At 30.9% G+C, this 121,896-nt stretch overlaps 4 protein-coding genes and 3 long non-coding RNA genes across 10 annotated transcripts; 2 read left to right on the forward strand and 5 right to left on the reverse strand.

Annotated features, from left to right (window-relative positions):
- Positions 1–42,371: 42,371 nt before the first annotated feature.
- Positions 42,372–77,008, reverse strand: LOC121117699 (uncharacterized). 4 transcript variants are annotated; one of them, XM_071888350.1, is made up of 6 exons: positions 57,851–57,907; positions 57,327–57,578; positions 46,582–46,970; positions 46,276–46,521; positions 43,579–43,980; positions 42,372–43,518 (listed from the first exon to the last, which is right to left on the reverse strand). In XM_071888350.1, exons 3-6 carry the CDS (start codon positions 46,741–46,743, stop codon positions 42,733–42,735), a joined length of 1,596 nt encoding a protein of 531 aa, XP_071744451.1. In that variant the 5' UTR covers positions 46,744–46,970; positions 57,327–57,578; positions 57,851–57,907; the 3' UTR covers positions 42,372–42,732. The 4 variants fall into 4 exon arrangements, with proteins under 4 accessions (XP_071744451.1, XP_040568110.1, XP_040568112.1 ...); XM_040712176.2 differs by lacking the exons at positions 57,327–57,578; positions 57,851–57,907 and adding an exon at positions 76,865–77,008; XM_040712178.2 differs by lacking the exon at positions 57,327–57,578 and having other exon boundaries at positions 57,851–57,916.
- A 1,739-nt stretch (positions 77,009–78,747) lies between these two features.
- On the forward strand, positions 78,748–80,005 carry LOC121118693 (uncharacterized). Its single transcript, XR_005864537.2, has 2 exons — positions 78,748–79,432; positions 79,663–80,005. It is a non-coding gene; the product is annotated as an uncharacterized lncRNA (long non-coding RNA).
- A 17,705-nt stretch (positions 80,006–97,710) lies between these two features.
- Positions 97,711–98,298, reverse strand: Polr2F (RNA polymerase II subunit RpII18). Its single transcript, XM_040713385.2, has one exon. The coding sequence runs from the start codon at positions 98,296–98,298 to the stop codon at positions 97,891–97,893; it is 408 nt and encodes a 135-aa protein (XP_040569319.1). The 3' UTR covers positions 97,711–97,890.
- An 8-nt stretch (positions 98,299–98,306) lies between these two features.
- Positions 98,307–101,715, reverse strand: hrg (poly(A) polymerase hiiragi). The gene is made up of 2 exons (XM_040713382.2): positions 100,889–101,715; positions 98,307–100,746 (listed from the first exon to the last, which is right to left on the reverse strand). Exons 1-2 carry the CDS (start codon positions 101,384–101,386, stop codon positions 99,463–99,465), a joined length of 1,782 nt encoding a protein of 593 aa, XP_040569316.1. The 5' UTR covers positions 101,387–101,715; the 3' UTR covers positions 98,307–99,462.
- Positions 101,716–101,841: 126 nt separating this feature from the next.
- On the forward strand, positions 101,842–103,488 carry LOC139905368 (uncharacterized). Its single transcript, XR_011780040.1, has 2 exons — positions 101,842–102,218; positions 102,300–103,488. It is a non-coding gene; the product is annotated as an uncharacterized lncRNA (long non-coding RNA).
- A 1,005-nt stretch (positions 103,489–104,493) lies between these two features.
- On the reverse strand, positions 104,494–106,363 carry eIF3i (eukaryotic translation initiation factor 3 subunit i). Its single transcript, XM_040713384.2, has 4 exons — positions 105,816–106,363; positions 105,624–105,757; positions 105,433–105,563; positions 104,494–104,766 (listed from the first exon to the last, which is right to left on the reverse strand). The coding sequence occupies exons 1-4, from the start codon at positions 106,274–106,276 to the stop codon at positions 104,518–104,520; spliced, it is 975 nt and encodes a 324-aa protein (XP_040569318.1). The 5' UTR covers positions 106,277–106,363; the 3' UTR covers positions 104,494–104,517.
- Positions 106,364–109,125: 2,762 nt separating this feature from the next.
- On the reverse strand, positions 109,126–109,891 carry LOC139905556 (uncharacterized). The gene is made up of 3 exons (XR_011780422.1): positions 109,840–109,891; positions 109,496–109,777; positions 109,126–109,436 (listed from the first exon to the last, which is right to left on the reverse strand). It is a non-coding gene; the product is annotated as an uncharacterized lncRNA (long non-coding RNA).
- Positions 109,892–121,896: the final 12,005 nt, after the last annotated feature.

The raw sequence follows: 121,896 nt of genomic DNA on the forward strand, positions 1-121,896 counted from the left end.
ATATAATACGAAAATATTGTATTTTTACTTATTATATTGCCTAGAAAATGGAATAATTTATAATAAGAAAAATATACTCTCAATGACGTCACGATATATCGGTTTTACCTCTTTTAAGGACCAAGTAGTGGGACTGGACTTGATGGGACCAAATTATACTAGGCTGCATAATACTAGAAGTGGGCCATTGTAAATGTATTGCTAAACTTTGTAATAATAGAAACTTATCTTCCTATACCACAACAGTGTACATTTTGAAAGCTATAATCAGATTAGTGTTAGTTTCGGTTTATTATACAGTCCGTGAAATCTATAAAAGAGCTCTGCATTTGATATCCAATATAAAGCTAGGAAAGTTCCCTGTTGGAAAATTTGCCGTGGAATTACTCGCTCTGTAAAAAACTTGCCGTCTTTTATTAAAGATATATGTCACAGTAGAGATTGAAATCCAGTAGAATCGTTGATTTTCCTAATAGAAATCAAGATCCTATTCTCTCTTAGGACAAATTACAATTTTATCAAGGGATATAGTAGCATTGAATATTTGAAGAAGTCGCGTGTTTTCGAAAATATTACGCAAAGTCATAACCAATATGGTATTGTATGTTGCAATATTGTACAAAAATGTTTTTTTCATTGCAGATTTCTTTTCTTTTTTTCGGGAAATTTATGCTTTGTCTAATGCATGGAATTGTGATTCCTTTTAGAGAAATGAATCAGCTCACTAAAAATAGTCGCTCACCACATGAATTAGTTGTATCAAGTATCCTCTCCAATAAAAATACTTTGCTACCATTTTTCAGAAAGATTCAAACTGATATTTAAAAAACGTATATATATGCAATATAGCAAAAAATTTAGATTAAATTATAACAAAAAATTATTAATTATTAAATATAAATTTAAAAAATATTGAGTATCATTAATTACTACATTTTAGTATTCATTTGGATCAACCCGTATTGAATACAAATTAGTATTCAGCTGGCTGACTTTAATTTGGATCAGTTCAATATTTAACTTGTCCTCTAGTTAACCTAATATGAATGTAATAGCTCATTTTAGTTAATAAAGGATCCTTAGTTAAGAAAACCTGCACACCCTGTGGGTCGGGATGTATTTTTGGATATTTTATGGGATTTATGATGCTCAGGGAAGCGGCTGTGAAAGAATTTTTTCATTCAATAATTTGAGTTGATTCAAGTGAACTGCTACCTGAATGACGAAATACGAATAATCTGTAAAGGATTCAGTTCTTTTGTTAAATCAGTTATTTCAGTGAATCAATTTTTTTGATGATTTTGTTCTTTTAAAGATTCAGTTCTTTTGATGATTTGTTCTCGTAAAGACTCAATTCTTTTAGTGAATCCGTTCCTTTGTTGAAACAGTTTAGTAGAATTATGTATTCTATAAAACTAGTACGAGTCCCAGCATGATCTTATAAATGATTGCTGCAACTTGTAGGATTCAATCCAGAGTTAGCTTGAAGCAGCGGAGAGTAAGTGATTCTGGAGAAGGGAGTGAGGGGGCCGAGCAATTTGCTTAGAATTATTGTTTACGTTGATTTGAATTGTCGAAAGAGGATGGGAAGATAAAAAGGGATTATGAAATTGATGATGCTCGATGGATGAGAAGGAGTAGGAGCAATTAGCTATACTAAAGCATTAGACCAAGTAGCACATCGAATGCTAATTTCATTATTAGCAAAAAAAATATCTTGGTCAAAATTTACTTTTTTTGTCTGCTAGAGGTATTATTATTTCAGCAATTTTAGAGAATCATTTCCTGTTCTCTCGTGAATGAGTGAAGTACTGTACTGTGTCTAATGTTATTTATTTCATTATTCATGTACTTTTAGCTGGAACAATTATGGATAAGGAAATATGATTCAAAATTATTTTTCATACAGAATGATCAGCAAGTTTCTAATTAGGAAGATATTTTAGATTCGATATCTACTTTTTTCTTCTTACGACTTCTTTTGGATTTTTGGGAATGAGAAATTTAAAAAAGGGAAGGTGTTCTTGAAGCTTTTAGAAATTTGACTCAGTTCTATTTTTTCATCGTCGGACACCACAATGAACTAAAATAGAAATCAGTGAAAATTGCAATTGCAAATTTCAGGTGCAAAAAAATGAACTTCCAATGGAAAGTTGGATTAATAAATAGAATAAAGTCTTAAGAAATTTGTCTAGAGATTTTTTTGCATATAAACTTGTCAAATAAAAATAGATATTTAAGTGAAATATCAGTCCTTTTTTGAATATTTTTTCAATTTTTTCATTACACGTCAATTTTTATTTTTTTTAAATGAAATACCACAAAACGATACATTTTGGACATACAACTTTAAAATACTACCTACATCACAACAGTATTTTCAATTTCCGGAACATTTTAACACATAATTTTTGCAATATTAACAAAAATGAACCAGTTATCAAGGGTAATTTTTCGATAACATTATTCTTCATAACTTTTTTGTTTTTGCAAGTACGAAAAAAATATTGGTAAGTTTGTGTTTCTTTTACAATTCCAATTAATGCTAATAACTATTGTTTTTCAAAATTAGTGCACAAAGTTTTTGTTGCAATTTTCTTCGCGAATTTCGATTTGGGAATTTTTTGAAGTAAATAAATAATGGTTTTCCCATCTAGAGATTTTTTTTGACGCAAAGATGTTAGTATGTTATTTGAGGCTTATAGTGTATAATTTTTTTCAATATTCATAATAATACTGCTAAGGTTACAAGAGGCAGTAATAAGAGTTGTTTTTTTTGTTGTTTTTTTTTTTTTGGGGGGGGAGTTGCTATAATAAGATTTTGTGAATTATCTTACTTAACCGGATTAATATAGTGTGAAGAATTCAAGAGAATTGTAATTATCAGAATATTTTTCGACAACAACGAAACATTTGTATTATCATTATTAATACATAAAAGCATTTTCTGAATATTTTTTTAATTTTATAATTAATTTGACTATTTTCAATGTGATTTTCATCTTCCCCTTAGTCCAAGCAACGCCAGGTAATCCTTAGCTAATATATATATTTATAGAAAGATGTGCAGGTAAATCAAGACTTTTTTAAAAGCGCTATAACTTAGAACATTTTAATATTATAGGATTTTGTCTTTACAAGAAATATGACAATGATTGTTTAGTTTAAGGCCAAAAAGTTTTCGGGTTTTTTTTTCGTTAACAAACAAACATGGACCAAAGTAAAGGAGATGAATCCGGCCAGTCTGAACGGAAGTTTTAAAATGCAAGAAGCGAAAGAAGAGGAATGCCCCGGAGACCAGGATAAGCATCGTCCTATAACTTTCTTCAGCGATGAGAAGAGGGGGACCGTAAACATTAGATTCTTAGCCTACATGAAGGAGAAGGTGGTTGGTCTACACAACCAAGTTAACGGTCTCGGTCATGACGTTGAGAAGAGGGGGACCGGGGGCTCATTGTGTCCAATAGCACGGTGATACCGCCGATCTATTTCAATAAAAGAAGAGTGTGTCGGCCCTGACAAGTACTGCAAGGTGCTGAAGGAAAAATTCATCACTTGGGTGAAAGCCAACGATAGGGGCAACGGGTTCACCTTCCAGCAGGACCTACCCCCTGCTCACAAGGCCAAGAAGACCTTCTCCTTGATCAAGGAGGAAAACATCTCATTTTTTTTCAGGGGATTATATAATGTGTATTATAGAATAAATAACACTTTCATAAATAACTTTTGAATAAATGTGAAAGTCTTTGAATACATAATATTTCGTGTTTGATATTGGTAAAAGGAGAATTAAAAACTCAGTAATGAACAAATCACGGTTTAAACAATATGATAATTATTTTCTTAGTAAAATTGACAAATTCTATTTGAATAAGGAATGAAGTTAAAAGTAGGATTTCATATGAGGCTTTAGGGTGGCTTCTGAGGTCAATGCAAGATCAATTAAACAATTGTGTTTATATGCATTAACCTAATACACACTATTTAATCCTAACGGTACACATATCATAAATTTATAAAAGTACATGGGCGCAGGATCTAAAAAGAGGAAAAGTTTGGGAGAAAGATTACAGTTGGTAACCCTAGATTAAAGTATTAAAAAATCTTATATATAGGTACATTGAATGTTCAAATCATATAGTGTTGTGTTTAGGTTTGAGTTTTGTAGACCGATCTTGAAGTAAATTAGGTCTAAAAATAATTTATTTCTGGTCAATACCAAAGACAAAAAAATTGTATTTGTATTGTGATTGTGTTTCTAGAAAAAAGCAATTGAGGTCGAACTGTGGAAAAAATTGGGTAAGAGACAGAGTCTCATTACCAGATTATACCTAGTAAATAGCCCATTAATAGTTATGTCAATGTGTAATACAATCTGTGACGATAACTTTAAGCAAAGTTATCTCGATGAAGGGATATATTTTGTCCGATTCGGTCACCAACGCATTTTTAAATATTGAGACGGGTCTGGTCTCTAAAAAACATACAACGTATATATATATATAAGTACGAGAACTGTGGCGCTTAATCTGGTTTCGATCGAACCATAGGGGTGGGGTATAGCTCTACACATCCAACTCATAGGCTTTCGGATATCACACTCCGCTTGACCAATTAAGTGGGGCACAGTGAATGTTTATATGAAACTGTTGGTGTTCAGCACCTTCAACAAGGTTAAGAATCACTGTTCTAGGGGGGGTGAGGCTGGTATCCAACAAATACTTATATTTAGACAGATAATGTTCAAACTTTTTTTTGGTAGGGTGAATAGACATAATGAACATCTTCTTGAAATTTCATTGAAATATATCAATTATAAGACACGTAAATATATGATTTTTATAGTGTTTGTCAATTTTTCCAATTTTCCTTAGGCCTTGTGTAACTTACATATTTCAATGAAATTGCGCAGATGTGTTCATTAAGATTATACACAGTTTCCAAAAAAGGTTAAGATTGTTTGGAAATATTTGGAGCATCTGCCTTACTCAAATAAGCTTTATCTACTGAATTTTGCTTTCAGTAGAAACTAAGACTTATATAGTTGGATGAAAGAAGCATTCAATAAATTATATAATGGAAATATGTATATGCATATTTTTATTTATTTTTTATTTTTTGCAAAAACAACGAAAATATGAAATGATTGATAGTTGTTCATAAGTTATAATTAATTTTCCAAAGATTTATTGTTTTCTTCCGTGTTATGTAATTTGCAAGTTATTTTATTTTACTTTTTTTTTTTCGAATGGATATTAATTACATTTGCTATAATATATAATAGCAGTTACTGCTACAGTCATATGTATGTATTGAACAAAACCTCTATGTCTACATATATGTACATTATTGTAAAGCTCCAAAATTTAAGTATTTTCTCACGAACGGATTTTTTTTATATTTGGAAACATGAATGGTGTTTATCCCAAACTGTTATAATTATTCTTTAATTTTTGAGAATACCTATAACATACAGGTTTAAAATAAAAACGTGTTCTTATGAATGACGGAAAGTAGCTGATTATTTTTTTGAGGAGTTATAAATGCAAGTTCATGTAGGACTCAGAGTAGAGTTGAGAATCGACATGGGAGTAATTACTGCCTACGGATTTGGGTTTGTGTCTATTTCTTTGCAGGCAATCATTATTATTTAATGATGGAAAGGGAACAGCTAAATACAAAATGTGTATGTGCTTAGACAGAGAGTAACACTTAGGATATGTTGGAGAGAGTTATAAATAGGGATGTGAAAATTGTCGAAATTCTAGTGAGCATACATTTAATAAAATGATAATTTGGTAACCTGCGATATATTAACGCTCTTATTCCTTCTATATTACTCTATTTTGAAATTTCAAATATATAAGTGACCATAGAGCATTGTATGTTTTTTATTTAAATCTATGTTTATATTAATGTTTCCATCATATACTTTTCTCATTTATTTACCCTCGCAAGGATTTGGACAATTGTCACATCCTTGTTGGACTCAGAGTAGAATTGAGGAACGACGTCGGAGTCACTCCTGCCTATGTCCTTGCTAGATACAAAGTGGGACTTGTGCTTGTTTTCTTGATCGCAACTAATCTAATAGAATGTCATGGCAGCTAAACTGCTTTTTCTCAAAATATTATTCAAACTGTCAGGGTTACCAAGTCAATTTTTTGGGATTTATTTTATATTCCAAAAATGCTTAGGATATATGTTACAACTAAAAGTGTATTATGTACGAGTACATAAAAGTGATTCTAAAGATTCAAATTTTCATACATTTTTAAAGCATGAATCATTCAAATTATCTTTAGGGATTGTACCTTATTAATTACACTTGTGTTCACTTTGACATTTATGAGATAAATCAATCATTGCGATGCTCTGTAAGTAGGACACACCTACAATCTACATACATATGTATCTAGCTTTGAATATTTCGAACGTACAACTTTATGGCGATACACCTGTCTCAACAGTTTTTGACCTTGTCAACCTCAATAATCATTTCTATAATAATTGCACCACCGTCCGAGAGCTATAATTATTTTCAAATGATACACTATAATAAGAATAATATTGCAATGTAAAATGATAAATTATTGGCCTTGATAAATATTTAGATTGATGGATTTCATTGGATAATTTCAAATTACCAGCTTTCCTCGGTGTTATTTATGACTATGATCCTATTCTTTGTATAATAGAGATTCAAAGGTACTTAACAAACTATATATTTGGTGCATCAACACAAAAGCAATCTTGGACAAAAATTAAAATAAGTAGAAATAACCAATTTATTGTTTTACTTCCTAAACATAAAAGAGTCATTAATTAATTGACTTTTTCGGTCAATTATGAGCTTAATTTTATAACTTGTGTGAATTATATAATTATACAATTATATAACTGATTGATAATATTTACTATCTTAATGTATATTTTACATAAATTTTGCGAAATATCATCCAAGCTTACTTTGTTGTTAACGGGCCACATATAATAGTGTTGAGGTTTGTCTAGAAATCATAGACTGGTTTGAGCTCCTTATGTATTTTATAATTCAGTTCGTTTAAAGAATTTATAAGTAATGAATGAATGTTATGGTTGTTTGGAGTAGTTGTTGAGCAATAAAACTTTCAAGTTCGAAACGGAAAATTATTATTAGTTCTATAAACCATCAAAATTTTAATACTAAAATAAATAAAAACTTCAATTAAAATAGGACTTAGGCTGATTGTCTAACCATAGGCATAATATATAAGATACAATAAATATTTATAATAATCCCTAATCTAATTTCCTTAATCCCATCACAAAAACTTGGTAAAACATTGAGCTTTAGTAGGTTCATATACATTTAATTAAGGGATTGATTATATTGAACGAATATACATATGATGTTATAATAAATGTCTGAGAAGGATTTTCGCATAACTCCTTAAATACGGTGAAATAGAGTCATAAATATCCAAAATAAATATGTTAATTGTACATAATTTTTAATATATGTGTTTTAACATTACAAAAATCAAATAGAATCATCCAAAATCTTCTCAAGTGATATCAAAGGCATATTTGTAATGGAAAAATTCAAAATACTGACTTAGATGTATATAATTATTATCTCGTATTTGATGAGATATCTTAATTAATAATAATATGTATCACTGGTATTTACGTCATTAAGTTAAATCAAGTACTCCTTGGTTTAATTAATAATAGCATTTGTATGGTTGTTAAAATGTTTGGTCGTATAGTTGCTATTTATTGTAATAGGGGGTGAAATACTGCGGTAGATGGCCTGGAGGGGGAAAGGCTTGAGGATAAAATGAGGCAATTGATCGGGTGTTAAAGGACGGGGGGTAGTTGGTCGGGGGTAAGGGCCCTACAACCGTATGGTACTGTGTGTATGATGCATAAGGAAGAAAAAAAGGACTAAGAACGAATAAAATTGTTGTTGTTGTAAAAGTTTATCATGAAATACATTTTTAGGGTTCATTGGACAACATTTGCAAAGCATAAATCGTAAAATATCCGACCAAGTATTTCTTCAATATTTATATAACGGTTAATTTAATGAATTATGTATAACTGGTGTGATTACTTGCCATTACTCAAAGTTATTTGTTTAACTATAACACATTATTTTTATAATTCCTTTGTTACACACATTCATTATTTAGTCAATTTGAAAAATTAAATCTATTTATATCATTTAAGAATAATTCTGCAGAAGTTTGAATTTAAACATATATTTCAAAATCATTAGTTTTTAAAAAAATATATTTGATAGAAAATTCTAATAAAATTATTCAAAGTTGCAAACACAAATACTAATGTTCTTATTTTCAAACAATTTTTTATTACTTCCGTATTGCGTTAAGATATAAACACAATTTTTTTATCAACTTTTGAGCATCCAAGGCATTACTGATCATAATAAAAACACGGTTTTGACAAATCCATGGAATTAATCGGTGTAATTGAAGGCTGTAATAGTATTCTTTGGATAAAAACATCTTCTTCAGCAAAGTTGCCTGTAATTAAAGTTGCTTCTTAAACATTCTAATAACCATCATATTGTACATGGTACTATGTTGTACAAGTTTCAATCCAAACATATTGTATGTAAAAACATTTACAATGAAAAATTTACACGTTTACTTCTGATATGAATAATACAATATTTGAAGTTCCAATGAATGTTTAATAAGTTAACTTTGTATTCAAATAAAGAATATTATTGGATACAAATATTATATGACACATGATAAAGTTTAAGTTTTAAATATCCTAACATATATAAATGAGCAACAAATGATAAATTATTCATACATAGATCAAAAAATGATCAATTTTCATTTTATAAATTAAGAATTTATTAGAAACCCCATAATAATTGAATAAAAAATTATGAAGCGTACATATTTAATTCACTAGAGTGCTAGAGTTTATAACTTGAGTAGAAAATTGTTTTTGGTCATTTTTGAGTGCTTCAGCAGAAAAAATTAAACAATGTTTATTTCAAAGTGGCAAAATGTCCGACAAGAAACTCAGTGGTGCTCAGAAACGTAAAGTGCAGCGTGAGAAAGAAAAAAGGGACAAAAAATTATTAATGAGGAATCCAAAGCTAATAGGGTATTTTAAGTCTGGGGGTTGTCAGGGTCAAGATGTGGAGGCGGATGACGCTAACGGCGCCTCATCCTTGTCTTTGCTTGCAAATGAGGAGGGTCCGACAGTGTTCGAGTGTTACTAAGGTGTCGAGAACAGAACCGGCAGAAACAGCGGGTTGTGCTTCTGTTGTCCATGATGTGATACCCTCAAATAATCCCTCCGTGAGTGTTTACCTGTTACTGCAGAGAGTGCACAAGACGGCAGAAATCCTCCTAACATTACCTTGAGCTCGGATCCTGCGTACTTTGAAAAAATTGATGAAGATATGAGGAAATACTGGATTAAAATAGGACCTGAAACATGTCAGAATAAAGATGCAGATGTGGTTGCATCTGAAAGACAACACAAACACCAAAAAAGATACTTCTCTAAAACTTTGTCTACAATAAAACTGGCAAATAGCGAAAGTATGGAAAGAGAATGGTTGCTGTATTCCCCCTCAAAAGGATCTGTATTTTGTTTCGCATGCAAATAATTCAGTCATAGTAATTTTCATTCAGCGTTCACGGCTGGCTATAGTGACTCGAAGAACCCAACCACGCCCCTCACTGAACACGAAGGATCGAAGAGCCCAAAAAATGCCATGGTAGCCTTTGTTACACGCTGTACTTACGCTGGATGCATGGATACTGAAGTAAAGAAACAATTTGACTGTGAATGTGAATACTGGATGGAAGTTTTAAACAGGGTGGTTGTGGGGGTTAAGTTTTTGGCAGAGTGAGGACTACCATTCAGAGGACACTGTGAAATTTTTGGACAAGATGATAATGGGAATTTCATAAGAGTTCTGAAAATCATCGATGAGTTTGACCCATCGATGAAAGCCCATATTGAAAAATATGGCAATGCTGGTAAGTGAACACTTTCCTATATGTCGTCAACAACATGTTTGGAGTTTATTGAGCTGATGGAGGAGCAGGTCATTGAAGAGATCATCGGGGAAATGAAAGTGGAAGAGTACTTTTATATAAGTGTCGATTCAACGCCAGATGTGACCACATATATAAGCTGACATTCATCATGATATATGTGTCACCCAATGGCAGGATTCAGGAGCGTTTTGTTAAGTTTCTGGCTATTCAAAGTCACTCAAGTGAGTCACTCTCTGGTCTGTTCTTGGTGTTTTGTAGGACATGGGTATTGATATAAATAACTGCAGAGGCCAATGCTACAATAATGGCACCAATATGTCTTGTACATAGAATGACCTTAGTAACGCATTAAACAGATCGCCTCTTTGGCTGAATGGGTACTGTGCGCTGCACACACACACTTCATTTAGTTGGGGTTAAGAGTGATAACTGCTGTCTTGAGACGGAGGATTTTTTTTTTTACTACGTACAGACACTTTTTAATTTTTCCTCCAAATCCTAATCCCGTTGGCAGGTTATTCCAGTGGGTTTACAGTCCAATGATAACCACAGAATAGAAACTTTAAAAAGTATGTCTGACACGAGATAATCAGCATATGCATAAGCGACAAAAGCACTGCACGAGAACTATGCAAGGATCAAAAAGTATTTGCTGATGTTAAGTGATGACTCCAGCCAAAATCTTATAACTCGAAATGAAACAAAGGCACTCTACAGTAAAACGGAAAAGATAGACAATATATTCCTACGCAACATGTGGAACATAATACTGCAACGTTTCTATCAGGCCAGTAGGTATCACTCCTACACATATTTGGATTTCTGAACAACATTCCATCTATCTCCACACAAGACCTCTGTTTAGTAGCAGCTGATCTCCAGAGGAAATATTCAAGTGATCTAGAAGAAGATTTTGTGGATGAAATTGGGCAGTTCAGAGAATTCATTAAGGGACAGGATGACACCGCAGCTAGGTCACTGCTGAGTCATATAAGAGGACGGAGACTACAGTCAGTGTTTCCGAATGTTGATTTAGCACTGATACTCTTTTTGACTTTACCTGTTACCAATGACACTGGGGAGCGTTCATTTTTAAAACTTGGACTTGTGAATAATAAGCTGAGATCCACAATGGGTCAACACAGACTCAATCGCCTGTCTTTGATGAGCATTGAGAGTGATATTCTTAGAAAACTGGATTTTACCAGCCTCATCAAAGACTTCTCATCCAGGAAAACAAGAAAGAGATCCCTGGAAAATAAGTTGGGTTTATTTACTGGGCTGCAGTTCTATTACATTGCTGCCCCACACACTCACAGGTTTTCTGCTACTGTATTATTTTTTTTTCTTGAAATTGTATCACTCTGTCCCACTGCTTGATTTGTGCAAGGTGGTCTGTGCTGCTGCACATGTGTCTTGGTTCAGAAAACGTAATGTTTGTGAAGCTTGCTGATGTACTTTAAATGGTTTTCTCTAGTATTTTTGTTACAAATAAAGGCTGTTATAGGAAATGAGTGTTAAATTACTTTTTTCTGGGAGAACATAATGCATAAGGGGGCCCCAGAGAAAAAATAGCCTAGGGGTCCATAACTACCTTTATCCTCCACTGATTATGAGTATTTTAATGGCTACTGAGAGGCGGGTCTCAGTACTTTTTTCTACACCTGGTATACAACTTGTATGTATTTACAACATATTATATAAAAAATTAATTAAATTACAAAGAATCATTCATAAGAATATGAAAGTTTATGATAATTATTCTAAGATATGTTTGGATGTATATTTTCCAACAAATAGCGTTGTTTGAACTGTTTATATTTAGTTTTTCTAGTTTTTACCGAGTCACTCCAGTAACACAAAAATATAGAGATTATTTTGATGTCAGCTTTCCTTTTTTATACTTTTTTCCTCATAATTAGTGTCTTAAATATTGATTAGGAGAATTAAAATTAGTTATTTTAAAGCTGTGAACAATCATTATCAGCTCTATAGTTGGAAAGAATGAACCAATTACAAACTGATTTTGGGTCTTTTTTTCTGTTTCTTTTGAGCTGAAAAGTTTCGTGACATAAAAAGTGTAAGAATTTCCTTATATATTAGATTAATATCAGACGTCCCTTTATTTTATTACGTAGTATTGTATCAGTCTTTATTTAATCGGACCAGTCCTATTGTTAAGACCGTTGGACCTTGGGACTGTCAACTGATGAAAAAAGAAGATATGAAGTTGAGTTACGTCTTCAAAGGCTGACCTTTATAAATTTTATTACTGATATCCAATACTTAAGTGGACAGGACTTCAGTCTTCATTCCTAAATAAGTACTTACACAACACTAGTATCACGAAACATTTGTTCAAAAAAGAAACCAAAAAACGTGTCGAAATCAGTTGGTAGTTAGACAAATAAATAAATCATACCAACTGCTAATTATCTTTAAAGTAATTCTAGACTATCATTGTTATATTATTTATCCACAATACTTAAAATGAATTAAATATATACAAGTGTATGTTTCACAGTATTAAAATTCTATTTAGAATTTTATTTGATACTGTACAGAGTGCGACCGGGAAATTTTCAGCGTTATTTTTTTAATGTTTCTGCACTAATTAAGGTTTAAAGTGACGTCTCAAGTAATGTTCCTTTACATGTGTCGTTTTTCTTGGATATTGTTTTGATTTTATCACAATTGAACGAAAAATGAGGGATCATGAATCAAAAAGGGTTTCGGATCTTCTCAACGAGGATGTTGATCCAAAAAGAATTTCAGACATTGTTGGCCTGACTGTGAGGGCATGTCTAGGTAGTCAAGGAGAATAGGAAAGAAGTCAAAAAGAAGTCAGGAAGTGGAGGAAATGCTTTCAATACTTTGCTTGGCTAACAAGTTCAACGTGGACAAGATCGCCATCAAGAGGGCAGTTCGTGTTGACCTCAGCCTGAAGAGCTTTGTTGGGACTCCAAGACATCTCCTCGCCGACAAAATGAAGGCTTTAAGGCTGGAAGGATGCAAAAAGTCCTTAATTACTTGAGGAGTCATCTGTCAACTCTTCTCATACAAGAAGATCTTAACAGTTGACCTTTGAACAACAGAAACGACAAATTCATAGCAGCAGCACCTAACGAAGTCCAGGGCACCTTCAGTAAAAGAGCATCCGTCCCAAAAAATATGCTTGAGAGTCGTGGGATATGATGGGAAGAAACTGGATCCCTTCTTCTTCAAGCCCAATGAGATAATCGGGGCTGAGGCCTACTATAAGGTGCTGATGTGGAGAACCTTGCCCTGGGTGAAGGCTTAATATCCTGAAAACAACTATGTGTAAATCCTAGACGGTGTCCCCTGCCATACGGCAATGAAGACACAAAACATATACAAGGAGCACTTTGCTGACTTCTGGGATAAAACCTTCTGGGCCTCTTGCCAAAATTGATTGCTGTTTTTTCGATGACATATTTCATTATAGTTTTTCTAATAAAAATTATTAGGGTTTTGGTTTTGCTTCTTCATCTCAGAAAATATCCCTGTCGTACTCAGCAGTATAATATTACAAAGTAAAATTTATAACAAGTGTACTTATAAATTTTTATATCATAGCCCAAATTTATGTATAGAAATAATCAGCTGTCAATAAATATATATATATATAGGTTGTGTAAAAATTGCGATTATGTACAAGTTATAACTTGTATAAGCAAATTGTACAAGTTGTAACCAAAAAATGAGATGAAGAATTTACAGTACTCTGGATTAGGATAATGCAATAATTGAAAGTTCTATGGACGATCGATATATTAATCATGTAATTTTTAATATTATAATAAAAGTTACTCAAATATAAGTATTATGTGGCACATTATTAAATTCAAATGGCTACAGTTATGTTACTCATAAATACCTAATAGTCATGTAATTTTCATAGATCAAAAGGAAGATTGAGTGGCTTCAATAATTGGTAATTTGAATGATTCATGTTGTAATTCAATAATGCCTTTTATGACGAAGAAATTGAAACTTTCACAATTTGCTTATACATATTACAACTTGTACATATATCACAACTTGTACACAAGATAGATATACAATAAGGGATACTTGTAAGAATTGTGTGTGTTATGGGCATGTTAAAAAAATAAAACGAAAATCAACAAGGTAACCATGAAAATTTGAAGAGTGGTTCGGAAGAGAGCATCCCATTATGTTTCATTAAATCAGCTACAATCAGGTGTGATGAAGAAGGAGGGGGACATGGAAGTAAACGAGGATCTTGGCAATAATTACTCCGATGTTGATCCCCCAATCTACAAATCTTACAATTATAACTCTATAACAAATCCTCAATGTATTTTATGAACACACACGAATGTTCAATTAGGGTGGTTTGATTACCATTGAATGGAGGAGAAAAAGAAGATCACTACTCAGGAGTTAAATAATAACGATAATAGCTAAGGAAAAGAAAATTCATTCTTCATATTACCAATTCCAAACAACGGGCGAGCTAAAAAAAATACACCAGATGTTCATCACTAAGATCAACAAAAAATTGTATTCCTTTTGGAAACGGGGCATCCATAAGTAAATGAGTTTATTTACAACTTATTACTTAGTTTATTTATGAAAAAAAAAATTATGAAATAGCCATGACATATCAAGTGAGATGAGAGAATTTACAGCTGACAATGGAATACTCTCGATATTTTTTTGTTCGCGAAGTAACATCGTTATCTAACAATAAGCTAAAAACTATTTTTTTATATATAGGGTTTGCGTTAATTAGTATTTTGAATAACTATTTAATAAACTACTTTTTGACAAAAATATTTTTTTTTAAATTTAACTTAATATGTATATGAATTGATATAATAATTATTTATACTTAGAAATAGCTCTATTTCATTATATCTACGTAAAAAAGATCTGGATTAAAAAAAGATTCATGGGCTTTTAAAACCCATAATGAATACATTATTTATTTAGATAGAGCCTACCTACAAGGTAGTATAACATTTTTAATTATACCCAAATAGTTATATAAATGAATTTTTCAATTGTTTTTATAGATACCTACTTGGAACTAAATATATATTATTTTGTATGCACATAGCTTACTCTATCCTTCCTTTAATTAGAGCAATTATAGGATTATTTTATTTTTCTAGCATAATTAGTTTATCTTCTATTTTTTTTTTAAATTTATATTAATTGATATGAAAAATACACTGTAAATTATACATTTAGATTATACTAAGGGCTAACATAAATCATTACCGACACGAGTGCATTAGGTTTTTGTCCCTTAAGTTGTAGCTAATTAAAACAATAATATCTTGTTTTTTTAAATTTTATTTAAAATTATAGAATAAACTGTACATCATTATCAGTAGGTTTTATATACATATTAATGTTAAGATTTAAATATCTTTATTTTAACTAAGTAAAAATGATAATTCCTTTATACGAAAATAAAAAGGAAGAGACAAGAAAAATAATACAAAGTTCTATGATGAATAATTAATACCCTTTAAACAAGTTGAACTCTTACACTACTCCCCTAGACGACAGAGTGAGATAAGAGATAGTCTAGTTAGTAATACAAAATAAGCTGCATCATAAAAAAACATTGATAGATAAACAAATAGATCATTCTCCAGTTGTAGATCTTGTGCAAATAGTCGGTGACGCTGGAAGGATATTTGGAACACCAAATGCAGGACAAAGTCTATCCATCAAGACATTGTTGTCAGTTCTTGATCCAAATTCCAACTTATAGTACGATTGTCCCTCTCAATCACCTTAAACGGGCCCAAGAAAGTTAGAGAAAGAGACACTTTGATGGGTTTATTTTTAACAAAAACGAAGGGAGTCGGTTTTTTTAAGTGTTTGTTAATGACTCCTTTATTAAAGTGTCTCAAAGGAACGTGTGTTATTTTCTCCATTGTTTTAAAGAAACTTTCGACGTTGAGGTTGCCAGAAGTAAAGGTGGACACATTAAAGAAATTAAAGGCCATGGATCCTGAGTGACCTATGGGTAATATAGAATCCGAGTCTATTGGTACTTATTTCCTCAATCCCCATAAAACAGGTAGTGCATTGATCCAGTCTTCTTTTTTTTCCAGCATTCTTACTACTAGCCCGGTCTTAAATGATCTGTGGAAACGTACTATGAGTCAGTTGGACTCTGGATGATGTGAGGTTATGTTCTTGCTTGCAATCCCAAGTGTCCTGCAAATACCCATCCTTAATGAACACAGACACAATGGCTTAGAAACCATATAACTCCAGAACTGGAACTCCAAATCTCGAAATCCAACCAACAAAAAAAAAATCACTATTGTCTTGGAGGTTATATCTGGAACAGATATCACTTCTGTTCACCTTGTGAAACGATCCATAATAGTTAGGGCATAGCGCAGTCCCTGAATTAATGGAAATTGTCCGATTATGTCTACGTGAATAAAGGAAAATCTTTCAGATGGAGGATCGATGGACGACGTTGGTTTTGATGTCCTGAAAGGTTTAGCTTTCTGACACGCTAAACACTCTCTAGTGAAGTTTCTGAGGTCTGCTTGCAAATTATGCCAAGCATAAAAATGTGAAACACTCCAAACGTTTCTTTGAATCCCGGTGTACAGAATGCACGATTCTTTGACGTAATTCTGGAGATGAACAGCCACACAGAATGTGTCAATATTGCCAAAACCAGTAAGTAGGGTTCCTGTAATGTATTTAAAAGAAGGTGTAATTTTAAACTAAAGTAAATTAGGATCCTGTTTCTTTTGATCCTCAATTATATCTTCAATGTAGGTTGGACCTATTGTGATGTTATTACTTCTAGAAAGAATGGGTGCAGTATGATTTAATTTTCTAGTAACGTGTTCTATATCACTATTGAATTTTGCTATCAATGCAAAAGTACGGAACTGGCTTGGTGTCCAAGAGGGATTGCGAATGTCAATCGCAGTGACTAAAGGCTTGTGGTCCGTGAAAGCTTTAAAAACTTGTCCATCCAAACCCCAAAGAAAATGTTTGATGTTTTATTTAACACTTAACAATTCCCTATCAAACGTAGAATATTTCTATTGTGTTGTTGAAAGACCCCGAGACCAAAAAGCTAGAGGTTGCCAGTGTCCATTTACCTTTTGGTTGAGAACAGCTCCTATTCATGTACCAAATGCATCAGTCGTCTCTGAATGCGAGTTGAGTACTTTTAGACAAACTATTTTTGAAACTTTGGAAGGCGTGTTCATGTTCTGTATTCCAATTAAGCTTTACATTTTTCTTTAACAGGGTGTACAAATGAACTGTCCATTGAGACAATCTTTCGATAAACTTAGAGTAATATTGTGCCATGCCCAAAAATCTATGCAGTTCATCTTTTGATTTTGGAGTTGGTACTTTTTGGATTGCCTTTACCTTATATTACAGAGGCCTAAAACGTTTCGATGAAATAGAATGTCCAAGGAAGTCTACCGATTTCATGAAAAAACTCACATTTTTCAGGGGAGAGGATCATACCAGCGGTTTTAATTCTTGATAAAACCACATTCAACGTTTTCCAATGTTTATCCATCGACTCCGAAGCGACAAGGATATCATTAATATACAAAAACACATTTAATCGAATTAATAGAATTGACTCGATGGGTCTCTGAAATGTCTGAGCAGCATTTTCAAATATTCATATAAGCCAAATGGCGTAATGATTGCAGTTTTATTTATAGAAGTGTAAATCCATTTTACTAAACACAGTAATACTTTTTAAATTAGCAACCAAATCTCTTAGATTTGGGAGGCGATACCAATCAAGGTCCGTCATTCTATTTAATTTACGATAGTCGCCGCACTACAGTGGAAGAAAAATTTGAAGAAGACGATCTTAGGATTCCTTTCTCGTACAAAATTTAACTTCTCACTTTTTTGAACTATCATACGTGAGATCTTCCTTTTTCATAGGGATAGACTTAAAAACTTCACCAGGTAATGCTGAAGCAATTAAGCAATATTTGGTCCGATCTTCATCGATCTTCCTCATCAAAAAATCCAGCTCAATTCTTCGAAACCAATTGTCTGGATCCATCGCCTAGAATTTTGGAAGACGTAGTTCTGCCTCGGCAAGAGTTAAGTTGCTGAACTCTTCCGCTACGTACTTTTGTTCGATCTGAAGGACATTGTCCGCATGGTATTGACCGTCAGAATGAGCTTTTTTAGGAGGCATGATATCACGTGGATATCACCAATGTTAAGATTTAAATATCTTTATTTTAACTGAGTAAAAAAGATCGTTCCTTTATACAAAAATAAAAAGGGAAGAGACAAGAAAAAGAATACAAGGTATCATTATGAATAATTAAAATCATCTAAACAAGTCGAACTCCTACATTAATTATTCAAGGTATAAAACATATAAAATTATCGACTTTCTATTGATAACACATTGTTGCATCTCCTATTTTTGTTCTTTCTTTATATGTATATTAATTATGAAAATATATTTGTCGATTAAAAATGCCCTCTTTGTATTTATGTTATTTGATTATGCTTATACTCAGGTGCGACTTATTCATCCAATAATACCATATACAACTATAATTGTATAAAATATAACCAGGGAGTATGTAAAAATAAAAGAAACCAAAAAATGACGTGATAACTCTGATAATTTGAAGATTCTCGGAAAGAAGAGGAGCTTAGTTGTCCTCACTTCTTAATATAGTTGCTGAGAGCAGCAATTAGAGGGAAAAAATAAGCACAAATCCAACACTTTATCTCGCAAGGACATCCACAAGAATTACTCTGATATCGAATATGAGTCCAACAAGGACTTAGCCTTATGATCCTCAGCCGATTCTTAGTATTACTCTCCGTTTTCATGAACACACATAGTAGTAATTCCTTTATATTTAGATGGTGTCTCTTCAAAAATTAAAGAATAATGATAAAAGCTTTGGAAATTTTTACAAACTTTTCAGATTGCCAACTAGAAAATATATTGCACGTGTTATGGTCATATTTTGTACAAATCTATACGTAACACAAAGACCCGTCAAAAAAAAACCCTATGTACAGCTCTTCTTTTTTTTTTAGAGGGGATAAATGATTATGTTAATTTCTGAACCGGAGGTTCTATTAAAATTGTTAAGAGTGCTCAAACTATAAATATTTATATACTGAACATTGGAAATCAATACTTTAAAATATAGGCAATTCATAATTCCTAATCAAATAAACTATGAATCAAATCATTTCATGAATATGATTGATTGGTCTATGTTATTAATTTCAATTCCTCCAATCTTACAATATTGGTCAGATAAAGAACTTATGAAAGCAAAGAATGAGCCTTTGAAATTATAGAAATATCCATGCCATTCTCAATCTGTAGAAAGGGCAGTGAAACTAGTATAAGTGGTTTCCTGTAAGGTTTATTGATATAACCTAAGACACAGATACATTTTGTCAACTTTAAAATTAAGAAATAAACTAAAGAAATTTAAAACTAAGTGCCAGTACCAAGTTTGATATATTTACATATAATATGTTTAAAAATAACATTCAGCAAAGATTAAGGATAAATATCCACATTATTATATACTAACTTATATAGAATATAAAAAATAAGATATTGGCATAATTTTCTCCTTTTCATAAGTAATTTTTATCGTTTTCGTCTATTTTTGCAATAAATTCGGGGGCGTGCAACGTTTATCTCGCTGTAGAAGTAAGGGATTTAACTTAAGCAAAAAAATGCATATCGTGCAATATCATTTTTTAAAGTACATAAAGCTTTTTTTTATAAATAAGAAAAAAAAAGTTTATTTCATAATTTTTTTTTCTTCAAAAACCTTTCGGAACAAATAGGGAGTGGGTTAAATTTTTTTCTCCGGGATTTTTTTTTAGTAAAACGGATTTCTATTTACCATTTGCAACTTTTGAGGGATCAGAATACGTGATAGCTCAATTTTGGGCTCCCTTGATACCCCCTAATGTGTAGGTATTACTTTTCAAAAATTCCACCATCTGCACCATACATCAAAAGCTAACTTTTTCTTCTTCCTTGGGAGATAACGACAATTTGACCTCTCCAAGGGATTTTACTCTTTTCAATGATGCCGCCCTTTTAGTAATACATTAATTTTGTTAACAACAAATTACTTAATATACGGACAAATTCGCCTGATTTCGTTTCTAGGGACTTCAAATTAGAACTAAGGAAGGGAAAAGGTATGACAAGGTCCATTCCAAAGCTGCAATCCTACACACATTTAAGGGAGGGGGGTAATTGACCTCCAAAGTGGAATTTAAATGCAGTATGTAGGTTAAGAAATGTTTTTCCTAATATGACTTAATTGTTTTTATCGCCAGAATTATGAAGGCACGTTTTTAGTATATTATCAACGGATATTTGCAGTATGCAAGTACTAGAAATACATACATAGAAGTCAGACGAGGCAAGTGTGACCAATAAGTGCTGTTTTGTAGTTTTTAGGAATTATCCCTAACTAGTTTTCACTATATAAAATGATTCCGAGCTACCAGTATCACTAAGGTATTTAATGTTTAGAACCTTTTCTAGGCTAGATCCTGATAGAAATGACTTTACTGAGAAAAGAAGAGACGCATGTTTTATATTGTTAAAATTAGTATAATTATTTTTAAAAACAAATTGTAGTAATTAATCATTTTTATAAAATATAAATACATTCCAACTTTAAACCTCAAAGTGTGAAGATTTTCTTATTTTATTCCTTCCTTAAAGTTCCACAGCTCCACAATTGGTGGGAGTGGTGGTAATCCAAATCTTCTAAGTATGAAGGGCATGTTATTGAAAGGTTTTGTGCACTATCATCTGGTTAAGTCTGAGGCTTAGTTTGTGCTTCAGCACAGGGTTTTTCAAGTTTTTGAACTTATGCTTCTGTAAGACTTTGAAATCATATTTTAATTTACATGAAAATATAAGAAAATTGTATTTCAGTCAGGAAAATTCGTATACAAAAAAATATATTTACCTTCCAACGTATTCTCCACAAACAAAGAAGCTGGCTGTTGTCTTTGAGGGAACTGATGTTTGAGTCTTCTTAGAGTGGCCAGCTTCATAAGATCAAACTCCTCAACCAAAGAAAGTAGAGAACCACAGACACAGCATAGAAGAAAGATACTAGCTGATCTTGAGACATAACTTCAACATATTTTCTTACAACCTTTAAAATTATTATTTAGCTCTCAATTGTTTATATGTTATCAGATAAGATGCAGAAACGGAAAAAGTAATACAAATTTATATCAAATGACGAAAATTCGAGCGATTTCATCACTCTTCTAAAATAACAGGGGTGCTTCCTATCATTATTCAAAAAATAAGTGCCTTCTCGACAAATGATTTTGAGTGGTACTCTATTAAGAACCGCTCACTAATGTTTTGGTCATGACATATTACCCAAGCCAATATAAGAAGGGATATAGCAACTCTATGAGAACCTAAGAAATCAAGATTCACCGATGAACTTGGATAATCTGTCATTATCGTTATTTAGTAACCAAATATCAAGGTAAATTATGTAGACTGCCACTACTTAACGATTACAAGAATTCCAAAAACATTTACCATTCTTGTGACGAAACAAAAATTGAATAAATAAATAAATTGAATCTTCGAAGTATAAAGTTGAAATGTATTTTATGAATAAAACAGATATAAAGTACAACTTATTTTTAGATTTAATTACATTAATTTAACAACAAATAATATGATAAAATAATAGCTATTAACTAACAATATTTTTTTAATCATATCTGAAGAATCGTAGGAAAATTTACTGAAACATTTTTGTTTATTCTCGGATAATCATTATTTAAAGTTTTTTTTTGCCAAATCCAGCAATTGGAAAAAATTGGGTATTTCCTTTTTTATCCTGAATAATAATGACAAACTATAAGTTAATTTAGACCTTTACATCTTATTCATTATTCATAGTAAATTGTATGCATAATGTGGTAATAAAAAACCACAAAAAGATTATTCCTGTTCTCTGCTAATATTATTATATTCAAACATGTGAATTCTATAAAAAAATACAATTCTAAGTTGATGGAAAAAATATAGGCTAAATCAATCATTTGCAATGGATTTCGATATACAATGATAAATTTAAAAAGACCATCTGTATACCTTTGTATATGTATTATGTATTCCCATTGCATGAAAAAAAAATATTCGAATTGATGCAAAGTATGAGTCAAGAGCAAAAAAAACTTTAAAATTTACGACAAATAATTAAAAAACCTTCTATTGTACCAGAGATCTAAGGCTTTGATAGATATAGTATTTAGATTTTCATAAATTGTATGAAGAGAAAGTCTTGATGAATGTTGTTGTTGTCTTTTTTTAGGAGCTAGAAAGTTATCATTCCTATATAAAAATTATCTTGACTTTCATGCGAAGAAATGTTTGTCACTTTCATTTTACCAGCTCCTAGAAAATGTTAAATCATCTGATACTACGTTTCAAGGAGTAATTCATGAATTAACTTTATTCATATTCTTTTGAAAGTTAATGATCCAAAACGACGTGATCTCTTCGTTATCTTCGAGAGTCAGACCTTGGTCACAAAAGAGAGAAATTCTAAGGGGAGGACTTCTTTTATCATCTAAATGAGGATGAAAGCCAGTCAAAACTCATCAAAGAACTCATTCTGAAGAAACAGGAGGACTTAGGAAAGGAGAAGATTGCTCTTGGAAAATGAACGTTTGAATACGTGAGATAGATTCCCAAATAAACCGTTTCTGTTAAAATAGAGCTTTAGTTGTTTTTATATCTTAGAATATTTTAATAAAGTAAGAATTGCATTATGTATCAAACGCTACCGTCCTGGAGACTTTCTCAGAAATATTGATTCTTCAAAATGAGCCTAAAGCAAAATATCTAAGTAAATAGTTGATTATATTACTAAACGAACTCTTGAGCCCTTGCTGGAGTACAATTAGCCTGTTTGATGGCATTGATCAACAACTCCCTCTTACTTAGTGTCCGCTATTTTCCTTTTGTCCTTAAGTCATGGGTATTCGCAAACAGAAAATATTCTTTTCATTTTGTTTTCTATATGTTCCTTCAATTCCAATTATCTTTCTTTGGTCCAAACTCATGGAAAACTTAGAAGTCCTCTTCTTCCCGTCTAAAGGAATGAAAAATAGGCTTTATCAAATGTAAAATTAAAAGCCCATCTAAATTCCAAATTTGTATTCGTTAGCATGACTCAATGGTTTTAGTGTGTTCTTTTATATATATATTAGTGTTATCTATATAAAAACTTATTTCTTTTTTATTAAGGTCGTTATTTATATTGCTCATAATGTACATACAGAATTAAAATAATATAAAATGTTAGGAAGAATTGAACTACTAAAATAACATAAATAAGCATTATAGCTTAAAATTAGACTACCTAACCAATACTTAACAACAATGCAATTATTGACTAACCAATTAATAATAACAAATATAAAATAATGTAATATTGGTGAAAAATTCCTCAGTTTAAAACGTTGATCTCTTCATAAAATGATCATACCGGCCAACGATCCTTTTTAACGTCGAATAGTATCGGAGGGAATAAGAAATACGAAACCGAATCACCTCAAGGGCGTAGACCCAGGAACTACCATCCAAGTTTGGGATTTTGAGATAAAAAACAGAATATATCCCGGAGGCACATATACTTATTGACCTTAAATCTAACCTGCAAATATTTTCACACTTAGTTAGCTTTGATACGATTAAAACCTTGGCACTGAAGAAAGCAAAATGCATGGCTTGACTTTCGTGTGACGATTTCTGGATGAAAGACCGAATAAAATTAAAGCTTGAATTTCCCATATGTTGCGGTTTGTCATTTCTATATTCAATGATAAAAACTCTTGAAGTATTCCCATAAAAGGACAATCAACGAAAGAATACTGGATATTATTAAAGAGTTGTCCGCATTCCTTACAAGGACTATTGAAAAACAGGCAATTTGTGGATATTTGGAATTCTGAAGTAAATTTATTTCCTTCCACTACTCAACGTAGGGATTCCCTAATTATCAAAAGTCAAAAAAGTTATTTAAAAAATAATGAAAAATTTTATATTTTTATTTTATATAAAAGATATATTTAAAGGGAAAAATTGTCCTTCATCCAAAAAAAAATCGAAATTATCTTCAAGTAACTAATAGTGGTAACACTAGTATATTAATTGATTTGTCATTTCGTGCCTAGTTTTAGTAAAATATATTCATATTCAAAAACGTAGTAGAGTTGAGAGATAAGCTCGAGTGAAGTTGAGAATCTTTAGACACGTGACCTAATGAGTTTCAAGCCTCGAGTCTTATTAACATTTTTACCTTGTCTACGAGCTCTAGTCGAGTTAAGAAGCTTTTACATCCAGTCCTAGTCAAATCTTAAATTTCATTCTTTTTACTCCAAATTGAGTCCTCGTGGATTTTGAAGTACCAATTTAATCAGAGCTAAGTGCAACTAGTGTTGAATTAAATTGAGAGATAAGCTCGAGTGAATTCTCAAAAGTAAGGTCCAATATAATACGACTCCAAGTAAAGTCGCAAGTTTTTGAGTACGTGAGTTAGTGAGTTTCAAGCCTTGAGTATTATTAAAATCTGAACCTCGTCAATCTTTACGACGAATTCGAGACGAGTTACGAGTCTTTCATATTGAGTCCTAGTCAAATCTGAAATTTATTTTTTCTAGTCCTCCTGGAGTTCTATGTACCAATTTAGTCAATTGAGTTAACTACAACCTATGTTCGAGTTTCCAATTCTGATTAGTGAGTTATAATTATAATTAATTGATGACCAACTAAGCTGAATAATATTTTATTCGCTTCACTTCTATTTATTGAATGTAACCAAAGAAAACAGCAAGCGCGTTTAATAGGTTGCGTGAGCCATTCCAGTCCTGTAGTAAAAGATGTCTTTGATTAAGTATAAGTAAACATTTTAATATTCCATTTACTCCATCTGGGACCTAGGAATCTTTTTGGAGAAATCCATACACAGAGAGTATATTTTTTTTGTCTAGGAATCGCCTGGGCGTGAATGCACATTGAATTCAAGAGAATAACTTCTCCCGAGCACGTTATCCATGAGCTACGGCGATTCCATTCTCTTTTTATAATTTATATTATATTTGGCTAAATGGATTGATCCATGTAGAAGTCCTACTCCTTAATATGAATAAAGAACTTAAACTGTGTGGGGGCGAATCTATTCTTGACGGCTATGGAAATTTAAAATGGTACAACACAGTGTTTCTGGCGAAGTTGGAAGGCATTTTTCAAGCATTACGAGCTCTTGTTGTGATAGAAAAGCACTCACGTGTCCCGTGGTTTTTCCTACTGATAGTATGGCTGCCATAGATTGTCTGTCAAAAAGAAGATGAGTCTTTACTAGACAGCAAGAAAGGATATTGGTTGAGATTGGCAGATTGAAAGGTTCTGTAAACATGTTATGTGTAAAGGATCATACCAATATAATACGGCAATGAATATGTGGATGCACTAGCTAAAATGGGTTGGAAAATAACTGGAAAATCTATATTGGAAGTCGCACTGTTCAGAGTAAAAACTGAAATAAGAAAAAAAAAATATGTCTGGTTGAACGAGTGGCGTGGTAATCCAAGTTGTTGGAAAACAAAGTACTTTTTTCCTCGTCTTTGTGAGGGAAGGAAAATATATAAAGAGAAGAACATTAATTAAAATGTTGTTAAGTTTTTTGACTGGTCATATTCCTTTGAAGACACATCTAAAGAGTGGAGGATGACTCATACAGATTGTATGGAGATTAACCAGAATCTCTTGTACATCTTATAATGAGATGCGATGCTCTAGAAAGTGCAAAGAGAAATATATGGGGTTTAAATCGACATCTGTAATGGACCAAGAAATACTTTTTATTTTATACTTATAGAATTATTGCCACTGGTCGTTTCGTTGATGTTTTTATAGAAGTTTGTAATTTTGACAGTAATTGCGAACTGTTGTGAAATGACACTATGTGCGTTGACTTTTACTTTAAGAGAGAATCTTATTTTCATTTTGGTGTGTTTATATCTATGTTAACTTATTTTTAGTTTAATTTTTGGTTTGGAAGTGGTATTTGTTTTAAGTATTTTATATCAGTGTTCCCTTTGGGATTTGATTTGATTTGTACCAATGTGATGACAGTATTTTGATATGAAATATACCTCAACTTCTGGTGTATATGCTCTACGCACGGGTTGCTGCATTAAATTGGAGTTTCGATTTGTCGTCGCATATGCTCCAGGGGTAAGAATAGAAAAAAAGAACTTAAACTAAATTTAACCTATTATAACTATTTTATAAATCTTTAAAAAGGAGAAAGTTCAAATTAAAGAGCTACATACTGAGTAAAAAAATCGATGGTCCATTAATAAATATCAAAGGAATTTATGTAAATTAGGGTAATGACAACTCTTTTATTGATGTGAAACCCCACACAAACGAAAATAAATGTATAATTTTCAAATATTTACGTACGTGTATAAAGTTTTAGTTTTATAATTATAAAAAGATCATAAAATTATTTGATATAGACTATCAAAAACTATATGATTTTGACGTACTACAACTATAAGATTTAAGTTTATTTTTTCCTATGAACTTCAAATTTAAACATTCTTCAATTTTTGAACGTCAATGTGTCACATCTGTGAGTTTCAAAACATTTTCTGTATTATAGTTCGATTTGGAAATTCCATTTGTCGATTTATCACATTTCTAATTGGTTTTTAAGCTCTTTATTGATATATTACACAGAATCTTAAAAAGTGAGTTCAACAATTCTATAAAAGTTGTTTATTGTACTTTTAAATCTAAAACTAATAATCTGCATAGGAATTAGAGATGAAATGATAAATTATTTTATAACGACGACGGCCCCACATAGTTCATATAAGTACTTGAAATCCTCCTGTTATTTAGGGGTTTCACTTTTGTTAACATCATCTATTGTAACATAGTTATTATCTTTTTTGAAGGCACTCTTAGTTCATTGATATATTTTCAATAAATAAGTAACTCAATTTAGTTCTGGGTGGATGGCTCGTGAATAAGAAAATCCATGTATGTTTCAAAAGGTTATCAAGAAAGTGGTGTTGACAGCCAATATATTGTAGCCTCTGAATGCCTTTGCATATGGCATTGGCTTGTATATGGTTTACAATCCTATTTATGCCCAGTACTTACTGATCCCGTGTCGCAGATTAACATGCAAATATTTTTCCAGTCATTGTAATCATCAATTAATTTATTTAATTCGTTCTATACCTATGTCCTTATAAAACCCATTTTCACATATTAAAACCTTTCAATGTGGCTTTTTTTTTAGCATAACTACTTGATATTATTTTCATCTTAGGCTTCTGCCATCAAAATGAACACAATAAGATTCTCAACTCCGTAATTTTTGGAAGATATGGACTTTCATTTTTTGACATTCTCTTATCACTCGTTTCCAGATACCTGTCTGACTTCGAACGGGTACATTATATCCCTGCTCAAATATAGTTGCAAAACCGTCATGTGTCTTATTGTTCTAAATATTGTTTCTGTGCGTCAGCAAACTTGCTGTTACGGTTTCTGCTCTTCTTTTATTTGGCTTCAATTGTGGAGATGAAGAAAATGACAAATAAATTGATTCGGACTCGGTCAAATAATCATCCCAGACTCAAAGTTGGTTAGTTGTTAAGACTGAGTTTGGATTGGTGTTGTCGTTTTCTTGGGTCCTTTTTTTCCCCCGTAGCATAACCAAACTGGTCATAACCCTTAATCGGCTTCTAGTAGAATTTTTAGTTTTCACAGTATTTCTATTCTCCATTTAGGCTGATGACATGGGATAATTGAAATACTGGCGTATTTAATTTTTCATGAGGGTTTTTTTTTATTCTTATGACTGAGATCAATTAGGGTTTTTTTGTTTTTTTTAAAGAGCTCTTGAGTGAGGAAATCAAAAATGTCATTCTAAATCCACTCTTTATTTGAAATCAAAAATTTTATTACATCCTGTTGTAGCTTTTCACGGCTGAAAAAAAAATTAAGTCTCCAATAATTTGACAATTTGTTGGAATCCGACCAAGATTTAAAAATTGATCAACCATTGGAACATTGAGGCCTCTTATTGGTTTCGAAAAAGGAGGAAGATTTATCTTCCAAGTCGACGAATTGGTCATTGTACTAATATATTAATTTTTAGATATTTATATCGTTTTCAAAAACATACTTCACTATCTTATTAAAATTGAACAATGACTTCAATTTGAGACTAAATGTAGGTTCATTGAAGTGTTTTTCGCACTCATTTAGCACCCATAACTTCTCCCGTTTTTTCTTATGATTATCCGTGAGTCCATCTTTACTGCAATAGCTCATTTTACGTTTTTGATGACCTTTTAACAAAACCTCTCCTTTTTCAATCATTTAAAGCATTTTCTTAAGATTTATTCTCTCTCGAAAAAAAAGAAGAAGAAAAACGAATTGAAATGAGATAGAAGAGAAGGTGCAGATCAATTTGGAACGGTTTAATCGATTTAATGTTCGAATCGATTGTTTGCAAGGAAGAATCCCTCTATTCGTCTTCTAGCCTCAGTTTTCCTATTTCTTCGGGAGGAGTTCCAAGATTAATTTTGAGTGGCTCTCCCCATCTTCACTTAGATAATAATATAAAAGAAGGGCAAGCCTTGAAATATGTTTCCTTAGTGATTAAGGAACTAATCATGAAGAAAATGAAGACCTCTTATCGGTTTGAATAAGGATTAGATTGGACAAATGTCAAAATCATTTCTATTGAGTAATAAATTACTTTATAGCTCCTAAATAAAGGCAACAAAAATATCAATCAAGAATTTATTTTCAAACATTTTATTAAAATATAAATACTAAATTAATCGGTGCCCTCTGATCTTTTCTGCAATGGAAGGAAATATTAATGTTTAATATTTTGTTGTAAATTTCTCATTTTTATCCATTTTACTTAATTTTTAATGTAAATATTTTGTACATAATGATATCCAGATGGTCCTTTTAAATATACATTTTTTTATTGACAATTATTTATTAGCCTATAATTGTTTTTATTTGGTTAAGAGTAAAATTGCAATTATTTATTAATTTTATAATCTATGGGTTTGTAGCTAATTTTAAATTAGATGATGTAAGTTTATTCGATTACTTGTTTGAATATTATAATACTATCAAAGATTAGAAATCATTTGTAGTTATATTTGATTTACACATTATGCTTACAATTGCATAATTAAGAAAGAAGAAATACATTAGGAAAGTGAAGTATATTTTAAGTACTATATTTAAGTATAAAATAATTTTAATTTCCGGCCAAAAAAAAAAAATCTGTTTGTTTGTATTGCCTTTTGTTACTTTTCTTTTAAATAAGATAAATGCACTTAAACATATGTCAAACAAACCTTTATTTCTAAATCTAACAATATGAATAAAGATCTTGAGCCATTATATTCTCTTAATCGGAAACAGACCAGAATCACAGATTTTTATTTGGAACCATTATCCCCTGATATTAAAAAATATTATCTTTAAACACCAGGAGCGGAAAAGTTAGGAAATCGTGGCATGCTTTAATGAACCATCTTCTGTCTATGGATCCAGACATAACATGTACTCAGGACATAAAATCAAAAGTTTCATCCTCTTGCAATTCAAATTGTCCTTTCAAATTTGCCTCCCGAATAATTTATCTATTTAACACACAATTAGTTCCCCTAGCCATATACACTGCTTCGCCTCAATTTGCTAAGAGGCTGATGAAAGAGGAGCAAGATTGGCTTAAAAAACTATTTCACCAATGCTATTTGACCCCAATAAAAAGCCCTAAATCACTCATTGGAGGCGAAATTGCACTTCTACTGAATATAATTCCGGAAATTCCATATCAAAATTTTTATCAATATGTCCAGAAAAGCGAACGTTTAATGGAGGAAACAGGTTCCATACTGCGAGTTCTACCATAGGCTCATAATTGGTACTGACGTCACCAACGAGAAAATTTCTCCTCACTCCTCCTTTTATTTCCCTTTAAAATGAGTGACAAAAGATTTTATTGTTCTTAGACCCTGGCATCTTAAAATGAAGTTTATCAAACCAATAGACGAAGCTCAATCTATTTGTGATTAAACTTGTTCAGACTTCGAGAAAATTGGAGAAAAAGAATTTTATCTTCCCTCGTGCATATTTCGGATGGTAGGGAATTTACCACACAATTTTAGATCTCTGCCAATTGTATCAAATTTTATAAGCCATGCAAAGATTGTGGGATTATTTTTAACAATATAATGCATCCCTTTTTGGATAGCAGGGCTGTCAAAATTCTGCAAAGATTTGTCACCGTCAACATTAAGGGTCTGGAAAATGGATCTTTAAATTTAATCAAAGCATCTATACACATCAAATTATCTCAAAGGTTGACGCAGTCTCCACAGAAGTCTAAAGCTTTGTTAAACTCTAAGCCATTAATGGATGGAAAGCTTACATCCTACGAGCCAATATACCCTTACGAACTTGCAGCAATTTTTACTGTATCCGCTCCTAGATATGGATCCCGGCATCAAAAGTGAAATTATATCCATTGGTAACATAAGAAGCTAACAAAGTCAATCCTTAGAAGTTTTATAATTTCTAAGCCGGATTCTTGATTGCTAGTGTTTATTTTAGTTATAATTATTTTTGTATTGTAACAATTATGGATGTGTTGTATTAATGATGTTTTTATTTATTTTTATTATTATTGATGGGCTTCATTTTTTTCTTTTTTTTTTATCATTTACACTTAACTTCCTCCACTAGAATACACTGCTTGCATAATTTAGGGTATTTTGTGTTATATTTTTCAACTGGCTTCTTTGATAGAAATTTTTGAAAGTTCTTATTTAAGCAATAACTTTAAACAAAAATTCTAAATTGTATCCTTGCCAGTTAATACTCTTTCGAACTCGCCTATGTTAATCATTCGTCACTATGTGTCAAGAAGTAATTTATGAATGAACTATATTCTCATTCTCTTGAAAAATCTTCCAAAACGATATGAAATCTTCACATTTTTCATGAGTCGTTCCTTAGTCACTAAGGAACCCTATTCCAAGGTATGCACTTATTTTACATTAATTTCTAAGGGAAGATGAGGAGAACTCTTTCCGAAGAAATAGGAAAACTGAGGCTAGGAGACGAATAGAGGAATTTTTCCTTGCAAACCGACGTTTATACATGAGGTAGATTTCCAAATATGAAGTCATTTGGTCGAATAATTAATCAAATCCCAACCCATGACCATAACCTGATAAAATCAGAAAGTTTTTTTAGCCACATAGAAATACTAAAGAGGATTTTTAATGTCAACCAACGTGTTTCTATACAATGCATGAACTCTCCATGTATATAGTGCTCCCTGGATATATGTAACAAAGAGTGACGAAAAGATTCCTGTGGGTCCCAACAAAATAATCATAATTAAATTTCAATCGATTGGAGTAATCTGTAATGTATTTGTTTTTCTATGACGTGCGGTGATCATTGTCTTATAACGATATGGTTCAAACTTGTGAGTAAATCACACTGACTCCAGCAGTAAACCGATGAAACCGTTCAAATTTCTCTTTTATCTAACTTTCATACGTTTTTTTTTTTTTTTTTTTTTTTTTTTTGATGGAGAAAAAATCATAAGCAAATACTTGGAAATAGAAGAAGAAATCAAAATGAAATACTTAAAGTTATTGAAAAGGAGAGGTGTTGTCCACAAAAAAATAAGAGCTATTGTAGTAAAGATGGACAGATGGATAATAATTTTAAAAAGAAAGAATAAAAGCGCACTAAATTGTGGGGTAGCACTTCAGTGAACTCACCTTTACGCTGTTTAGTTAGTCTAGATTAAATGTCATCTAAGTAAAGTACTTAATTCATAGAAACGCCGTCATTGCATCTATTACATATATTTTGGAAAAAGGATTTGAAAATCTTCCTACAGGGCAAGGTTAATAGAAATACGAGGTTATACCATAACGCGTGTACGACTGATATTTGACTTTCACCACGCTTTTAATATTGATGTCATAGTGGATGAGTGGTTGCGTGTTTGTCAAAATCGATTTTATTTTTTTTGCCCAGCAGTCGGTTTGATACATTAAATTGAAAATTCTAGCAATAGTGGGGTGATAGACTATGAGTGGTTGTGTGTTTTGTCAAAATCTGCCTGTGTTGCCCAGGAGTCGGTACAATAAATCAGATTGAAAATTCTAGCGAGCCCGATTACATGATATCTAACCTTGTATTTCTATTAACCTTGCTACAGGGGAAGTTTTTTCATTTATTTAAAAATAATAATATCATTTATGACATCTGAATATAATTCTTACTCGAATTTAATTTCAATATTAATCACCCTTGTGTGTGTATGTGCATTGTACATAATATGATAAATTTATTGAGGTTAAGTACTGAAGTTTTTAATGTTCCGTGAAAATGAATTATATTGTATAAGGAAGTAAATAAATTAATTCATTAATAATTTATTAAAGTTAAGATAGAGTGGTTATAAACTATTTTATTAAGGTCTTATTGATTATTTCTTAAAGATTGGATGATGGAATATAAATAAAATTAATAACTCTTTTTTTAATTAAAAAATATAGAACAAACATATTTGAATCATCAATTGCAAAAAAAAAAATCACATTTTAATCGAAAATTCCAGACTTTTTTTGTATTAATCTATTTGTAAACTTTTGACACATCACGAAATTGAAGATTTTCCTGCAAAATAATAACATCAAGGGTATCCATTATGATACATTATTTTCTATGTCTCATTCCTATAGTTGTATATCTTATATTAAAAGAAACCAAATACTTACTGAAACCATAACATCTAGGTTCATCAGTTAAATAATAAAATTAAACTGTAGTTTAAAAAAACTTATAGAATCATTGTAGAACGAAATAAAGTATTATTTTAGTATGATAGTTTCTTGCTGGTTATTTCATGTTTATAACTTAATATGCTCTTTTATTGTTCAACATATAATTAAATAATCATATTATTTTTTAAGAACATAATTCTATTATTATTATTATTTATTTTTTTTGATTAAAGTATATAACAATATTAACAAAAGATAATATGTCCATCCTTTTATCAAAAAAATATTGAAAATGTTGCAATAAAGTAAATATTTTTATCTAGTTAAGAAAAAAAACTTTTCGCGCACTTACAATAACATTGGAATTAGACTAGGACTACATGATGTATTCCTAGCGATTAGATACCTTTTAACAATGACGTAAATTGCGGAACGTTTTCCTTTAATAACACAGCAAAACCTCAAATTCAATGTTATTTTTATTCATTTTGCTATGCATAAGTAGATATTAAATTACAAATATTAATAAGGGAACCGTCCCATAATAAAAAGGGTTAAATGGTTTGAATATTTATATTCTTTTATTTGATAAAGTTTTGTAGTAACTGTGTCTAACTTAATTCTATTAAATGGTGCATTAAAAACCTTTAATCTTTAATATTATTTCTTTGGTGGGAAATGAACTTTTTCTTTTTCCTCCTTATATTAAAGTTTTTTATTTTTTTTATTTACTTAATCCCAAAGTTTTGTTTATGGTATCATTTTTTTATTTTCCTCCTGTTAATAACTAAAGCTTTTAATGAAACATAAGTAGTTATCTGTAGATATATGTATTGGAGTAAATTATCACAAATTGTAATAAGCCTGAACCCTGCCATGGAAGATTTTACCAAATAAGGTACATAATGTTTGATCCCCTGAAAATACTTAGGTATGTTACCTAGAACTTTTTTTTGCCATCCTCGCCCCTCCCCCCTCCCAGTTGGGTCTGGCCTTCAAACCTACCCCCCAGACTCCTCCCCTTCCGGACAGTTTATTTAAATCCACAAGGTACATGGACAAATCTTACACCATCAGAACATCATAAAAAACCAGGACTGACAAACAATTCATCTCAGAAACTAGAGGTCAGACCCCCCCCCACAATGTACATCCAAAAAGCAGTTCATCATTTACAACAAATTTCGTACAGAAAATTGAGTCAAACACCCAAAAAGTACCACTCCCCCCCCACCCTCCAATATGTTGAAAGTGCTTTATCAGGGCACAATACCAATCTCACCATATTTTCAGTTACATATTGTATTATAAACTTTATAGATACATATTTAATTACAGAGACATTTACCATAGATAGTGTAGGTTTAAAAGCTGATCATTAGATGTCCTGTATTGTTTGCCATACAACTTGGTCATCATTTTTGGGTAACAGGATATATTTAATATACATAACAGGCGTCTTTTAGCACAAATAGCAGTATGGATTGGATGAAAGTTTTATACCATCAATCATACAAGAGTAAGAAAAATAAGTTTTAAAGTTATCTTCTTACACAGGCTCCACTGAGAATTAGTCATGTAGATGGAACAATGCAGAAAACTCCCAAAGCCACACATATGAAGTATCTCGAGTCTCAAGTTTCAACAACCTCTCGAACATCAATTAATGCAACCATTATCGATGCTTCGTTCTTCCTACATCTTCAGATGAACTCTGCTATTTCATCCAAATTTGGTGGTGTCTCTCGCTTTCTTCTCAAAAGGATATTTTCATCAAATGAGGGCATTATTCACATGACAAAGGGCTGACTTTATCAATCAAGGACTGCTAGAAAAATTCAAGATTGTGGACCATCACAATAACTAGATTAAATACCTCCTAAATGTCAGTTTTAAAAAGTCAGTATGAAGATCGTGGTCGACAGTTGAGAGGATAATAGTTTGGCTTTTGTATTGCAAACACTCTTTGCTAATTCAGGATATACATGCCATAGCTACAAATTTGCCTGTGCTGCAATAATGAAGAAGCATATAGTTGTATTTTTTACAATCATAGAAACATACCGTCTCCAAGCAACGTTGTTATCCGCATATTCAACACCGATTGTCTTGTAATTGACCTAAGCTGCTGTTCCTCTTACTACCCTTCATTGAAGATAAGGATGGAAGCCGAATTACAAACTAACAACAATCAACGATACATAATCATAACTCAGATACATACAGCACTTGGCGATAAATTCTGTAAATCACTCCCTGCCTATTATGCCTCCAAGGTTTGTGACTATACCTAATCATTCAATGGAAAGGGAAAAATAAGACCACTAAAGTTCTTCCAGAAAAAAAAAGAAGCACTTTAGGTTTTGCTTGCTGAGATTTGAAGAAAATTGCATTTGTAAATAAAGTGCAGTTCAAGTTTTTTTTTTTTTGGATAAGTAAAAACCAAAGAAAACTTAGGAACGTTTGCAGAATTGGATGATAGTTCTTTAACACCATGCTCAAGATCAATACTCTAAAAAATGCGTCGCACTCCTTAAGTTGCAAGAGGTTGACTTACTGCAACTAGGTCGACCCAAGCATAATTTTCTCCCCAAGAATATGGATGGAAGGATGTAAATGGTTGCTACCAGTTCGTGTGGTTTGAGGGCAACTCTTCCCCAAAATCATTAGATTTTCGTGCAGATGCAGATCTCTTCCAGGAACATAGTATAGAAGGTATGTTAAAATTACTATATTTGCCTAATAAAATTTTGTATGTACAAAAAGCTCACAAGAATAATTTATTTTTTTATTTCATAAGATATAATTTGAGAAATGTATTTTAAAGGCGTAGTGATTAAATCATTTTTGAGGATTTTGACGGAATAAAGTAATTTGTCTTCATTTTCTTGTCAATTTAGTGTCCCTCTCCTCATGTGGCACCCGTCGGTGTTACTGTCCCAGCTACGTCACAGCTTTTAACTATTTATTTTTAATAGCAATTTTCAGAAATGAGAACAAATATCCGAGAAATCTAAAATTGTTAGAAACTGTAAAAGTGTTCAAAATTCACTTCTATAAATTGCTAAAATAAACAAAACTGTTGATATTTTGTATAAAAAGGCTGAATTCAGTTTAGAAACTGAAAATTATAATACCTGAATTTTGTCCAACCAAATTCCCTACTTATGGCACATACATCAAAATTACATTTTATCTCTCTTTTAAAACTGATAAATAGATAACATTGTTCAGAAAATGAACTTCATGAAGTTATTTTTCCTTTGTGTTTTTTTTTCTTTTAGTCTATGTTGGCTATGATAACAAGAGGCAAAGATGACGATAGTAGGGATGAAAGTTACGACAGTGACGAGGAGATGTAAAAGTAGTGTATGTAACCTATGAAATCGGCAAAAGCACATGCCAATTTAATTCATTGAACTGTAGTAGTAACATCATTTCTTGTTGTGTAGCCTCAGTAGTCAGATAATCACTTTTTATGTCTGTATCATAATAAACAAAAATTACCTATAACCTTTTTGTTACCATTTTGGTGATTATATGCCTTTTTATGGTTCTTCTAATGTTTATTTATGTAATGGAGCTCAGAAGTCAATTGGATGTTTTGGTGTGTACTTTGTGGGGAGTCTAACATCACCTTTCCGAGAGACCTTTTTGTTAGTCTTAGTTTTTTTATGATGTTCTGACGTAGTACTATAGACTGATGCAAGTTTTGTCCATGTACCTTATGAAGAGGAAATAATGTAAATTCACAGTTTTCGAGGTACTTTTTGGGGGGTCTGACCTCAAGTTTCCGATTAAATTTTTTTGTCAGTCTTGGTTTTTTATGGTATCCTGACATAGTACTATATATTAGTGCAAGTTTTGTCCATGTACCTTATGGGGTCAAATAAACCGTCCAGAGGCAATTTTCAGGTGTGTTTGGAGGGCAACCCCAGACAAGGAGTCCGGCTGACAAAAAAAAATTCAATGTTCTAGGGAAACGAAGTTAAAACTCTCCCACAAATCCTCAGCGTTACTCTTCATCATTCTTAGGCACACACACCCTTTATACATAGAAGGTATTTCCTCAAGAATTAAAGAATAATTAGAACAGCTTTAGAAAATAGAAAATATTGTTACGGTTGCATTTTGAAAAAGTATTGCGCGTACGCCATATTTTTTTACAATTATTTGCATTATTCTTCGTATTTTTATTTCTCTCCATTTGTAAAAGAGAAGTTGATATATATAATAAACATATACTGTCAAACGTGAGACCGTTGGCATTGACTAGAATTATAGAAAATATGACCTACCGGTATGCTAAATAAAGAAACCGAAAATTCACAAATTTGAAGAATGTCTTTGAGCAGCTTTGAGTGCAAGGAAATAAATACAAATCCCACTCCGTATGTATTAATGACATTGACAGACATTACTCTGCTGTCGATCCTCAATTCTAATATGGGTCCAACAAGGACTTATAACTCCCCAATCAATAATCAGTATTACTTTCTGTTATTCATTAGTGCATACACTAATGGTTTTTACTTCTTTTTTTTCCCTCCTCAGGTATTAAACAATAATGATTACAACTTTGGAAAATAAAAACAGCGTTCAGTTTATAACTACAAAAAATATCGCGCTCGTCTAATACATTATTTTTTACAACATTAGCAATGACCATCCAAACTCTTACAATAGTCTGGAGATGCCTTTAAAATCATAAAGATAGGAAAATATTACTTTATTTTAAGCTACAAGATATGTTATTATGTAATATATTATTTAATGACCGTCGCTACTAGTTGTACGTACAAGTTTTTTTTTAGGATGACCTGTCTGACTGTCTGTAAAAGTTATAAGGTGACCTTTGACATAACTACAAATGGTATGATTAACTAAGTACTATTCATATAATTTATGATCTTTTGGCATGGGGGCATTCGGGATAATTCCTTCACATGTCCTTGGAAGATACTGAATGATAATTGTGTTTATTTTCTTCCTCTGACAGCTGTTTGGAGCTGATTTAATTAAACATTTGGCATACCAGTAGTTCATATTTTTTACAACTCTAGTCCATGTCCTAGGATTATATCAGTCCTTACAATGGGACTTCCACGTTTCAGTCAGTTTCGTCCTTGTTATTTGTCCATAAAAATCGTCCAAAATTTAAAGGTATCTTTTAAAACCCTTATTTACGATTTTATTCACTTGCACCTCAATTTTTAAAAGAAAATGAATAATTTGTCACAAACTTATGGCAACTATCTAAATTTTTGGTATGCTAAGGGACTTTTGAAGCAAATATGCAATAATTTTATGAACTGATAAATATATATATAAACCTGCTATTAATATTTGAGGCTATAATCTTTGCACAAAACTCATTTTTATATCAAATGAAATAAAAACCCATGAATATCATTTAAAGTCGTGTAATAACTTAATTTTCTAATATAGACACCCTAAGCATGAAGCAAATATTAACTAGGCAATGTTAAACAAATTATCAATAATTATAAAACAATCAAACTAAACAGTTAACTAATTAAATTTTGAAAAAAAATAAATACTATAAATAAACAAAGTTTTTTTTTTTTTAAATCAATCGGATAAAAAAAACATATGACAAGCGAAACGTACCTAGAAAGGTTTCTCAAATATCAAGAAATTGTATTTGAGCGGGATTCTATGAAATATCGAGAACCTGTTAGTAAATAATAAATATAATGAAATTTAAGTACTTATTTTTCAGCTTTCAGAAGAGACACTCATATATTCTCAATACTCATTTTCTTTTATTTCTCGCTATGGCTTATAGAACGTGGTTTGGTTATTTTAGAGCCCACCAACCACTTTTTTTAAATTCCGTAAGCCGATACGCCCCACAAAAAAACCTAAATCGTAAGTAATGAAATTGCTAAATTTCGTAGAACTTGTGATTATATTTGTCAAATGCTCAGCTAGACACCCGGGCTAAAATTCAAACTCAGTATAGATATCTAATTATATTAAATCTTATATTATGACATAATTAGATATAGAAAACTCAGGGAAATAAATAATTCCAGAGAATTTTCCGTTGGTCGAAAGTCCCAATAAATCCCTAAAAAATGAGATTACGGGATCCTCGGATGCTATAATGTAGGTATAATATTTTTTAAATTGTTTTTAATTCAAAAATGACTTGATATTAATGGGGAGTACCTAGGTCGATAAAAAAATATAATTCATGACGAACGCATAAACAAAGAAATAAAGTGTTAATCTTATTCCACTGAGTTACTTCGCTATCACAAAAATATTCATACAGAGTATATTTTTGTCAGGTGTCGATGTTTCTGCTTATTTCCCCCAAACAGTGCACTTAACGTTGTTGGGTAGAATTCTAATTAGTTATTATTAAGCTGTTAACAATTTCCAAAAATTGAATAACTGTTCTATAGTGGGGCAGAATTGGTTAACGACTACTAAATAATTTTGGACCATGTTTATGTTTCTTTACAAAGGAAAGTTACGAGATATAATAAAGGTGCTATATAGTAGTGTTGGATCGCTAAAAAAAAGTGACAAAGATTTTAGTCATTTCGGTCCATATATGTTTAATTTTGTCAACCTCACCCCGTTACCTTTATTGTATCAAGGCAAACTTGCACACCAAAGAAACTTAAGAATAGGCCCAAATTGAGTTAGTACTAATCCAGTTTTACAACAATCCTTCCCCACTATAGAATAATTATTGAAAAGTATTCACAAACTAACTAAAGCTAATTGGCCATGTCCCAGGACCAATCTTTATATGTCATTTAGTGATCACGTTGTTGCTTTTAATTGATCAAAAAAATCCGTTGGTACTTAGACAGTTCTTCCCAACTTTGGTAGTTTTATTCAATTGTTCAAAAAGTGTTCATATCTAAAAAGAAGCTAATTCAAATTCAACTAATCAACGTTCAGAACATTAATTAGGAGAAAAGAACCAGAAACATTGACAGCTAATAACAAAATACACTGTATATTTTTGTTTAAGGGGCAGTTTAAAAGTTATAATAGAATCAGTTGCTGGATATTACACACATTTAACTATAACCACCATTATAATGATGAATTGATTAAAATTGAATATATCAATATAGTAAATAACTTTTAATTTAATCCTTAATTTATTATGGTACTACATTACTCATAAGTGGTATTATATTACTTTAAACATACATAATTAGATAAAACATAATGATATATTTTTTCCATACAAATTGACTAAAACACTAGATGACACTTCTCAAAGCAATATAATTTGGCATATCGTTTAAATTTTCATGAAGACCATCGTTACTCCAATGCAGATTACTTAACTTCTTCTTTTTTAATAAGATTTTTCTATTTATTTACCTACTTCTTGTTAAAGTTATAGTAAAGGATATCTCCTTTTTGTGATTCAATAGGATCTTTAAATTCAGACGTACATTAAAATAACTGAATTTCCTAGCTTTAACTTGGTCTTCCATTTTCTCTATCTTTTTATGAATTATTGTAATTTTTTTTTTATTAATTCCAAACTTTGTGGCTTTATCAATTATCTTATATATTTCTATTTCAACCAAAGAACGAATGAGGGGAGAGAAAAGACAGCATAGGAATTCAGTCCTAAGACCGATCTAATACGGTATTACATCGGTATTAGTAATACCACAACTTAGTCATAATTTCCTACAATCAACTCGCAAAAAAAACCATTGTATGTAAATTATTTCAATTTCTCTTATAATATGTAATTTAATTTTAATGCCTTAAGGTATATGGATTACTTCACATCTGGATAAACTATTCGTTATTAAAATCACGCAACCTCTTTATTAAAAGTCTTTCTGTTTTGATTCAATAAGTTATACAAAAATATTATTTCATCTTCAATTAGTTATAAATAAGTATTATTTTTGAATATAAATTGATTATTCTTCCTAGACGTTAAATGATTAGAATAAACAACTGCAATCCAACCATTTCCGATCTAGCTCAATTAATTTTTTAGCAAAAACTATTATTTTTTTCCGAGCAATACATGATAGGATTTTCAAATAAAAATAATAATTATAGAACTGAACAAGAAATAAGTTTATTTGTTACTTTATAGTTGAATTACTCTACATCGAGTGATCAATGTAATCATGAACCATTTCAATTAAAAATTCATATCTAAATACATAAATATACGGAAGTAAAAGTTGAACTTGCTACCACAATAAATAATCAAAATCAATTTGAAATGAAATAAATATGAACCTAACTTCATTATGTGTCGTGTCTTCAGTTTGAGCAGTGGCAATAATCACGATTTGTTGCATTAAAATAAACAAAATATGGAGTATGGACTCATTCATGCTTAACATGTTGAATAATCCATACATAAGATATGTATCCATAATATAAGTTTAAAATTCTGAGGTTAGAGGTACATATTCAAGCAGATATCGTCTCTACATATATATATATGTAGAGCGAAGGAAAGGTATCCACGATAATAAATTCCTCAAAAATGAACCACAAACATAATCATCTAGGAAATCAAATCAGAAACACTATTTTCAACACTTTATGAATTAGAAAATGGAGATCATATCCAAACACAAGGGGTGAGACAAGAATGACTTAATGTGAAGTCATCTACAGATGAAAACATTTTCACTAAAAGACGCTTTTCTCCAATAAAAGATAAATATGATGAACTACGAAGGAACAGACCAATGCATTAGAACTAACAATATCATAACTATGTCATGGATATTCTTTCAAAAAATGTCTTCCATCAATGTGGTTTAATAAGAGGTCCTTCCTCCATGCTCACTAATAAAAGCGATCTGCAATTAAAAGTTAGATCTAAAAGGAATAAAATGAAATCTTGTATAAAAAATTACCTCTTTCTTCAACAGAATTAAATCATACTTGATCATTGCTTTTGAAGGACTCTTTCAAGTTTCCCCACCAAAAGATAAAATTTTGTTACAAAATCTTACACCAACCAATCCACAATTCCATAATTAATTGCTAAAATCACAAATGAGGGTTTTCAATGGACGATCTCCTCGTGTATGATTAATCACTTTTTAACAAGAATTAATTCTTCTCTTCTACAACTATTATTTAATAGAGGAATAATTATTTATTATTTATTTTAAAAGTTCTAATAATGAGGTTGCGTAGCCTGTGTCTATCCAGATGTTAAGGAATCCATTTTTAAGGGTGGAAATAATAAAAGTCTCAGCTTAAGGTAACGTACGTAAAGTTTTAAACATAAGACCAATAAAGTATAAATATTGTATATATACATGGGTTTTTTTATAGATATAAAATAAGAGATTAATATATATATTTATATAAATAATATTATTAATAATATTTTTTTAGGAACTCAATATTTTTATTAAATAATAATCCTTCGATCGTTAACCTAATGAGAAAAAAAAATTAATTCAATCCAAAGCATTAATTTTGCAGATTTATACAAACATATTACATAAAAGTCTAATTATGGAATAACTTCGATGTGCTATCCATATTTAATAATATAACAAATGTAATTATTTAAGTTTTTCTGAAATGTTATTACATAGTACATAATGGATACATATTTAATTATATATGTGTAATAGAGAAACACACAACTTCGAATCAAATAAAACAGGATGGATTAACAAATATAACAACTCTTTTAATGTCTATTAAAGGTTATAACTAAGTTTTATGTATAAAGTATTCCTCAGAGTCTCAGTTGGTGTTGCCGCCTACATAAATGGTACATGATCATTAGTGTAAACAGAGTAATTGATGGACTGATATTTGGAGATCCACCGCCGTCAACTGGTAAGTCAATCAATCCCCCTTTATTCGCTTCAATATGATCGACATCATTATTATGAACATAATCATCACCAATGTCGTCAGAATCACTATCTTCTCCATGATCAATATCTTCCTCCTCAAATCCTACCATATCCACATTAAACCTTTTAGATTCGGGATTTTGAATAGATTGAACATTTCCAAACCTAGACACCTTCATTACTTCCTTTTCCTCTTTTTCCAGAAGCTCCTCGTATTCATGATCAAAAGGATTTTGTGTTATATATACTGGTACTGGCGTTATTTCTACTGAAACTGGTGTTGTTTCTTTGATTTCCTTTATTTTTGTTGCCTCCTTAGAGCATGTGTAACCCTCTGACGTTTTTGATACCTCAATATTTTTTAAGAAATCTCTAAATTCCTTTTTTCCCAAACTACATCCTCTCAAATCACAATTCAAACATTTCCCAGAGGATTTAACTAATTCCTTCAGAAATATGGAAGTAGGTACTTCTTTGCTCTCTTGTGTAAAGGCCTCTTTGGTTGAGTATATGAGCCATGCTAATTTATCACAATCACATACAAAGTGATTGCTGTCGATATAGGAGTCAACGGATCCATCAAAGTTAGGCATGGATAAAGCATCTTCCGGTAGGGAGGAGTCAACTCGAAATTTATTCTCACGGAATATGAAGCTCCCATCCTGAAAATGGACAAATTTTATTTAATGGTATTTTTGATAGACAGAAAAAGAAAAGCATACAGGTGAATTATGTCTTAAATTGATAAATGGCTTCCCAGTGATTGTCTCAAATGTATTCTTTCTTATTTCTGCATAGCGATATGAAACATTCATGGATGCATCATGAAGACTTCCAAATACATTTCGTAATAGTAAAAAATTTTGACAAGACATAAAAAGCGCATGAGATGAAAGACTAAAATATTGTGTCTTCTCTGTGGATCGAAATTCGTGACATTTTGGTAATTTTATTCCCCACATTGATATCCGATGTATTCTTGATCCAATGATCTCAAATTCATTTACTAGATCAAAACTAAAGGATAGGGATGGAACACTTTTGAGAAGGACATTATTAAGAGAAAATGTTCCGTATATTTCAATTCCTTCGAAGCTATGTCGCCTTACTTCTAAATTTCGTACCTATAAGAAATTATAAAAGGTTGTGTTGAATATTAAAAACAAAATATCCGTGAATAAAATGTTTCATTGCGTGTCGTTACGAGTATTTTTATGATTTAAAATGTACATTTTATATGAATTTTAGTTCCAAATATAGACTCACTGATATTTATAAATATGTTGTTATCAGTTGAGATTGTTCTGCACATTTATTTATTTTAGTTAATCTTTTATCAAAATTAATAATCTTCTTATTTGCTATAAATTTAACATGAAACACTGCATTGCTCCAAGTGGTTTAATGAAATTCTGATATAATAATATAAATTGTATAATTTGTCATGCAATTTCATTTGGTGAGTAAATTGATTAATGTATTTTTAGAGGTACAGTATTTGCCTCTGTTCATATTTAGTATGAACATCAGCTCTTTTCCCAACTGAGGGAGAAAAAAAGAAATTTTAAAGCAGTCTCATTCTTATCATTCCTTTATTTGGACCACTATTACAAAGTGTGATCTTTTTAATTCTGCAACACTATTTGATCCGTCACATAGAAATATAAAAACTCTGGATAAGAAATAGTTTACAAATCATTTACTTGCACATAAATAGTGTGTGAGTTTTTGTGATTTATTCCTAGTCCTTATTTCGTTGTTTAATTTATCCAACGTGCATTATATGAATATATGTTGATGTTTTTGATGTAAAATTTAATCATTCGAAACATTTTGGTACTTGGATGGACATCATTTAGGTATTATCAAGTATTTATTAATAAATAAAGCTTACATTAATAACAATTAAATACGGAATTTCCCTGAAATTATTTTTTATGTATAAAACAGCGATAAATCCCGGGAAAAAAGAAATTTAGGGAGAGAAACTCTAGTTACCACATCTTTCGTGCGTGCAGACACAATTTATTACTAAGAACTTTCCATTTCGAAAATAAATAAATAGGTTCTGTGATTTAAAATGTTTCTTGTTTGGATTAGAGAAAATGCAATGGTAGTAATTCTCGTCCTTCTAAAATTTAATTTATCATGTCATTTTCTGACACCCATATAAAAAACATTTTACATCACAAAATTTCTTTATTTTGAAAAATAGAGTTGTTGAGGTTTTAAGATTATAATATACAAATTTCTTAAAAATAAATTGTCTATGGGTCTGTTCCAAAAATATACGTGTACATGTATGATAAATGTGGTACCCACCATAAAAGTTAAAAACACCATCAATATTTAAAATGTACAAATAACATGACAAATAATAAGTTCAAAAGGCCATTTGTCATATTTTTATGAAAAAAACATCCATTTATTAGATTTAATAGTCGAATGTATATCTATACAGAAAAAAGAGGCCTGTGATAGGTTTAATATTTGAATTAAATAGTATAATAAAAACTGTGATTTATGAATTTCATAGGCCTGATTTTTAAAATAGGTATATTTTTGACGATTTAAATCTAATAAATACTTTTTTCCATAAAAATATGAAAAATGATCAACAAATGACCTTTTGAATTTATGTTATGTCATTGTCGTAATTTCTCAGTTCTTCCACCCCATTTGTAGCGGGAGCACATAAACCTTCACTTACATGTGTGTAGTATTATATACCTAGGCCAACATAAAAGGATGAGCATTCCAAATTTTAGCTAAGGTGAGTTACATGATTTAAAAATCTAGGATGTAATCATAATTTTTCAAATAATAAAACTGCAATTTTTGTAGCAGAAAATTTCGATTAATTTGAGCATAAGCGTTGCTTACTTATTAATACATCATTTTTTTACAAACCCGACGATAGTGGTGCCACCTTGAGTTTATTATATTGTATTAGTAGTTGATATACTTATTTGTGTATTACGACAACTTAGTACACAAGCGCCATTTTGCAGATATTTATGGGGTGTTGGTTGTTGTTGTTGTTGTTGTTGTTGTTGCTTTTTTTTGGGGGAGTACGACGATGGTTGAAGGGCTAGCGAGATAGAATTGAGAGTGGTTGTTCGGTGGAGGTAAAAATACCACCAAGATCCCATTTGGTCGAAGACCGCTAAAACCACTTGACGAGTAATGCATTAAATTTAAGCAACCGCTTATGGAATTTTTTTTAAATAATCGTTTGATCCATAGGATAGAACCTTACACCATATTTAATTAATTGATAAAATATACCAAGTTGAAAAATAGGTAGCTTTGTGCCTTATTATTATTTGTGGAACAGATAAGCAATTGATTAGAACCTTCCCCTTCCCCGATATGGACCAAAACCTTTTAAAGTAAATCCTATAAAATAAAAAAATTACATTTGAGATTTTGAAGTTTTCCAATGGGAGTGAAGAGCCAATCTGAGATTGTCTAGAGTTGAAAATCCGAGGATGAATGACGATGCTATGAGCTTTATTCAATGTAACATTACGAATATAATGAAGTTTGTTAAAGGCTTGAGACATGATTTCAACATGATGGCACTCATCAATCATCAATTTGCGAGTTGACTCCGGAGGAGTAGAAACTCCAGCCGAGTGTTGAGGATCACCAATTCGGATGACCTGAAATAGATAGATGGATAATTATTATTTGATGAGTGACTGAATGATGTAGCTATCTACCTCTTTATGTGGACATTTACAGTATACTTCAAGTCTATCATCACTGCAAGAACATCCCTCGACCTCACAAAGATCCTTTGAATGTAAGGAGCCGAATGATATTTCCACCACGCAAAGGAAAGAGAGTAAAAATATGGTTAAATGTTTCATATCCATGTACATTAAGTGTTGTTTGTAAGCCGGGTATGGGTTCTCTTATGATTTTTCTATTCAATTTTTCTCACATCATACAATCCTTTTTTCTATTTGTATTGTAGAGATGTCAAAAGTATTTTTAGTTTATACAATTTTCTTCTTACTCCTCTCAAGAATAAAAAATAACACAAAAATACTACAAATGTATAGCTTGAATCCTCTGGAAGTATGTTCAATGTTCATTCACTCAAAAGCTGCAAATTAAAAGAATACGCATTTCAGTCCGGAATTGTCTTATAATTAATTATTATTTTTGATAAATTTATTTTTATTTTGAAATAAGCATGTTCATTATTTTACTTTGTATTAGGTATTGTGTTACTTCCTTTGATGCATAAACATTAGTAGATTGTCCCGTTTTCGAGTTCACTTTTTTTTTCGCCAAAGATACACCTTTTCTGCTGACTAGAATCAAAAATCTAATTTTGGCAAAGATTGAGGCTTCTCAGGTAATTTTTGACATAGTACAGTCCATTTTAAAATAAGAAAAAAATGGAAATTTTAGACCTCATTTACCGTCCCAAATATACCATAAGAGTCAAAAATTATACTTTTTAGCAGTTAAAAACATTGTGTTCCTCGTTTTTAATAATTTAAAATAAGGTGTGCTCAATGATTTATTATTTCCTTGTTTTGAGAATGATAAACTCTGTTAAAAAATATCAAAAGTGTCTGATTAAACTACAGATCAACGCCTTGAAATTGAGAGATAACGTTCGATAAGAGCAAGAGTTATAAACCCTAATGAAACAACGAGCGATAGAGAAATCCCCCGCTAGTCTTTGATAAAACAAGGATACAGCACATCATTGAGGAAATCTTAGACCTGTTAAATTATTAAAACCGAATACTATATTTTTTTTACTCATAGCATCATCATATTTGAGATGTACAATAGGACTAGAAATAACCAATTTAGACACAAAAATTCCATTTGAGTGGCATCTAACTTTGCCAAAATCAGTTATTTGATCGTCCCCAGCAGAAATAATATATCTACATAAGAAACGGGAAGTCTAATAGCCAATGATGCTCCTTGTTTTGTTCGTTCTAAAATTATCTGCTTATTGTACAATAATTGTACACGATTGTTATTTATAGCCTTTAATTTCCTTTTAAGGTATTATTCCCTTCTGTCCTATCATATCAATAAAGAAGCTTGTTGAATGTGCGATTGTGGGTACGGTTATTGTAATAGGAAGGTACGCAGGCATGACTTGAAATACTGCATTAGGGGGAAAGAAGGGGGGGGGGGCTGTTGTGTTAGGTAACAAATTCCTTGTTTCCGTATATCATTCGTATGATTTATGATGCATATATTTAACAAATATTATGGGCATTTTATAAGTCAAGATAACCAGCTGAGTCATATTTTTCATTAAACAATGTACAATGTACATAGATAAATAAGAACTCTCATCCTTTTTTTCCATCTCTTTCGTCTCCACGATGTTATCTATCTCTCAACACTCCCTTTAAAAAATGAAAAAAAATAGGTGCTAAAATCAGTCATAATTACTAGTTAAGCAATTATCCCCTGCGGAGCCTCTGCAAATCCTTAAGATTTAGGTGGTACTGGTGGGATATCAAAATTTTAATATTGTTACATCCATAGTTTATGAATTGTTAATTTAATATACCTATATGATGCGTAAATTATAAGTCTTTAGGAAAAACAGTCCCAAGTGATGATAGGACTGGAATAGATAGAAAATGTTCTGACTGACACAACGCTAGACTATTAAACATTCAATATATCCATTCAATTGAAGTTATTGATTTAATTCTCCTCCAATTTCGAGTAACTTTTTGTAATAAAGAAACTTTCAAGATGAAATCTTCACAGCAAAATAACTTTTTCTTTATATTTGATACATAGGATCTGATATTATTTATTATAGGTAAGTACTCGTAAGTAGATCTCAACATGAATCATCCTTTTTTTCTAGAGGAGATATGCTCTCGAGCAAAGTATATACTCAGAATATGGAATCATTTCATCATTATTTGGCAAATATCGCAGTAGAGTCCGAACCCATAAAAGGAGATGAAAGATTAATGGATCTGAACGCTTCTATTCTCACCCTTTGATTTTTTTTTATCTTTATATATATATATATATATATATACTCGTATATATATAATTACTTTCCTTTTTGGAATTTAAAAATCAAATGAATACCAATGTTTAAGACAACGAATCTATGTATTGTATGTGAACGTAAGTATATATATTATATATGGTAGAACAATACCAGAGAAGACCCTTTCTGGCCTACATCATATTGGTCGAGAATGAGTTGGGAATTTATAATAATTTATTGGTACAAAATATATATATATATATATTAGAAACAGTACTTAATTGATCGAGGATATTACATCTATCAATAAAAATAGAATACTTTTTTAGATGATCAAAAAAATAATATTTTGTACATGGGGAGCTCATAAGTTGCATTTAAAAAGTTGAAGAGATACAACATGTATGGGTTACTAATAAAATAAAAGAAGAACGCTGCCCGTAATTGGTCAAAGAAAGGAAGGGTAAAAAATATTACATGTTGTATGTATAAAGTATTCCTTGTTATAGTAATGTCCCTCAACATTCTGGGTATTTGCTTCCGCAGATATATTGGACTGTTGTAATCCGGAGAGCTGAAGATTGTTACTGTTACCAACTAACATTTGATTATTTTTCCTTTTTGGACATACCTATAACAAACTAGCGGGAGTATCCGGTATTGTTTGGAATTATATGTTTTAAACTATAGCACAAAGTGTTTCTACATCTTTGTTACCCACATTCATTGTATGGTCAGTTGGAAAAGGTTCACCTTTTTTTATATTTATGAATAATGACACTCAAGTTTTGAATTAAGCATGTATTTAAAAATAATAATTATTTGAAAGAAAATTTAAAAAATATTAAGTATAAATTCTAGGAAAATATTCAAATTTGTTGACACGGATACATAAAACTTCTTTTTAAAGAATATTTTAGATTTTCTGTCTTGAATTAAAGAAATATAAAACCTTTTTAATATCAATTCTTTAGAATTCAACGTTTAACTGACTATTTTTTTTTGCTATTATTATATATTTATTTTTTAAATATGACGCGCTCAGCCTTAGCTACTCATATTTGTTGCTAGATTTGTATTTCTAATACTCAGTAATTCTACAGGTATAAGATATATAAGGTGTACGCCAATATGAGGCGTCCACATAAAGAGAAACTTAACTTTAATAATATATAATGGATACCTATATATATGGAAATAAATTAGGTATGGAATTTCTTTAAGGGATCAACATCCCATTCCATTTAATATATATTTATATTTGATTTAAGTATTCCAAATACTTAATTTTAAAAATGAAACGACTTAACCGAACAAATTGTTTATCTATTATTGAACTTAAGAAAAAGAAAAAGAGATAGAAGGGACATTAACTGCCCATTATCTATCGAATTATCAGTCAACCTTAACCCATTTTTCATAAATATGCAAAATACATTTTTTAAATACGATGCATATTTCCTTCATAGTTCGTATTAAACACTTATATCAAATCCACATAAAAACAAACAATTTCCATCCAGATGAAAAATGTATAAAAATAATTGACATTGAGTTGATAGTGAAATAGTTGTGTGATTATCAGAAACATTTATCAATGATGTAATCAGGATGATGGAGGTACATAGTGAGTTCTATAAATATCATGAAAGGGCATAAGAAAAAAGTCACTCAGGCTACGGTTGGGGATTCGTATTATTATTTTTATGGCCTTAAAATTCCAGCGACAGAAGTTAAATGAATTTGTACAACATTAATCCCTTGTCCATTCATCAGCATCATAAAATCTATTAAAAGTCACATGCATCAATGAATGCCTATTCCAAGTTATCATAATTTTTGAAATGAGAAAAACTTTTTTTAACAAAACTTGCTTTAAGTACATAAGTGTTGTGGGCACTACAAATATTCTCTTTAACACTTTGTGATTTTCCTAGAAGCTAGTCGTGTTTGCTATCAAATTAAAACTTTTGATGTGAATAACACAAATTTAAACATATTATGTATGATTAAGTTTAAGGAAAAAATAAGAAAGTATAGTATTTTTATGTTATGGCCACTCAAATTTTGTAGATTTTTTACATACATGCTTATACATATTACAAAGTCTCACATTTGAGAAAATAGGTAAGAAATTTAGAGAACATAACAGCGTTTAATGAAGCCAAGAAAAATAGAAATACAAGGTTATACAATAACGCTTTTCCTACTTATGTTTGACTTCTATCACGCTTTTTAATAGTTACGTCAAAGAGTATAACTATAACCAAGAGTAACTATATAAAACCTTCTTTGACTGTTACTGTTAGAGTACAACTGGTATACTCTATGTCGTCAAATTCTGTATGTCTTGTGCAGTAGTTGGTACGGTACATCAAATTGAAAATTCAGCCAAGCCCGATTACATGATTGCATAACCTTGTATTTCTTTGTGTACCTTGTGAGCTACATTCGTGATCATAGTTAAATCCCTAACCATAAAAGTATTTGTCCTTCACAATCATAACACCATCAAAGGGGGCTGAGGAGGAATAGAGCATTTTTCATATGATGTCAGCATTCTTGATGCCGACCAGTTTGGGGGCCTGCACAACCAAGTTTTATGGCAATGACACTCCTTTTATTAATTAACATTAAGAATAATAGTGAACTATTGTTTGTCAAAATGGGACCAACAAATAAAAGGACTTAAGCATTACTGTCTATTAAAAATATATCCCTCTATTGCCCAGTTTTAGTATATATGAGACCCTAAAATGTATTAAAAATATGTTATCACATTGTTATACAATCTAATTTTCATATTGTAAATTGATAAATTAACTATTACAATGGAAAGAATAAGATATTTAGGCCCAATTAGTTAATCTACCCTTTATTGTTCCTAATCAATCTATTAACTTAAACTAATTGTAAGCATTTTTATTAAATTGTACTTTGATTTAATTCAAATATCAATTTTTTTTGTAGGCATCAAATAGTACCTATTCAATGTGGGTGTTTTAAGATTTTTTTTTATTGATAAAAAAAATTTGATGAAGTTTTATCTAGATTTATTAGGAATTTATCCGTTTTGTGTAGTAAAGATATCCACTACAAGGCCCTAAGATGGCGTCGCCTTCAATTATGATGTAATTTATGACGTCAATGAAAACGCTCTATTAAAAATATATTATGTAGAGAGGCCAGAATGAAAGGAATACCGAATACTTTAAAAACATTTTGTTTGAAAGTACACTTTATTTTTTATGGAGAAAGGATACATCACTTCATAGAAAATGTGTTGATGATTATTTCGCAATTTAGATTTATTGTTTTTCCATATGTTTCTTCAATGTACACACAACATAATTGTATGTGATAGATTCAATCCTTACTTTCTTTCCTCTGTCATAATAAATTAGAGCAGAAAATAAGGGGAATCATGCCAACATTACTATGTAAGCGTTGTTGTATGTAGTAGAACTATGTTTGTACTTTAAAATAACATTTCGGGTATTTATTATTTGCTTTAAAAAAACAAACTCTTAAGTGGGCATATTTCAATAAGTTCATGATATATATATATATGGGATTCTCTCCCGAGTTCCCGGGATTTCTCGGAGTTATACACCTCACAGACGTAAAGTTTTGTATTGGGGAGCCTGATTGTAACAACTATGAATGACTCACGCAGCACCCCCCGGTGATTACGACCTTACATCTACAGTAAATTCCCAGAATATTACTGGTCCCGGGAAATCCTACATTTAACTAACTATCTTATAATATGAGAATTATTTAAATATATTTTTTAATTCCATACAAAATAGTGCATCAGGGGAGTCCTAACCCCCGTTCCTCATGGCTTCTTTCGCATATGGAATGCATATATCTGACTTTTTTGTAGATATATAATATTACTGGCTAAGGATTACCCGGCATTGCTCGGGCCAAGGAGGAAGAGGGAAATCAAATTAAAAATGGTCAAATTAATTGAGAAAAATAAAAAATATTCAGAAAATAACTCTATATACTAATAATTATGATATGAATGTTTCATAGTTGTCGAAAAAGATCCTGATAATTCTAATTCTTATTCTCTTGGATTTTTCACACTATATCAAAATCCTATGTTCGAATAACATACCAGCATATATGTATGCATCTGAAAAATTGTCTAGATGAGAAGTGCATTTTTATTTACTTCAAAAAATTCCCCAATCGAAATTTGCGAAGAAAACTACAAAAAAACTTTTTACACTAATTTCCCAAAAAAATAGTTAATAACATTTATTGAAATTGAAAAAGGAACACAAACCTACCAGTATTCTTTCGTACTTGCAAAAAAAACACTTCATAACTGGTTCAATTTTGCAAATATTACAAAAATTATGTAATAAAATGTTCTGAGAATTGAAAATACACCATTTAAAGATTAAGCGTTGGTATTTTTTGTGAAAAAAGCATAATCTAGTGTATTTTTTTCTTAAAAAACTGAAAATAGACGTTTAATGAAAAAATGGAAAAAAAAGAGAGAAAAAAATATTCAGAAAATGACAGATATTTCAGTTAAACATCAATTTTTATTCGGCAAATTTATATACAAACGAATCTCCAGGCCTACAAACTTTTATTCAATTTACTCATCCCATATTTCATTTGATGTTCATTTTTATGCATCTGAAAAGAACGAAATTGCAATTTTCACCGATTTCTTTTTTTGCCTATAACTTTTTTATTTTGAATAAATTTAGAAAACATAGTAATCCGTATAGTTACTTTTAAAACACCTAACACTTATTGATAAATAACTTAACTCTAGTATCCTTGAGCTCCAAAAAACAGTTTTTAGGTATATCATAAGCCCCCTTATATGAACTTCCCAAAAATCGACAACCCAGTCTTAGCCTGTCAAGCTCAAAATAGGGACCCTTGCAAAATGTCAGCCTCCTAGTTTCAATGGTGTGGGAACATATAAAGGACATCTACACAAAAACCCACATACACAATCTCTCTTTTATGTACATACGTCTTAGAGAAAGGATTCTTTATAGGTGGGCTGCGATCCAAAATTGGGTCAAAGATTTCTTATTGATTGGTAGTAAAGGGTTGATCAAAGATAAGCATATAATATTTTATTATTATGCTCCTGTATTCAATATTAAAACAAGATTTGTAAGGATCCTGCCGTAAAAAAGATAGCTCATCGGTGATACTCAATCTATCGGATCACTCTATTACAATTAATTTTGAAGGGTCTATATATTTAGATTTTATTTTGTACTAGCGGGGGTAAAAACATTCCTGGAAGTTATTAGGTGTCGACATACAGACAAAAAGATAGACAAACTTTGTTTAAATAATATACATAATATGTACACCCTTTTCTTTTATTTGTAATATGACGTGCTGAGCTGTAGCTACTCACGCTCGTTGCTACATTGGCTTTTCTTAGATCAAGTATGTCGTCCTGCAGTTCTCAAATATTAATTGTACCCTCAAAAATAAGGCCTCCACAGAGAGACAAATTTTATTAAATTTATATAGATTAAAATTTAGCCCGTGAGACGAGTTTTGTATTTCATAGTAATTCAAAAATTAAGCTCGTTTATCAGTTGTTTTTTGTTGCTGATTGGATTCAGTTACGGATTACAAAAAAAAACAACCTGCACACTTAAAGTGATTATGCTGCTAAAAATGTAGAAAATGAGAATTGAGTTTATTTGAGTAAGTCTAGCTTAAAATGTATTATTTTTTCTTCAAAATATAAAAAGAAATACTCAAATTTAACAGTATTTATTATTAACTAATGAGATCCAGATATTCTTCTCATTTTACTTTCGAAATGTAAAAGAAAAGAAGAGTTCGTAAATAGTTTATACTCGTATATATGTACAAGTTGGAAAATTGCAACTTGTACAATTTGCAATTTTTACGTCTTATAACGTTTTATTTAATTATTGTTATAACATCAGCCATTTTTATAATGAACTAATTAAACTGTTCAACACCAAATATGCACAAGACCTAAATATGAGCACCTAAGTAGAATTTGGTCCCCAGATTTCAAACATGGTCTTCCTTTTTCTATCAGCTTGTGATTTAAAAAAAAATATATTAATTATATTTAAGATTCAAAGGTTATTTTTAAGCGCATAGTATTGAACTTTTAAAATAATGCATTTTTATAGTATTTAACAAAAAGTAATATAACAATGGTTGTTTGTACTTTATAATGTGCTACGGGATATATATAATAATTAATTGGTGAGTTTTAGCTACCGAGTCTTCTTGCAAATTATCACTAATCAATGTGAGTAAACTTTTGCTCCTCCTGAGTCTCAATTAAGTCATACGTGATAGATTACATACAGTTATTTATTAAGCACACAACGACAGATGTTATTTGTGAATTTGGCCTCCATTGCTCTCAATAACGGTCTTCAAGTGGCCATGGAAGGGGGAGCACACTCTGGCAATGTAGTCCCATCTCATGAGCTTCCACTCCTTCTCCACGGAGGACTTCAGGCCGGTGACATTGCTGTGGTGTGATTTACAGGCCTTACACTGGACTTGTGACCAGATAAAGTAATCCAAAGGATTCAAGTCGGGGATTTGAGGTGCCCACAAGTTCTTGGGGCAAAACTCCATGTTCTCTTCCATTCTGGCTTGCACTACTTTGGCTGTGCGGGCGGGTGCCCCATTCTGCTGGAGGACGTAGGACGTTTTGTCCGAGTTCTTGGTGATCTTGAGGACCTACTGGAGTACGTTGGTCTTCAAGATCACCAAGTAGTCGGGTAAGGTGTCCTACGTCGTCCAGCAGGATGGGGCACCTGCCCATCTATCTTGGATACGTAGCAGAGGTCTTCAGAAGTGTATTCAAAGCAAACAACCCTATTGTTCTACATGTTGAAGACGGTGTCGACAATGAATGTTTTTTTATCCGAGAAGAAGATTACACGGTTGTCATGATGCTTCAGGCGTTTGGCCCCCGCTCCAAAAGGACGTCTTGTTGCTATCGAACCATTAATGGTCGTTCACGTACCTCGTGGACCTTTTCCCGGTTGTCTTGATCGCTTTGGAGGGAGCCACTTATTTTTTTTTTTTGCAAATTTAGCCATAGACTTGTTTCTTGGCCACTAACGCCTTCTTTGCCACTTCTTGGTTCAGTTTGGCCGGCCTTCCACTACTCAGCTCAATTATAAAACTTTCTCCCCTCTTGCATAACTTTTCTCACCCTGTAGACTGTGTGCTTCTCGATACCAACAAATCTTGACAACTTCAGCTGTGCTGTGGCAGGTGCAAATCAAAGCAGCAAATCTGATTTCTTTTTGCTTCCATTTTTGTTTACAGAAATGATAGAAGCAATTGTAATAGCTCATTCGAAAGCTTAAAAAGTCAGCTGTCGCTTGAAATATGGCGTCATCATACAGGGACATCCGTAGGGTTATATATGGTTTTTAATGCAAAAAAACTCCAAAAATTAAATTTTTTGGAAAAAAATTATAAAATTGAGCTTGATATATTAAATTTTCTTGTAAAACCCCAAAATTCCTCAGCTTGGGGAGGGTAAATGCCCCTCCAGCCCACCCCCTGCGGATGTTCCTGTCATAAATCAATTTTCTATAATTTTAAATACCTAATTTAGAGATTAATTAACCCTACATTAAGAACAAGGGTAAAATATTAACGTGTTCTACAGATTTGTAACGTTTTACTAAACTAATTCATTATTAAACTTAGACACTTTACAATAGTATTAGTGAAAATTATGCCAAGTAGAGAGCAATTTAAAATTCTGGACGTTTTTCATCGACAAAATAACAAGAATAGAATGCGGAACGGTTCCGATTTTAAGTTCAATATTAAGGACTGATACAACCCTAGTAATATTCATTAAAAAAGTCAAAAATAACACACTTATTATATTGATCATCTAATGAATATTCAATTATTGCATTATGCTCATTTAAAGTTTATACTCTTAATTTTATTTTTGAATTGTAACTTGGGCAATTTCTTTATACAAGTTATAACTTGTACACGACATATAAATATAATATAACAGATTAAGATAGACAACAGCACATATCTTATTATGCAAAGTTGAACATTATTATTACCTTTTTTTTTTTTTTTTCATTTTCAAGCTGACATCATTGAAACAAATGATTTACAAAAGTATTAGTACACACCCTTTCTGAATGTATTCTACGATGAAGATATTACTATTGGTACAATGTACATAGCATGTAGTTAACCCAAGTTGAGGATCTCCAAGATAAATGAGATAAATATAATCAATTGCAAAGTATGGGATAATTACATACAATTAACAATAGAAATGTTTTTTTGTTTTTTTGAACCTTTCCTATATTTACATACACACTAGAACTTATATCACAGGATGCCGTTTGCCCGGTATTTGTCGGGGTTTTACCCCTACAAAAAATTTCATTAAACTATAAATAATTCCTTAAATACTTATTGACGAATCACATTCGGAATATAATGTGTTTTTAAAGGAGTATGAGATGTGACATTTCCGATAGATGTCTCATATTTCTATAAAAAGAGTTACATGGATTCCAGCGATGCGCAAGCTGACTTTTTACCTCTTGGGTCGGGTTGTGTATTTCACAAATATAGAATATCCAGTTCCACCGAAAATTAGTTTGTTCATCGTTTACTATTTAATCAGGTTACAGAGTTCATTAAAAGCGGAATCTGCAGGTTCTAAAAACCAATCGGCATACTATTAGTGATAATAATTAAAATGAAAAGCTAAGGAATTGAGAATATATATCGGTAGGACTAGCTTAAAATTAATTATTAAAATATAAAAAGAAATATTTAAATTTCATACTATTAGTTATTTGCTGGCAGAGTCCCGATATTTCCCGGGCTCCCGCTCAACTACAATTTACTGAGAAATGATAAACCCTAATACACACCTTTAAAAAACTACAAAGTATTGTAATTGTTAAAATTGAGCAAAATTGACTTACGTAACTCCTTCTTCAAAAAACTTTTGCATTGAACTAAATGCTTTGCTTTCCTCGTCATTCAATTTCACTACAAACAAGCGACATATTATTAAATGAACATGTCTTCCTTTTATAAAAGACTCTTTGTAAATATAGGCAACTAGGTATGTGTTATGTAGATTAGACTGGTTCTTAAATTGTTTTTTTTTCTTTTACGATATGTTGAATGGGCATAGTCCAAAATTCTTCCGTTTGGTAAAAAATAAATAAATATAAAGTTTGAGCTAAACTGAAATACTTTTGAATGAAAGTAAAGATCGATTGTTATACAAAGAGGAGACAAGTGTACAAGCTGCATGCGATATAGTTCAATACTTGTTTTCCATTTTTTTTAAATAAGAAATGATCATTTTAAGGGAAAAGTCTAAAACAACATTTGAAAGATTAGATAGATGAACTGTTAATGGCGTCAGTTTTTTGTCTTTTTGTTGTTGTTTTTTTTTTGTGTGTGTGTATGTGTTTCAAAATTGTGAACATTGGCATAAAAACGTTATAAGAATTTATATGTGTTGCATGAATCATATTTTTTAAATCATACATCAGATGGATAGGGAGAAAATCGGACAATAGATAGAGACCAAAAAAGTCAGTCCACGATTTGAAGACGATTAAATTCCCCTCCAATGTCTGAGATTGTGGTCTGGCAGGAAATATCGGTCCAAATCGTTCTATAAAAAATCATTTAAGACGGCACCGAAAAAAAAATCTTGGGCCGGGTCTTAACACTAGTACTCGTAGATACATATATGCACTACCCCTTACAACATAATTATTACCTTTTTAATTAATCAAAAAAAAACCTTGCATGTTTAAAGGAGTGGCGTTAACCATTTTGAAAAGGGAGGGAATAGCTATAAAAATGCCTCAAAGAACCTTTTTTTTAAATAAATAAAAAGTGTGGAGTCCTTCTTACTCATATGTTTTACCTACATCGTTATTTAGTTATTCATCTTAAACTATTTTTAGAATCAAAAGATTATGAGTTTATATATACATTTATATAAGCGTTTTATTGTAGGTTGAGACAAACGACTTAAGTAGCAGCACCAAATAAAAGAAATTCATGGCAAGCTATACTTGAAATAAGCAACTAAATAGGATTAAATGAAGTAAATCCTTTAGAATTCCGTATGCAAAGGGAATACATTAATGTGTATTGTATGTTGTATATTTGCTACTATTGTGAAATTAGTTTTCTGCTCATTTTTCTACTACTAGTAACACTGGTGTATCCCCAAAATATCAACGACTTCTATCTAACATATATATTTTTAGGACACTTTGCCCAAAAAGTACTAAATATGTTTGGTGATTATTCATGTTGAATACTATGTCAATATGATTCCCATTCTCTACTCCAATTTGAAACGACAAAATGTTTAATTATTTGCCACAAATTGCAATAATTGAGTGTCTACTAATTTCTTTATGAAAATACTTGAACAGTTGGCTCGAACCGTTTTCAGAACCGATGTGACAAAAATCATGAGAATAACCCAATAAATCCCGACGTATCCTCGCTAACACAAAAATATACAGTCTATTTTGCTGTCAGCTATCGATGTTTGGATTTTGTGGGTGACTATAATCTGCATTGCTTATTGCAGACAATTTTGCTCCTTCTGGTGTATAAGTTTATCGTCCAATCTCAATTCGGTAAAGTGGTCATTCGGGAATGTATCCGTTTGGTAAAATTGATTGGATACAAAGGTTTCCGCCCAAGTGTAAGGGCACGATATTTTAATGTTAGTTTGCACGGCCTTACCTCATTTATACAAAATTCCCAACAATTCCCGACAATTATTGAATAACTATTAAATAGTTGTGGAGAAGAATTGTCCGACTAATACCAATTAGTTTTACCATTATTTTTTTCGAAGAAACAAAAGGTTGCAAAATACAATAAAGTTAATTACATGGTACTCTTACAAAAAAAAAACATTGATTTTTTAAGGAAAAAGGTCATGAACGAACTAAAAAAAACATCAATATCCGTAAGATATATGTACTAAGTTGTCGTTATAAATAAATTATTATACTAATAAACAATAATAAATACAAGATAGAGCCACTATGCTAGGGTATGTAAATAATATACTAATAAGTAAACAAAGCTCATGTCAAATTAGTTCTATCATTAAGCTGTGAACAATTCCTTACTTATTAATTAAAGAACTGTCAAACAGCTATCGGAAAGAATATTTCTTCCATCTCCTTTTGGAGAAAATGTTGAGTGATAAGATTACGTCATGATATATGTATTATATCTAAGAGTTGTGGCTCAAATTCAACTTTTTCGAAATTGATGATTAGGGGGGAATTGGAGGGGGGGTTACAATAGGAAATTCGTAATACTATGAAATCTATTGTAGGCCAAATCTTAGAACAATTTTCTCCTTGTTCTCCAATTCAGTAAAATATTTTGTGGATTTTATAAATCCAATTACGGCAAGAAATTTGATTCCTGGAGAAACTTCAGTGATATTTTTAACCTATAATCATTAATCAAAAATTTTAATTTTTGATCTTATGGAGAAAAACAATTTATAGATCCCACAAGTCAAATTTTGTATTTTCTGCTAAATATCGTAGTATTTTTATACATAAAGAGATAAGTAATAATACTTTTCTTTTTATACCATAATAATTATTAACAATCATCACAGCCTAATAAACTCTTCATACAACTAAGTTGAATAATCTTGTCTTTACGATAGATTGAACGGAGCTAATCATCCTCACAATAAAAATCAATAACTTATATATATATATATACATTTTAAAAATGTACCGCATGCGTCACATTTCAGTTTATACTGAAGATTGTTTTCAAACTTTAGCTAAAACTGGTTCTTGAAGACAGTGAGAACAAAATTAAGTTTATTTTCAGTGAAATATAACTAAATTCAACCATTTTTAATTCAATTTGGCTTCTCTCAGCCTCAATGACGCCCTCCACCCCATTCCTGATGGATCCGCAAAAACCGTCAGATGTACATAGACTTCTGAAAAGTCAGTCAATTCAGCCTTGATGGCAAAATCCAAAGATATCTCTGAACCGTGAGGCGTGTTGCAGACAGCTACTTTGACCTTTCCCTAGATGGAATATGTTTTTGGCCACATTCAAAAGAACTTTAACTCTGTACAACCTCTTCTCCTTTGTGCCCATCGTAATGAGATATTTCTTCCTCCTTGCTCTTGATTTTGCTCCCAAGTCAACCCTCAAAATCTTCCTCACTAGATTTCTAGCCAGCAGTTTCTGATATACATTATAATGGCCTTGTTCTTACTGTTCGTTTCCGAACTTACTCAGAGTTTCTAGCGACTGTTCCTTGGGTTTCAATTGGTTTTGTAATGCCATACACGGCCTTCCAGCTGATCCTGAGGTCATTTGCAATATCCTTTGGGACCTTCCAGCGCGCAAGCATTTCCAGAACAAAAACTCTTTTGGATTCTATTTAGGTGTCTTTGAAGATACAACCGATATTTATAAATAAAAAGAATTGCAAATTGTTATTAGAATATAATGCAAGAATCAAAACTTGAATTGTGAGCATTTCTTGAAGTGTAAACTTAAATATGACGCATGGGGTATATGCATTGAAGAACAACATCCAAGACCCACTCTTTTGAGTTCATATTTGACACAAATTGATTATCCTACTACAAATATCCCGTTTTCAAAATTCAAAAAAGCTGATCAACCCTCCTCCAAAAAACCTACCCTATTTCAATCTACATATTTTAATGAGCATAATTCCCGAACTTCTTTAGCACATTATGTCTTCCTACATTAAGTACTGATAAACCAGACATGTGTATGTATTTACAAAGATAGTTACGTACCCACAAACATTACTTTGTAAGGAGGATGGATTACTCCAACATATTTATAAATATGTTGGAGTAATGTACATACATAGAATGGAATCATTAATTTTTTTCCTACATCTTCTTTTGGTAATTTTCATGGTACATTAATTTGACTAAAGTAAGAAAATATGTAGGTAATAATAGATTGACTCCTCTTCACTCATTTCCCCACGCATAAAAAAGTAATCAATGATTACATAAATATGGAAACGGTTTGCTTCTCAACATTTTTCCAATTTTCATTACAGCTGTGTAGAAAAGTTGTTGGCACGCGATACGAACATAGCCTATGCAAAATATCACTTTTCTACAATGTCATCTTTCACACAGCCTTTACTTCTAAAAAAGACCCAAAATCAGTGGGCAGTTCTTTCCAATGAAGCAACTATTATTCGCTGATTAATGGGAAATATTCACAACTTATCAATAGTCAATTCTTATTCAATCTATCAACGTTCAAAAATCCGGATTAGGAAGAAAAAAAAAGCAAACAAATCGGCAACTGACAATAAAATTCAAAAGTTTGAAATCAGGCCAAAATTAGTTATTTGGTCAATTAAGATTGTAATAAAGCATTATTTGTTATTTTTGCAAAAAAAAATTTTGATAGACATTTTTCTAGTCTATAAAAAGTGTTTATAGAGTTTTCATAGAGTCATCCTATGGAGTAAAATGAAATAATAACGTAATGGAATTTTGAATACATATTTTGATCTTTCCTTTCTGAAAACGTTTTTTCAACCAGCGGCGATAAACAAAGCCTCTAAAGATCGACTTATTTTATAAAATTATCTTTTTTATTAATAGTAATACATTTATAATACAAATATAAAAGACAAAAACATAAAAAAAACCAGACAGTGCAGAGGAAAAAAAAAAGTGTCACACACAAAAAAAGAATTTAATAAAAATCGCTTGAGGTCAGCTTCACTTCCCTGGCAAAAGCAAAAAGGTATTGTGTTCCAAAGAATAATAGATCTGTAATAGAAACCATGTTTAAAAATGTCAGTCTTTGGTTTTGGTAGGGAGATTTTGAGTTGAGAGTATCGTTTTGTGGAAAAAACTTTGAAAATACTATTTATCTGTTAGAAAAATGTCTATCAAAATTGTTTTAAGCAAAATAAAGAATAATGATTTATTTTAATCTTAAGTGACTAAATAAAGAATATTGACCTTTTCTTCAAACTTTGACTGAGATTTGTTACCTAAAGCTGATACTGTCGAACAATAACATTTTACATAGGTAAATTATTCCCAATTAACAACTCTTCTACACTAGCCGTGATCGAAATTCGAAAAAAACTGACAAACAAGCCGTCTTAATGTACATTCATTGTAGTACTTGCACATAGTCAGGATATCCCAATTCTCAAAAGAAATCTTTGAAGAGCATTAACAAATGATCTGGGAAAACCACTTTTCCCAAATTAAATAAAACTTAAAAGAGCTTAACTTCCTAAAGAGCTCAGGAAGAAGGCGTACACCTGTCTAAACAATTAAAGAGATACAGATAATAATTAAATAACCATTATTCCCTTTTCTTCATGCTTTTTTTCCTTCTTCAATATATGGTTAAGGATGAATCGACACCGTAATATTATTGATATAATCCATAGCTGCTTAAAAAAAAACGATACTCTTCGAGAGATAAGAGGTCACATAAAAGAATGCACAAATAAATTATTAGGTTAAGGAAAAAGTTCTGAGTTACCGCTAGATGTCTTCAGTGAAGTATATCTCAAAATTAATATATTGCATCAGAAAAAAGCTTAAATTATGTTTTAAGGTTAAACGTACACTTAAAAAAGTTAATTTACAGTTTTGTGTTTGGTGAAGTCAGTTACGTGTTACAGCATTCCAAAATAGAAGTAAAAAGAGAGACAATTCGATTCATTCTCCAGTATCACTACGACCAAGGTGAAGAAGCGAAGCAGGTACCCCTAAAAAATTGTACTGTTTATGGACCCAATGCAGTATTGAATGAACCAGCAAAGTATTGGACGTTTAAAATGTTAAAAAAGTAATGGAAATCGTCGAGTTGGACAGACATGTGAGCACTTATTCAATTTCTCAGGATCCGAAAATTAGCCAGAAAACCATTTGAAACCATTTAAATCAGATAATAATAATTTGTTGATCGTATTGTCAAAATAAAGCAAAAAAACGTTCAGAGTTTTTTACTTCATCTATTATTAATGTTAATGTTATTACGATAACAATTTATATTTTCGTAAAGGTTGTAATATCAAACAAGATGTCGATATTTTGATAGTTTTGATAATTTTTTCTATTAAAAATATAACACACAAATGTCGTTAAGGACTACTCACTATATGCACCTTCAGGTGTATTGTTTGGGATGAGGGTCGGCTCAAAAATTTGAAGGTTTTAATTTTCATATAAAAGACGATTTATTTTATTACTTTTTATGTATAATATGTTGAGAAATTTTGTTTGGGGCTCAGAAATGTTAAGGATTACGTCATTGGTTGGCCATTTTTTTACGAAATGGCGCTATAAGTACTAAATCTTGTAGAAATCGTCCACAAATACTGTAACCTTCAACAAAATTTGTTCTATATAATTCAGTAACCCCATCATTCTTTATAACTCGATTATCAACTATATTACAGGTATAATCCAATATTAATAAGAATAGTAAATATTTTAATTCAGTCTTAATGAAGAATATTGAACAACTATTCTCGAGCATTGGATATGTCCGAATAGTAATGAAAATTACAAACATTTCAAGTTTAAAATTCAAGTCCTTTTTAATGAAGAATAATAGGGAACATGTGAAAAGTTGGAGGGAGAGCAAACCCCTTCAATGTTTTTCTTCAATCCACATATGTCTCTTCTCAATAATTACTATCAGCGTCACTTGTACAGACTGTTTATAGAGAAAGAAATACATAGACTATAGAGGCGACAGAAGGATTTTGAGTGGCCTTTCGGCATAGTAAGGCTGTACTACTTTAAAATCTTAGTCTACAGTAATTAGCATCAACTATGTCAAAGAGTAAAGACAAAGATACGATTTTTTATGAATATAAGAGCAGGTCGAGAGTTGGCGACTGACCGCTATCTGGCTACTTCAAGTTTTTTATATATTTTTAGTTATTTTTTTAAGATAAACTACTTTGACTTACAAGCTCTGTCAAGGGACGAATTAAGCTCGTTTGTCAAGTATTATTCTATCTCTGAGATATTATAATTTCAACGTCAGATAGAAAAAAAGAGTTGATTTCTTAACTTTTTATTAAAGCATTAGATTGATTGATGCCATTAGAGTCAATCAGCGTTGAATATCATTTCTTTAGTTGAAAATTGTCCCCTAGCTATTAATGTTAGAAAAAAAAACAAATTGGATGTCTTCTCATATCCTTTTCTGAGACTTTTGGTCAATCATTAGCGCATCTTGTCGTCTCGATTTATTTATTTCTATAGGAGACTTTACCGTCGAAACAAGACAAACAGTTTTTAAATCAAATATTAAAGACCGAGACAACCGAATAAATGTATTAGTTCCTTTAAGATAACTTTTAGGTAAAAAAAAGGACCTTTTCATGACTATTCCAATTACCTGCAGTTGAAATGAAAGCTTTTATTTTAATGAAATTCGTGACCAAGAGCCATAATTATACTTTGTTCAAACACATACATAAATACTAAAAGTAAAAAAAAAATATATAAAACCAAACCATAGCCAGAATTACAATATACATATACCAATTTAGTATTATTAATGTTTTGCTAATATTAATTAATACCAAAAAAGAGTCTGTAAGAGAGGAATTTTGAAATACTTAATATTTTGGTTGGTGTAAATATATACTTATTTATAAAAAGTGTAATATTCATCAATAAAAATCCCATCCCTAACAAAAAAACGAGTCAAAAGATGTTCATAGTGCAAGTAGGAAATGTTAAAACTATCATAATTCAAGGTGATATTTCTTTTTTATAGATATCTCTGTCACCTCATTCCTTAGAGTCACCTTTGTCCTACCCATATATTATCAATTATAAGTTTCTTCATTTTTTTATTATAACTAATACTGCCTTGATTAGTTGTTATTTTTTTAGCTTGCAAGTTCAGCTTTTTTGGATTATGTAACTTAATCTGACGCACAACAAAAAATAATTAAATAGTAAATGTGGACTAAGATAATTTTTGCTGGATTATATATCATAAAAGGAAACTTATGAAATAATTCAATCCAGGATTACCTTTAGAAAATATGAGGAAAACGGAATCCCGGAAAAGAAATTTTAATGGATACATAGTACAATTTAATAGTGATGAATAATTATTCATTAAGAGATAATCCACAAAATATATTACGAAATTTTTACGTAGGTGTTGGAAAGACGTGTACAGTATGTATAGAGTACACCACCTATGCCATTGTATTTAACTAAATAAACATTTTGCACTATAGGTAAACTCCATAACTATTATTCTTCCCCCAAAAAAAAAAAAAAAAAAATAATAATAATACATAAATAAAGATTTTTTGGATCTTTTAGCAAGAACAATAAAAAATCGTCTTTTACCATTTTTTTTTCTAGATAGTAAATACATATCTTAAAAGCAAATTTTTGTCTTTAATCTTTATCAAAAAACAAAAAAGTGTAGGATGTAACAAATAAATTAAAAATATTTTTATATTTTTCTCAGTCCGTGGCCCACCGTCGTCATTTATTACATGTGCATTAGACTCTCCGCTTTTTGGGTTAATATTTTTTTCCTCCTGCACAAAGATTTTTTGTGTTGGAATAAATGGTAAAACTGACTTCAGCAAAGTTTAGGGGATTCGAGACCGTTTTTAGGCCTGATTAAAGCTATTTTAATTCATATTAGGTTTTTAAAATGTGCTCAATGATTTGCAGTTTCCTTATTTTATTAGAAATAATGTTTCTACATTTTGTTCAACAACATCACTTCAACTAGGGGCTAAAATTTAGCTATGTTATTTTTGATAAAACAGGGTTACTACAACTCATTGAACAAATCTTTAGCCACTTAAATTAATAGAAACAAGGTCCACATTATTTTTAAACGTGACCTATTTATTTTGCTGTAAATAACTTTGCCCGCCTGTAGGAGATAATCCCCTCTTATTTGTGTTTATAGGTAGAGATGATATTTTTGCAAGTGCATGAGGAGAAGGTGAGAGCGAGACAAGGGGTATTACTGAACCAAGATCCTTATGAATATCAGATGAACATATGATTTTGGCGGGATAAAATGAATTACTGTTTTAAAGAGAAGAACTGTCTACATTTAAAATAGTATCAGTGCAGGGAAAATATTATCATTATATTTAAACTCAAATATATTTATTTTATTATTCATTTGGATATTATTCAAACAATTTACAGCAAATAGGCGAAAATGTTTACTTCAAAGTGAGAAATTAACACCACGACGTTCTATTAAATTATGAATAAAAAAGAAGAAAGATTACTCACAACAACCCTATTCCTTTTCTAATCGCTAAAATTAGTTTTTCCTTTACACAGATCTCTTGTTTGATTATAGGTCCGAACTATACCATTAGTCTTTACAGTTGCATCTCAGCTATAAATCAAAAGAAGAGTAAAAACAGTAAGGAAATAAAGATATAAATAGTGTTTATAAGGACGAATCTGGGAGCATGACTCTATTTTAAAAGAACTCGTTGACTATTTGCACCTTAATGAATCATAGATACGTTCTTAATTGAGGCTTGAAGAAATGTAAGAAAATCCATCACAAGAAAAAAAAATGTTTCAACACTAAAGGTAAAGTTAGAACCTTTAATATAAAACTATAAAAAGGCTGCAAGTATGTAAGGCGGCGAAATTACATGAAATCCTTTTCAACTAATAAACCGAATACTAAAAGAATATAAGGAGTAAATGTTTGGAATGGTACAAGAAGTCTAAAAATGGACAATTCTGTCCCAAAAATCTCTTCTTCTTTTTTTTTCATAATAAAATGGCAAAAGTCCGTTTTTGATTATCCCCAACACAAAAACTATTTATGCGCAGTAAGGAAAAAATGTTAACCGGAAAACGGGACAGTCTAATGTAGGTAAATAATAATATGTTTTATAGGCATCCAAATTTCAATGAGGAATGAACGAAGGAATAATGAAATGCTGAATTTAAATGATGTTTCAGTATGCTTTTAAGGCTCATTAAATCTTTTTTGTTCATACACAGATTTTGGGCACATCATCAAATTCCACTCTATGTATACATATGTATGGTGTGATACGAATGAAAGAACCATTATGAAAAGGGGGGTTACACACCCAAGTGAACATCCGGAATTGAAATTTCCCTCCTTCATTTGTACATTGTACATGTAAATAGATTATGTATAGCACTCGTTATACATATTTTGATTTTAAATATTTATTCACCTAAAGGTAAAGGAATAAATAATATTATGTACACAGTAAAGTCCGGGTAAGTCGAATTTGAAGGAGCGAGTTTTGTACGAGATATGAAAAATAAAAATAAAATAGTTTTTGCTCTTCTTCACCACATGCCTTAAACTAGCTTTATAAATTTGTTTAGGAAATGACTGAAAGGTGGGGGAATGAAGGCATTTCGATATTAATTCAGGCAATTTCAAGTATATTAAATAAAAACTTTGCACATTGAGTTCAATAGAAAATTTCTATCGATGTCCATTGAACTACATCCTCCATATTATATCATTTGATGAATCCAAATCCTATTAGAATTTAAGCCCTTTATTCCAAATATGGCCTTAGTTTTTCTCAATCAGGCTAAGAACCTTTATACAAATACCATAAAGATATTGGTAATTTTGATTATTTTTTATTCAAATTTTTTAACGCCCTTAATATTGAATAAAATGATAAATGGTACGATTATGTATAGTTCTCAAAGTCTAATGTTTAACGATTATAAAAACCCCTTTCATAATGTTTATATCATATGGATAAATTGAGTAATCTTTATTTGAATAAGAAAATGGATGTTTCTTTCTTCAGAGGCAAACAGCTCCAAGAGAATAAATGAAGAAAGTGTAAAATATTTCATTTGTAAGTGTAGTTATTTATACTTAAAATGAACTAATTGACGTTTCATACAAAGCTCCCGTTAAAAGATGATGGTTTTTTAACCTTTAAATTGCACTTTCTCAAGATTGGATGATCTATTATAGAATATCAGCACATATTTAACATCAATATAAAATATAATTTAATTTACATCTGGAATACTGATTTGATTCTTACCTATAATACAAGTTGGATCAAACCTATAAAAATGGTAATTATATTTAAGAAACCACTTTTTATACGAAAAAAAACCAATTCTAAATACGTGTGTCAAGTACTATTAAAACTTGATGATTTTTTTTTACTTGAGTAGTTATTTATTAACTTACGTGCTTTAATTTGACAATTGTTACTATATAATATTATAATTTTTTTATGTGGCGTGACGTCGTTATAAGATATTGAAATCGTAAACAGCATTACAATAATGTTGTCTGCTTATCATACACCCCCCTAAAAAAATAGGATCACTCAAAATATCTCAATCGAAAAAAAGCGCTCCGAGGTACAGTTTCTGAAATATATATATATATATTTTTTTAAATATTATATAAACTAAGATATCCTTTATTACTATAAATGATGAATAAGTTTTAAGAACCGAAAGGTTAGTGTCGTTTTTCATCTTTTTTCAGACTAAAATAAGAAATATTGTAAGTTCAGAACAAGATAGAGAAGCTGCAAAAAGATGTGTATAATCATTAAAAACACTTTGCATAAGTTTTATTATTTGTACCTATAATTTAGTGATTGTCTGTATGCTAAAAATGAGATCATTTTTAAATTATCTGCTCAAAGATAAATTTCATTATTGGCTTAAATTTATTGGTAATTATTTGTATTCTCCAAGGTTGAATTCATCTTAGAACTAAATTTTTAATGGCTCTGAAATACAAATAATATAAATTTTATATTGATTCGAGTTATTCGACTTCCAAACTGTTTTCCTTGTCGCATATATAAGTGAATAATAAACTTTGAGTATATTTACTTTTTTCTAAACAAGGTGCAGTTGAATGATTCATGAATCTATTTAAAGGCCCTGCAGTCTTAGTTACAAACAAGGTGTCTACATTTTGTACTTTGAGTAATAATTCCTAGGAATTTGTTTTGGATCAAACGGAAATCATGTGGAATCAATTTCCAATACAGTCCCCTATGGTTTTCTAAAAGGCATACCAAATTGGCTACGGTACAAAAACATATTTTCCCCTCCTTATTTACTAGTGTTGTGACTAGGTCCGAGACATTATATTTTTCGGTTCGGTCTTAGAGGATGTTTTCTATATGGATCTGGACCAATATTTTGAACCAGAGTGTAAAGTTGCACAGAATTAGTCAAAACTATAACGTTTTCAGACCAGTCTAGAATTTTCAGAACCAACACTAATATTTACGTACTTACTATATAGTGTTGATACTAGGTTCAAATTCATTTTTCCTCCCAGTTCGGACATTAGGGATTTTTTTCCAGACCAATTTGAACCGATATTTCAATAGAGATCGTGGTCTCAGACCGTGGACCTTAATTTAATCCTTTTAAAATCCTGAAACGATTTTTTTTCGGTCACCGATGAAAGGTTGAATTTATTATTTCTTAGATCAACAGCCTTTGAAGTTTTCATTATATTTTAAAATGGACGCTCTATTGTTTTTGTTTTTTTTGGTCTCCCTAGAGGGACTTAATTTAATATTCCTTAGATCAACCGTAGTTGATGTTTTAATTATATTTATTTGAAAATAAAATAATCTATAAACTTCCGGAGCACGTTGCAAATATAAAAAGTACTCCTAAAAGCATATTAATTTATTAATATGGCATAACTCAGTTACAAAAATCTCACATAGCGTCATTAACAATAAAAATATAAAAATGGTCTAGACCAATGATTCTTAAACTTCTTACAATGTGTACCACCTAAGAAAATATCGATATCTCCAGGCACTACCATTACTACTCGACTGAATATGCAGTAGTAGGAGTTCTAACTATTTACGACGTTCCTTTACGTACCACAGTTGAAAAAAACATTGGATTATAGGGTCATTCCACGCCAAATCGATCAAAAAAGGCACATTTCTTACAGCACCATCTCCAATTTTTTTGAAATTTTGCATATAGTTTAATATTGAAAAGATACTCAAAAATCTAAAATTTTAGTCTTCTTTGACCTCATATCAGGAGTAAGAGGCTTTAAAAGTTCCAGCCTCGAGGCCAGCACCCATATTTTTAAACAGCTATACCTCTTGTGTTTTTTAAAGATATCGATCTACTTTAAACGTGGTTGGATAGATATTTACACATTGATTATTCTCTATTTTATACTTTTACCCAATAAAATGTCTCTTTGACCTTCAGGCCACGAGCTCAACTCTTTGATCTTACAAATTTCAAACATGGTACACTTCAATTTTTCTCGAGTTTTCATGAAATGGCTGTCAATATATATAAATTCATTTCAAAGAAGTTTTGGGACTGCTTTCAAATTTGGGTCAACGCAATAAGCGAAATACTAAGAATGGGATGTACAAAACTTTGTTACAATATTAGAAAAGATGGTTAATTTAGAATTGTGGCGAGATAAATTTAAAATCATTTATATATATATTTTTTAATCCAAGTTAGTATACTACAATGGCCTTAAGTGTTTGTAAATATATAGGATATTATAAACCTAAACTACTACAAATTTTACTACTTAGTTCAAAAAATAAAACTTATAAACTCATATCTACCCAACCAAATTTACAATTTCAATAAAATACTATTTAATAAAGATGACGAGATAAATTTCTAACTTTATTTCTGTTATCATGAATTCACAAATAATTTATAATGGCACACAATAATATTTTTTTTTCTTACAGCCGCTGTATTTTTTATATAATTTCTAAATCAATCCTTAACTTTTTTTTTGGTGTGGTGATAACTCTTTTAACTTCGACACAGGGATAAATGAGTGAAACTTCTGAGTTTTAGGTATAGTGGTGAACCTTTTTTGCCTATCGCTTAAGAGTACCAATTCTTGATTATATTCACTACATTTAGAATATGCAAAATTTATATTCTTAATATTTTCTTCACAAAATTTATAAAATTCTATAGGAGTTAAAATTGGTTCCGAGTTATTTTTTTTTTCCTTCTGAACAACGCTGTTTAATTGTACCGCCTAAACCATCACAATGTCCTTTTCCATGACTTGTTACAAAAAAAAATCCATTCTGCTGAGATTCCAAAATCTTCTGTGGGGTAGCAAAGGGTTAAGAAGTTCTTGAAATATCCAACAAAAGAGTGAAGTGCTACCATAGAGTTGTTCCAATGAAAACTTTGCACCTCGTCCTGAACAATGAAAGAAAAATTCTCAGAAAAGTCACAAGCCACTACCATTTTTACATCTTCTAACTCTTTCTTCGCTCTTTTAAAGCTCGAGGATTGCATTTTGGTTATAAAAGAATGCGGTTGATATTTTTGGGGATAAGTTTGTTTGAAAAACTTCTCGTAAGTTACATAATATGAGGTGCTTTTACTCTTTGATCTTGGCTCCATTCTTGTAAACACTCACGATATCTTTTTGTCTTGGGATAATCTTGCTCACATCTTTGGATTTATAAAAGTTGATCACGTCTTGAGCAATATGTTCATCAATTCTGGAACCCCCTCCTTGAATTTGGACCTGCCAAAATTCCTTGGTCCAAGGTCAACTTCTTAGCAAATTGGGCAAAATGATATGTTGCTTTGAAAGTATTTTGGATTTTCCTTATAGGCCAAATAAGCAAAACGATAGTCCAAACCTTAATTTGTTCGCTTTTTTTTTTTTTTTTGTTGAGTTATTAAATTTATCCTGTAAATCTTTGAGGAGTTGATCAAACTCTTGGGCTTTTAATGCGTTTGTAGTTTCTTCGTCAACATTTATATCCGAAACTATATCAAACCCTCCATAAATATTTATTAATTTGTTTTGAATAGCTTGCGATGTTTTGTGCCTTTCCCTAGACATGTTTTGGAGTTGACTAACCCTTTTTGTACGACTTTCTCCTAATGCAGATAAATATTTATTGAAGTCTTAAACTGCAAGATTGGGATTTCTAGGTTCTTCCGAATCACTTTCGTTAGAAGAATTTAAGACCATTGTGTCGTTTTCAATGGCAGTATCTATTTGAGGAGGTTTTTCGTTTTTTAGCTTCTCCTCGCATGGCCTCCATATATTTCTTAATTGTATGTACCATTTTTTGAAAAGGTCCTCATAACTAATCAAACATTTTTTCCAGATACGTGTTTTATGTTTATTAAATGGATCCCTACAAAATTTTAATTCACGCTGATGTTCCATTTTGAAAATGATTTGCTATGTTGAAACTTAATAAGTAACTTTCCAGTTGTTTGCTAATCTACGTAATTAAAGTATTCTCAATCATTAGTTTCAATAAAGTGCTTGCTCATTTTTATATTCCTAACTTATTCATCTCCCCCAGTTACAAAGCAGTTTGAAAGCAGCCCAAAACTTCTTTGAAATGAATTAATATATATTGACAGCCATTTCATGAAAATTTGAGGAAAATTGAATTATACCATGTTTGAAAATTTTAAGGTCAAAGATTTTACCTCGTGACCTCAAGGTCAAAGAGACATTTTATTGGGTAAAAGTATAATATATAGAATCATAAATTTGTAAATATCTATCTAATCACATTTAAATTAGATGGAGATCCTTCAAAACACAAGAGATATAGCTGTTTAAAAACATGGATGCTGGCCTCGAGGTTTGAACTTTGGGAGTCTCCAAATCTTGAAAATCGGAGATGGTGATGTCTGACAAGTGATCGATTTGACATGGAATAACCCTATACCAAATTACTAATGAAACTGAGATATTTTTTGTGTGATTGACCTTGATCAAATTCAATTTAAATGGTCATCTCAGTTCGATTTACAAAAATTAACGATCTCAGACCTAACTGAAACTTAACAATAGCAAGTTATATTGTTGAGTACTGTATGTAGCGTTTAACTAATTACGCAATACTAATTTAGTATAGTGTTGTTTTGAATATGTCAGTAGCGTGGCGATATACAGAACAACACTAATATGGACTTACTTAACTAAGCATATAAATATTTAAGTACGACTTGACAAAGTGTACATACGTTTTGTAGGTTCATAAAGGCTAGTAAAATATGAAAAGTTTTCAACTCTCACATTCTCTTACTAAAAATTCACTTTAAAATATGTTAATAATTTGTTCATTTGACAGGTTAAAGGATATCCATAGAGAATCGTTCGATTTTGAAGGTATTTTATCTACTGTATTTAGATTAGATATGGAATTTTTATTTATTATCCATAAATTATCAATTCTTATTTTATCATCATTTTTAAGATCCCGCAGGTCCCAATTATTTTAGTTTCGTAAGCTGATGCAACTGGCAACACAAAAACGTAAATAGTAAGTGACACAATTAGAGGTTAAATATTTGTGAAATGAAGCTTATATTATGAAATAATTAAATTCAGGATTTCTCGGGAATTTCCCATCGGAGAACAACCACAATAAATCCTAGAGATCCTAGCTGATTTAGCTTTTTATAATATAAAAATTTTTATATTTCTAAAATATACCTTTTACTATTAAAATGGCTAAACTATAGGTTTCCTGATTTCCTGATCTTTGAGTGAGATCCCATAATTTATCCAACACTGTTAGTAGATAATAAATAGTGTGAAATTTAGGTACTTTTTATATTTTAAAAAGAAAAAATTACTTTAGCTTAGTTTTACTCATATATTCTCAATTCTCATGTTCTTCATTTTATTTGATATCACTAATAGTGAACGGATTAAATTTGTATAATTGTGAAATACAGAACCCAACCCGTGGGTTAAAAGTTAACTTGGTATAAATATATTATCATAAAAATAAAAGGAAGCTTATAATATGAATTAATAACATGCAGGATTTCATGGTGGAAAATTATTTTACGGAAATTTCCCATAAGTGTAAAACCCTTATACATCCCGGGAGGGAGCCCATAGTCTCTAGAAACGTTTATATATTATTCACATAGACCCGATTTCAAAAGTAAGTAATAAAAAATATATCGATAATTAATTTTAATTAGGACATATAAGTAAATGATAAATTGTCAAATGACACGAACATAATGTGAGGTCCGAAATTTTTTCATAAAAATATATCTTCTTCAAACAGATGTTGTTCATTAAAACAAAGTTATAACTATTCATACAGCCATTTTTTCAAAAAAAAGAAAAAATGAGTTGTCATTATTTATACGTCATCTGAGTTTCTTAACCTTAGAGAAGGCTAAATTTTAAGCAACAAGAAAATAAACAAAACTTGAAGCAAAATCATAGTTCTGTAACATAAGGTAATTTATTTAAAATATTGTTAATAACTCTTTGTGAGTAGACAATCATTTTACTATAAATATTTGTTAAATTATATCTCAGAATGTTAGGTAATATATATATATATTAAAGAAATGTTAGAAAAAGGTAATATTTAGAACATTATTTGAAGCATGATGTTTCAAACTTTCATAGTATTTGCAAGGGTATAACATTTTATCAAAATATTTTCTACATTTTCTATACCTAAATCAAAGAGTCCATTTATTTGTGGTTTTTAATTAATGCACAATGATCATAATTAAAGCTTACGTTTATTGTTTGTGTTATATGTAGGTACAGAGGTAGATAAACCTACTACAAATACTTTATTGCAATGAATTCTTGTTTGTCGACCTTCAAAAAAATATCCTTATTTTTTATACTAGACAGTGGCGTAACTACACTTAGGATCATATCGAGAAAAAAAATCGGTTTATAACCGAATATATATTGGATAGTTTTATCTTTACGATAATAATTGCATGCTATTCATTATCAAAATTGTGGACACGTTATTGGGTTAAGGATTCATATTTAAAGTATATTTTAGAACCATTGATTACAATTATTATATTTTTATATTAAGTATATGTATACATCATGCAATTAAAGGTTACTACATGTAAATATGTATACTATACAATAATTAAAAAGTCCAAAAGGCAAATATAAGAAAATTAAAATTTTACATAGACAAAAAAATATTTTGATGGAGTAATTTATTTTGCTTGGTTTATCTGCCTGTTTCTACCTCATTCATAAACTTGTTTTTGAGTAAGAAACCCATAATTTTATCTTCTTTATTTACTTTTAGGACCGTGTATATTATATTATATGGATACCATGTTGTTACTAGTATTAGAAGTAGATTGTACAAGTTACGATTTCACCAACTCCTTACAATAAATTTATTCACTTCCAACATCAGTTAATTACCAGTTATTTGTTGACGCTATAAGTACTTGGAGTGTGTCAACATAAAAAAAAAATCCCAATTTTTATACATGTTTTATAGACATAGTATTTGAGTCAATTATAGGGCTGTACTCGAATTAAAAGAATGAGTTAAAATACTTAAGAAGTTTTAGCTATGATTTAAATCCTTTATTTTATCTTAAATATTTATATTGACCCTGATATATTATTTCAAATAAAATTTGTCGATTTCTTATTCTTTTTTTGTTAATTATTATCGAAACACTTAAAAATAACACCTCTACTACATATATCGACCATCCAAGGAATATTGGATTATTTTAATCTTAATTTAAAATAATTCAATACACTTTATGATCACAAGTTGTTAAATTTTCTTATACAAGTTACCACTTGTATAAGAAATATACATAAATACGTTTGTACTGAATTAATTTCTCTTTCAGAATTATAGTGATGTAATATATAATGCGATTCATTCGTTCATTATTACGTAACAAGGAGTGCTTTCAGAGAGCTGAGAAAGGGCTCCTCATATTTTGACTTTTGTACCTACAGGGAAATTATTTATGGTAAATAGCCCCTTCTGCATTAGGTATAATGTTGTTTTGATGATTATAATTCGATATATTATGCTTAAAATAAAGAAGATGACTATAGCATGAGTGACTTACCCGACGTCCTCAAAATGAGTTTTATTCTCAAATGATTTAAGAAACGCACCTATATAACGATTACACGTTTGAATATCTGGGGAAGACTAACATAGAATTCTAATTCTTTTTTATTTTGATGTTGTTGAACAAAAGCAGAAGAATATAATATCCGCACGCGGGCACGCTGAGCTTACGACGGATTTGGAAAAGTTTTCATTGCTTCTTATTACTGCATAGTCAGATAAATATGATATGGATGCTCCTCCTTCTAGCTTCATGTTCCTAAGTATGCTGTATATAGTACGTAGATTATTAAGTAACTGCTGTGTAATAGATATGCAAAAAAAATTAACAATTTTTTTACTTATTTAAAAAGAAACAAACTGGCAGTGATTATTATTATTTCTCCACCTTAAAAAGTATCTCTTGGGATACCGGGATTTCTAAAGGTTTTACACCTACAAAAAATTCTACTTTTAATAACTCCATTATATTAGTTTCATTTAACTATACATAACTCATTAAATTAAATCATTATTTATATGTCACTTAAATGATTTGCAAATTGTTTCGTAATTGCATGCATAAAAGTTCCGTATTTTGAATATAATTTGTGTATTTAAAGCAGTGTGTGGTGTAAAATTTCAAATGTTGCATCTTTTTATAAAAATAATTACATGGGTTCCAGTGATACTCGAGTAGAATTTTAGTTAATTTTAGTGGGATGTGTATTTCACAATTATACAACGTCTAGCTCTACCAAAAATTATATAGTTCATCACTAGAGATGGGTTTTTTGTATGAGCGTGAGGAGAACGTAGGAGCAAGACATATGGTACACCAGAATTAAGACTCTTATTAATATCAGCTGCCTGTTTTATCATTTTTTGAGTGATAAAATGGATTACATATATAAAAAGGAGAACCTTCCACATTTAAAATAGCATTGGTGCAGGGAAAATATTATATAACTATATTTAAATTCATAGATATTTACTTTGATTGATAATAAAAGTTATATAAATTTGACCTCAATGATAGCGAGATTTTTTTCTAGTAGATAATTTGAAGGTTTTTTTCTTTTTCTGAGGCTGGTATCATTATTCTTGTATTCTTCAATAGAGAAAATTGAATTACTCAAAGTAGGATTGATGATCAAAAGCGTAGTAATTCCTGCCTATGTTTCTCTAAGATACGAAGTAGGATTATTGCTTCTGTTATGCTCTCATAGCTGCTCACAGATAATCTAATGTAACTGCACAGCACCTAAGCTGCTTTACTCAAAAATATTCTTCAAATCGTCAGGGTTGCCATGTCAATATTCTTTTATGCAGGTGTTCGTGTCTAAAACTGAACACTCCTTTGAATTTTACGCCATGCCCATATTCGTGATTTTATTGAGTTGAAACCGGTTTATACTTCAAGGCAAGGGTCTTGACTAGTTATAAACAAAACTCTAGCAAAATCTAAATAGCAACAGTGAAACAACAGCCGATAATATGGAGAGACGTCGAGTCGTAATTTTGGAAATTTCTGCGCGGGGAAAAACTCCCACTGAAATTGCCAAGGCTCTGAACTGCAGCCGCACCACCGTTTACAGCGTGGTAGCCAAAGGGACTCCTGAGGCGTTATGTTCAGTGATGAGACGCCCTTCAGCCTAACCGAGATGGTGGCCAACGACACCGGATTTTATCTGGCGGAGTCTCTCAGTGCCAGGGATGATGACTTGGTGCATGTGGGTAAGGACCGACACTTCGCCAACCTCCAGGTCCTGTCTGTTGTTACATCCGACGGTCAGAAATGAGATCTCATCTTCTTGGAGGACCAAGAGAGGCTTAACTTCGAGACGTACTCCCAATACTTGAAGGACAAAATTTCCCCTTGGGCCAGGACTACTTACGGGACAGGTGGTGGTGGTGGTGGCAGCAGGACAGTGGCAGCTGCCACACTAGCAACTTTACCCAAGAGTTCCTTCAGATCGAGACTCCAGCCTTCTTCGATCGGGATTCTTGGCCCCTCACTCGCTTGATTGTTCACTGCTTGACTTCGCAGTGTTTAAAGGGGATGCTGTCGGGAGTCCAATACAAGTCCAAGGACCAGCTAAAGTACGCCCTCAAGAATGCCTGAGCCAACCTCGACCAGAGCTTCATCACCAAGTCATGCAGCAAGTTCCTGTCCAGGCTGGAGTTGGTAGTGGAGAACATGGGCGGCCATATTGAATAGACATGTGTCTAAGACTCTCATCTTTCATGTTAAATAAATTAATTCGTCGACCACTTTAAAAATTACCGAATTATTTAACTATTTTTAAAAATTTCAGAGTGTTCACTTTTAGACGCCCACACATGTATTTATATAACTCTATTAATAATTATATTGAGGGTATATCAGTAGAACCAGCTTAAATTTTACTATTTCTTCTTTAAGGGTAAATATTAAAATTTCACAGTCTTTAATTTTTATTATTTCCTAACAGGATCCTGTTATATCTCATATGGTACCCTAATATGGACATAAGGACAATATTATTTGTGGAGTGAACGTCGTCCATTGTTGGAGGTGCTTCAGGAATAGAAAATTCTGATGGTACTGTAAAAAAAAATATTTATTGGGAAAATGAATTTCCCTAATAATATCTGATTTTTCGAATTTGGTCCTGATTTAGAATCATAAAAAGTGTAAAATTGATCAAGTAGAAGGTGTTGGATATCTTTTTTTTTTTTTGACAAATTCTTTGACATTGGCTTCAGCACTTCCTAATTGATTCAATGCACCCCAAAAATATTTTAGTGATACTAATAAATTATCCATTATAGTAGTTTATTTTGAAGAAGTTTGATAAACTTTTACGAATTTTGGAAACAAATCATCTGGAAAAGTTGTGTATGGGTATAGATTTTATTCGTGTAAAATATGAGCCCGATGGAATGGGTTTCCCAGGTTGTTCCTCAATATATACGCATTTTTATGTTATACACTCTATCGTAAAGACAAGATAACTTACTTACTTATATGATGATTAACTAATTATTAGATATTGATAATTATTAATAATTGTTTTTATGGTTTAATTTACATGTTATTGTAACGCTCTTGATGTATAAAAATGAAAATGACACAATATTTAATAGAAAATAAACAAAATCAGTATGAAACAAACTTAAACTAGTTCTTCCTTATTAAAAGGCTAAAAATACTAGTCAAGTTTCTCCAGAAATGAAATTTCTGACCATAATTGGTAACAATTGGAAAAAATATTTTAAAAATTCACAAAATAAGAATAAAAAAATATACAACTGAATTAAGGAACCTCCAAGATACGTTCAAACGGCTTGAAATTTAGCATGAAATAGTTTTTCATAGTATTAAACATTTCTAATAACCCCTCCCCTCCCGTCCCCAAAAATCATCGATTGATTTTCTTACCCACTTCATTGTACATTCCTCTTTATATTAATATCAGATTAGATGGTCTAGTCCTGGGCTTATCAAGCATCATTTTTGTTCTAATTCCGACATGTGCACTACATTTAGGACGTCAAAGTTTGGGACCAAACTTCACAAAATTGTAATTTTTTAAATATGACAAATAACTTCTTTTTTTATTAAAGACAAATATAGAAAAAAACTTTTTTGAATTTACAAATTAAATTTTTTCTAATAGGTAAGATTTGCCCGAATATATATATATTTTTTTTATAATTATAATTGTTTTAAAGACAAATTTGGAGAAAAAAATGAAGGGATATATATGTTTTCACCATTTTGACAATAAATGAGAAAAAACAAAATCCTTTCAGCAAATTTGACAAGCTACATTTCTGGACTGAGGAAGGGGCATGTGTAATTTACAGATGCAATAAACAAAAAGTTTAGGAGGCACAGGTTTAATCAAAACTTTTTGTATGTTTTTTGAACATTATTTGGAAAAACTGTGCTAAACCATTGTAAAATATATGTGCTCAAAATAGTGAAATGTATCTTGCCTAACTTGACAGAAACAACATATAGAACAACCCCAAACCTCTTAATTTAGAATTGCCCTTTAAACACGACGTATTGTGGATACTACGAAATCCTTAAAAACTAAAGATATATCGATCCCAAAATTTTATTTCCCGTCCTAAATTTTAAAGACGCGCTCTTATGGGTAGCAAAAGCTGTCCCATCGATTAATCTTTGATAAATGATTTAATCATAGATATCTACTAGTGACGTCATCTTACATCAATCTGCTATAAGTTCACTATGCTTAATTTAGAGTTTAACTATTTCTTAATTAAGAAAAATGTTAAAATATTCACGTGTTTTAAAGATACTTAAAATTTTGTTCAAATGGTTAATAGAAATACTTTACTTTAATATTTATAAAAATGGGGCCTTTTAGAGAGCGCTTTAGAATTAATGACGTTTTACAAGGAACGATAAAAGGGATGAGAAGGACCTGGACGGGACGTGGGATGAGACCGATTTGTAGTCTAATATTAAGGACCACCCTATTAAAAAATCATCCAAATATAATAATATAACTATTTGTTCTTCGAAAGAGCAATATTATATTTGGCCTTCATAGTAATATTTTCTTTAGCCTCATACTGACATACATACTTTGAATTCCGTATATGCAGATCAATTAATGAATAATATTTCATTATCTTTATTAATGATTCATTTTAAAATAAAAATTAATTATATTAGCTGGTCATCAATTTGTTACAGTTCTCTGTATATAGTTTATATTAATTTTAATAAGTTTAAAATAAATATGTATACAGATAAAATCCTTGAACTCCTGGGCCTTTGAAATTGATTTTAAAATGTGTTTATAATAATATATGGATATCTTAAAAGGGTTATATCATAATATCCAAGGAACTATATGTATAATGTTCCTATAACATCCTTGAATGACTATAAATATTTCATTCATCAAATTTACAACTACAATTTATACAGAGTTGTAATGGAATATAAAATTATGCTACCCTCAGAATAAGAGATGTCCCCTTTTTTGAAAGACAATAACATTGAAAAGTTGCCTGATTACTAATTATGTGTTCATCAATGTATGATGGTATTATTATGAAACCTTGATCACCCCACTATTGAATTTATCCATATACAATTGCTTGATACGGAATGGTAATTACACTTTATCTCATTTCTCTTATTGTCACTCAGTCAATTTTATTAAAGCTGCTCGCTTCTCAAACCTTCTTCAAATTGTTAGGATTACTATGTTAATTTTTGCTTTCATTTTTTTTTACCTACAGAATATGCTTGAAATTTACAATACTTTGAAAACAGCTATCTCAAGGAATAAATATATGTATATATTTGGGATCTACCTATTTATTTAATGTCATCAAATAATAATTCTTAAAGAAGTAATTTCAATTCCTTAAGATATTCATCATACGATTGTTTTAATTCAAAAGTTTTCCTTTATTTCCTCCATATTTTACATATTTTCCAAATGGTGAAATGATGTTCAACTCTGATTGACTTTGATGGTATAATAAACAGTTAACCAATCATTTTCTTTTCTTTAGCTGACGTTAAAATGATAATACCCCAGAGATAAAATAATTTGCAGTAATACCCTGAAATATGAGTTTACTTAGTTCCTTGTCAAAGTTTGTTAGTCAAATTAATTTATCCCAAAAGAAATACCTAAAAAAAGTAAATTTTGCAGTGGTTCTCGCGTTCCGTCATCAACTATCCACCAGCTCCTTTCTTATTGTGTGGCCCTTATCTCAAGATACCACTGTATCTTTGTTTTTATCCTTTACCATAGGTAATCTTCATTGCTGATCACTAAATCTACTACGGTCTTACTATGCCGAACTGCCAATCAAAATCCCTTTGTCATCTCTATGTATTTTTCTCTATGATTGAAACATATTCTTTAAATGGATACTTGCATAAGTAGTATCCCTTATGGACTTGAATAATATGAATATATTCTGAGGAGTTTTTTTAACCAAAGCAAGATTTAAGATCCATTTCATTAGTGTTGGTTTCATATTAACCTTGATTTTAATTTGACAATGAGGAATACCAAATAGGGCAAAAAACTACCAAAGAATACAACATAGACCAAATGTAAACTACTATGTAGTGTACAGTGTAGTCATTTTTGTTGATTACATCATAAAAAGGCAAAACATTTAGTAGGTACATTGTACATTAGGGTGGGTCGTTTTGGGGAGCTTCGTTCAACTTTTTCGATTTATCGAGGTGTTGAGAAAAGTTGTATTTTCGTATAAAAGTACGTAATTTGTATAAAATATGACATCAAAGAAGTTGGTTTCACAGTTAAATTCTGCTTATGTATTAATTATACACTTTTAATATATAGAATTTTTCACATAACTAATTTCTTTTCTAAGGATGAATAGCTCAATTCACCCTATCGTCAAGAACAAGATTACTTTAATTATTTCATGGAAATTTTGTTAAGTATGAATGATTATTAATCAATATTGTTAGAGATAGACGAATCTTCGGATTCGGCCTCAGAATCCGAAGTTTTTTTAGAGCCTCCTCCGGTGCGCCGAAGTCGATTATGAAACATGTATATCATATCAAAAAAAATATATTCAGTTTCTCTTTATATCACTAAACTTTCTATCTATCTCTATCTCTGCCTATCAATTGAGATTAATGTCAAGGGTGATAACCGTCTTGGCTATTTTCAAAGAAGCCACTCTTTTAATTAACGATTCGGAGTGTATGATATCCGAAGTTTTGCCAACCATCATAGTGATCAAGAGATTTATTCAGTTGTTAAGAGAAACCGATGATACAGAAGTCCGTACCTTCAAGCAAAACTTCATCAGCTCTATCAACAAACGATTTGAGGAACACTTTGTACATGAGAAACTCTTCTTTTCTACAGCAACAGATTCAAAGTAAGGAGTGAAATGCTGAATGTCGGATTTATAATTGTTCAATATCAGTACAACTAAAGCTACATCTTAAATGTGTTGGTGACTTAGATCATAGTCCAACAAGAAAAGTCTAGTCAAAAGGCTGACTGTAGAGTTAGCTGAAGAGAAAGAGTTTTCTAAATCATGTAATTAAGTAATATTCTAATACAGGTTCAAAGCTCATGGTTTCTCAGACAATTCAAGTCGGGAGAAGGCTAAGGATTTTCTTCGGCATCGTATTAAAAACATCATGAAAGAGAGGGTCCTTGGAGCTTCCCATCACAATGCTTATTCAAAGCACGCAGTAACAGATAGAGAAGAAATGCCGAAAATTAGAAGAGGAAACTTTGGGAACACTTTCTTATTTGGAAGAGGAAGATAATCAGACTTCGTATCCCATTGTATCTGAAATAAGGGTTGATGAAACCTTTGCCTTGTATTGGGAAGCTCTACGATTCTGTAAGGATTTATACCCCCTTTCGTACCGGCAGGAAAAGTTCACCATGAAGTTTTTGAAGTTGCTTAAATAGTATCTAGTTGTACATCTGGGTCAGTTGACTCTGAGAGATTAATTTCCACTCCTGGCCACATAATAGATGTTAGGCACACTCGTCTTAGCTCAGAAAATGCGGAAGGCCAAATTTTTCTTTCTAAGAATCTCCCATCTCCCACTACGACTATTAAGGACTATTGATATGTAACTTTTTATTATTATGTTTGATATGGGACTTTATATATATATATGTATTTCTGGAAGGCCTACTTCTCATTAAAATTTATTTATCCATTTTATATATTCTGTCAAAAACTAAAAAATATTTTATCAATTGTTAGCAATATGTTAAATTCATGTAACGTCATTTATCATCCTCTTTCGTCATTTATTGCAGGCTGTATTTATACAATGTACCCTTTGGCTTTGGCTGAAGATAAGTCTGAACTTCGACCTTCAAACGACTTCGGTTGACCCTCCTTCGGCCTAATTTCTTTTTTTCTTGTTCTATAAGACCAAAACTTGAACTATTGAAATATTATAGGTTAAACATATCAGTCAAGTTTCACCAGAACTCAAATTTCTGAGCATAATTGGTAATAATGAAAAAATATTTTAAGAAAATAAAAATATATATGTATAAATTCAACTTCCAACTTAATAGGGAAAATCTAAAATACGTTCAATTGCCTGACATTTTGTATGGAATAGTCTATCATAGAATTATAAATTTATTATACCCCCACAATCAAATTTGCACATAATGATATCCGACCCACTCCACCTGTCTATGAAGTAAAAGAACTAGATTATTGACAACAATTATAGTGCATATCAGCTGACATACTCATATGGTTTCGGAAGGAACCTTGGAAGGTTATCTATATCAGATATCCCTTCTAAAAAATTTACATGTTATCTATATAATTTACGTAGGCTGCTATATATATCTCTGGTCTATCTCATCTAAAAATCGTTGACCACGCATTTTTTCCTTGATGTGGTGGAATAAAAATAAGTCATTGGGTGCCAAGTCAGGGCTATACGGCGGATTACCCATCAATTTGACGTTTTACTGTCAAAAAGCCGATGGTTTAAGCCGATGTGTGAGAGCTCGCATTGTAATGGTGAACAATGATTCGTATTCTCTTGTTCGTTTTTCGAATTTCTCCGATGACTTCAGGAAACAAATTGTGATGTAACACTCAGAATGGGCCTTCCTACGATGCTCAAGTGGTCGCCACATGACCAGTTTTGTCGAAGAAACAGGCAACCATTTGCTTCGAACAACATTCGTTGGATTTGGCTCGCCTTCGAAGACCCACACGGTGGATTGTTGTTTTGTTTCAGGCTCATACGAATAGATCCATGATTCGTCACCTGGGATGACCTTATAACTTCTATTGAAGCACCTCGAGCGTATTTTTTCAACATTTCTTTGCACCAATCGACATGAGCCTTCTTTTGAGCGATTGTCAAATTGTGTGGGATCCAACGATAACTAACCTTTTTACTTCCAGGTGTCGTCTTTGAGCGAGCGTCGGCCACGATTGAATTTATTAAACCAGTTTTTCAAAGTGCTATAGGATGGTGCTTCATCGCCATACAAAGATCTAAGTTCATTAATGCACTCTTGTCGTAATAATCCACGTTGAAAGTTGTGAAAAATGATCGCACGAAAATGTTCACGACTTAATTCCATTTTCTTGCCAAATTAATTTTTTCAAGTCAATGTAAACAACACAAATGATGGTTGTACGTCAAAACATTCTGGTACAATTATGCTACAAAAATGTTAAACTTACCAAAGGAAATGTCAAACTGTACCTGGCAACACTTAGTGTAGACTAGGCCAGAAATATATATAGCAGCCTACATATTAGAATATAAAAGTTACATTTGTCAATCATTTGACGTCATAATTAAATGAGGCATTTTTATAAGTACATACATATTAAAATGCATGAAAGCATTTGTTTATATTCCGTCGAATATGAGAATTGTATAATTTTGTAGCATATACATCCATTTGAAATCCCATAACTATATGATTCCCAAGCTAAAAACTAGTACTGTTTAGTATTGGTTTGTTTTTGGAACAGAGTACGGATGTATCGAATGTTTATATTTCTATCCCCACTTTACAAATATTCTCAATCTTGTATTCTTTTATAATATCAGTGTTTTTTAAAGTAAATATAACTATTTACTTTAAAAGATAAAGTTACTTTAGAGTTTGTGAAAAGTAAAGTCCCAATATATTATAACCAAAAAGAAATTTTTCATAAAGGAGAGATTTAAATGTGAATTTCTCAAGCCCAACTAATCAAATGATTACTCAAAGCATCAAAAACCTAGCTTTGCCTGTAAGATCTTGTAGATCTTCCTTTACCAATTGTTTGAATTATGTATAATAGCATTAAAATCACACAACCTTCTCTATACATGAATGCAGATTTGAAATAGATATTTAAGTGTTTCTGCAAAATCTTTTTAGATAATCGTTATTCAAATATCTATCTTAATCCCGAGGCTCATAAAGAAAAAGCATTCTTTTTTTAAATTATACTTTCCGTTTATTTTTTAAATGAATGACAGAACTTTAGCTACACAAGCTCGTTGCTACATTTTTGTCTCTTAGATCAAGTAGTCACGCAGATCTAAGATATTAAGCACACACTCAACCACGAACGTCGACAGACAAACTTTGTTCTATTAGTAAGGATGTTGGACATTTTCCTAGTTCGGAAATATTCTTAGTACTCTTTTTTTTTCTTAACTGACTCCACAATGAGCAAGACATCATTAGTAGGTGGGAGTGATTGAAGCAGAACGAACTCCATTGTCCCTCATATGCCAAAGTATCTCTGATCTACTGGCACAGAAATCACTGGATTAATTTTGCATCAAATTCATACCTGCGAATTATTCGTATCAACGTACGCAAATTTTCTAAATTTTCATACCCAAATAACTGAATTTTTAGGTATTTTTCACGGGAATAGTGTCGCATAATATTAAAATAAATAACCTAAAATCTTTTTAGTATTGTTCGGTATACCGGTGCTATAGAGGTACCGGGGTACTAACTCAGTTAAAACAGTACTTATGGATAACGCGCTCGGGAGAAATTATTTTCTTGAATTCAATGTGTGTTCGCGGCCGGGGCGATTCCTAGAGAAAGAAATATACTTTCAGTATATGGATTTCCTAGGTTAGATGGAGTAAATGTAATCCTATGATGTTTACTTATACTTAAACAGTTCAACTTATCTAACTAATTAAAGGAACATTAAAAAAAAAAAACAAAAAAACAGTACTTTACTAAACTGATGTTGTAGCCAGTACTTGTAGCTCCACTACGTTACAAAAAAAATGGCTCCTTGATATTGATTGAATTTGTTGTTATCATTATTTGATTCTTATGGGTTGCGAAATTGGGAGATAAACCCACTATGAAAGATGAAGAAAGAATTTGTATCCATTACACTTCACCTATTTTTTAAGGATCAACATGGGTATTGTACGAAAGAAGAAAAGGAAGCCTTCATGAGTCAGAATATTTCATTCTTCCGTAAAATGCCCGATGGAAACCTTTGAGCTTTAGATTAGTTACTCAAATGAAGGATTGAAATACTGAATTTCACTCATTCACAATATAGGCCTGATCTCCGTTTTTCTAGTACTCCTTGGATAAGGAGATATCTGATAAGGAAATCCCAAAAAGGAAAATTAGGGATAAAGTTGGCATAGAGCTCTATGCAAATTTAATTTCCAAAATTAAATTTTTTGAAAAAAAATTTAAAAAAACCACAACCATTCAAAAAAATTAAATTTTGTTAAAAATTTCAAATGTTAATTTTTTGGGAAAAAAAAATCCTAATTGCACAGCTATTAACGGAAATATAATTTTTTTTGGGAAAATTTTATTAATATAATTTTTTTTTTTTTTTTTCAAAAATTAAATTATTTTGGGAGGAAATTTTCAAAGATTCATAGCTTTTCAAAGAAAATTGGAAAAAAATTTGAAATATAAAATTTTTGCGAAAAATAAATTAAATTTCAACTATTAAATATTGTGAAAATATAATTAATTTTCAAATAGAAAGTAAAACCACACCCTGCGGACGTTGCTGGTGTTAACCCCAAAAATTATCAATATCGTTATTTAATTACTTAAATAAATTGGTTTATTATAAAAGTATAATATGATTAAAAATTGGGGGCTCAAGCCCCCCCCCAAAAAAAAAAAAGGCATAATTTGAACTTCATGAAACAAGTTTATCATTACGTAAAATAAAAGTTTTAAGTTTCAATACACATTTAAAGACTAGAGTATCAGGTCTGTAATTTATAGGACAAGTGGCTATGAGTTATTCACTGAGTCATATCGTCAAAGCAATGAATTAAGTTGATTATGTCTTTGTAGAAAATTGAGCTCAATTATGACAATTTGTCCTATTAATTGTGCTTAAGTTTGTACTTATTTGCACGCTTTTGCAATTATGTTCTCTTGATCAGTCAAAATACATACATGTGTATATATAATGAGTGCATTATTCACTAGTGAGTGTCAGTTTTTAAATGTGTATATGTGTAGTGATAACGATGATTACAATAAGTCAGTGTGTTACTTCACTAAAACAAAAATTTACTCTGTATTTTGTTGTCAGCCTTCATTTTTTTTTCTTCTTTCCTCTGATCTGAACGTTTATTGGTTGAGCTTTAATTAGCTCTTGTTAAACTGTAAACAATTACCTACAATTAATTATGTGCATCAACAGATCAAAGTTTCTCTATCACGACGTTACCTATCTAACAAAAAAATATCAAGTGTACTCTCTGATGAGCTGGTGATGTTTTTACTTTTTTTTTACTTAATCAATACTCTAAACATTCATTGGTTGAATTAGAATAGGTTCTTGTTAAGATATGAACAATTCTTAAATATTATTAAAAAATAGGAAGAATTTTGGGTCCTTTTTCTGTTTCTTTTCTTAGGAAAGGTTGCGTAAAACTATAGAGGAAACGACGTACTGTATGTGGACACCTCATTTTTGGGTGTGCGCTTAATATCTCAGAATATCATAACTACTCGATCTTGGAAATAAAAATATAGTCACGAGTGTGTGCAGCTAAAGCTCAGTAGGTACATTGTATTAAAAAAGCAAAGGCGAAATACATTTTTATATTTAGAGTTGTATAAAATATGACTTGCCGTTATGTAAAAATAAAAGATACTAAAAAAATAACATAGTGTCCTGACAATTTGATAAAGGTTTGGAGGAAGATCAGTTTAGCTGTCATGATGTTATATTAGATTAACTGCGAGTAAAGAAATAATCACAAATGCCCCATTCTGTCTCTAGCAAGAAAAAAGGGCGAAAATACTCAGATTTCGATCCTCAATTATATTTCTCAAGAAATCATTAGTCTTATTATTTGTCATTCATAATCACTCGCACTAGGAACTACTTTATATTAGATGTTCTCTCTTCAATAACTTAATGATAATGATTCACAGCTTTGAAAAATAAAAAAACACTTTACAGATTGGGAACTAGATAGAAATATCGCCTGCGTTATAGTCTGGGAGCTTATCACAGAATATTTCACCCCATAATGTGCATAAGGTTTGACCCCCTGAAATTTCTTATGTCACCAAGAACATTGATTTTTTGTCAGCTTGACCCCCCACTGAGTCTGACCTCTGGCCGCTTTCTTTTTAACCATAAGTGACATGGACAAATCTTGCACTAACTTATAGTAATATGTCAGGACATCATAAAAAACCAAGACTGACAAAAAAATCGAAACTTGAGGTCAGACACACAGAAATATCGAAAAATTTAAATTTTTTTCATCCCATAAAGATACATGGACAAAGCTAGCATCAATGTAGAGTAATATCTCAGGCATTACAAAAACCAAGACTGATAACCAATTTAAGTTTTAAAGTATCCACTTACACCAGTTCCACTATGAATTAGTCATGTAGATGGAACAATGCAGCAAACTCCCAAAGCAGCTGTTATGAAATATCTTGAGTCTCAAGTTTCAAGAGCCCCTCCAGCATCAATTAATGCAACTATAATCGATGCTTCGTTCTTCCTAAATCTTCAGATGAACTCAGCTATTCTGTCCAGATTTGGAGAAGACTATCACTTTATTCTCAAGAAGATGCTTTCATCAGATCGGGACATTATTCACTTTGTTTCTGACAAATGGATGTATCCATTAATCAAGAACTACAAGAGAGATTCAAGAGTTTCATCTTCTGTTGCATAACATATTACTGGACCATCACAGAAACATCCAAGTAACTAGATTCAATCCCCCAGAAATACCCGTTTTAAAAGTCATTGATCAAGTCCTTGACGACAGTTGGGAGGATGATAGTTTAGCTTGTATGTTGTAACAGAAACTACTCTTTACTAATTCAGGAGATGCATGCTACAGCTACTAAGTATTTAATGGAAGAACCGTTAGAAGTGTAGAGGCTGGGCTGTGTAGTGATCCTGAAGAATCTGGTAGTCGTATATTTAACCATCTTGCAAACCTTCCGTCTCCAAACAACGTTGTAATTAGCCTAGGCTGCTGTTCCTCATACAAACCTTCATTGAAGATATGGATGGAAGCCAGATTACAAACCAACAACACTCAGCGATATATAAGTATAATTAAGATGCATGCGGCACATGACGATACATTCTGCAAATCACTACCTACCTATCATGTGACTATACATCGTCATTCAATGGAAAGGGGGAAATAAGACCACTAAAGCTCCTCCAGAAAAACAAAGAAGCACAGTCAGCTTTTAGCCAGCTTGGATTTGCTTCTGAAATCAACACATTTACTATTCCTGCTCTCGAAAAGTTTGTGCGTAAGATGTATACAAAAAAAAAAATGACATCTCTAAATGAATTGCATTTCCAGTTGTATTTGAACGAGTCCACACCAAAGAAAGCTGAGAAACGAATCACATGTCTGCAGAAGTTGGATGGTAGTTCTTTACGACCAAGTTCAAGATCACTACTCCAAAAGATATGTCGCATTCATTTATTTGCAAGACGGTGGCTTACAGCAACTGGATCGATCCAAACAGAATTTTGGAAGAATTTAAATGGTTGCTACCAGTTGGAGGGGGGTTCATATATTGGATAAAAAGATTGAATTCAATTTAAAAACTGAAAATTATAATTCCTGAATTTTGTTGAACTAAAGTCCCTACTAATGTCACATACATCAAAATTACATTTTATTTCAATTTTAAAACTGGTAAATTGATAACATTGTTAAGAAAATGATCATAATGAAATTATAATTCTTTTGTTTTTCTTTCTTTAATGTCCTGATAAAGCATTATCAGCCTATTGTTTTAATTTAAGGGGGAGGGATACTTCTTGAGGGGGTCTAACTTAATTTTCCAGAAGGGAAATTTGTTGTTAGTCTTTGTTTTTACAATGCCTTGAGATAGTACTATACATTGATTCAAGTTTTGTAGTTATACTTTGTGGGGTGAAATAAACAGTAACTTCAACGATTTTGGAGCGACTTTGGAGTGTCTTTTTCTAACGGAAATTTTTTGCCAGTCTTGGTTTTTCATAATCTCCTGACATAGTACTATACATTGATGTAAGTTTTGCCCATATACCTTTATGGAATGAAAAAAATGTACGTTTTACGGTTTTTCGGTGTTCCTTGTGGGGGTCTGACCTCAAGTTTCCGACCGAATTTTTTTGTCGGTCTTAGTTTTTTTATGATGTCCTACAAGTTTCTTCCATGTACCTTATGGTTCAAAAAACCTGTCCAGATGCTATTTTCAGGTGGGTATGGAGGCCAGATCCAGGAGGGGGAGGGTCAGGCTGAAAAAAAATCCCTGTTTTAATGAACATATGTAATTCCAGGGGGTAAACCTTATGTACCTTATGGGGTGAAATCTTCCGTGGCAGGGTCTCGGACTATTAAGGTCATATTTCATACAGCCCTATTTATATTATTAAAGCAAAGTTTGTTTGGTACTATTGAATACATTTTTAAAACTTTCCAACGGATATTCAATTCTTTACGACTGATATCTCATTTTTGCCGAGATTTTAGAAATAAATATTGCTTTTTCATTTTTCTAAAAAAGGAAAAAAAGATATTTTTTTCTTAATAAAACGTGTTTTTTAGAGAAAAGAATGACTTTTAAAAAAATAAAATACAATCCATTATACACATTCGTCGAACCATAATAATATCGAGCACTACCACTAGTTAAATAATAATTATACAGTTGGGAAGAATTGGCTAAGCACTGCCGATTAATTTTGGTCCCTTTTCTCTGGTTCTTTTTGGAGGAAGAAAGGTTGTGAGTGACAATAAAGGTATAAGGATATGAGTTATGTGGGGTTTAATTCGAAGTTTTAAATAAAAATTCATTTGAAATTCTGTAGATGAGCACATTCACCACCATCCATGTACCTAAGTATAAATAACCGAATAAATGTATTTTTCTAATTCCTATCATACACTCACATGTAAGTAAGTAAGTATAAAAACTTCTACAAACGTTTTGGTTATAAATCATTTTCTCAGAATAAAAAATAAAAAAAGGACTCTAGATCATTGCTTAAAAGATGGAAATTTGCATTATTAGAGAACATCATTCAAATGTAAAACTCTTACTTTAATTTTTTATATTTATATTAAGATAATAATGTACTTGGAAGATGTATATCAAATATATATTAAAAAGGTAATGAATCATCATAAAAAAATCCAAAAGGTTAGTAGTTAGCAATGGTGGAACATAGTCAGTAGTTTGTAAACATAAAAAATGACTCTCCAGTGCTTTCAATCATTGTAAAGTCTGTGTCAGTCCACGTCATAAAATATTTGAGAGTAATTGTTTTTCTACTCTTATATGTCGTAACGAGTCAAATTGTACCTCCATAAAAAGCTGTAAAGCTTCTATTAATATATTTCAACAGTCTATTTCCTACTATAAATGTTGGCAGAGGAAGAACCAGAACGAAGAAGAATCTAAAGCCTCCTTCACGGGAGAATGGCAAATAAGGACGTCACCATCATGGTAAACGTCTATCTAATGGCCATTAACAATGTGAACAAGTTCATCAACACTATAGGCTATTTTCTGAGTCGAGTTGGAATTGGTGAGCAAAACAGAAATAAAGATTCTAACTTCTGTGATAGCTTGAAGACTTAAATAAAGTATGACCCAACCATCTCAATTTGGTGCCAAACTTTAAAAAATGAAGGTCAGTGAGGGAACAATAAAGAAGGTTGTGAAAGAAGACAATTGGCGTCCAGAGTTTCCTTAGAGTCTTTCACGTTAGGAAAAAGAATGAAAGATAGAGGCGGAAAATCTTTATCTTTTGAATAAGTGCCATAATTTTTAAGATCTTCTAGATTATACATCAAATAGGCTGAATTTTGAGACCTCTTCTCCCCAGGTTTGCTCAAAAAGTTATTCATAGTGAAGGAAAACAGTTGATTTTATGTTTTAAAATTATAATTTGTATGTAAATGTTATGTATTTAATATCTCCTTACATGTTTTTATCTTCTTGTATATTCGTCTATGTATTATAAGTACTGTGTTTTACGTATTATAAATAGTTTCGTCTTTTGTAAATATATTAGAGTATAGTTAGAATACACATGATCTAAAAACAGTGTTACATTATTCCTCCACGCGAATTCTTCTCCTCATGTCTCTCGGTCATCCTGGATCTCTCCTACTATAAATAAGCTTGTGTCTCTCCCTCGTCAAGACGCAACAGTAAAGATATAATTATGAACCAAAAAATTGATCAAATCGTAGTAATATTGTTATTATTAGTAAATAGAATATTCACATTATTACTTATTAAAATTTGAGGCTTGGAAGAATTATTCAAGAGATCTCATTATACGAAGTATACTGGAGAGGTTGCCCACCCCTCTATATATACCTGGAGATGTGTTAAAGAAAGTGATCCTTAAAAACACATAAGAGAATGTCATAAAAATATGTTATCTACTGGTGTATGATTTGAGTATTACTCAAATTTGGAAAAATTCAAAAGATACTACTACTCAAAATATAGATATAACTTTAGATTTTTATACTAGTTATTAATAATTATGTACTTCGAAACTAAGTGCACCATACATTAACTACTCATAATAAAATAACATTTAAAAAAAAATCAAGAATTAATGGCAACATGGAACAAAATTTTTAGGAACATAACTTCTCAATAAAAAAATAATTATGAATCAGTCAATCTCTTTAAAAAAAAAATTAACGGCCCCGAATATTCATCGTTATTTTAAGAATATTTTACTTCATGGAACGGTGAAGAATAAATCAAGCATATCATGAATAGACAATTTGGATAATAGCAACTTCAGAAAATAGTTTGTAAATTTACAAATTCTCAAAAATGTACATTTTAACTTTCAATATTATAACCGGAGGTTTCGTGATATGAATTAATTTTCTTGCAAGTCACGTGAAGTCCAAATCAAGTCTCAAGTCCTTCAGCACTTTCAAAATTTGAGTAAAAAGTTACCAAATTATCGACTAGAGTCTTTATTCTAAACATTTGGTCATACATTAAGTCCTAAAGCAGTGGTTCTTAACGAGGGGAATTTCCTCCTACAGAAAAATAGGACATGTCTGGTATATAACTTCATTTACTTATAAAAAAAACTAATTAATTTTCTGAAAAAGGGTCATAATAATTTATTTTGTAAAAAAAAACCGCCAATAATTGGAAAAAAGGTTAGTTAATTTTCTTATAAAAGGGCATTCTGAAATTAGGTAAGTAGTTTTAGAACCACTTCCTAAAGGAAAATATTAAAGTTATGAAAATACAAGAACAACCAAGATCAGTATGCGTTAGATAGTTTGAATTTTAAAATGTATAGATACTTCTAAGCAAACTAAACAAGTTTTCACTTGATAAAAATGATGAAATTACCAGATTTAACTTCTTTGATAAACTATCAAAAATTATTATCAAAATATACAACTCCAGTTTTTGAAATGACCTCTTTTTTTTTGCTGCCTTGCCTCTAAGACCAAGGACATTTTTTGAGATCACGAATTAGTCATATAGAGATCGGAAATTATCCATATAAGCCAAATCAGGATAAAAGTGTCGAAGGTTCGGAAAGGAGAAGATCAGATTGATCGAAGAGGTGGAGCCTCTAACAAAATTCGAAAATTGAAATTTATTGAGCCAGTGAAAATCATAGTTAATAAAAATCGTTGTTTAACATCTCCAATAACTCTAATGCATACCAAATATCTATTTTAAATTGCTTTCATTAAGATACTGGTCTAAGCAAAGGAGTTCCTGTCGTTTCTCGGGCCAATAGACAATATTATTCCTTCTTAATGTTTAGACCCCTACAGTGTGGGCAAAAATCATAAATTATAATATAAGTATTATTATGAATTTAAAAAAAAATATTTTGTTATAAACTTCAAATAACATAACAACATATATGCATAAAAAAATCGTCTAAATGAGAAGTCCATTTATTACTATAATCTAAAAATTTCAAAAACCGAAATTCGCAAAGAAAATTGCCAAAAACTTTTTTGTAAAAAAAGTAGTTCAATCTATTGAAATTGTAAAGAGGAACACAAACCTGCCAATGTCGAAAAAATAACCCTCAATAATTGGTTCATTTTTGTAAATATTGCAAAAAATTTGTGATAAAATGTTCTGGAAATGGAAAATACTGGAAAGAATCCTATGGGTTTACAAAATTAATGTTTAAAATGTATCGTTATGAGGCCTTATTTTAAAAAAAAATGAAAATTTACGTTTGATAAAAAATGAGAAAAAATTTAAATGTTATTGAGAAAATGATTTTTATAAGTTATACAAAAAGTTTATGTGTAATATTTATATGCAAACGAATCTCCAGACAAATTTCTAAAAACTTTATTTGATATAGTTATTCTATTAAAATTTCATTTTTTTTTTTTTTTGCACCAGAAAAAAACGAAACTGCAATCTTCTCTGATTTCTTTTTTTTGCCCATAACTTTTTTTGATTTTGAATAAATTTAGAAAACGTTCTTATTCGTATAGTTGTATTTCGAAACACTAGTCACTTTTTGATTAATAATTCAACCCCTTATCTAGTCTCCTTGAGCTCCAAAAAACAACTAATGGGTTTTGGGTATAGAATATGTTCCCCTTCCTAAAAAAATCGGGACCCCTATTTTAGCCTGACCAGGTTCAAAAGAGGCATCCATGCAAAATTTCAGTCTCCTAGATCCACCAGTGTGGGTACTTATTAAGCCCACACTCATACAAACTCTATTTCATATATATAGTATACAGATTATATCTATTTATTCAGATTTTGTTACAGCCTCATTTCTCTTACAAAATTTTATTAGCTACACTGCATACGATTTTTTACAATATTAATTTGTATCGCAGTGTATGTATGTACAATATTATTTTTGAGCAAGCAGTTGTTTCTCATTAGTCATGACTTAATAACATACAAGTGGTCTCTTATAGATATAAAAGCTAAGCTATCGTATATCCTGACTATCCATAATAATTAATTAGTTAACCCACAAAACAACAATAAACACATAGATAATCATAATCTTTACTAAGGAACATTTTATGCGTGTTAGTACTAGTTATTGCTTGAGATGAGTTCCCCGAAGAGAACTCTATGAAGTCATATAGTCGATACCTTAAAAAACTCCCTTATAAGTTCGAATACAATATGTCACTCGTCAACAAACAAACTAGTAATTTTTTTTTTTTCAAAAATGGGTCTAGACTGAGACATACAAAAGGTTTATGTGTTCCAGGTCTAGATTACAATTGTATTCTGTAACCTTCTATTTGTGTAGTAAAAATTAATTGATACATTGGAGGCGTCATAAATTAAACACTAAAGTCGCAACAATTCCTGATCATATTATTAAAGGAAGATGACATGATGGATAATTCTATTATAAATACCCTATCATAGTGAAATATAGTATATAAACCAATTATTCTCAACCTTAGCATAACTACAGAGGCCCTAGGAGATTTTTAAGGAGGGCAGGCAAATAATTTTGCTCGAATATTTGGATCCAGGATCTAAATAAAACGAGCATTTTTTTAGTGATCTTTTTAAGACATCTATTGATAAACTTACGGAGCCCTGGTTGTGAATAATTGCTCTAATATTTGATCCAAATTTGTTCATGAGGTTTTGCTTCCACGTTAGTAATGCCCCATATTTCTTAAAATGCGGAGGAGAATGTGAACACTTAAAAATTGTGGATGATAATATTCCTATAACGCGAATAATACAAGAAATGGGAACTGTACGAGGTTAATCACAAACGAGTACCTAATATTTAATAGTCTTATATACCGCCTGTGGGGCCAAAGCAATAAACGACTTTGGAGAATTAAACTAATATAAAGAATAATTACCTAATTGGGTAACTGCGTATATTTGACTTTAGAATGCCAATTTTTTAAGTTAAAAAAAACAATAATTGTACATAAGTGATTATGGTAGGTAAAACCTGACGATTTATATAATTACAAAAATAATAATTATCTATAGTAAAATGAAAGAAATTCGTTCACATATCAATAATAATGAGTTCATCAATGCCCCAATCCTCGTACGATCCGTCAGGGAGATACCTCCGAATGATGATGGGTATTTTCCTTTGCTTAAGCTCTTTCATTGCAATTTGAAGGGGGTCCGTCTCTCCTTCCAGCTCTACCATGACAGGAGCACACATAGCTATTTGAAGTGCTCTGGTTCCTAATACCCTGGCTCGTTCATATTTAGTCATATAGGGCGTTGTTGTACGCTTCTCTTTGCTTTTAGAATCCCCAGATGATGGATCATTATCCGCCTCGTTAGTAGGAAGGACATCAATATTGTCGGCATCAGCATCATCATCAAGATTGCACATTTCATCAGGTTCATCGACATCTTGATAGTCATCATCGAAGTCGTTTTCCTCATATTCATCACCCATATTAGAGGCTGCTAGAAATTGAAAAATAATAGTAATAGTAGTGGTAATATTGATGATATTACAAAAAAGTTAATAAAATTGAAATTAAATGTATTTTTATTTCTTCATGGCAATCTTTTATTACAAAGGATTTATAGATGATAGTCTAAATATATAAACTACAGGAGAAATAATATTACATCATGTATATCATGAAAAATGTTCAAATAATAATGCAGTCATTAATATGAAAAAATAGAAATATTTTCGAATTCTTTCTCCTTCGCAAATACTATTTTTTTTTTTTTTTGAATTATGACCATAGTTTTTTTTTTATCATTTTTAATCAAATTTTAGATAAATTTTATATATATATATATTTTTTTTTTTTTTTGAGGAATAATTGTTAACATAACATTTTCCAGTAATTCCTCAATTAAATAAAGGAACTTTTTAATGAAAAGCTAATAGTGAAATGTATAAGAAGCTCCTGGTTTTTTTTCTTCAAAATATATATTATATTTTTTTTGGTTTTTCTTATTTATCAAATACAAAGAGCAATTTTCAATTAAATAGTAGCTTATTGCAACATGTTCCAAGATTTGACATTTAAAATGGAGGATATTATTATTAATATTATATAATGTGAGAAATTATCAAAATAAAATAAGTAAAAAATTATTCTTCTTTTTTTCACTCTTATGAAAATATTAAATATTAAAAATTAAAATTTTCATTATCTTCCTTACTAACCACAATTTCAAGTTAATGAATATCTGATTATTTAGTAATTAAAGGAACAGAGTCATAGTACAAACGAAACTTGCTGCCTCCTGCATTAAAATTATCGTTACCCTAACAATTGCATTTTTAACATACAGTTGAAATACGATTTAATTGTTGTTGTTTTTTTTTTAATTTGTTTGTCTAGATACAATATGTACATTGTACATAGACCTGAACTGGTATGAAGAAAAATAAACAAGGGAATAATAATAGTATATAACGAATCAGATTTTACTAATCTGATAGCTTTTGGAGAGAAAAAAATCAAGGAAAAAATAACGACCACATATTAAATTCGGAAGTGAAATAGTCTTCTAGAGTCTTAGTAATAAGTCTATTTATGCTTGAAGAGATGCAGAGAATGAGAAGGATTATCTATATTCTTCCGAAAGACAATTATTACGAAATCTGAAGTCCATTCCTAAGTTCTATTTCGGACGTCTTGGTCCTCTTTAGTGGAGGTTGAACCACATTCTTATCCTCAGTCGAAGGAGAAGATGAAATGTCCTTGGAGTTGCTGTCATTTTCGTTGTTAGTTACACCGGTGGCATCCTCAGTATCATCAACAGTTCCTTGTTCATCGTTTAAATTAGAATTTTCTGCTTCTGATGATGATACAACCCGTTTTTTCACACTATCCCTAGACGATTCATCGTGATTCGCGGCGGGTGAATTAGTTAAACTAGAAGGTAAGGACTTGCGTTCCGATTTTAATTTATACCTCTCGTTAGGAGGTAGATATTTGGCTAGCTGTTTTCGCCTTTTGTAACAAGCCTCGACTTTCATTCCGTCCTTCCACATTTTAATCGTGTGCGCTGAGCGCATAACAATGTCTGTAAAGTTTCTAATAGGAGTTGTGAGATCTAAATGATTTTGTTCCACTACATTTTTAATAATAAGTCCAATAAACCAATAACAACACGTTTTCTCTTGTCCTTTGACTTGTGAAGGATAAGTTTTTGGCCAAACATGAGCCAGCTCTATTGATTCTCTTTCCAAGTTTCCGACTAAATGACGAACCTTTGACTCAACAAGACCATACCACTCTAATTGATCTTCCTCAGAGGAAGAACTAGCCTCCAACACTATGAAATGCCTATACTTTGCGAAGAAATTAGGCGTTTCAAAAAGTTTATCCCAATTAACTCTTCCCACAACGAGGTCGTCACATATCTGTCTGGATGATTTGAACTCTGCTTTCATAATTTCTAGAGTTGACCTAGATACATTAAATGTTGAATTTTGCTGTGGATAAGCCGGAGTTATAATTGGCATATGATGAAAACGATCCGAGACATTAAGTCTTGGATCCCAGACAGGGAAACCAAGGCCCACGTCTTCCGGCTTTTTCAATAGAACTGGTTGTGGCCACTGCCAATTTGAAAAAACGAGAAAGAACTTTTGTATGAGTTGAGAAGCATCCGCATTAGGATACAGCTGACAAACTCGTGCCACTAACATGGCCCAAGACACCCCTCCCAGGTAACCAAGAACGTTGCTGTATATACCATGTCTCTTGGCCCATAGTTTGATACCTCTGAGAGTGAGGCGAAAAGTGTCTTTATTTGGAACTTGATTTAAGATTTCATCAGTAACACGACATCCATTAAGGCTGCGAACACACTTGGGATCTAAATTTTTGAGCAGTATAGGATCACCGAGCGTTTGATTATCTGTGACTTCCTGCAATTCAAAATTAAAAGAATGGAATCCCAAAGATTGTTCTCACTCAACTCGGGCCTTTCAACTATTTCTTTAGTTTAACGTGAATATGGGAAAAGGAAGGAAAGAAGGAAAAAGACAAGTGAAAACAATCTTTGCAAACCTTGAGAGCCAGTCTCGCAAATGTCATATCGATCTCAATGCCATCAAAGTTCATTTTAATAACAGGAACGAATGCTTCTGGAACGGATCTCAACTCTGAGACTTCGGGCTGGGCTCGAAGTTTATCAACGAAGGAGGAGAAGTAATCCTCCCTCAAAATGTGTCTGGGGGCCACACAGAGCGCATCGATATCTGCTCCGCGGTTGTGTACTCCTAGGCGGTAGGACCCGAACGTGTACACATTCCCCCCCACTGTTTCCGCCAAATTGAGGGGCATGTTCTTCTCCAAGCTCACTTCCTTGATCCACTCTTTCACTAACACGTTGAGGCGACTCAGAACGGCCATTCGGTGATTCAACTCATCCCCAGTGTCAAACACGCCGTAGGGCTCCATCGACTCCTTCAGGAGGACCGTCCTTTCCACGTCCCCGGATTCGGGGAAGGCTAAACTTATCGGCGGAGTGATTCCCGTCGTCATGCTCCCACTGTTCTCATTCATTCTCCACTCCACTCCACCTGCTTCCTTCAAGTCCCTCTTCTAGCTCTAGCTATCCTCTCCCTGGCTAAGAATCAGTACTCGGAGCTCAGCAGCACACACACACTTCAACAAGAACACCAAGAAAAGGAAGCAGAAGAAAATTTATGAGTTCAATTAAAGATACCTACGAATTAAAAATCACAACCCACCACTTTTTTTACACCATAGAAACAAAGTCGAACTACCTGCATCTCGCGTCACTTTCTATATGGACCCAATGTGCAGTTCACAATGGATTTACCAATCAAAATTCAATATTTCTACACTCCTTTCCTTTTTCTGCCTCTCTCACACTACTCCCGGTGATTTTTCTTTTTCTTTTTTCAGCCATTCGTATTACTACTACTTACTACTAGGTGGCTTCCTCCAGATAAACCGGCAATCTTATTTTCAGCTAAGAAGGGAGCTACTGAATTAGAGCTTTATATATATAGTTAACAAAGTAGCCAAACGAAGACCACGTGATCAGTATTTCAACAATGTAGTGACGCAACGACACTTTTTTTTGTCCGCTATGACTGTTGAATAGAACTAACTACACAGCCTCCATGAATTATCACAGTTACATCAATTAACAAGTTAAATTCAATAGATTAAAAAAAAGTGCTTACTTAAGGAAAAAATAGAAGGAAGAGACAGCTGATGAATACAAACAACAAAAGGATCAAAACATTCAAATATTTATATAGTAAATAGCTGTTTCGTCTGACTTAATAATGTGATTTTAGGATCCAAATAGATAATGAGGGTACTCAACATAGCTCAAATTTCCCTCTTTTCTCTTATCAAAATGGCAAGTATAAATATGAAATCTGGAAAATGCGAAATAGTTCATTGTTATAATAATTCATCAATCTCAATTTTCACTTTAAAGGAGTATATGATATCTTAAAGGAATCTCTGATTGGTGTTTAGATTCGGCTTGAATCGCATGAAGCGTAAAACAACATTATGAAGAGCATTTTCATAATTGATTTTTTCTTATAAATTCCTAATATTCTCGTTTGTTCTCGTAAATACCTATTTTAATAAAAAACTTTTAGAATATCTAAGACAAATAAACATGTAATCAATGAAATATCATTTATTCTACAAAATATTAAATAATAAAATTAAGTCTTTCAACCTATTATTGATATTTTTAAAATTGTTGATTCTTAAACTGAATAAGATATAGCAACCATCAAATATAATTCCTATCTTCATTTCAGAATGTCTTGTTTTGCACTATTTTTTCACCAACCCCAAGGATTCCATAGTACTATGTAGGACATATCACTGAGTGGTATCCTCTATATGTATGAGTTATGAATATATTTACAGTTCCCATTTTTTCAATCATGTCATCAAAATTTATTTTTTAGCACTGTCTTCTTTATAAGTTCTTCGCTTTAAGATTCGTCGATGGGAGTCCACTTTTTGTTAGTGCATTGAAAGTCGAAAATGGGGGTACTGCTCCATCAACAACTAACATGAGTCCACTTAATTTGTGCTTAATGATGTCAGAGTCCTTGAAGGGCTTAAAACATATCCTTGACCATTTGGTTTGTATCCAATCTTAGCGACAGCTAAAGAAGTACTGGATTTTTAGGACATCTGAAAATAGATGGTTAATATATATATGGAATATTAAATTAAGTAACAACTAACAAGGATGCCAAAACATATGATTGTTTTATAAAGTTATGAAAATAATTATGGAAAAAAAGATTATTTTTACATAATTGTAGTTAAGTTCACATTTCTTCAACAATTTACAAGCAAGATTGTGCTCTAGGGATCTAGACGAAAAAGCCGGTGCTCTTGAAGTACAATTGAATGTAATGCAAGTTGAACTCTACGAATAAAAAAAATAAGGATGCATCAAGTTCCAATGATATTCACTACGATATACTTATCTAATACCAAACTCCTTTTGTAAAATTAGGCCATTTTATCACTAATTATTAATTTATTAAGATTAAGAAATATTGTTGATAACTAAAAGGCTAATGTTAACATAATAACTGAATGATTTGATTCATATGTTCCTTTATTGTTCATCAACTGAACGTTTCAATAAATTGTTCTCGTTATTCTAATAATTAAAGCGTTAAAACGCTTTAATTCTAATAAGTAAGCACTCTCTACTTTATATCTCTATGGTAAATTCTGAGAAGAGATAAACAAGTTGTCTAAGTAATACTCATAAGGAAAAACTACATTGTGACGTCATCTGTAGTAATATAAAAAGCGACATCTTGGTTGGAAAAATGATAACACTACGACCTCAAGCTAACAGGAGCTACGTTTCGTTTTCTTATATTATTCTTCGTCTAGCTATTATAGCTTAGCTAGATTCATAATTAAAACTTATCATTGATCATAATTTATTTTCCATAACGAAGTTATAATAATAATACTCCCCCACAGGAAATTAATTTAGTAGCATTTCCATTTTACCAATGTGTGTGGAAATCTTGTCCTAATAGAATGTGTGTTGAGATATCTAGCTGACAGTTGCATGCAACTTATTTAGCACTTTTCAAAGGGGGACGAGTTAATCTAATATGTTTTATTGAATTTAATTGTTGAAAGAAACATTATACAGGCCATCACAAATGATGTGACATCGTCCAATTGAGAAATAATTGACTATAATTCAGATCCACGTTGCTGCATTAAGAGAAAAAATAATTTTGTCAATAGTACCAATTGACTTTTGTCAAATAAAAAATATCTGGCATATTACTTAAAAAGTTTTTTTAACTAACATATACCTTCCAATCCTTAACGAGGTGGCGCAGTTAACTGACAATAACTTAAGATTTTCAATTTATATATGTATTTTTAATGAAGTAAAAATCTAATGAAAAAAAAATGCAATAGAAAATCAGCCTAAAAATACAAATTCCCATTGTATTTTAAGTATATCCAGATAGAAAGCAAGAGCTAAAGATTGAGTTATATCACTTCAAATGGTTTCGGATTAAATATTTGTATATCCTTATTGCCTAATAATCTTTTTCAACCTTAGAAAAACAGAAGAAAATACGAAAAACTAAGAAGTTTCAATTACAAATAATAGATTATAATTTAACATCAATTTATTTTCAAAAACCAAAGTTATTTTCAAAATATGAGGGGTCGAATGATTGCACACGAACGTAGCCATCCTCTCCTCCAGAAGCATAGCTTAAACCATCTGGGTGGAACTGTACCGAATTAATGGGACCGAAATGTCCTTTGACACGTCCGAATTCTTCTTCAAAAACAACATGGAAGAATCTAGCATCGAATTTCCCAATGCGAGTGGAAGTCATGGTTACATCCATAGCTTCTTGACCACCACCAAGTAGGACCTGCAAGGAAACAAATGAAGATTATTTAAGAGAATGATATATATGTAAGTCACAATTGTGACAGGCTTAGAGGGTTTTCATGTGACGATAGCATTGTTGATGTCTGGAATATTGGGGTACTAAACAACCAAGTATCAAGAAAAATGATGAACTATTTTATAACATAATGAGACTAACAATTTAAAAGGATTTAAACCTTACTGTCTATCAAAAATCTATCTCCCTAATGCCTACTTTAATTTAAAAGTATGTTATAATTGTTAATTAATAACATATTGTATGCAATAAATTAACTATAACAATGGAAAAAAATAAGCTAATTTTCTCAATTTATCCTGCTTTTATCGTGCCTAATTGATTAAAAAAAAACTGATAGTATAAATTTAGGCATTTTGAGGAATTTTAGTACATAGTACTTATTCAAATACTACTGTTAATCATAGGCATAAAGTATTAATCAATGGAAGTGTTAAATCTTTTTTATTCTGAAAGCCATTTGATAAAATTATATCAAGATTTATTAGAAACTTGTCCATTTTAAGTAATAAAAATATATACTTTGAGCCCCCCAAGATGGCGTCTCCATCAATTATAATTAATTCATGACAGTAGAGAAAACGCTCTATTAAGGAATGAGTCAAAATATGAATAAAAAATATAACTTACATGATCCATTTTAGGAGACAGACTGGCACTGTTAACAGGTCTTTCCGTTTTATAAGTTTTCATACACTTTAGTGTACTAAGATCAAATAATTTAGCCGTGTAATCCTTTGATGACGATATGAACATTGATGCTATAAATTGAATAATAATGAATTAACTAATGAAATGAGAAGAAAAGAAAGATTATTAACCATCGCCTGAGGGTTGAATATCTGTGATAGTTTTAGTATGGTCAGATGATACATGTAGTTTTTTATTCATGCGCACATCCCATTGAGCAATGTTACCATTTTCATGCCCTGTGATAATGGTATTATCCATAAACCTGAAATCAAGGAGAAAGGGCAGAATAAGATAAATAAATGAGAAAACTAGGGACGCACCAGATGAGTGCAGTGATTTTAGGTCCGTCCATAGGGATATCATGCTTCATAATGGGATCTTGATCCTTGAAGCCTTGCCTCACATCAATAACAGAGAGAGTACAAGGGAACTTCATGTGATTGTCTGTCGTGTAGGCCACATAATTCCCTGAGAAACTAAAGCCACAAGTACGAACTGAAGTGGAGGTATCAATTATCCCCAAGGAACTTCCTGTTTCAACATCCCAAAGACGAACTGTGTTATCTCCAGCACCTGTTATCAAATGGGTTGAGGTCCAGTCCACATCCAGGCACCAAAGAGCTCCAGTATGACCATTGAAGGTTCCGAGCCGTTCACCATTCACAGTGTACCAAACATTGGGTTTCTTATCTTTTGCGCAAGAAAAAAGAAGATCTCCCTCTCTATTGTAACGGATTTGAGTGATGGAACGATCGTGTCCGAGTAGGGCTATGGGTCTCATCCTTGAAGGATTTATTTAACACGTTGTATGGGCAAAGCCGAGATACACTGATTCTGTTGATGACGTATTCCCTTCTATTTTTTATTTGATACAAAATGCCGACGCCTACCTCAGCACCAAATATCGCTTCCCACATTTTTAGCTGGACTAACATAACTAAAGAAAAAGGCACATAGAAAGAGGAAAGATTACTTTTTACAAAGATTAATTTAAAATGTGATTTTGATTACTTTTCGATTTGTAAGTACTTTTAATGAGCACGTACAAAATAATTATTCTATGTTGACTCAACAAAGTAACTTAACTCTGAGTAATCAACGATTTAAAGCACAATCTTATACATTTATATTATTTGCAGCTACATAATGATTCATCAGTTATCATTTATACTAAAATACACTATCAAGAAAAGATCAAAATCAAATTAATATTTAATTTAACATTTTATATTGTTATGAACACTATAACCGCTGAAGTACATTTTGGACATAGATTGAGTTAATGTAAGGCATGTAAGCTAAAACCCCTAGACTCTCAAGATTTATTATATTGAAATGTATTTTATATAATTAGAATGTAAATCAATACAATTTGCCTATACAAATTCCCTAATATAAAATTAAAATTCCTCCTATGAGTGGAGACATAATTAATCAATTACTTTCATGAGCATCTTTGATACTTATAAGTAGTTATTTAGCAAGGATTTTCAGCACATGTATATAAATTATGATTTTTTATTCTTATGTTTTTCGTCGATTGTCGTTATAGTTATGACTTCCACATATAGTTTCATGTATGTATGTATAACATAAATCTTTGGGTAGTTCTTTATTAGTATAAGACAGTCAGGTTCATGATGTCTTGAAACATAAGTAATATATTTTATCTTTATTAAATATATCTCCTAAAGGAGAAGGAGATTGGCGACAGTTGAAATATCTATAAGTTATAGTTATAAAGTTTTTAGTTATAGACTATAACTATAGTTGATAATATTGTAGAGAAAAACGCGTGCAAGGAGGAGGGGAAAAAAAGACATATGGTATCATTGTTTAAAATACTGATGTGATTATCATCTGCCTGCTTTATTATGATTTTTGAGGGTATAACGAATGTATTTATTAGCAAAATGTTTAATGAAGATACACTACGTATAATTGACTTCGACGTTTTTTATCCGTTACAGTAGATTTGAAAACGTCACACTCCATGAAATTGTAATTCATTATGAACCTTATTCTCAGAATAATAGCTAATGAAACGACAAAGTAGAGTATTTGAAATATATTTGAAGCTCAAAGTTTAAAAAAGAAGGCTTTAATTAAATATAATCTACATACTAAAAAATAAACCATTAAACATTTAAGTTAAATATACAAAATTAAACAATTAAAATCATATAACTATTAATAATAATAAATTATAAATACAGAATATTAAAATAATAGATTGATCCAGATAATTTTTTCTTGTTCTAACATTGGAATTCAGTTAAATATGTCATAACTTTAGGTTGCAATACACAAGCGAGACGTGGAGTTTAATCAAAAAGATAATCACCCCTCTTCTTCATGTGCAATTGTGCACAGGATAGATATATCTCTACCGATGAGATCTAACTAATTATTAATAATAAAGTAAATGTCAAAATCATATAATTAGACAATAAATATACTAATAAAAAAATATTAGAAATAAATTCATCGTAAAGATTTAGAGCAAAAGCTAATTATGTAGTAATGTCCGGCGATATTACTCCCTATTAAGAGCATCAAAAAAGATTTTTCCCCGTTATTTAGTTATGCTTATATAACAACATACTATTATCATGAAGGATATACACAATTGTTAATTATAATGCAACACCCAATGTAACTACCCTCGTTGTTGTGACCATTTAAACAGTTGTTTTTGCCTTTTATGAGTTTTCTGAACACCATTTCTTGGAGCCCATCAACCATAGCTAAGCCTTAAGTGATAAAAAAGAGCTAAGAAAGATTCTTTAGACAGTGTGGTGTACAATTTCCTCATAAGAATGGGATAGTTTGCTTACAAAAAGCTTCGAATGCACAATACCTGGTAAGAGAAGCCACTATGCAAGAGTATGTAAGTGTCCAAAAGAAAATTCTATTTCGATCATCCAACCCAACCCAATTAAAAGAGTATCGTTTAGTATATACCTTTAACTTAAATGATTTATTTATTTACACATGACTGAAGAGAGATTGTTGTATATTATTCATATATAACTTCCCTATAAATAACTTTATAAATGTATATTATATTCTGTAAATTATTGCATGATAAAATATATTGTTAGTTAGAAAACATCAAACCCATCATTACAGGTAGTGTACTTATAACTATAGTTGGTAATATTGTAGAGAAAAACGCGTGCGAGGAGACAGGGGGGAGAAAGACACATGGTATCATTGTTTAAAATACTGATATGATTATCGCTGATAATCACATCAGTATTTATCAGTTGCCTGCTTTATTATGATTTTTGAGGGTGTAACGAAAGTATTTATTAGCAAAATGTTTAATAAAGATATACTACGTATAATTGACTTAGACGATTTTTATCCGTTACAGTAGATTTGGAAACGTCACACTCCATGAAATATTAATTTATTGTGAACCATATTCTCAGAAAAATAACTAATAAAACGACAAAATAAGAGTATTTCGTAATATATTTGAAGTTCCAAATTTAAAATAGAAGGCTTAAATTAAATATAATCTACATACTAAAAAATAAACCATCATACATTTAAGTTAAATATACAAAATTAAACAATTAGAATCATATAACTAATAATAACAATAAATTATAAATAAGAGTATTGAAATAATAGATTGATCCAAATAATATCTTCTTGTTCTAACATCGGAATTCAGTTCAATATGTCATAACTTGAGGTTGCAAAATACAAGCCAGACGTGGAGTTTAATCAAAAAGATCATCACCTTTTTTCCTTATGTGCAAGTTGCATATACAATTGTACACAGGATAGATATATTTCTACCGATGAGATTTTAATAATTATTAATAATAAAGTAAATCATAAAATAATGTTAGATTTCAATCCATATCTTCTTCCAATCTTAGTAAGAACAGCTTTTAGAATCCCACTTTCATTTATTTCATATTTATCTAAAAAAGAAAAGTTAATCCATGCAGTCAAATTTAACTGATAAGGCAATTCAGGCAACCATTCTTGACTTATTGTAGTTTTCTAACATGACATCGTAAAGATTTAGAGCAAAAGCTAATTATGTAGTAATGTCCGGCGATATTACTCCTTATTAAGAGCATCAAAAAAGATTTTTTTCTCCGCTATTTATGCTTATATAACAACATATATACACAATTGGTAATTATAATGCTACACCCAATGCAACTACCCCCGTTGTTGTGACCATTTAAGCAGTTGTTTTTGCCTTTTATGAGTTTTCTGAACACCATTTCTTGAAGCTTATCAACCATAGCTAAGCCTTAAGTGATAAAAAAGTAATATTTATTGACTATGTAATATTGGAAAACTTAATGATCATACCCAAGTCTTTAAGTGAAGAAACTAGTCTAAGACAAACTAGTTGCGAACCATCATACCCAAGTCTTAAAGTGAAGTAAGTAGTCTCAGACAAACTAGTTGCGAACCATCCAAAGCTACTACCCCCGTTGTTGTGACCATTTAAGCAGTTGTTTTTACTATTTAATGAGTTGTGTATCATAATTCTTGATATGTTTAGCTAAAATAGAATCCTATTTTAGGGTTAGATTTAAAAAAGATTGAATACTTACTGTTAGATAGTACAAAATTCAGAGTTTCATTTGAAATTAGTAAATATTTTATACTTTTTTCTGATAACTTGATCGTAATTTGGTGTGGATGACTCAAAACATTTTTATATGTATTTCTATAAATGACATCAGTACCAACATCCTCCATTAATTTAATGATGGTTCCTCGGGAAGAGATAGATTTACCCGTGTATTTATCCATAAATTTTTTGAACTTATATGATTAGCAATGGATAAGGGTATATACATGCAATAAACATCTTTGTGAGATCAGAGTTAAATTGTGACTGGATGTATTAATCAGTAACTTGATTTTTTAGATGAATATCCATGCTCTTGATATGAGATGAGGATAATGAGTAGCGTGTAATTCTAGACAGGGGGGAAATAAGGCACATTTATATCGACAAATCCAACAAGTCATCTGTTTCTTATCTGGTATGTATTTTTCAAATTCCTGGGCCTCCATTTTCATAAATCCAGACAGAAGGTGAAGTTATTTTAGACATTTTATTCAGTTCTCATTCGCTTAAATTAAATATAATCTACATACTAAAAATAACTATCAGCATCTAACATTATATTAATATTGAATAATAAAGGCGGGAATGATAACGTTCTTGATTGATAGAAGAAGATGTATATTATTTAATCAATGATGCCATGCGTATTCATTTATTTCTCCTCGCACGCTTTTCTACTCTTACCAAAATTATCACCCATACAAATATGTACACTCTAGGGTTGGGTTTAGCTCTGAAAATCCTGGATCGGTCTGAGAATTTTAGTTGAACAAATTAATTCTATCCTTTATAAAAAAGTTTGGTTTAGATCAGGGGTCACCAAACTAAGGCTTGCGATGTCAATTCATCCGGCTACCGACTGCACTTGAATTTGCCTGATAAAACGTATGGCTAAAAATGAATCTGTCACTTTTAGAAGTTACAAAATAGAGTATAAGATGGCAAAACGAGCAAAACTGTTTTCTGATGACTACTTCATCTAAGAGTGTATGAAGAAAACAGCAAAGGATTTGTGCCACAATAAATTTATTTGGAAGTGTAAGCCTTTTGGCAAGTTCAGTTCTGCAGATTAAAAAAAAAATACGCCATAAGCTAGGAACTTATATATTTTATACTTTTTACTGATAACTTGATCGTCATTTGGTGTGGACGACTAAAAACATTTTTATATGTATTTCTATAAATGACATCAGTACCAACATCCTCCATTAATTTAATGATGGCTCCTCGGGAAGGGATAAGTTTACTCGTGTATTTCTCCATAAATTTTTTGAACATAGATGATTAGCAATTGATAAGGTTATATTACATGGAATAAGCATCTTTGTGAGATCAGAGTTAAAGTCTGACTTGATGTATTCATCATTAACTTGATTTTTTAGATGAATATCCATTCTCTTGATATGAGATGAGAATAATGAGTGGCGTGTAATTCTAGATAGGAGACCAAAGGCACATTTATTTCGACAAACCATCTGTTTCTCATCTGGTAAGTAATTCCCAAATTCCTGGGCCTCCATTTTCAGAAATCCAGACAGAAGGCGACGTTACATTAGGCATTTTATTCAGTTCACTATCTACTATCACCATCTAATATTATATTAATATTGAATAATAAAGGCGGGAATGATGACGTTCTTGATTGATAGAAGAAGATGTATATTATTTAATCAATGATGCCATAAGTATTTCTTCTCTTCTGCTCGCACGCTTTTCTATTCTTACCAAAATTATCACCCTTACTTATAACTTCTTAGTGACCATCAAAGGAAGAATAGATAATTTTGCACGAAATCTAAAGAATAAAAATGAGGCAATAAAGTAACAAATTATTTTAAAAATATTGTTAATATTTACGCGTTGACAATTTAATGATAACAAAACATTCATTCCATTTGGTGATCAATAATTCCATCAATTTCTTAGTACTTAGTTTGAACCTCCTTTTCGTATTGATGATATTCATCATACTAAAGACTCTCTCAGTATCACAATTGACAATTAGAGTATTTTTGTATAAAAAGGTTTTCACTTGTTGAAAGTTGCTTTAGTTTTGTGCAGCCAGGATTCTTTTAAAGCACTTCTTTTAACTTAATGTAACATTGTAGATATTCACTCATAAATTTAGGACTGGGTATCGAATGAGTGTGTTTAAAAAGTGGGAGCGAGACATATGGTAGTATTGATTAAAAGTTACGGTTCTGGAGGATAGAATATCACGTGATGCTGGTATAAAAATGAGAATCTTCTATATTTCATATTACACTAGAAGAGTAAATATAAAAAGTAGTTGAAATGTTCAAATTCAGGACTACCTGATTTACTTTGTGAAAATCATGAAAAAATTTCCAAATTTCTATAATATAGATTTATTAACAAATATAAATAAAAGTCGCTAATATGATGTGTCATACAATGAGTAGTCAAAAACTTTTGATTATCACTTAAACCGTAGCACTGGATTACTTGTAAGTTTAGACATTCCGTCTCCAGCCACTCCAGTTTTTTAATGAATTCTGATATCGGGGCCTAGCTAAACAATGCACCATCCCTAGAAGACCTTCAGGACGGACTGCAGTAGGATACCTAATCTGACAAACTATTTATTGCGAGGGCACCAAAAATTAAAGTTATTTTTACATGTTCCCGTATTGATCGTATGTTTTATATGAAGTGAAGTAATAAAAAAAATTATTTAATTAATTACTAGTAAATTTATAAATTAAAGAATTATAATGTATATTTGTGGTATTAAGTTAAAGAAGTATGGGTAAAATAAAAAACGATTAATTATAACGAAACATGTCAATTACAAATTTTAATAGTAGCTATACACAGAAAGTGAAATAAATTAATATTGACAAAAGAAAGTAAATATTACAAATAGATTCAACAAACTATTATGGACATGGGATACGAAATTGAAGTTATTAACACTAAATATTACAAATGTATTCAATAAATTATTAGGGACAAATGAAACGAAATTGAAGTTATTCAAATTAAATATTACGAATGGATTCAACAAATTATTAGGAGCAAATGTAAATTATAAATTTGCAAAAATAATGAAACATTTTTATACATAAAAAAATATACTAATTATGAGTAAAAATAAAATCTGTCTTTTTCCTATTATACTTCAAATTCCATGTAGAATCCTCATTTTTCGTCATCTAAGTAATTTGTAAAGCTAAGAAAAGAAAAAGTAAATTAATATGTTCAGTATTTAAAACGATTTATAGTTATTTTAAATAAAATGTACTTCAACATGTTAGAAATATATGGAGCATACCCAATTCTTAACCCGAAGAAACTGATCTTAGAAAAACTATTTGCACGCCATTTGAAGGTAAGACCCCCTTTCACACCATTCATGCTGTTGTTCTTGGCCATATTACTGTAGTTCTCTAACCCCTTATCTCAGAGATTATGAACATTTATCTATTTGCTAATCCTAAATTTAAAGAAGTATTTGTTTAATTAATTTTTGAATATTTAAATACATCATCATTAATAACTTACCCATTTCTTTATACGAAGAAACTTATGTTAAACAAACTGTTTGCACGTCATTTGAAGGTAAGACCCCCGTTGAGACCATTCATGCTGTTGTTCTTGACCATATTACTGCATTTAAGAATAAATGTAATTTTTTCTTAAAAAAGTTATTTGCTAAATACTTACACTTACGAATCTAATATTTCAATATTCCATTTTATAATGAGCTTGTTCTTGACACTTTTTACTGATAAACAGGATCTTATTTTAGTATGAATGGCTCTCAATATGATGAAAATCATCTCTAACGCACAATTTAAAATAGGTGTGTTTCTGTAAATTGTCTTCTCAGAATTTGCTAGGTCTTGCAAATCGTTGTACGCTGGATTTTCATCTACTAAGGAATTAAATTTTGTTATGAATGGCTTTAACTTGATATCGACGCGTAAATTTTTTACAATAGTCAAGCTAACAAGTAAAGTGAGTTTTCCTTCTAACGCGGCAATGGCCTTGGTAATTGGGTTGAGATTATGATTAATTATTGACCATTCTTCATAAATAAACTCATCATTTATAATCTCCTTAGCTTTAAGGACTGTAGGTGCTATTTCATTAAGGTTGTTTAAATATTCCCTAATTACTTCAAAGTTATTGAAATAGTAATCTACTGCTTTCAACCAAGTTCCCTAGCGTTGACGATAGGTGCTGGAGTTTGGTCAGAAGCAGTAAAGTTCCGTTTTCTTAGCTGGCATTCGAAAACATTTTTTTATTTCTGAAATGAGCTCGTTTGTTTTTGGAAATTCTTTATGTGCAAGTTCAGCCACGTTATGGAGTCCATGAGTGACTAATTTAATTTTACAAACTAAAGGTACTCGACGAACAATATAAATTATTTGAGGAGATTTTAGCACAACAATAATTCGAGAAAGAATAAATAAATAAGAAGAAAGGGAAATTCTACAAACTATTTTCCTTTCCTAATCTCAAAACGGTAACTTATTTGACCAAACATCCCAGCTTTACTCATAATTAATCTGAATGCAATTTAGAAAATGAATTTTATATAGCTAGATCAATTCAAAAATATCCAAAATATACATTACGAATATTAAAAATACTCGTTATGGTATTTGCATGGAAGTTTGATTCCCTTACGCAAGATTAAATTATTGTTCTACGACATTAATTTTTTATTTCTTCTCTTACTTCATAAACAGTTTCCCTTATTATCCGTTGTCCAACTATGCGTACATTTGTTTTTGGCACTCCACTGAACAGTAATTTCTTACTTTAGCCACTTATAAATAAAATTTAGTAGTTAGCTATGATACTTATTTGATTCGATTTGGAGGTCAGTAAAGTGGTTTTAATTGTTTCAGTATCCGAAGTATTTCGTTGGGCTACAATTTTTTTTTTCATAATGAAAATAAGGATTATATTTATATATACTACTTGAGGAAATGAACTTTAATGAAACTTCTGAAATTCAGCAACATAACTTTAAAATTGAAACTTCTGAATCCCTTTACAAACAGAGAATGTCGGTAAAAAAAGTAATTTTCAATTAGCTATACAGGTCAAATTAACTGCTACATGTTCCTCCAGAGAAGCAAGCCTGTTCAAACTAAAGGACTCTAGGCAAAGAGTGGACACGGAAGGTAGAATTTAGCAGTTTTCAATTCTGATTGGCTTTAAATTAGAAACTGCTACATGTTTCTTCAGGCCCGCAGCGAGTTTGAACAGGCCGTCTCCCTCTATTGAAAAGATAAGAATAAGGGCGATTTCATCACAATAATAACAAGATATTATAGGTAGGTGTTAGGAACATAATCTTCCTTGTTTTTAGATTGAATTGTTTACTTTTTCCTTAACCGCTCTTTCCCTAGAGTCCTTTAGAGTTTCTAATTTTAAGCTAATCAGGATTGAAAACTACTAAATCCTATCTCCCTTACTTTGAGTCTCCACTCTTTGCCTAGAGTCCTCAAGATACACTTACAAAGGAATTGAACAGTAAAAATAAACAAATACATTAGTCGTCATAACAAACATATTTAAGCACTATCATTATAGAAGATTCCTTCTCTGATTCCTTATTCTGTATAAAATAATTAAATAAACAAATAACAAAATGATTTACTTTTTTTATGCTTAACTTTTTATCGATTAGGTCTAGTAAAGGAAATATATAAATATATCAATCTTAATTATGATTATAATTAGTTTTAAATAATTTGAAATTAAAATTTAAAAAAATTAATTCGTCTCTGTGCCCAGGAGTTGATTTATTCCTGGTTAACTTAAATATATTGCCTGCACTACTGAAACGTCTTGCATTTTCAATAGATGAAGATGGTCATGATAAGTATTGATAACCAATTTTCTGTCATCTGTTTGTTTTTGTGAACTATTTGTTATATAAGTCAAAATTATCAACTCAAGGTCTATTTAATAATGGATACTAATATCTATCAATTTAACTATAATTGAATTATGCAAGAATGTATGATTTTAAATATTTTCACTAATTCAAAAATATTAGAAGATATTTTTTATCTGTTTGAATATAAAAGAGCTCCTGTATTGGGGTAATTAATTGACTATTGGTTTTTGCTCAGATTGGTTAAATCCAGTTTAAAAAGTAGGTCTCTAAAATTTGAACTTGCGTGAGAATTCGAGATTTTATGTCAATTTACTGCATAAAATCATAAGAAAATCGTTTTTTAGAAAGGAATCTCATTCCCAATGCGTTAAACATTACAGCCCCGATATTGTAAACTATGTACTGGTGAAAAAAATCATTCATAATTAATTGGTTCTTTTTCCTCATAATTAATAATTCTTGAGGGAGGGAGTCTTAAAGATACATTAAGAGATGTATCTATAGAGTTATCAAGTTACAATTTATCTTTACGTAAAATTGGTGAATTCAAAATATTTCTATATATATTTGAATATTAATATACAACTGTGAAACGTTGTTGATCAATCGTTATTAACTTTGATTTCGGTTTATACGGATATTTCAAAGGAGAATATGGCTCTGAATCGTAAACATATATAAAATATTTTTTTAAAAGGGAAAGCAAAATTGGATCTGTTGAAGGTTTTAAACGTAATTTTCGTGTTTGACGACTTACAGTAGCAATAATAAACGTACTTTTTGGACCAAGAACATGCTCTGAATTTAGTTACATAGGTCTATAATTATTGCACTTCTTATATGTATGATAAAACAAAAGTTGAAGAAAAATAACTTTATCTGGGGTTCCTACCGGAAGGAATACCTAAACTTAAAACTAGCTTACTTTATATTATGATTCTCACATCTTTTTATTGATTGACAATTTCAAATAATAAAATTTAAAAAGTTTGAAGATGATTTTTTTTTTTTTTTTTGCTTAATAATGTATATAAATAAGTATCCATTGGTATTGGTAGAATTGGCAGCCAATTCCGATAACCGATTCTAATATTTCTGAAAAAAACCGATTCTTGCTGATTCTGATGCATTGGTACACTTCTAATAGTAAGGCCAATAATTACGAAAAAAACTTGGAAAACAATAATAATATAAAATATGTAACGTTGCACAATTCTGCTGAAACACATAAGATGATTTTCCCAGCTTCTATGGGATCACTTTGGACTTCAAGATTGCAAGTTAGTCTTTAGCTCATTCCAAATTAAACAGGTAGTATTTTGTTCCCCATCGATGCCATTACACCCATCATCCTCATGGAAGCCGGATTCGATAAGTAAAAATATACTAAATGTAAATAAGTAAGTTAAGAAAGCGGATAGACTCATAATCTATTTATTACTTTAATTTATTTATTGAAAACTTTTTAAAAAATAATTTATAATTCTTTTATGGCTTTTAGTCAAGCTTTTAGTACACAAAAAAGAAAATTGCAAATTTTCTATTCATTAAAGGATTAACTTGTTTAGTTATATTATATAAATACTCATTTACGGGGTGAGAAATGAATTTAGCTCAAATTTAGCTTTCACAGAGTGATTGATAGTTTTGGGGGTTAGCTTGATTGATTTACCGCTGTGAAGACGATCCGTGAGATTGGACTCTTTATACAGGCACTTGAAAATATGGTAAATGGTGTGGCGGTTGGTCTGGACCTGCTTGTTCCCAGCTTTGTTCAGAAGTGAATTATATTGGTTTGCAAAGATAACAAGAACAGTTTTTAATTAATGTGCGCAGGATTTATGATTGAAACTCTCTACCTTTTCAAAAATAAAGATCAAAAAGTGGTGCAAGACTTATTCCGAAAAATTTCTGATGGTGTTAAGAGGTAACTTCTTTTACAGAATTTTTATAGAATTTAGCATGGAAAGTTTATGGATATTTGAAGGATATGTCTAATCGGGCCACACTTTATCAATTCTTTTATTGTCTTCTTCACATTCGATGTGAACATATTTCAACATATATTCTCCGTTCTTTCATAGCCTGGATGATTTTTTTTACATCCTGGGACAATACAACGGCCTCGTATCTTAACAAAAATTAAAATCTAAAGTGTAATAAATTTTAAGAGTGAAACAATTCTTAAAATTAATATATTAACTAATTCAATGGAGTAAAGAGTAAGTATACTAAGTTACATAAAAGAAGAATCACTTTGTTTTGTTGGCCACCCCTGGGCGAATAACTGTAAGTAATGCATATATAATTGATCTATTAATTTGTTAAGAGGAGGTCTAAAAGTCTATAGCTAACTTTTTTTTTGTACCCAACAGTCAATCTAACTTTAAAAAGGTGCCTGTTAAAACCAGGTTCATTCATGAACCTATATAGTAGCTATGTAATTATTTGTATCAACTTTGGCCGGGGATAGCAAGTACATACTTAATATGGTATTTTTTATGTTATTAAATTCATGGCTGGGAACGGGATATGGTTGCTTAGTTCGGTTACACACTTAAATCAGGCAACTGTTGGATTTTTGTATATCTATTAAACTATCAAGGCTTATTGATAGTATATAAAATGTTTCTGAATATAAATGACAAAAACATAAATTTTGAGCTATAAAGGATATATTCATGTTTCTCAAGGTAAAAACAATCCAAAGCACACCATTTCAATCCAAGGACAAAAATTTGTTGACTAATTTAATTATTAACTCAATTCAATCCTGAAATATTTAATATAACCGGCAAATTATATTAAGCAACAAGAAGAGAATATTTTTGTTTCCTCTATATGGTTTTATGATCAAAAATTTTAACTTCACATCAAATAATAAGTTGTTTTTTTTCCTGTTTTTTTTTTTTTTTTTTTTTTGATTTTAACTAGAACTTAATATATAAGAAGGAAGTTATTGCATCTTGTAAAACAAATTAAGATTTATTTAATGTTATGTTCTTAAATTATAATATGTACATCTTTTTTACAAATGATTTAGTTAATTTGTTAAGTATCTCATTAATAAGTAATAGTATAAAATACATTTTTGCAGCTAAACTTGGGAATACATAAAAAATGTAGAGACATCTACCAGATCTAGTCCTATTTATGAGATGTGGTCCGTCAACACAAAAGCAAGTTAGTAAGGGTTTTCTCAAAATTATGAGTGGATTACATTTATATTTTTCAACAAATTATGCTCAATTTCTAGCAACAAATTACTCTTATTAATCCTTTAGGTGTGCCACATATCTTGATTCAAGTAGAAAAAAGTTGAAAAAGTGACAGATTTTTTTTTGAAAGACCATATCAAGACCAATATAAGTAAATTAAATCATATAAAATTTTTAAGTTATAGCTAAAATTCTAAAGTATCATAACTCATCCCGCAATTTTGTATACAAAGCCTGTAAATGACTTAAACATGTCTATGAAATATTGGGTTGTATGGTATCTTTATATTAAGTAAAATATATATATTGAGATTTCTACTTTCAAGATTGTTTTTATTTTGACGCACCACAATTGAATTGTATATTGTGCTAAAAAATATTTATTAATCAGACATTTGCAATAAAATAAAAAATCCAAAATTGTAGTATATATAGACCATATAAGGAATATTCAATTATTGCATTGTCCTCATCATCTTAATTTTTGTTGCAACTTGTACAGTGTACACCACATTTATAAACATATGCTAGTATTACCACCTTCCTTTGGAAATGTGGTCTTCCCTAGCATACCACTAGCTAGCAAATTACATTTAAGGAAAGTTTATCACATGCTTGTCACAAAACTCGAGAGATGGATTTAGAAATACATCAATAATTTTATATTTTCAAAATTACGCAAAAAAATAATTTTAACAAGACATGAAGACAAAGTTTTTACAAAACATTTTCGCTCAATATGGCTACCTTTATTATCAATAACAGCCTTTACACGTCTTCTGAAGGTCACGTTGACCTCCTCTGACAAGTTGTTCCATGCAGCCACTATGGATGACTTCAAGTTTCCCTCTCCAAAGTCCCACATATAGAAAAGTTCAGTGGGTTCAAATACGGTGAGGAAGGGGCCAAATCTCTTTATACCAGAATCGAGCCATGTTATCTGCACATAAATTTTGGCACTTGGCGGACGTGTGAGAGGAGATGCCCTTCTGATTCCAAACGTATTTAACCTCCAGGTATATGGCAAGATGGTGTACCTAAGCACCTTATAGTAGGCCTCCTGGCCGATTTTCTGTCCATCCTTGAAAAAAGGTATCTTCTTTCTATCAGAGGCCACAACGCCAAAGACCATTGTTTGGGCAGGATATTTGGTGTAGTAAACCCCTTAGACCTCTTCTTTTGTTTCCGCAAACCAGCAGTTGAAGAATTGATCAACTGTGAAAATCTTCTTTTAAGAATTGACCCATTTGAGGATGATCACACACCTCTTGAGCCTCCTGGCTTTCATGTTGTCTGCCAGAAGGTGGCATGGGGCCCTTGTGAAAGAAAATAATCCCAATTTATGCTTTATAAAAAATAAAAAAATATTAGTATTATAATACTTTTGATAATACCCGTCATTGTTAGGAGTTATTCTCTTTTATATATATATATGTATATATAAAGTACTTCCGCTTAATTTTTCTTTTTTAATATGAATTTATACTCTTTTTTTTTTTGTGAAAAAAAATTGGTATATGAATCAGGATGCAATATATACAGTGCACCCGGTGACGTCATTTCATATATAAATTAATTTTTACTCCCTAGATATCTCTTAAGTTGAATCTATGTTACTTTTTAAAGAATTTTTCACTAAAAATAGCAAAAAAAATTGAATAACAAAACAAAACAGATGTTTCATTCAATTCAGTCCAATTGTATCAACTCACTGAATACTCAAATGGTATCTCATGGTCAGATAATGAAATGCCCTAATTTCCTTAATACAGGAAGAACATTGAAGGAAGCAAGAGTTTATTAATAAAACAAAGTTTCAGTCATGGGTATTTATCAAGATAAATATATGTAAATTTGTTTTATTAACTATTTTAATATTTTTTAAGTTAAAACATATATTTATTAAAAATATTTTAATTTCGATGTTTTTTTATTTTTTCATTTCGAAGGAAAAAATTAATGAAGTATTAACTTTCATTATATCCTGTTGCAGTTCAAATCCTATGAAAATCCTAATTTAAAGTGTAGCAAAATCTTTGAACATAAAAACCATATAGAGGATAAATATATATTTACTTTTGCTTATTATGAGTAATTTGCTAATTACATTAATTAAATCATGATTGAGTTGAATTAATAATAACACTTGCCATCAAATATTTACTCTTGGGTGAGATGTTGTACTTCTGATTGTTTTGACCTCAAAAAATATGAAGATATAATTTTTGTGCCAAAATTAGTGTTTTTTTGGTTTATATGGATCAACATTTTATATATATACTATCAAATAGCCTTGATAGCTTAATAAATATACAAAAAAAAAAAAATAATTACAAATATCAAATAACTTTAAATTTATTAGCATTTTTTTTGTATTTACCACTATTTTTGGTTATTCAGAAAATATAGAGAAATCTTTATAAAAAAAATTAAATCGGAAACATGTGCCTATAACCTCATTTTTTATTTTTTTTGGTTTTTTTTATTTTTAGTTTTTCAAGTAGAAAAATAACAATATAAAATGTAGACGTTGTAAAAAAAATATTTTCAAAAAAAATACTCTGTGGACCACAATGTATTACATATTTTAGTTACAAAGGTTATTTTTCTTATTTCTCATCATAAAAGCAATCAGAAACATTTTTATAAAAGGCAAAAAAAAGTTGAAAAATGTGAAAAGATCAAAA

The sequence above is a fragment of the Lepeophtheirus salmonis genome, chromosome 5 (genome assembly GCF_016086655.4).
Source record: "Lepeophtheirus salmonis chromosome 5, UVic_Lsal_1.4, whole genome shotgun sequence".
In the NCBI taxonomy this organism is placed as follows: domain Eukaryota; kingdom Metazoa; phylum Arthropoda; class Copepoda; order Siphonostomatoida; family Caligidae; genus Lepeophtheirus; species Lepeophtheirus salmonis.

Coding starts and splice junctions, on each gene's coding strand:
- LOC121117699 (XM_040712176.2), bottom strand. CDS start 46,743: ATGTACATGGATATGAAACATTTAACCATATTTTTACTCTCTTTCCTT. Junction 43,981..46,275: donor AAAACTTCAAAATCTCAAAT/GTAATTTTTTTA, acceptor AATTTCTTATAG/GTACGAAATTTAGAAGTAAG. Junction 43,519..43,578: donor ATTTAAGACATAATTCACCT/GTATGCTTTTCT, acceptor GTCCATTTTCAG/GATGGGAGCTTCATATTCCG.
- Polr2F (XM_040713385.2), bottom strand. CDS start 98,298: ATGGGTGATGAATATGAGGAAAACGACTTCGATGATGACTATCAAGAT.
- hrg (XM_040713382.2), bottom strand. CDS start 101,386: ATGAATGAGAACAGTGGGAGCATGACGACGGGAATCACTCCGCCGATA. Junction 100,747..100,888: donor TTGCGAGACTGGCTCTCAAG/GTTTGCAAAGAT, acceptor TTTGAATTGCAG/GAAGTCACAGATAATCAAAC.
- eIF3i (XM_040713384.2), bottom strand. CDS start 106,276: ATGAGACCCATAGCCCTACTCGGACACGATCGTTCCATCACTCAAATC. Junction 105,564..105,623: donor TATTCAACCCTCAGGCGATG/GTTAATAATCTT, acceptor TTCAATTTATAG/CATCAATGTTCATATCGTCA. Junction 104,767..105,432: donor TGTCTCCTAAAATGGATCAT/GTAAGTTATATT, acceptor GTTTCCTTGCAG/GTCCTACTTGGTGGTGGTCA.